Source organism: Scyliorhinus canicula, chromosome 1, assembly GCF_902713615.1.
Source record: "Scyliorhinus canicula chromosome 1, sScyCan1.1, whole genome shotgun sequence".
In the NCBI taxonomy this organism is placed as follows: domain Eukaryota; kingdom Metazoa; phylum Chordata; class Chondrichthyes; order Carcharhiniformes; family Scyliorhinidae; genus Scyliorhinus; species Scyliorhinus canicula.
The window spans coordinates 72,654,089-72,781,897 of NC_052146.1; the positions used below are offsets into that span (position 1 = coordinate 72,654,089).

General features: G+C 46.7%; 1 protein-coding gene across 1 annotated transcript; it reads right to left on the reverse strand.

The window, feature by feature from the left end:
- Positions 1 to 2,344: 2,344 nt before the first annotated feature.
- On the reverse strand, positions 2,345 to 120,588 carry ppm1f (protein phosphatase, Mg2+/Mn2+ dependent, 1F). The gene is given in 8 exon segments (XM_038793186.1): positions 2,345 to 3,428; positions 3,430 to 3,542; positions 10,230 to 10,323; positions 11,960 to 12,103; positions 19,146 to 19,334; positions 26,298 to 26,494; positions 74,689 to 74,810; positions 120,283 to 120,588. Coding segments are annotated over 8 exon segments (1,290 nt in total). The 5' UTR covers positions 120,480 to 120,588; the 3' UTR covers positions 2,345 to 3,194.
- Positions 120,589 to 127,809: the final 7,221 nt, after the last annotated feature.

Sequence of the window (127,809 nt, forward strand, 5' to 3'; positions counted from 1 at the left end):
CCTGATCTCGGCTGATTGAGTTTATCTTGTGGATTGTCCTTGAGGCATAGAAAATAAATCCAGCTTTTTCTTCTTGATCTCTACCACGGAATTGTAGAAAGAGTGCATCACGCGAGACGAGAATTGGTCTGAGTTATTCAAATCATCTGTCAACATGCTAACAAAGCAAATGGCAACAGGGAGAGATTGAAGATTACTGGCATTCAATGAACCAGGCAAATTATCAATAATAGATGCCACAAGTTTAACATTTATTCCCTCTCCCTCTGGCAAACCATGGGCTGTAGTGTGTACCATCTTCAAGATATATTCATAGAATCATAGAATTTACAGTGCAGAATGAGGCCATTCAGCCCATCGGGTCTGCACTGGCCCTTAGAAAGAGCGCCCACATAAGCCCACGCTTCCACCCAATCCCAGTAACCCCACCTAACCTTTTTAACACTAAGGGGCAATTTAGGATGGCCAATCCACCCAACCTGCATATCTTTGGACGTGGGAAGAAACCGGAATACCCAGAGGAAACCCATGCAGAAACGGAGAGAAAGTGCAAACTCCACACAGTCACCTGAGGCCTGAATTGAACTTGGGTCCCTGGAGTTGTGAGGCAGCAGTGCTAACCACTGAGCTGCAATTGGCAAGGTTCCTTCAACATTTACCAAACATGCAACCTCAACCAATTAAAAGGGCAAGGGCAGAGGTCCCCTGGTAACATAACCACCTCCAAGTTACACAACATTCTGATTTGGAATATATAGTCATCCCTTCATCAGCACTAGATCAAAATCCTGGAACTCTCTCCCTAACAGCGAGTGTACCTACATCGCACAGACTATAGCGGTTCAAGAAGCCCATTCGTCACCACCTCTCAAGGGCAGATAGGGAAGGGCAATACATGCTGCTAGCAACATCCACATCCCATGAAAAAATATACATAGATTCTCAAAATGATCTCCAGAATTATGATTGTTTTCCAGCTTCAAAACAAAGCTTGTTTTTGGAAAGCTGCTCTGCACACCAGCTTTCATTACTTCAGAAAATGAATACAATTGAGGGTCCTGGTCCTTCGGAGGATTCTAAGTAAATTATTCATTTGGTTATAAAAATTAAGGACAAATGGAGTTAGAATTCTATCATTAGTCCTGGAAAAGACAACAGGGACTTTGGGTGTGGTTCAACTGAATGGAAACAAAGTCCCACAGCAAGCATGTTTAGCCGCGTGTTTCCCGGCGCTCGCAGCACCAAGAAACACATGGCTAAACAACGGCACTCGCAATAAATGAAGGGCCTCAGCGAGAAATGCGTGCCCGAGGCCACACATAACCCCGTTTTCTACACAGAGGAGCTCTGCTCTCCAGAACTCCTGTTTTCCAAACCGAGGAGCTTCGCTCTCCGCAATCCTAAGTGTAGTGAGAGATCAGGATACTATTTTTAAATGACGTCCCAATCTCCGAAGCCCTGGACACCCCTCAAGCCCCAATGCATTATGGGAGGGTCCCTGGCCCCCCCTCCCAACGCACCCCCTCCTCCCTCCCAACGCACCCCACCCTCCCCCAACATCCCTGTCTGGCACCTCTGGCAGATTTGCTAAAATAGTGATGGCGGGATTTACATCACAATGTCTTGTGAGACCGCATTAGATCTTGTGAAGAATGCAAGCCGGATAAAGTGGGGTCTCCCGACTTTTATAGGTCACGCTGTGCTGTAGCGAGCCGCTTTTCGGGCGCTGCATGGCCGTAGGATTGCGCCCATAATTTACCATTACTTAACTTAGCAGTTATTAAATACTGAAATAAATCCTAATATTTCTGAAACAAACAAAACAATTCCAGTTACTAAAACCACAATACATTCATCCATCCAAACTCTTTGTCACAAGCAATAAAATGAAATCTCCAAACAGCACCAAATCAAAGACCTATAGCTAGGTTTTGTGATTGTTTGACACTTATTTTTCTCTCTGGATAAGAGAAGGGAATTAAGTCATGTTACACTGTGCAGTACATGTAACAGTACTGTAGCTGCGTAGAGAGATAAGGCACTAAACGGTTAACCTGCACTCACACTGTGCTGATAAAGCAGGACAAATCATTAAATAGTTTGTCCTGCGTACAAGGAACTGAATAAGGCACTAAATAGTCAGCCTGCTTTTTCTGCTGGAGGCAAATCAGTATACAAAGGTGCTTGAAAACTTGACATATTTAAGAAAATAATTAATTAGCATATGCAAGCATGCAATTTTACCCAGATAAACCTAGTTAACATGGTGGCATGGGAGCAGCTTACCAATGGACTAACCCACTGACCATTCAGTCCCATCTATGTTTTTTTTCTGATTATTGAATTTTCTTCTGGGCCAGTTTAGAATGCTTTAAAATGCGTACAATAGTTAATATGGCTATTTTATTTACTTATTAAAAATATCCTACAAAACCGGCACCTAATTAGACTGGCATAGATTAACTGATGTCAGCTCGGAATAGCTCGATTTCAGAGTTTTCAGGCAGATGAAATGACCTGCTCCTGAAACTCTCACCAGATTTTGTTCAGGAGAAAAGTGTGCATCAGAACTGCTTGTGGATCAGCTGCAGTTTTGAACACAATTTTGTCAATTGGGAGGATGCGAAGGCAAATTTTCAACCTCTAGACACAGAATATATCTGAGGCAAACAAAGTACTACCTTGTATACTACTGCCCATTCTACAGAACAAAGAACCCAGGTTAGGGAATATTTATTCCCCATTTCAAAATAGAAAGATGTAGCAATGTCATACAAATCCATTGATGCTACTTAATTCTCGGAGTTGGCCCTTTGAACTTGGGATTTCAGCAAATGTGTACAATCATAATAGACGTTAATAACTCCTGAGCCACCCTTTTTGCACCCTTGGTTACTGATCATTGCCACTCTTTTCATTAAAGCTTATGCAGGAGACTGGATTTATGTAGACTGGTCTGGCAAATGCAGGCATAAACTTGCCAAAGCAGTGTCATCATTTTACTGTGAGCTGGCATTTGAACATCAAATCCCACCCTTCCCAGTTCTTTGGCATCACTCATTAAAGCATTAAACCCTGAAAGTAACACTGTCACCCGGATCTCCAATTAGGGACAGGATCCAGCGTGTCTGACCCCTGCCTGGTTGTCTTTATTTACTGTTGAGATGGTGAATTGTGGTGGGGAGGTTTCAGAGTCAGCCTCTGGCTTGAGGGCACCCACTGCTTTGGTCAGTGCTCTCAATGCCCACGTGCAAGTTGCTAACTTTCAGAATGTCCTGTGGGTCCCGTAAAAAGACCACCACCACAGTGATGTTGTCACTAGAGCCACCTTCTTTTGCAGCTGCTACAAGTGTCTCTGCAACTGTACTCCCATTACCCGTGTTTTCTTGCAAGTGTTCTAATACAATGTCCACAACCTGGGAAGGTTTCGACTCCATCAAAGAAGCCATCGCAGGCTAAAACAATGTAGTCCTCTGTGCCATCTAGTTGGAACGAGGCACTATCTGCATCCCCCGAAATGTAAGGCTTTTGGTCAATGTCCCCTAAAAGAATGAACAAAAATCAGCTTGATAACAGCAAACAAAAGGCAATATGCCAGGACTTGGTACATGCAGAATGTCAATTAACACCAATTCACCTTTGGCATTGTTTTGTCAACCCAGAAAGATTAACTTTTTTCTTATTAGTTATTGAAACCTACTGATGAGAACCCAGACACCAAGTTCCGGAAGAGGGAGTCAGCAAATAAAAATACACATCGTGATGCACAATGGCCTCCTTTTGCATTGTAGGGATTCAATGTGGAATGGGAAACGGAAAGAAGATATAACATCTATGATCTATGTATGGAACCCATGTGAATGTGAAGCATGACATTTGTAAGGAACGTAAGAGGGGGTTTTACCCTCCCATATGTGACCCAAATTCTTGTGACAGAAAGGACAGGAGGATTCTTGCATTTGGTTTGTACTATATGAACTGAACAAACATTTACAAAAACAATGCCAGTAACTGGATAATAAACGATATCAAATTATTTTGAATGGTTTCAAATCAGTGCTAGAACTAGGAGTCAAATCACATTATTCACTACTGTCAGCATCAAACATTCTCGATCAGTTACAGCATAACCAGATGGAGAAGGGAGGCATTGACAATAATGCATCATAACCCCAAGCTCAACAGTGATTCCTAATGTATTAGTGTAAGTTTTCTATTCCAATGCTAGTCATTCTTGTGTCTTTGCTCAGATAAGAGTTTTTTTGCAATGGGAACTTGCACTAGACAACCCCACCATTACGGATTTGTCCTGCTGCTCATCAGGCATCCAATGTCCGAGCAGAATTTGCTATAGCTTAGTATTAAAAGACAAAATCTTTTGGTCTCCACAAGGGGCGGCACGGTGGCGCAGTGGTTAGCCCTGCTGCCTCATGGCCATGGGTTCGATACCAGTCCCGGGTTACTGTCTGTGTGGAGTTTGCGCATTCTCCCCGTTTCTGCGTGGGTTTCACCCCCACAACCCAAAGATGTGTAGGTTAGGTGGATCGGCCATGCTAAATTGCTCCTTAATCGGAAAACAAATAATTGGGTACTCTAAATTTAAAAAAAATCTTTGGTCTCCACCACAAACTGTGTCACCAACTCAATTCCTCTCCCGGTCACTGTCTGAGGCTGAACCAGGTCATTTGCAAACCTGGTGTCCTTTCTGACCCCATGATGAGCATATGGCCCAATATCCCCCAATCACCAAGACCCCCTACTTTCACCTCTCTTTTCCACTATCTCAACTCATCTGCTGATGAAACTCCAGCCAAGCCTTTGCTACCCCTACACTTAACTATTCTTGTGCTCTCCTTGCTGGCCCCTCACTTCGCACCCGTTGTAAAGTTAAAGTCATATTCTAACTTTGTACTAGGTTCTAAAATCTAATTACTTTAGTGCTCACTGAACTACATTGGTTTTCAACTCCAGTTTGCCTCACTTTTAAAATTCTTATCCAATTTTCAAATCCTCCATGGCCTCACCCCATCTCAATCTCCGAGATTTCTGCACTCTTTCAATTTTGGCCTCTTGGCTATTGTTCATTTTAACAGCTCCAAAATTAGCTGCCCTGCCTCCAACTGCCTCGATTCCAAGCTGTGGAATTCCCAACCTAAACCCCTCTTATCTCTCTTTTGTTCTTAAAAGGTAATTAGAAAAGTGAATACATATTCGGTGATAGCCATATCCGACCATGCTCTGCATTTGGTGGACCTGGAGCTGGGGGAGGGGAAGGATCAGCGCCCGCTATGGAGGTTAGATGTGGGGCTTCTGGCAGAGGAGGAAGTGTGTGGCCAGGTCCGTCGGGGTATAGAGGGGTATTTGGAAGCCAATGACAACGGGGAGGTGCAAGTTGGGGTGGTTTGGGAAGCGCTGAAGGCAGTAGTTAGAGGGGAGCTTATATCCATTCGGGCGTACAGGGAGAGGGAGGTGAGGATCGAGAGGGTGAGGCTGGTGGAGGAAATGGTAAGGGTGGATAGAAGGTATGCGGATATCCCGGAGGAGGGGCTTTTGAGGAAGCGGCACAGTCTCCAAGCGGAGTTCGATATACTGACCACCCGGAAGGCGGAGGCGCAGTGGAGGAGGGCGCAGGGGGCGGTATATGAGTATGGGGAGAAGGCAAGTCGGATGCTGGCCCACCAGCTCGGGAAGCGGGAGGCGGCGAGAGAGAGATAGGGGGAGTCACAGATGCAGGAGGGAACTTGGTGCGGGGTGGCAGGGACATCAATGGGGTGTTCAGATCCTTTTATGAGGGGCTGTACCAGGCGGTGCCCCCTAGGGAGGCAGGCAGAATGGACTACTTTCTGGATGGGCTGGAGTTCCCAAGAGTAGAGGATGAGCGGGTGGAGGGTCTGGGGGCCCCAATCGAGATGGAGGAGCTGATGGAGGCGCTGGGGAGCATGCAGACAGGGAAAGCTCCGGGACCTGACGGGTTCCCGGTGGAATTTTACAAGAAGTTTTCAGATCTGCTGGGCCCGCTGCTTGTAAGGACCCTGAACGAGGCGAGGAGGGGGGGCTCTGCCCCTGACGATGTCCAGGGCAATCCTCTCTTTGATCCTGAAGCGGGACAAGGACCCCTCCAGTGTGGGTCCTATAGGCCGATCTCGCTCCTTAATGTGGATGCAAAGTTGTTGGCAAAGGTACTGTCCAGAAGGGTGAAAGATGTGGTCCCGATGGTTATCCATGAGGACCAAACGGGGTTTGTGAAGGGGAGGCAGCTGAATGTCAACGTATGGCGGCTTCTTAATGTTCTGATGATGGCGCCGGTGGCTGGGAAGGCGGAAATAGTAGCATCGATGGATGCGGAGAAAGCTTTTGACAGGGTGGAGTGGAGTTACCTGTGGGAAGTGCTGAGGAGGTTTGGGTTTGGTGAGGGATTCATCAGCTGAGTGAGGTTGCTGTACAGCTCCCCGGTGGCGAGTGTGGTGACGAACGGGAGGAGGTCAGAGGACTTCCGGCTTTCCCGGGGGACAAGGCAGGGGTGCCCTTGTCTCCCCTGCTCTTCGTGTTGGCGATTGAGCCCTTGGCCATGGCGCTGAGGGATTCGAAGAACTGGAGGGGGATTGTGCGGGAGGGGGGGGGGAGGAGCACCGGTTGTCGTTCTAAGCAGACGATTTACTGTTGTAAGTCGCAGATCCGGCTGGGGGGATGCTAGAGGTGTTGAAGATACTTGGGGAGTTTGGGGACTTTTCGGGCTACAAGCTCAATGTGGGGAAAAGTGAGCTGTTTGTGTTGCACCTGGGGGATCAGGAGAGGGAGATAGGGGAGCTCCCGTTGAAGAGGGCGGGGAGGAGCTTTAGATATCTTGGGGTCCAGATAGCTAGGAACTGGGGAGCCCTGCACAGGCTGCCACTTTCGTTGGCGGGCAGGGTCCAGTCGGTTAAAATGGCGGTGCTCCCGAGATTTTTCTTTCTTTTCCAGTGCCTCCCCATATTGATTCCGAAGGCTTTTTTCAAAAGGGTGAATAAGAGTATTCTGGGGTTTGTGTGGGCTCGGAAGGCCCCGAGAGTAAGGAGGGTATTCCTGGAGCGAAGAAGGGAGGCAGGCGGTTTGGCGCTGCCCAACCTGTGTGGGTATTACTGGGCTGCGAATGTGGCAATGATCAGCAGGTGGGTGATAGAGGGGGAGGGTGCTGCATGGAAGAGGCTGGAGGTGGCGTCCTGTGTGGGTACGAGTTTGGGGGCATTGGTGACGGCCCCGCTTCCGCTCCCCCGGCAAGATATTCCACGAGTCCGGTGGTGGTGGCGTCCCTCAAAATTTGGGGGCAGTGGAGGCGGCACAGGGGGGAAGTGAAGGCCTCAGTGTGGGCCCCGATACGGGGCAATCGCCGGTTTGCACCGGGGAGAATGGATGGTGGGTTTGGGAGTTGGCATAGGGCAGGCATCAGGCGGATGGGGGACCTTTTCCTCGATGGGAAGTTTGTGACTTTAGAGGAGTTGGAGGGGAAGTGGGGCCTCCCCTCTGGGAATGCTTTCAGGTATATGCAGATTAGGGCGTTTGTTAAACGGCAGGTGGCGGAGTTCCCGCTGCTGCCGCCTGGGGGGGTGCAGGATAGGGTGCTCTTGGGGACGTGGGTCGATGAGGGGAGGATCTCGGCGATTTATCAGATGATACAGGAAGAGGAGGAGGCCTCGGAACTAGGGGAAGAGATTGACGATGGGGCGTGGGCGGATGCCCTGGGGAGGGTGAACTCGTCCTCTTCTTGCGCACAGCTCAGCTTTATTCAGCTGAAGGTGCTGCATAAGGCACACATGACTGGGGTCAGGATGAGCCGGTTCTTTGGGGGGGAAGGGGGGGAGGACAGGTCCTGGAGGTGTTCCGGAGGCCCGGCGAACCACACCCACATGTTCTGGGCATGTCTGGCGTTGGAGGGGTTTTGGAAGAGGGTGGCGGGGACTTTGTCCAAGGTGGTCGGTTCCAGGGTGGAGCCGGGCTGAGGGCTCGCGGTCTTTGGGGTAGCATCGGAACCGGGAGTGCAGGAGGCGAGAGAGGCCGGTACACTGGCCTTTGCGTCTCTAGTAGCCCGGCATAGGATTCTCTTACAGTGGAGGGACGTGAAGCCTCCGAGCCCTGAATCAATGACATGGCCGGGTTCATCAGGCTGGAAAAGATTAAGTTTACCCTGAGGGGGTTGGTACAAGGGTTCTTCCGGCGGTGGCAACCTTTTCTCGATTTCCTGGCGGAGAGTGGTCAGTCTCAGCAGCAACCCGGGGGGGCGCGTTCGGGATTTGTTAAGGGGGTTTGTTTTTGCGATGGTGTGTTTGCTATTTTTTTTTTCTTGCATTGTTATTAGTTATTAATTTATTACTTTGTATTGGGGGATTTCTGTTTCTGTTTAGTTCTACACCTTGTTTACTTTAACTGTTGGGAGAAAATTTGTTGTTGAAAAATTAGAATAAAAATTATTTTAAAAACAAGAAAAGTGAATAGAATATTATAATTTATTACAAGGGGAATTGAATACAAACATAGGCAGTTATGCTTAATTTGTCCAGGGTTCTAGTAAGATTACATTTGGCGTACTGTTTACAATTTTGATCACCTTATTTAAAGAAAGATGTAAATACATTGGAAACAGTTTAGTGAAGGTTTACCAGACTAATACCTAGAATGGCTGGGTTACCTTATAGGGAAAGGTTGGACAGGTTAGTCTTGTATCTGCTGAAGTTTCGAAGAGGAAGAGGCGACTTGATTGAAACATAGAAGGTCCTGAGGGACCTTGTTAAGGTGGCTGTGGAAAGGAGGTTTCCTCTTGTGGGAGAATCTAGAACTTAGGTTACTGGGGCGGCATGTGGCGCAGTGGTTAGCACTGGGACTGCGGCGCTGAGGACCCGGATTCGAATCCCGGCCCTGGGTCACTGTCCATGTGGAGTTTGCACATTCTCCCCATGTCTGCGTGGGTTTCACCCCCACAACCCAAAAGATGTGCTGGTTAGGTGGATTGGCCACGGTAAATTGCCTCTTAATTGGAAAAGAAAAATAATTGCCTACTCTAAATTTAAGGAAAAAAAAGAACTAGGGTTACTGTTTAACATAGGGAGTCACCCATTTAAGACAGAGATGAAGAGTATTTTTTCTCTCCGAGATTGAGTCTTTAGAACTCTATTCCTGAAAAGGTGATAGGAGCAGTCTTTTATTATTTTAAGGTGGAGGTGAATAGATTCTTTGAAAGCAAGGGGGGTGGGGTCATAGGTTATTAGCAATAGGAGGGATATGGATTTGAGGTTACTATCTCATCAGCCATGATCTTGTTAGATGGCAGAGCAGGCTCGAGGGGCTGAATGGCTCACTCCTGCTCTTTGTCCGTAAAGTAACTCCTTAATATCTAATGTTCCTTCATATCAAATGCTCCTATGAAGCACCTTGGGATGTTTAATGATGCTCAGGGTGCTATATAAACGCAAATATCCTATTGCACATGAAACACAGTTGGGAAACCTGGAACTCAGGTCTCCCAGAGTTGGAAGTGAGAGGCATTCCCCTCAGCATTGCGAGCAGGATTCAAAATCTGAACGTAGACATGAAAGGACAGTATGCAACCTAGTTCTGCTTAGAAATTAGTGTTAGGATTTGAATAAAATGCAATAATTTGACACAGCAAATCTTCAACTTCACTTCAGCAATTAAAAAAAAATTTTTTTTTAGAGTACCCAATTATTTTTCCCAATTAAGGGGCAATTTAGTGTGGCCAATCCACCTAACTTGCACATCTTTGGTTTGTGGGGGTGAAACCCATGCAGACATGGGGAGAATGCGCAAACTCCACACGGACAGTGACCCAGGGCCGGGATTCGAACCCGGGTCCTCAGCGCCGTAGGCAGCAATGCTAACCACTGTGCCACCGTGCTGCCCCTTCAGCAATTTTATGACAGCTAACATTTCGGCTCATAAATGTTCTTTCTTATCATATTCCCAAGAATTCATTCCAGCATTAGTGAAGAACAAAAGGTTAAAGCTCATTAAAGAAAGAGATCATCCAAAAGATGATGAATATAAACTTTTTATTATTGGATGTTGTGATTTCTGTTTTCTTTTTACAGATTGTAAAAGATTTGGAATATAAAATGGGAATATGGAGCTAGAGTACAATCAGTATTTCATTTGCGTATCCCATTCACTGTTTGATATCCTAAGGTGACTAGTTGCTAGATTCAGCATGTCCCCCATTGAAAGGTCAGGCATATACTCACCAATCGCCCTAGAGACTGCAAGAGTTCCATTTACACGCCAACATCCCAGAAATACAACACATCCACCAAGATCTTCAATCCTCTCTTTCTCTTTCTAAAATAGAATAATTCAGGTACGGATAACCAACAATTTATTCAAAGCAAAAGTTAATGAAGTGCAGTTTAAAAATTCTCAGGGCAGAATAATGTGGTTTCAATATAGTTGCTGATTGCACCATAGATACTGTGAGGCCTGGATAGAGTGGACGTGGAGAGGATGTTTCCACTTGCAGAAAAACTAGAACCAGAGGACACCATCTCAGGGATGATCATTTAAAACAGAGATGAGGAGGAATTTCTTCAGCCAGAGGGTAGTGAATCTGTGAAACTCTTTGCCGCAGAAGGCTGTGGAGGCCAAATCACGGTGTGTCTTTCAGACAGAGATAGATAGGTTCTTGATTAATAAGCGGATCAGGGGTTATGGGGAGAAGGCAAGAGAATGGGGATGATAAAAATATCAGCCATGATTGAGTGGTGGAGCAGACTTGATGGGCCGAATGGCCTAATTCTGCTCCTATGTCTTATAGTCTTATATAGGCTGTGCACATCTACAGAATCACTTGAAAGAAAAATGTAGAACAAGGTCCAACTAACCAAATCAACCAACCAGTAAATTTATGCAGATTATTGGAGACCTAGACTGATGCAGCAGATTTAACTTTGCAAATAGGGGAACACTAACATTTATTGTTTTATGCAGAAGACTCAAAACTTATCAAACGCTTCAGAAATTGTAAAGAGCCAAACTGAACCCTGGGAAAAAGGAGTTTCTTCATACCCATGCGAGGTCTTTTTCCTGTAAGAGTACATCTAAGTCTCTCTGATTCAAGGCTACAGCTGCTTTCGAATTGCACTGATGCCACAGGATCTTGACACACAGCAACAATAACCAAATAAATTTCTGGATTTTAGGGCAATTTGAGATGGGCAATAAACACTGAATATGCCAGTGACAACTATATCCAAGAATTACATTTTAAAAAGTTATTGGAAAGACCCAATTAAAAAAAGTCCCTTTCTGCTGGACTTAGTGAATCCAGTGAGACTCTGGCATTGCTGCAAGCTGCACAAACCTTTTGCATCAGAATCTGATGGCACTAGAGTAGCGTTTCAGCACCATAGAACATAGAACAGTACAGCACAGAACAGGCCCTTCGGCCCTCGATGTTGTGCCGAGCCATGATCACCCTACTCAAACCCACATATCCACCCTATACCCCCAACAACCCCCCCCCCTTAACCTTACTTTTTTAGGACACTACGGGCAATTTAGCATGGCCAATCCACCTAACCCGCACATCTTTGGACTGTGGGAGGAAACCGGAGCACCCGGAGGAAACCCACGCACACACGGGGAGGACGTGCAGACTCCGCACAGACAGTGACCCAGCCGGGAATCGAACCTGGGACCCTGGAGCTGTGAAGCATATCTGTGACCAGTTTGCAAATTAACCTATCTAGTTAAAAACTACATTATGAATGCTAAATATGTCATGCTGCTAATGGTGTTTTATAATGCTCATACATTTGACTAGCTGAACACATTATTGCCCAATTTTCACTTTGCTAATAACCTAGATGTACATTTATATTCCTGGCCAACTGTAGTTTCATTTGCACAGTCTGAAGTCATGATTTAGCTGAACTGCCTCTTCTCTTTTAAAAAAACCTACAATTGATGGTTCACTCACTTCATTCTCAGGTTTGTGTGGGTCCATAAGGGTCACAACCTGGCCCTGTCGCACCATCATCACCTGCGAGTCCCCAAGCCAGGCCACATGCAGTGAATCGTCAACAATCAAGGCTGCCACACCAGTGGTACCACTCCGTAACTTCTGCAACACAGATGATAACTCAGTTAGAAGCATCTATTCCATGAGAAATACAGGTTTAGCCCCCTCCTCCATCTAACCTAGCTCTTATTGAGCTGCACCTGCCCTGCTTCCAACAGAAACTAGTCTGGGCGCAATTTGCGAGCTGCATCGCGCCAGACGTGAAAAAGAGCTGGCTGGTTAGATAGTGGGAGATGCCGAAATCGGGAACCACGGTGAGTCGCGATCGGTTTCCAATCAAACCAGCCTGCTCCAGTTGGCGAGATCCGGATCCCATCTTGGCATGGCGAGAAACCAATAATCACCAATTAAGAACCAATCTCCATCCCATTAATGGGTAGAACCCTCTATCAAATGGCCTCCCGAGCGTGCCGTCATGCGGACGCCGTTCAGTACACCTATTAAAAAATTGAAGCTAGCTCAATGACTGCTGTGGGGATCCGAGGAGGTGAGTAGCCATCTTTGAAATCTGGCAATTATCCCAGAGGCACCAGGGCTGCTGTCCACTATTCGGGGGGGGGGGGGGGGGGGGGGGTGCATATAGCCTATATTGGCAGAGACACAATTGCAAGATAATTACAGATTGGAATGTGACAAATGGTGGGAATGCAAATTCTTCACATTCCAATCTGTTAATATCTTGTGATTCTGCCAATATATGCTGTGTTTGTGAACTTGCCTCAAATTCACCTGATGAAGGAGCAGTACACCAAAAGCTTGTGATTTCAAATAAACCTGTTGGACTTTAACCTGGTATTGTGAGACTTCTTACTGTGCTCACCCCAGTCCAGCGCCAGCATCTCCACATGATGAGAGATGGCAGGGAATGCGAGGGTGGGGGATACTTGGAGGATCCGAGATACCGGGGTGGCAGCTATAACTGATCATCAGTCTCACACCCTCTCCAATTCCTTACAGATATTATATTATAGACGATATCTTGGACCCCGCGGAAACTGCCCTCACGGTGGTGTTGGCAGGCCAGGTGGCCAGACACCGGAGAAGTCTGCACTATGAGTGCTGCTTCGGCTGAGTGAGAGTGCATTTGGAGTGGGTGGAAACAGGGAGTTAGGTGAAACTGGCAGCTGAGACTACAAAGGAGAGACTCACTGGCAAGTCTCTGGGGAGCAGAGTGGGGGGGAGGAGTTCCAGACGCTGGTGACTCCGGGGAACAGAGTGGGAGAGAGGAGTTCCAGACGCCGGTGACTCCGGGGAACAGAGCGGGAGAGAGGAGTTCCAGACGCCGGTGACTCCGGGGAACAGAGCGGGAGAGAGGAATTCCAGACGCCGGTGACTCCGGGGAACAGAGTGGGAGAGAGGAGTTCCAGACGCCGGTGACTCCGGGGAACAGAGTGGGAGAGAGGAGTTCCAGACGCCGGTGACTCCGGGGAACAGAGCGGGAGAGAGGAATTCCAGACGCTGGTGACTCCGGGTAACAGAGCGGGAGAGAGGAGTTCCAGACGGCGGTGACTCCGGGGAACAGAGTGGGAGAGAGGAGCTCCAGACGCCGGTGACTCCGGGGAACAGAGTGGGAGAGAGGAGTTCCAGACGCCGGTGACTCCGGGTAACAGAGTGGGAGAGAGGAGTTCCAGACGCCGGTGACTCCGGGGAACAGAGAGGGAGAGAGGAGTTCCAGACGCCGGTGACTCCGGGGAACAGAGCGGGAGAGAGGAGTTCCAGACGCCGGTGACTCCGGGGAACAGAGTGGGAGAGAGGAGTTCCGGACGCCGGTGACTCTGGGGAACAGAGCGGGAGAGAGGAGTTCCAGACGCCGGTGACTCAGGGGAACAGAGTGGGAGAGAGGAGTTCCAGACGCCGGTGACTCCGGGGAACAGAGTGGGAGAGAGGAGTTCCAGATGCCGGTGACTCCGGGGAACAGAGCGGGAGAGAGGAGTTCCAGACGCCGGTGACTCCGGGGAACAGAGTGGGAGAGAGGAGTTCCAGACGCCGGTGACTCCGGGGAACAGAGTGGGAGAGAGGAGTTCCAGACGCCGGTGACTCCGGGGAACAGAGAGGGAGAGAGGAGTTCCAGACGCCGGTGACTCCGGGGAACAGAGCGGGAGAGAGGAGTTCCAGACGCCGGTGACTCCGGGGAACAGAGTGGGAGAGAGGAGTTCCGGACGCCGGTGACTCTGGGGAACAGAGCGGGAGAGAGGAGTTCCAGACGCCGGTGACTCAGGGGAACAGAGTGGGAGAGAGGAGTTCCAGACGCCGGTGACTCCGGGGAACAGAGTGGGAGAGAGGAGTTCCAGACGCCGGTGACTCCGGGGAACAGAGTGGGAGAGAGGAGTTCCAGACGCCGGTGACTCCGGGGAACAGAGTGGGAGAGAGGAGTTCCAGACGCCGGTGACTCCGGGGAACAGAGTGAGAGAGAGGAGTTCCAGACGCCAGTGACTCCGGGGAACAGAGTGGGAGAGAGGAGTTCCAGACACCAATGAGTAAACAGAGTAACTGGCCTGAGGTTTAAAAAAAAAAAAATCGAAAAAAGTGACATCACTGGAAAGCGGTGACTTGATTGGCTGGTAGGAAATCTAATAATAATAATCTTTGTCACAAGTCGGCTTACATTATCATAGAATTTACAGTGCGAAGGAGACTCTTCGGCCCATCGAGTCTGTACCGGCTCTTGGAAAAAGCACCCGACCCAAGCCCACACCTCCACTCTATCCCCATAACCCAGTAACCCCACCCAATACTAAGGGCAATTTATCATGGCCAATCCACCTAATCTGCACACCTTTGGACTGTGGGATGAAACCGGAGCAGCCGCAGGAAACCCATGCAGACATGGGGAGAACGTGCAAGCTCCGCACAGACAGTGACCCAAGCCGGGAATCGAACCTGGGACCCTGGCACTGTGAAGCCTGCACTCAACTTAAAAGTAAACAATGTAAGGCTAATTAAATCTAATTAATTACATACTAAATCATAAGTAGAGGGTTCTCTAAACCAAAGGCAGGTAAAAAAAACAAATTAATTGATTGCCTAATCTTTTGTAAAAAGGGAGTAAATAAGGGCCTCGTCATGTGGTAGATCATCAAAGCTTCAGTTGTCCCTGGTGGCCATGTGTGCAGAAAGTGTGTCCAACTGCAGCTACTGACTAACCACATTTCAGAACTGGAGCCGAGGGTGGATTCACTGTTTGGCATCTGCGATGCTGAGCAGGTCGTGGATAGAACATTCAGTGAGGTGGTCACAGCGCAGGTGAGGATTGAACAGGCAGAGAGGGCAAGCATGACCACCAGGAAGAATAGAGTTAGGCAGGAGTCGCCTGTGGCCTTCCTCCTTTCTAACAGATATACCATTTTGGATACTGTTGGGGGGCAGGGGGGAATGACTGTACAGAGAAAAAGTGTAGCAACCAACTTAATAGCACCATGCGTGGATCTGCTGCACAAGAGGGGAGGGGGAAGAATGGCAGAGCTAATGTGATCGGGGATTCAATTGTTAGGGGAACAGATAGGCGCTATTGTGGTGGTCAACGTGACTCTAGGATGGTGTGTTGCCTCCCTGGTCCAGGGTCCGGGATATCACTGAACGACTGTAGGGCATTCTCAAGGGGGAGGGTGAAAAGACAGAGGTTGTGGTGCATGTTGGTACCAATGACATAGGTTCGAAAGAGGGATGAGGTCTTGCATCAGGAATTCAGGGAGCTAGGCAGTAGACTAAAAAGCAGGACCTTTCGGGTTGTAATCTCTGGATTACTCCCAGTGCCACATGCTAGCGAGTATAGAAATAGGAGAATAGCACAGATTAATGCATGGCTTAAGAGTTGGTGCAGGAGGGAGGGTTTTAGATTCCTGGACCAGTGGGTCTGCTTCTGTGGAAGGTGGGACCTGTACAAGCGGGACGGTCTACATCTGAACCAGAGCAGGACTAATATCCTTGCTAGTGGGTTTGCTAGTGCTGTTGGGAGGAGTTTAAACTAATTTGGTAGGGGGAGGGGACACAAGCTATTAGCAGAATAGGGACGCAGTGTATCACAGAAAAGCAATCAAGTCAGAGGGAATACAGTGGTCTTAAGTTTCAGGAGAGTGAGACAAGGCTGAATGGCCTCTACTTTAATGCCTGGAGTATTACAGGCAAAACGGATGAGTTAAGGGCGAGGGTTGACACATAGAATGATATAGTAATCATCACGAAGACATGGTTGAGGGAGGGGTAGATTTGGCAGCTTAACATCCCAGGATACAGAATCTTCAGGAGGGTCAGGGGAGGGGGCAAAAGAGCAATGTATTATTAGTTAAGGAGTCAATTACTGCAGTAAGGCCATGGGGGAGGTGCCAGAACAGGAGAATCACTAATGTGGTCCCACTATTTAAGAAAGATACTGAAAACAGGCTGAGAAGATCACATTGGCCAGGAACAGAAATTGCCTCATGAAACCCTGGCTGGAATCGATACTGCCCATCTGCAAAAGCACTCAAGTCAAAGCATAAACCTGTTATAGCGATATGGACTTTGATTACTCACACCAAGCCTCTGAATATGTAACAAACTTCCAGACACAGGTGATCAACTTTGCAGCAGGACGAAGAATAGACTGTTGTACCTCCTTAATGAGCTGATGGCTGGTCAGACAAAGGGAATTTCAGAGGACAATGGGTCTTGATTGAACCACCGTGGATAAACAGGAGTATCCTGTCTTTCCCATTAACCAGTTGGGGTCTGGCTTGGACAATGACCAGTGATGGGCGTATACCTATGACTCAATCCAAGCTTCCCAGTATAGGAAAGCAGCAACGAACAGATCTTGAGCGATAACCTGGGAGTTGCCCAGGCATAACCATTGCAAGAAGAAAGGGCCCTTGGTTTTGAACCCAGAGAAGACATCAACATCGAGTGATGGTAGCCTGGTCAGCCTTCTTTACTAAGTACGGTTAAAACCCAAAGCTCAGCTGTGAATCTGAGTCATATTTTCTTGAGTAATAGAATTGTGAATAAAATTGCGTTAAACTGTGAACCTGTTTTGTCCTTAGTTATTCTCGCAAATAAGGGCACCTGAGTAAGTAAACTGGTCAAACGGATCAGAGGTTTTAAAGGTACAACAGGCTATAGGGATGAACCAGGGAACTACAGGCCAGTAAGTCTCATGTCAGTGGTGGGAAAACTAATGGAGACAATTCTGAAGGAGAGAATCTATCTCCACTTGGAGAGGCAAGATTTGATCAGGAATAGTCAGCATAGCTTTGTCAGAGGGAGGTCAAGTCTAACAAATTTGATAAGAATTTTTTGAGCACGTGACTAAGTGTGTCGATGAGGGTAGTGCAGTTGATGCAGTTTACATGAATTTCAGCAAAGCATTTGACAAGGTCCCACATGGGACACTTATAAAAAAGCAAATGCACATGGGATACAGGGGAACTTGATATAGTGGATTCAAAGTTAGCTGAGCTGAAGGAAACAGAGGGTGATGACGGACAGCTGCTTTAGTGACTGGGAGCCAGCGTGCACTGGCATACCACAGGGATCTGTGCTGGGTCCCCTAGTATTTGTCATTTATATAAATGACTTAGATGACCATGTGGGGTGTAGGATCAGTGAGGGGTAGGATCAGTAAATTTGCAGATGACACAAAGATAGGTCGGGTGGTTACAGTGAGGCTGAGAGTCTTGAGTTACAGGAAGATATAGAAATGAACCCCCTCCAAAGTCAGGACTTTCCAGTGTGCTGCCATTTATTGAATATTTCCTTATCAAATTACTCCTTCCAAAGTGTAACACCTTTGGGATGGCCAAATGGGCAGAAAAATGGCAGATGGAATTTAATGCTGAAAAGTGCGAGGTGTTACACTTTGGAAGCAGCAATTTGACAAGGAAATACTCAATGAATGGTACCACACTGGAAAGTCCTGACTTTGGAGGGGGGTCATTTCTCACAAGATCATGATAGGTTAGTGGTCAGATTTCAATGGTATGTCAAACCATGATGACTGGGACTGCCTTTACTTCCACTTTCGCACTTGGTGAAACAAAATCTTCCTTTGCTTGTGCCAATGAGTTTTGGATCACACCTTGCCTGGTGCTTCCTCCCAACGTTGCTGCCATGGGTGGCAGCAGGGTGGATGGAAAGGGGAAGAGCAGCAAATGAACCAATTTGTTGCAAAATCATAATCAAAATAGTCTTGAGGTTTTTGAAGTCACGATTATCTGAAGGAGAATTCCAAAGGGCCAGGACAAAATTGTTAAAGGAGCTACCAAAGACCATAGTGAGGAGAATGAAAAGTAGCTTGGTGTTGGAGAGTTCTTGCAGGGACATTGAGCTGGAGGATTGCAAAGGTAGGAAAAGCCCACAACATGAAGGGGTTGAAGATAAAGACAAGATTGTTGAAAAAAATTGATTCTCCCTTTTATAAAGAACGGATCATGTTTGAGTGAGTGGGAAATTAATACAAAATATATCAAAAGGACTTTACTGGTATTAGTGGCCAACAGTTTGAAGACTTTTAATCTTATTATTCATTGATCTAAAAAAAATGAAGTGCTGCTCAATGATGCAATTCCATTGTTGTTCAAAAAATCATTGCATTTGTCCAATACTCATTTTAAATACAAATTAATAGTAATAATCTTTACATTAGCACAGCAATGAAGTTATTGTGAAAATCCCCTAGTCGCCTGTTCAGGTACATTAAAGAGAAAAGACCACAGTATCTGCTATTTGCTAACATTAAATAAAAAATTTAAACATTCCCTTGGCTACTTGTGTAAAACCTAAGAAATGCGTGTCCAACTCCTTACCCCCTTATTTTGGCACTGTCTTCAGTCAATCACCAAAGTTAAGCATTTTAATACCATCTGAAAGTGCTTCACAATGACAAAAAAGGCAGTAAACAAATAGGGTTCTTGTGTCCAAAAGTCCATTGGCTCCACAGCACTCACTGGCTACCAGTTCAATCTAAATGGACATACTGATATTGCCCATGTTTGTGCTACTATCGTGAAGAGCACAAAGTGACATTCTGGAAGAATTATCTCTGATTGAATGGATGCAGGTGTTAAGCGATTGGACCCTTCTAAGCTCTGTTTAGCTTTACTACACTCACCTTTCTCTTAGCTCCCTGAAGGAACATCTCGTCTGTCTGTTTGAAGGCCCGCCTTAATGCCTCCTCTGGCTGAGTCGAGAACATTTCTTGATGTGCAAGGTTGACGTGAAGGTGCATTCCAGCATAGACAGCAGCATCCACTCCACCATGGCCATCAAACACAGCAAAATATGCCCTCTCTTTAGCATCCTAGGATGGAAAACAGAGCGACCGTGACCTTATTTATTACGGTCTAATACAAAATGATTGAGAGGACGATTCATATTTTGTGGCTTTACCAACCTGCACCTTTAGCTCATAAAAAAACAAACCTCAAATCCGAGGGCACAAATACATTAATTAACAGGATGGACTAAATCAGTTTATTTTGTGTCCAAGATTAGAATATTGCATTAATAACGGCTTGTTGCATCCTATAAAGTAATGCAACAAACTTACAGGTACTAAAAGAGTTGGCAGATTGTCTGATCTAAGGTGCAACGGTTAGAAAGCAAGTAAATGCAAAACTACAGCCAACAACTTTGCTGAATGCCACATTCTTCGTAATTTTCAAAGCTTCAGCTACAAGTATTTGGCGTACATTGCACTGACCTCTAGCTGTAGAAATTAAATAGAGCATGATTTACTACAAATTACTCATGATCTTGCTTTACCCAAGCCATATTTCAAGTCCAAATGATCGTCACAAGATAAAATGGAGAATTTGAAACATGACAAAGATAATTGCAGCTCTCGTTGCAAATGGTCAAATTCCACATTAACTGAATCTTATTTTCAGTGGTGCAATTTTAGCTCAATTGATATGAAAACCTGAGTGTGTAGAAATAATATATGGGTTGCTCCAGGCCCTGATATAACCTAAACAAGATTTATGGAAAAATTAAAAGGGAAGTGGAGTTCTGATATAGGCCAATCAATCCAACCAGTCTATTTCAGTATTTAAACCCCACACAAATTTAATCCCATTCTAACTCTTCACACTCTGCCCCCTAAATCGCTCTACTCCCTTCTCTCCCATAAATGTCCAAGTCTGGACTCCCATCGTTGCCAGAATGAAACAACTGGCTTTAGGCAAAATTATTTATTTGCTTTCAGTATTTACATTTCACATATCCATGACAGATAGGAATGATCTTGTCAGAAAACACTGCCAACTCCACTGGGGACAGTGATAAAGGTGACAAGCAGCTGGATTATAAAGTTCATAAACGTACAAATAAATATTTGATCTATGCTCATTGAGCTGATATCAGCAGAGTCAGTGATAACGGATGAATGGTCTCTTTGCCTCAGTTTCAGAAGAAACAAATTTAATGGATATCTTTTATTATATAACCAGCCATCCTTGCTGACAGGTATGGGCAGAATTATACTAGCTATAGTGCCACTCAAACTGGCTTGTCAAATACCCCGTCAATACTATTAACTTAGATTGTGTGAATGACATTATGGATTGTATCCCAGCAGAGATTCAAATCCTTCATGAGAAATGAGGCATTTTAGAAGCGGGAAAGAAGAAAAGGCATAAAAAAGAACCTGGAAAATAGAGAAAAACAGCACTGCAAACAAGTTTTCTGACAGTAGCTCAAAAGTTTTGGTTTTTATACAGGTTGAGTATCCCTTATGGAGACTTCCAGTGGCAACATGTAGGAGGAAGTCGTACGTTGAGGCTCGATTTAAAAAAAAATTAATGCCCGGTCCCTGTGGCAATCCAGGGACATTTTTTAAACAAACAGGTGCAGGAAGACATAATAGAACAGTACAGCACAGAACAGGCCCTTCGGCCCTCAATGTTGTGCCGAGCCATGATCACCCTACTCAAACCCACGTATCCACCCTATACCCGTAACCCAACAACCCCCCCCCCTTAACCTTACTTTTATTAGGACACTACGGGCAATTTAGCATGGCCAATCCACCTAACCCGCACATCTTTGGACTGTGGGAGGAAACCGGAGCACCCGGAGGAAACCCACGCACACAGGGGGAGGACGTGCAGACTCCACACAGACAGTGACCCAGCCGGGAATCGAACCTGGGATCCTGGAGCTGTGAAGCATTTATGCTAACCACCATGCTACCCTGCTGCCCCCAAAGTACATAAGGAAGGAGGAGGATGTCTAAAACTCATAAGACGCCCGCCAGGAAGAGTGGGGGCAAGTGAAGTTTTGCCTGCCAGCGAAAAGGTCAGCCTGGCAGCTGGAAAGATGGCGGAGGCAGGGTCGCTGGGTAGGGCCGCGCCATCAGGCATGGCAGAAAAGACGGCCGAGGAATTAAAAAACAGTTTGCTAAACACATGGGAGGTGATGAGGAAGTAAATGATGGTGGCAATGAAGGTATTGGTGGAGGAGGCCATTTCCCCGGTGATGGTGTCGAAGACATCAGCCGAGGTGCGGGAGCAGGAAGCTGAAGGGGGTGGTGGAGGCCTTGTCACAACACAGCGATCAGCTCACCTCGATGTGTGAGGAGCTGCAGAGGGTGGTGGAGGCCAATAAAGGTACGAGAGCGAAGTTGGAGGTCCTGGAAAATAGATTTAGGCAGCAGAACTTAAGAATTGTGGGTCTGCCCAAAGGGGTGGAAGGCCCGAGCCGACTGAGTATTTTGGCAAGATGTTGGCGGAGCTGCTGAGGGAAGAAGAAGATCCTTCCCGGTAAAAACTGGATCGGGCTCATCGTGGATGCCTAACCGAAGGTGAATGAACTGTCAAGAGTGTTAATAATTTGTTTTCACAGGTACCGTGTGAGGAGAATGTCCTGAGTTGAGTGAAGCAGAAGCTGGAGGTGCAGGGGCTGGAGCTGGCATACGCATATACCAGGACCGTGGTGCTGGCAAGGAGGCGGGTGGCCTTCGGTCGAGTGAAGGTGGCACTGTACAACTGCGGTGAGGTTTGATGTGATGCATTCAACGAAGTTGAGGGTGACCTACAACTCAGACTTTTACTTTGAGGTAGCAGAGGCTTATTTAAAGGCAGAAGGACTGGGAAGAAATGAGAAATGGGATGTGGTTTGGTCTTGGACATACGGTGGGGGGGTGGATTGTATATAGTTCTATTTCATGTTGTTATTTGTTTGGGTAGGGTAGAAGTTCGGAACTTTGTGACGGTGGTTTTCTGGGGTTTGTGTGTTTGCACTCGGTTTGTTTATTTGAAGGGAGTTTCTTTGTTTTTTGGCTCTGGGCATGAGGGAGGGGATTGGAGAGAGATGGGCCTGGGCAGGGCCTCCACAGCAGCAAGCTTAAGTTGGCTAGTGAATGGGAATGGGAGTGTGGTGGGGGGAGGGACAGCAGTTATCGGAGCCTGGTCGAACAGGTTTTGATGGGCATGGGAGATGTAAAAAGTGGGGGGAGGGTATTGAAATTAGGAGAGGTGTTTTTGAGAGGAATTGGATGGAGGGATTTTGGGAGGTGTTCGATGGGAACAAAGGGACAGGCAAGCCAGGTCCAGTGGGAAAGGCCCGGAGTTATGAGGATGGCACATAGGAGGGGCGGGGCGTGTGAGAGCCCCGATCAGAATAATAACATGGAATGTGATGGGTTGGTTGGGGGGGGGGGGCAGTGAAGAGATCGAGGGTTTGCGCACATAAAAAGCTTAAAGGCCAATGTTGCCATGTTACAAGAAATCCACCTGAAGGTGAAGGACCAGGTACGGCTCAGGAAGGGTTGGGTAAGCCAAGTATTTCATTCAGGGTTCGACAGTAGGGCTCGGGGGCGTAGCGGTGTTGGTAAGTAAGAGGGTGAGGTTCCAGATGGGGAAGGTGGTGGCGGACCGGGGGGTAGATACATTATAGTAACCGGGGCATTGGAGGGGAGGTTGGTGGCGCTGACGAGTGTGTATGGCCAAAACTGGGATGATGCAGGATTTCTGAGGAAAGTGCTGGGGCCATCCTGGACTTGGACTTACAGTGAGAGGGAATTGGAATATGGTGCAAGAGCCGAGGATAGACAGGTCGCAACCGCGCTCGCTTGCCCAGTTGGGGAGGGGCGAAGGCGCTGGCTGGGCTCATGAGGAAGATGGGAAGGGAGGAACCGTGGAGGTTATTGCTTCCCAGGGAGACAAAGTCTCGTCTTCACATTGAGGGTACCCTTCATCGTGTTGTGTGGCACTACCACCATGTTAAATGGACTTTGAACAGACCTAGCAACTCAAGACTGGGGATCCATGAGGCGCTGTGGGCGCCAGCAGCAGGAGCAGAATTGTATTCAACCACAATCTTCAAACTCATGGCCCAGCATATCCCCCATTCTACCATTACCACCAAGCCAGGAGATCAACCCTGGTTCAATGAAGAGTGCAGGAGAGCGTGCCAGGAGCAACATCAGGTATACCAAGAAATGAGGTGCCGACCTGATGAAGCTACAATACTGTCTATTACTTGCTGCTTATACTGTTTGGCACACAAGTAATCCTGAGTTAAGCAATCCCACAAAGAACGCAACAGATCTAAGCTCTGTAGCCCTGCCACATCCAGCCGTGAATGGTGGTGAACAATTAAAAAATTCACTGGACGTGGAGGCTCCACAAATATCCCTATCCTCAAAAAGACAAGGCTGAGGCATTCAAAACAATCTTTAACCATAAGTGCTGAGTGCATGATCCATCTCGGTCTCCTCCGGAGATCCCCAGCATCACAGATGTCAGTCCTCAGTCAATACAATTCACTCCACATGATATCAAGAAACAGCTGAAGGCACAGGATACTGCAAAGGCTATGGGACCTGACAATATCCTGGCATTAGTACTGAAGACATGTGCTCCAGAACTTGCCGCACCCCTGTTCCAGTACGGCTACAACACTGGCATCTACACGGCAATGTCGAAAATTGCCCAGGCGTGTCCTGTACACAAGAAACAGGACCAATCCAACCCAGCCGATCACCGCCCAAACAGTCTACTCTCCATCCTCAGCAAAGTGATGGAAGGAGTCATCAACAGTGCTATCAAGTGGCACTTACTCAGCAATAACCTGCTCACGGATGCTCAGTTTGAGTTCCGCCAGGGTCACTCAGCTCCTGACCTCATTACAGCCTTGGTTCAAACATGGACAAAAGAGCTGAATGTCAGAGGTGAGGTGAGAGTGACTGCCCTTGGCATCAAGGCAGCATTTTACCGGGTTTGGCATCAAGGAGCCTGATTAGGGTCGGGTGCACGGCCAATCGGGGGGGGGCCTATTTTCAGTGTCCAGCTCCGTGGTCCGAGTCCGCCATGGAGTATGGCGTGGCTGCTGGAGGCCGCCGCCGTGCGTATGCGCAGCCTCCGACCCGGAAGTGCGGGGGCAGGTATCTGCAGCAAAAGCTGCTAGATTTTGCTGGGTCCCCTGCAGGGCTAGAACTATGTGGCCCTTTCACGGCAGTTTTTCTGGCGTGAAAGTCCACGGGCGCGATTCTCCGCAAATGCGGCGAGTCGTAAAGGCTGCCGTGAAACTGGCCGTGTTTCACGGCAGCCTCCGCGCCCCCTCGGGCCCCGGTCCTCCCCCCCGGGCGGGGCTAGCAGCGGGTCCCCGTGAAGCATGGCATTGCGGCCTTAGCAACCGTCGCTAAGTCCGCACGCCAAGCGTCACGCCGGCTGACGCGCACGATGACGTCAGCCGCGCATTGGACGGCTCTAGCCCGTGCATGCGCGGGGCCGTCATCTCCCTCGGCCGCCCCGTGGACTGATCCTGCGGGGCAGCGGAGGGAGAAAGAGTGCGTCCGTAAGGGCACCGATCGCGGGCCCATGCCCCCCTTGGCATGGCCGTGGTACTGCCGTGCCAATCGGGGCCCTGGATGCCCAGAACGGGCATGTTGCGGCCGTTTTTACGACGGCAGCAAGCAGGTGTGTTTGCGGCCGTATAGGCCTGGGAACTCGGCCCATCGGCCTGGGGAGAATCGCTGTTCGCTGTAAAAAACGGCGAGCAGCGATTCGTGTTGTGGGGCGGCCGTGGGGGGCGAGAATAGTGGGAGGGCGGGAAAAATGTCGGGGACGCCCTCCCGCTATTCTCCGACCCGTCGCGGGCAGCGGAGAATCGCGCCCTACAGTTTTGACGCCGGTGTGAGGACATAGTCCCTAAAACAGAGAATCCAGCCCATTGTAAATAGTTAAATAAGCCTCTGTTTTCCTACCGCTGGCTTCCTCAAGTTATTAAAAATAAGATCATGGCTGATCTAGTTGTTCTCTCAACTGCATTTTTCTGTCTGTCCCTATAACCCTCTACTTCCTGGTATCCCAAAAATCTAACTCAGCCTTGAATAAATTCAACAGCCCCACCTTCACTGCTTTCTGGCGAAGAGAATTCCACAGACTTAATGACCCTCCTCACCTGGGTCTTAAAAGGAAGACTTTTTTTTAAAACCACGTACCTTGGTTCTGGTCTCCTACACAATAGGAAATACCCTCTTTGTATCCACCCTAGAAAATCCTCTCAGGATCTTGTACATTTAATAAGATCACCTCTCATTCTTCTAAACTCCAATGAGTGTAGTCCCAACCTGGCCAACCTTTCTTCATTAGATAAGCCCTTCATCCCAAAAATTAGTAGAGTGAACCTTTTTCTGGAATGCAACTAATGCAATTATCTTTTTTTTTAAATACAGAGACCGAAATTGTATACAAAACTCCAGATGGGGTCTCACCAAGGTCCTGTACAGTTGTAATAAATCTTGCCTACTTTTATATTTCGTTCCCCTTGCAATAAACACAAATATTCCACTTACCTTTCTAATCACTTGCAGTACCTACACTAACTTTGTGATTTGTGCGCCAGAACACCGAGATCTTCTGTACCACCGAGTTCTACAATCTTTCTCCATTTAAACAGTATACTTCTATTGAAACACCAATCACACCAGATTGAAAAAGGTGCAACGTTTTTTAAAAACAGGATTTTTGACAGCAATTAGGGAACAGAAATGGGAACATTCTCATTACTAATTGTGACTTTGGTATTTCCACATTCTGTCCATGCAGTAAATCTTGACATTGCTATCAGTTTCAGAGATACGACAGTGACGAATCCTGACAGTTCACAGCCAAAAACACCTGCAAAATCTAGGCCATAGTCATTCAGCCACACTTAGCGCTGTCGGAAACTAGATTATTTCTTCTAATCAGCTTGGGATACATTTATACCAAATTCTCAGAGTAGAAAGAAAATGTCTTGCTCATCAGGAAAGACTTACCTTCATGCCAAAGAGAGCATTAAACTCAGGCAGTGCTACATGTCTGTCCTCCATCTTTCTCCGTGTGTTACGAATAGCGAAACTGGAAATTAAATACTGTTTTGGTAGATGCAATAACTGTAGCTCTTGATTCCACTCACGGCAGACTTCCAGTAATTTGTTAAAGACTGATCGGGCCACTGGTTCTCCTTCCAGCACTGTGAAAGAGGGAACATGGATGAAATTGGATAAAATCTAAGAAGCAAATAAGTAACTAAAGTGCTATAAAAAGCAGTGAAGACAAATTAACTTTGAGGAGGGAACAGATTTCCTCTTAGTAAGGGATTTATGATGAGAAGTGCGTTGACAGGATAAGTTTAGGAGATTCAAGTAATTGATTGAGTGATCTTTTGTATGTCTTGCTGGCCTCTGCTCTCTTTCACAAAGTTACTAGTGAACTACAAGAGTCGAGGCAAAAACGCAGAGCTCAACATATTACAGAACCTTAATATTAAAAACCTCAAAACGTTCCAGTCTCTACTGCAAAGTTCTCAAAATGTATTATGCCAAGAATGTGAATCTTGTCAGGTGTTGCTGTAACTGAAATAGAAGTTACTATTGTTCACTTTCCTATGGTGCCACGTATTTGAGTTCATATCTGTACTTAACATAAAATTATTAGAAATTAAGTAATTCTTAATTAAGTGTTAACTGTATTACAAGGAAGTCCCTAGCTACATTGCCGTTTGAAAGATGCAGTATTCATTATCACCTGTAGTTTGTGAACAAAGGAAAAGTGTGGTGAGAGATAAAAATGAGGAAGAGTCTATGATTTATTTAAGGAGATATCATCTTGGTTAGATGCTTCAGAGACTTATTACAGCTTGGAAGATGTTTTAAATTTGGACCAGTTTGTATATCATGTAATTAAAGTCATTATGTTAGAGATTAGATCAATTTTCTGTTCCAGTATTTCAATAACTATCAGTGTGTTGGCATTTTATTGCTGGTTTCTGGGTCGGAGAACACTTCCATCTGTTGAACTTACTTTATGGCATCAAATTTACAGTGAGCAAGTGAGAGAAAGGACATTGGCAGTCAGTTTTTCCTTTATATATCCTATTTTTAATCAGGCAGCTAACTAACCAAATTAAGATTACACAATTGTGTGAATAATCCTGTAAGAACCTATAATTGAGACCAAAACAGGGACACGATGAACTTCATCCCTATGGTACAACTGACACCATATAATCACAATAGGTACTGGATGTACCAATGAGCAAGAATGAAAATTAGCCATCATGAATTTAAAAACCTGCCAATTCTATTATCAGTAAATATGAGTTGTAAAACACAACCTCTTACTTGCAGTGCATACAACACATAGATACCAATCATAATAATGAAGGCCCACCTTCTCAACCTTGCCCCCTGCCCAAGGTGTGATGACCCTCAGGTTAAATCACCACCAGTCCGCTCTCCCTTCAAAGGGGAAAGCAGCCTATGGTCATCTGGATCTCGAATGAGATTGAATAATAATCTTTATTAATGTCACAAGTAGGCTTACATTACCACTGCAATAAAGTTACTGTGAAAATCCCCGAGTCACCTGTTCGGATACACGGAGGGAGAATTCAGAATGTCCAATTCACCTAACAAGCAAGTCTTTTGGGATTTGTGGGAGGAAACCAGAACTGGAGCACCTGGAGGAAACCCATGAAGACACGGGGAGAACATGCAGACACTGCGCAGACAGTGGCCCAAGCAGGAATCGAACCCGGGACCCTGGCGCTGTGAAGCAACAGTGCTAACCACTAGTATGGCAGGGGGGTGGGTACCGGAGCAATAGGTCAGAAGGTGAAAATATTGAGGGAGAACTAGGGAATAGGGCCACTATGGCTCTGAGGAAGAGCAGACAGGGAGCTGTTGCTGAAAACAGCAGGACTAGTGGCCTGAAGTGCATATGTTTTAATGCAAGAAGTATAACGGATAAGGCAGATGAACTTAGAGCTTGGATTAGTACTTGGACTATGATGTTGCTGCCATTACAGAGACCTGGTTGAGGGAAGGACAGGATTGGCAGCTAACAGTCAAGATGACGGTGCTCCCGAAGACTTCCGGTGGCTGAGATGCAGCAGTAAGCCACACATTTGGGAGCTCCCGTTTTAAAGAGATTTTTCGGCTCTTTTGAGAGCCCAAAACGGAAATTTTTCGACGTCTCCCGGTGGGGGAAGGTGTGCTGAACGACTTTCCCTGCAGTCCATGCCTCGAACTCGGAATGGAAAGGTGGAAAAAACAGCAGCAGCTCCTCAGAAAAAACGGGGGAAGGGATCCAAGATGGCCACCGACAGAGCTCCAGAGGAATGGAGACTCTGGGCCCAGAAACAACAAACTGATCTCCTGCGCTGCTTTAAAGAATTCAAGGATGAAGTACTGAGCTCTCTGCAGGAAACGAACAGAAGGCTGTCAGACATTCAGTCCACCCAGGGTGCTGCCATCAAGAAGTTGCAGACGCAGGCCATTGAACGAGAGGAGGAGGCCGTGGTCCTCGTGAGTAAGGTGGAGGGGCACGAAGCACTCCACAAGAAGTGGCAAGAACGCTTTGAGGAGCTGGATCACCGCATGAGGCGGAAAAACCTGCGGATCTTGGGCCTTGCAGAGGGGCTAGAGGGATCGGACCTGACAGCCTATGTGGCTGTAATGCTGAATTCGCTAGTGGGGGCCGGGTCTCTCCATCTGCCCTTGGAGCTGGAGGGAGCGCACAGGGTGCTGGCCAGGAGGCCCAAGGAAGATGAACCCCCGCGTGCGGTGCTGGTGAGGTTCCACCGGTTCAGTGATCGGGAGTGCGTGCTGCGCTGGGCCAAGAAGGTGAAGAGCAGCAATTGGGAGAATGGGGTAGTGCGGATCTACCAGGACTGGAGTGCGGAGGTGGCTAAGCGGCGGTCCGGATTTAATCGGACGAAAGAGGTGCTTTATAGAAAAAAGATAAAGTTCGGAATGTTGCTGCCCGCGCGCCTGTGGGTAACTTATTTGGATCGGCACCATTATTTCGATTCCCCGGAGGAGGCGTGGGCCTTCGTGCGGACGGAGAAACTGGACTTGAACTAGGGGTTGGGGGTTGCGAGGTCAGCTGTAAGATATTAGTGCTGGATTCTGCTGTTGCTGTGTTCTCTTTTTCTTCTGTTGTTTTCTTCTTGTTTTAGTACTTTTGCAATTTTGATATGGTTATTTACGGAGGGGTTGTTCTGCTATGTTTTTGTTTTTGTGCTGTGGGGCATTGTTTGGGCTGTGTATCTTGAGGGGAGGGTCGGGGGGGTATGTTGTATTCTATGTCGGAGTGGGGGTATGGAGGGGGGCTGATATTTGGGAGCTGCGTCAGAAAGGTGTGGTGGGGCAGTGCGAAAGCGCGGGCTTTCCTCTGGTTTCCCGCGCTGCGGGGCGGAGACGGTGACGGGGGAGGTGGGGCCTTAACTGGTTCTTCCCCGCGCTGGAGTGGTGCCAGGAGGAGGGATAGATTGGGGGATGATCCCACTTCGGGAGGGGTCGGGCTATTGGCGGGAGTTTCCGGGGTCAGCAGAAGTTAGCTGACCCACGGAAGTACAATGGAGGACGGTTCGCGGCTGGGAGGGTTCCTAGCCTGGGGGGAAGGGAGGGGGGGAAAGGGGAATACCGGGTTGCTGCTGGTAGGGTCAAGAAGGAGCTGGTGGGGGCTGGGGGGACAGAGGTGAGGGGTTGTCGCTATGGGGACGGGGTCGAGCAGGAGGTGCTGGCCTGGGGCGGGCAGTCGACAGGCTATGGCTAGCCGATGGGGGAGGGGGGCGGGACGCCCTCTGATCCGGTTGGTCACCTGGAATGTGAGAGGGTTGAATGGGCCGGTGAAGCAGTCGAGGGTACTGGCTCACCTGAAGGGGCTAAAGGCGGATGTGGCAATGCTTCAGGAGACCCACCTGAGGGTGGCGGACCAGGTCCGCCTGAGGAAGGGATGGGTGGGGCAGGTTTTCCACTCGGGGTTGGATGTGAGGAACCGGGGAGTGGCGATTCTGGTGGGGAAAAGTGTTGTTTGAGGCATCGAAGGTGGTGGCGGATAAGGGGGGTAGGTATGTGATGGTTAGGGGCAGGCTACAAGGAGAGATGGTGGTACTGGCTAGTGTGTATGCCCCAAATTGGGACGATGCGGGCTTTATGAGGCGTATGTTGGGACGGATCCCGGATCTGGAGGCTGGAGGTCTGATCATAGGGGGGGACTTTAATACGGTGTTGGATCCTTCACTGGATCGGTCCAGCTCTAGGACGGGTAGGAGGCCGGTGGCGGCCAAGGTACTGAGAGGGTTTATGGATCAGATGGGTGGAGTGGATCCATGGAGGTTTGTGAGGCCGAGGGCACGTGAGTACTCTTTCTTCTCCCACGTACATAGGGTCTACTCCCGGATAGATTTCTTCGTGGTGAGTAGGGGACTGATTCCGAGAGTGGAGGAGGCCGAGTATTCGGCCATTGCAATCTCCGACCACGCTCCGCATTGGATAGAGTTGGAGATGGGGGAGGTGCGAGACCAACGTCCGTTGTGGCGGTTGGATGTGGGGTTGTTGGCGGAGGAGGTGTGTAGGAGGGTCCGGGCAAGTATTGAGGGGTACCTTGAGGTGAATGATACGGGGGAGGTTCAGGTGGGGATGGTCTGGGAAGCCCTGAAGGCAGTGATTCGTGGGGAGCTGATATCCATCCGGGCACACAGGGAGAGGAGCGAGAGGAGTGAGAGGGATAGACTGGTGGGAAAGATGCTGGAGGTGGATAGGAGGTATGCAGAGGCACCAGAGGAGGGACTGTTGGGGGAGAGGCGCAGCCTGCAGGCTAAATTTGATTTGCTGACCACTAGAAAGGCGGAGGCACAGTGGAGGAAGGCACAAGGGGCAGTGTACGAACATGGTGAAAAGGCGAGTAGGATGCTGGCTCATCAGCTCCGTAAGCGGGATGCGGCTAAGGAGATTGCTGGAGTGAGAGACAAGAGTGGGAATGTGGTGCGGAAGGGGGTAGAGGTGAATGAGGTCTTCAAGGACTTTTACGGGGAACTGTACCGGTCGGAGCCAACAGGGGAGAGGAGGGGAATGGAGAGGTTCCTTGACAGGCTTTCTTTCCCGAAAGTGCAGGAGGAGAAGGTGGAGGGGCTGGGTGCGCCGATTGAGCTGGAGGATCTAGTTAAGGGGATCGGGCAGATGCAGTCAGGGAAGGCACCGGGGCCGGATGGGTTCCCGGTGGAATTTTATAAAAAGTTTGTGGACCTAGTGGGCCCCTTGCTGGTGCGGACACTCAACGAAGCGTGGGAAGGGGGGACTTTGCCCCCGACGATGTCACGGGCGCTGATCTCGTTAATTTTAAAGAAGGACAAGGACCCCCAGCAGTGTTGTTCATACAGGCCCATATACTCCTCAACGTGGATGCTAAGGTGCTGGCAAAAATCCTGGCCACCAGGATAGAGGACTGTGTGCCAGGGGTTGTGCATGAGGACCAGACAGGTTTTGTGAAGGGAAGGCAGCTGAACACGAATGTGCGGAGATTGCTGAATGTCATTATGATGCCGGCGATTGAGGGAGAGGCAGAGATAGTGGTGGCGCTGGATGCGGAGAAGACCTTCGATAGAGTGGAGTGGGGGTACCTATGGGAGGTGTTGGGGAGGTTTGGATTTGGTGAAGGGTTCATTAGATGGGTAAGGCTGCTATATGAGGCCCCGATGGCGTGCGTGGCCACGAATAGGAGGTGGTCGGAGTTTTTCCGGCTTTACCGAGGGACCAGGCAGGGTTGGCCCTTGTCCCCCTTGTTGTTTGCACTGGCAATCGAGCCGCTGGCGATGGCATTGAGAGATTCAGAGAGGTGGAGAGGCTTGGTGCGAGGTGGAGAGGAACATAGGGTGTCGTTGTATGCCGATGACCTGTTACTGTATGTGGCGGACCCGGTGGGAGGGATGCCGGGAGTGATGGAGTTACTAGCTGAGTTTGGGACCTTCTCAGGTTATAAATTAAACTTAGGCAAGAGCGAGGTGTTTGTGGTGCACCCTGGAGACCAGGAGGAAGGAATTGGTAGGCTCCCGCTTAGGCGGGCAGGGGAGAGCTTTAGGTACCTGGGGGTGCAAGTGGCCAGGGACTGGGGGACTCTCCACAAGCATAATTTCACCAGACTTGTAGATCAGATGGAGGAGGAGTTCAGGAGGTGGGACATGCTGCCATTGTCGTTGGCGGGGAGGGTGCAGTCCGTCAAAATGACAGTGCTTCCGAGGTTCTTGTTCCTTTTTCAGCGCCTGCCCATATTTATCCCCAGGGCCTAATTTAGGAGAGTGACCGGCAGTATTCTGAGCTTTGTGTGGGCACATGGGACTCCGAGAGTGAGGAGGGTGTTCCTGGAGCGAGGAAGGGATAGAGGCGGGCTGGCGCTGCCCAACCTTCTGGGGTACTATTGGGCAGCCAATGTGTCAATGGTGCGTAAATGGGTGATGGAGGGGGGAGGGGCGGCGTGGAAAAGAATGGAGATGGCGTCATGTAGAGGTATGAGCCTGGGTGCCATGGTAACGGCACCGTTGCCGCTCTCCCCTAAGAGGTTTACCACGAGCCCGGTGGTGGCGGCGACCCTAAGAATCTGGGGACAGTGGAGACGGCATCGGGGGGAAACAGGGGGCTCGATGGAGGCTCCACTGGGTGGCAACCATCGGTTCATCCCGGGGAACACGGATGGGGGATTCAGGGGATGGCAAAGGGCGGGCATCAGCAAATTGAGGGACCTGTTTATTGGCGGGAGGTTTGCGGGCCTGGGGGAACTGGAAGATAAATTTGGCCTTCCCCAGGGGAACATGTTCAGATACCTGCAGGTAAAGGCGTTTGCTAGGCGACAGGTAGAGGGATTCCCTTTGCTGCCCTCGCAGAGGACGATGGACAGAGTGCTTTCGGGGGTGTGGGTAGGAGAGGGGAAGGTGTCTGACATCTATAAGGTAATGCAGGAGGTGGAGGAGTCGTCAGTGGAGGAGCTGAAGGCTAAATGGGAGGAGGAACTCGGGGAGCAGATAGAGGACGGGACTTGGGCGGAGGCCTTGGAGAGAGTCAACTCTTCCTCCTCATGTGCGAGGCTTAGTCTCATCCAATTTAAGGTGCTGCACCGGGCCCACATGTCCGGGACTAGGATGAGTAGGTTCTTCGGGGGTGAGGACAGGTGCACCAGATGTTCGGGGAGTCCTGCGAACCACGCCCATATGTTCTGGGCATGCCCAGCACTGGAAGAATTCTGGAAGGGGGTGGCGGGGACGGTGTCGAGGGTGGATGGATCCAGGGTCAAACCAGGGTGGGGACTCGCGATTTTTGGAGTTGCGGTAGAGCCGGGAGTGCAGGAGGCGAAAGAGGCCGGTGTCCTGGCCTTTGCGTCCCTAGTAGCCCGTCGAAGGATTCTGTTACAATGGAAGGATGCAAGGCCCCCAAGCGTGGAGACCTGGATCAGTGACATGGCGGGATTTATAAAATTGGAAAAGGTCAAATTTGCCCCGAGAGGATCAATACAAGGGTTCTATAAACGATGGCAGCCTTTTCTGGACTTCCTGGCTCAGAGATAGGTAACTGGGTCAATAGCAGCAGCAACCCGGGGGTGGGGGGGTGCATTATTGTAGTGTTTATTCTGTAACTTTATAGTGTGTTAATTTGCATTGTTGTTAAAATGCTGGGTTGTTCATGGGGATGGGGCGAATGTATATGATTGTTAATATTATTGTTATTTTTGGTATTTTACTAAGGTGCGTCAATGTTGTATAAAATCAAAATTTCTCAATAAAAATTATTAAAAAAAATTAAAAAAAGATGACGGTGCTCCCAAGGTTTTCGTTCCTATTCCAGTGCCTCCCCATTCTTATCCCGAAGGCCTTCTTTAGGTGGGTAAACAGGAGCATTACGGGGTATGTGTGGACGCGAGGGACTCCGAGAGTGAGAAGGGTGTTCCTGGAGCGGAGCAGGGATGGGGGGGGGGGGGGGGGCTGGCGCTGCCCAACCTCTGTGGGTACTACTGGGCCGCTAATGCGGTGATGGTGTGCAAATGGGTGATGGAGGGGGGAGGGGCATCATGGAAGAGGCTGGAGACAGCGTCTTGTGGGGGTACGAGTCTGGAGGCGCTGGCAACTGCGCCGCTGCCGCTCCCTCCAACGAGGTATACCACGAGCACGGTGGTGCCGGCAACCCTCAATATTGGGGGGCAATGGAGGCGACAGAAAGGGGAAGTGGGGGGCCTCGGTTTGGACCCCGATACGGGGGAACCACCGGTTTGTCCCGGGGAGAAAGGATCGAGGGTTTGCGGGGTGGCACAGGGCAGGGCTAAGAAGGCTGGGGGACCTGTTTGCCTGTTTGTGGATGGGAAGTTGGCGAGGTTGGGCGAGCTGGAGGAGAAGTACGGGCCCCCCCCTGGGAAACACCTTTAGGTATCTACACGCAAGGGCGTTTGCCAGGTGGCAAGTGGTGGAATTCCCGCTGCTGCCACCATGCACGGTACAGGACAGGCTGCTCTCGGGGGTATGGGTTGGAGAGGGGAAGATTTCGGCAACATACCAGGTGATGCAGGAGAAGGAGGAGGCCTCGGTGGAGGAGCTGAAAGGTAAGTGGGAGGAGGAGTTGGGGGAGGAGATCGAGGAGGGGACGTGGGCAGAGGCCCTCAGGAGGGTGAACTCTTCCTCTTCATGCGCGAGGGTCAGCCTCATACAGTTTAAGGTGCTGCATAGGGCACACATGACCGGGACCAGGATGAGTCGGTTTTTTGGGGGTGACGACAGGTGTGTTAGGTGCTCAGGAAGCCCAGCAATTCATACCCATATGTTCTGGGCATGCCCAGCACTGGAGAACTTTTGGAAGGGCGTAGCGGTAACAGTGTCGAGGGTGGTAGGATCCAGGGTCAAACCGGGCTGGGGGTTCACAATATTTGGGGTTGCAGAGGAGCCGGGAGTGCAGGAGGCGAAAGAGGCCGGTATTCTGGCCTTTGCGTCCCCGGTAGCCTGGCGGAGGATTCTTCTTCAGTGGAAGGATGCGAGGCCCCACAAGCGTGGAGGCCTGGATCAACGACATGGCAGGGTTTATTAAATTGGAAAAGGTAAAATTTGCTTTGAGGGGGTCGGTGAAAGAGTTTTTTAGGCGGTGGCAACCGTTTCTAGACCTCCTGGCAGAATGGTAGACAATGGTCAGTAGCAGTAACTTCATTGAAGCCTACTCGTGACAATAAGCGATTTTCATTTCATTTTTCATTTCATTTAATTCTATGTGGTGCTTTTTCCATTCTGTTTTTTTTAATAAATATTTTTATTCTCCATTTCCACAGACAGTAAACGGTAACAAATACAAAATCAATCCCCTTAACAATAACAAAGACCCATCCTCCCACCACCGCAAACAACGGCCCACCTGTCAATATATGCATCCAATAAAACAAACGCTCCCACGGTGGAAACAAAACACAAAGGAGAAAAGAGTCCGGGACCGCCCATGGTCACCACAGAGTCCATTCCCCCGCCCCCCCCATCCACCCCCAACACACACTCAACGCCGCCCTACCTCTGAAAGAGTGCCGTACATGATACCCAAGAGTTGTAAACCACTCCCCCCCATCTCCCGTCCACTGCCTCTTGTAAAACTCCTTCCCCCAACCTTGGTTCCTTCCCCCAACTTTCCACCCTGGCTAGACCACTCGGACCCTGTTCTGCCAGGTTCCAATTAGCACAGGGCTAAATCGCTGGCTTTTAAAGCAGACCAAGGCAGGCCAGCAGCTCGGTTCAATTCCGTACCAGCCTCCCCGAACAGGCGCCGGAATGTGGCGACTAGGGGCTTTTCACAGTAACTTCATTGAAGCCTACTCGTGACAATAGGCGATTTTCATTTCATTTCGATGGCCGCAGCCCCTCCCCCCCCATCTCACTCCCGTTCACTGGCTGGCTTAAACCGGCCAGGGTGGAGGCCCCCGCCTGGGTCCCTTTCCCCCTTGCCCGACCCTAAGAAAGCCCAAAAATCCCCTTTTAGAACACAAACCCCGCCTATCCACCTACACCCCAAAGGGCCCTCACTTCAAGTGAAAGTCCCATCACTTCCCTTGTCCAAATATATACAACATCGGCCCCTTTAGCCCATACACCGGCACGCAGTGAAACAAACAAACAAAAAAAAAGAAAATAGTCATGAGGTTACATCGGCACATGGCCATTTCTCAATTTCTCAGTTCTGCCACAGTCCTTCTGCTTTCGCATACTCCTCCGCTGCCTCCGCCGTTCCAAAATAATAGTCCTTGAGCTTGTAAGTCACCCTCAGCTTCGCTGGATATACAATGCCGCACTGCACCGTGCTAATGTACAGTGCCCTCTTCACCCGGTTGAAAGCAGCCCGCCTCCTCGCCAGCTCCACCATAAAGTCCTGGTATACACGTATACCAGCTCCAGCCCACTGCACCACCCACTTCTGCTTGGCCCAGCACAGGACCTTCTCCTTCACACTGTACCTACGGAAGCACAGAGTCACTACCCTTGGCAGCTCACTCGCCTTTGGTACAGGCCTCCACGACCAATGAGCCCGATCCAGTTCATATCGGGAGGGATCCTCCCCCTCCCCCAATAGTTTTGCCAGCATCGCAGCAAAATACTCAGTCGGCCTCGGCCCTTCAACTCCTTTGGGCAGCCCCACAATCCTCAAATTCTGTCGCCTGGATCTGTTTTCCAGGTCTTCCATTTTTCCTTGCAGACCCTTGTTAATCACCAGCACCGTCCGCATCTCCTTCCCCATCGACGTAAGTTGATCACCATGCTGCAATGTCTCCTCCACTTCCTTCACGCCTCCCCTTGCTCCCGCACCTCGGCCACTGTGCTCGCCACTGCTGTCGTCACCGGGGAAATCGCCTCCTCCACCAGCACACGCAAAACCTCCCTCATCTCCTTCCTCATTGTCTCCATGTATTTTGTAAACTGCCTTTCGAATTCCGCAGCCATCACCTTGGTTATTTCTTCAGCCGTAAGCAATGCGGCCTCCTCTGGTGCTCCAGCCTCCATTTTCCTTGGTGACTCCGCGGTGACCTTTCTACTCCCCGACGAACTTTCAGCTGTTTTCACAGCCGTTTTCTTACTGGACCTCAACATATCCCTTCCCTGTGCTTTCTCCTGGCCTTCACCGCCTTCGCTGCCCCTAGGACCGGGCGTCAATCCCCGACAATGCCGTTCCCGAACGGGAGCCCTCCAAAACGCAGCTGCCTCCTGCCCGCCATCACCGGAAGTCAGCCGTCACCGTTTCTTCAATACCCTTGGTGAGATCTTTTCACAGTTGTTCCCTCTGCTGCTATAATTCAGCTTTAATAAAGGCCCTCAAGTCAGCTTGAGGCCTTTAAGCTTGCCCTTCCCCCGCCTGCATGCTGGAAGAGGCTTTTCTCTTTGCTGCAGCTTCAGTCAGATCTTTTACTGTTTCTGCCGGGTCTGGTAACCAAGAAACATACCATTCCTGGGGGAAAGTCCTCCTCCAACATTCACCTACGTCTTTTCATGAAAATTCCACCCTGTATTGATTAAAAAAGAGCTCTTTTCTGTAACCTTGGGCAGGAGCTGCCTTGCGTGTGACCACTTACTCAATGGTCCACAACGGAAGCCCCTTTTTACATTCTGTTGTTGATATTTTGTGAAAACTTTAATAAAAATTATTTTTAAAAAAAGGATTGGCAGCTAAACGTTCCAGGATTTAGATGTTTCAGGCGGGATAGAGGGGGACGTAAAAGGGGTGGCGGAGTTGCGCTAGTGGTTAGGGAGAATATCACAGCTGTACTAAGGGAGGACACCTCAGAGGGCAGCGAGGCTATATGGGTCGAGATCAGGAATAAGAAGAGTGCAGTCACAATGTTGGGGGTTTACTACAGGTCTCCCAGCAGCCAGCGGGAGCTAGAGGAGCAGATAGGTAGACAGAATTTGGAAAGGAGTAAAAGCAACAGGGTTGTTGTGATGGGAGTCTTTAACTTACCCAATATTGACTGGGACTCACTGCATGGGGTTTGGACGGGGCAGAGTTTGTAAGGAGTATTCAGGAGGGCTTCTTAAAACAATATGTAGATAGTCCAACTAGGGAAGGGGCTGTACTGGACCTGGTATTGGGGAATGAGCCCGGCCAGGTGGTAGAAGTTTCAGTAGGGGAGCATTTCGGGAACAGTGACCACAATTCAGTAAGTTTTAAAGTGGTGAACAAGGATAAGAGTGGTCCTAGGGTGAATGTGCTAAATTGGGGGAAGGCAAATTATAGCAATATTAGGCGGGAACTGAAGAACCTAGATTGGGGGCGGATGTTTGAGATCTGACATGTGGGAGGCTTTCAAATGTCAGTTGAAAGTAATTCAGGACCGGTATGTTCCTGTGTGGAAGAAGAATAAATACGGCAAATTTCGGGAACCTTGGATAACGAGAGATATTGTAGGCCTCGTCAAAAAGAAAAAGGAGGCATTTGTCAGGTGATGCATGATCAATAACTCCCGAAGCGAGATTGTAGGACAATTGAAAGCTTTATTGAACTAAATGTTTCCCCCAGCAGCGCAGGTACAGAATGCAGCAGCTAGGGAAACACAGACTCTTATACCCCGCCTTACTGGGCGGAACCAACAGCCAGGCTTCACCAATGATCTTACAGTATCAGGTACCTCCAACACCAATGCTCTTACAGCATCAGGTACCTCCAATCTAGGTACCGTAATACCCCTAATACCGACTACCACATTCACCCCCTGTTAAAAAAGAGTCCGAGATGGTGGTGGTCTTGCGTTATACAGTGGTGGAGGTTATGGCGGTACCCGTTGGTGGTACAGTGTTTTGCCTTTTACATATCACACAAATTATTTACAGTATTTATTTACAGGTACATTTCATAATGAAGCTATTAGTCAATCAGGGGCCCTGGTCATCCTCTGTGATCGTTGCAGTTTCGGCGGTGATGCAGGCGCCAGCTCGGGCATCCGGAACTCCGGGAGCGTGGCTTCTTCAGCTTCATCACCCCTGGGTGGGACCAGTGGAAGGACCGATCCCCCTGGGAAGAGGGCAGCCGTGGAGTGTGCCGGTGGGAGGGGTTGGTGAGGGGGGTGTGGGTGGGGGTCCAGCGGGCGCCAGGTCCCGGAGAGAGACCGTATCCTGCCAGCCGTCGGGGTATGCCACATAGGCCTACTGAGGGTTAGCATGAATGAGGTGTACCCTCTCGACCAGCGGGTCCGACTTGTGCACCCGCACGTGTTTGCAGAGCAGAATGGGTCCAGGAGGTGGCAGCCAGGTTGGGAGCGAGGTCCCGGAGGAGGACTTCCTAGGGAATACAAGGAGACATTCATGAGGCGTTTCATTGGTCGTGGTACACAGTAATGATTGAATGGAGTGGAGTGCATCGGGGAGGACCTCCTGCCAGCGGGAGACTGGGAGATTCCTGGACCATAGGGCCAGTAGGATGGTCTTCCAGACTGTTACATTCTCCCTCTCCACCTGCCCGTTTCAGGCAATGCCCTTGAGGCAATGCCCTTGCTGAGCAGGAATTGACGCAGTTCATCGCTCATGAAGGAGGACCCTCTTTCGCTGTGGACGTAGGCGGGGAAACCGAACAGGGTAAAGGTGCTGTGGAGGGCTTTAATGATAGTGGCAGCGGTCATGTCGGGACAGGGGATTGCGAATGGGAACCGGGAGTACTCGTCAATCATGTTCAGGAAGTACGTGTTGCGGTCGGTGGAGGGACAGGACCCTTTGAAGTCCATGCTGAGGCGTTCAAAGGGGCGGGAAGCCTTCACCAGGTGAGCTTTCTCTGGCCAGTAGAAGTGCGGCTTGCACTCAGTGCAGATTTGGCAGTTCCTGCTGATGGTCCTCCTCGATGAAGTAGGGCAGGTTGCAGGTTTTGATAAAATGGAAGAAATGAGTGACCCCCGGGTGGCAGAGGTCATCGTGGAGGGTGCGGAGTCAGTCCACTTGTGCGTTGGCACATGTGCCGTGGGATAGGGCATCAGGAGGCTCGTTTAGCTTCCCGGGACAATACAAGATCTTGTAGGTGTAGGTGGAGAGCTCGATCCTCCACCGTAAGATCCTACCATTCTTTATCTTGCCCTGCTGTGCATTATCGAACATGAAAGCTACCGACCGTTGGTCCTGCCGGCCGGGTAATGCCTCCAATACCGCACAGCTTCTACCATGGCTTGGGCCTCCTTTTCAACGGAGGAATGGTGGATTTCAGAGGCATGGAGGGTGCGTGAGAAGGCCATGGGCCTGCCCATTTGGTTGAGTGTGGCCGCCAGAGCTACGTCGGATGCGTTGCTCTCGACTTGGAAGGGAAGGGATTCATCGATTGCGTGCATCGTGGCCTTTGCGATGTCTGCCTTTATGCAACTGAAGGCCTGGCGGGCCTCTGCCGACGGGGAAAACCGTGGATTGGATTAGTGGGTGGGCCTTGTCTGTATAATTGGGCGTAATATGACCCACTGGGCGTAATATGAAAAAAACCCCAGGCAACGTTTCAGGGCCTTGGAGCAGTGTGGGAGGGGGAACTCTATGAGGGGGCGCATGCGTTCAGGGTCGGGGCCTATGACTCCATCGTGCACTACGTAGCTGAGGATGGCTAGACGATCGGTGCTGAATACGCATTTCTCCTTGTTATAGGTCAAGTTAAGGAGACTGGCAGGATGGAGAAATTTGCGGAGGTTGGTGTCGTGGTCCTGCTGGTTGTGGCCGCAGATGGTGACATTGCCGAGGTATGGAATCGTGGCCCGCAAACCATACCGGTCAACCATTCGGTCCATCTCCCGTTTGAAGACCGAGACCCCATTTGTGACACCGAAGGGAACCCTTAGGAAGTGGTAGAGCCGCCCATCTGCTTCGAATGCAGTGTACTTGCGGTTGTCCGGGCGAATGGTGAGCTGGTGGTAGGCGGATTTGAGGTCCACCGTGGAAAAGACCTTGTATTATGCAATCTGATTGACCAAATCAGATATGCGGGGGAGAGGGTACGCGTCGAGCTGCATATACCTGTTGATGGTCTGACTATAATCAATTACCATCCTCCCCGGTCTTTACAACCACTACTTGAGCTCTCCAGGGGCTGCTGCTAGCCTCGATAATACCTTCCTTCAGTAACCGCTGGACTTCTGACCTAATGAAGGTCCGGCCTGGGCACTGTACCGTCTGCTCCTGGTGACGACGGATTTGCAATCAGGGATGAGGTTTGCAAAAAGGGAAGGCGGGTCGACCTTGAGGGTCGCGAGACTGCAGGCACTGAGGGGGGGGGGGGGGGGGGGGGGGGGTATAGGGCCGCCAAATTTAAAGGTTAAGCTCTGGAGTTCACATTGCAAGTCCAATCCCAGGAGTGTGGCAGTGCAGAGGTAAGGGACGACGTAGAGTCGGAAATTCTTAAACTCTCTTCCCTGGACTGTGAGTTTAGCTACGCAGTACCCCTTGATCTCTGCAGAGTGAGACCCGGAGGCCAGGGCGATTCTCTGGTTAACTGGGTGTATAGGGGGGCAGCACGGTGGCACAGTGGGCAAGCCCTGCAGCCTCACGGCGCCGAGGTCCCAGGTTCAATCCCGGCTCTGGGTCACTGGCCATGTGGAGTTTGCACATTCTCCCCGTGTTTGCGTGGGTTTCACCCCCACAACCCAAAGATGTGCAGGTTAGGTGGATCGGCCATGCTAAATTGCCCCTTAATTGGAAAAAAATAATTGGGGACTCTAAATTTATTTTTTTTAAACTGGGTGTATAGGGAGGGAGCAGCGCCTTACCGTGTTGGGGTGTATAAAGCTCTCTGTGCTCCCAGAGTCGATCAGGCAGGATGTCTTGTGTCCGTTGATAAGTACCATCGTCATAGCGGTCGAAAGAGTTCGGGGCCGAGACTGGTCCAGAGTTACCGAGGCGAGTCGTGGCAGAAGCTCGTGAGATTCCTCGGGCGGTGTGCGGTCGTCCGAATCAGGGTCTTGAGACTCCAGCCAAGATGGCGGCGCCCACGGGTCACACATAGCCGGGGGTGGGCAAGGGGCGGCGCCCATGAATCACAGGTGGTCTCTGGGGAACAAGATGGCGGCGCCCGGGATCCGAACGTGGCTCGCGGGATCGAAGATGGCGGCACCCACGGGCCGCACGTGGCCTGCGATGAGAGTAATGGAGGCGGCCCCGGTTCGCCCCCAGAGATAGCGGCGACTGCCCGGGCCTGGCATACCGTCACGAAATGCCCTTTTTTTCCCCACAGCCCTTGCAAGTTGCGGAGCGGGCCGGGTGGCGTTGCCGGGGGGTGCTCGACTTGCCCGCAAAAATAACATCGCCCCCCCCCCCCCCCCCCCCCCCGGGTTGCCCGGCAGCCGCGCGGCACATGCTTGTGGGGGGTTGGGGGATGCGTCGGAATCGGCTGCGGGTGGGGTCCACGCTGCCCATGGGGCTGCCGTGCGGTCGGGGACAAATGCTCAGGCGTTGCGGGAGGTTATGTCTAAGGAGCTTACGAGGGCCCATGCCTCCTTGAGACTTAGCGTCTCTTTTTCCAGCAGCCGCTGGCGGATCTGAGAGGACAGTATACCTGCAACGAAGGCGACCCGGATTAAAAGTTTGGTGTGGTCGTTGGCTGAAACTTGCGGACAGTCACAGTTCCTACCTAATACCAGCAGTGCGCGGTAGAATTCGTCTAGCGATTCCCCCGTCTGGTAGCTAGAAGATGTCGGGCGTAAACCTGATTTACTGGGCGGATGTAGTGTCCTTTCAACACGGTCATCGCGGCCTCGAAACTGTCCGCGTCTTCAATGAGCGTGTGGATTTCTGGGCTCACCCTTGAGTGCAGAACTTGCAGTTTCTGGTCCTCCGTGGGTGTAGTTGTGGCCGTCCTGATGTATCCGTTGAAACACGCCAGCCAACGTTTAAAGGTCGCCGCTGAGTTTGCCGCGTGGGGGCTAAATTGCAGACACTCCGGCTTGATACGGAGCTCCATTCTTCAAATCTAGTTCAATAAATTGATGCACGATCAATAACTCCCGAAGCGAGATTGTAGGACAATTGAAGGTTATATTGAACTAGATGTTTCCCCCAGCAGTGCAGGTACAGAATGCGGCAGCCAGGGAAACACAGACTCTTATACTCCGCTTTACTGGGCGGAACCAGCAGGCAGGCTTCACCAATCATCTTACAGAATCAGGTACCTCCAACACCAATGATCTTACAGCATCAGGTACCTCCAACTAGGTACCATAATACCCCTAATACCGACTACCACATCAGGGCTAGAGGCTGGGAACAGACAAAGCCTGTGTGGAATATAAGGAAAGTAGGAAGGAACTTAAGGAAGGCGTCAGGAGGGCTAAAAGGGGTCACGAAAAGTCATTGGCAAATAGGATTAAGGAAAATCCCACGTCTTTTTACGTGTACATAAAAAGCAAGAGGGTAGCCAGGGAAAGGGTTGGCCCACTGAAGGATAGGCAAGGCAATCTATGTGTGGAGCCAGAGGAAATGGGTGAGGTACTAAATGAATACTTTGCATCAGTATTCACCAAAGAGAAGGAATTGGTGGATGTTGAGCCTGGAGAAGGGTGTGTGAATAGCCTGAGATCCAAAAAGACGAGGTGTTGGGCGTCTTGAAAAATATTAAGGTCGCTAAGTCCCAGGGCCTGATGAGATCTATCCCAGAATACTGAAGGAGGCTAGAGAGGAAATTGCTGAGGCCTTGGCAGAAATCTTTGGATCCTCACTGTCTTCAGGGGATGTCCTGGAGGACTGGAGAATAGCCAATGTTGTTGTTTTTTGTTTAAGAAGGGTAGCAAAGATAATCCAGGGAACTACAGGCCGGTGAGCCTTACCGTGGTAGGGAAATTACTGGAGAAAATTCTTCGAGACAGGATCTACTCCCATTTGGAAGCAAATGGACGTATTAGCGAGAGGCAGCATGGTTTTGTGAAGGGGAGGTCATGTCTCACTAACTAGACAGAGTTTTTCGAAGAGGTCACAAAGATGATTGATGCAGGTAGGGCAGTGGATGTTGACTATATGGACTTCAGCAGGATTTAGACGGAGAGATGGCAGATGGAGTTTAATCCGGATAAATGTGAGGTGATGCATTTTGGAAGATCTAATGCAGGTAGGGAATATACAGTGAATGGTAGAACCCTCAAGAGTATTGACAGTCAGAGAGATCTAGGTATATAGGTCCACATGTCACTGAAAGGGGCAACACAGGTGGAGAAGGTAGTCAAGAAGGCATACGGCATACTTGCCTTAATTGGCCGGGGCATTGAGTAGAAGAATTGGCAAGTCATGGTGCAGCTGTATAGAATCTAAGTTAGGCCACACTTGGAGTATAGTGTTCAATTCTGGTCCCCACACCACCAGAAGGATGTGGAGGCTTTAGAGAGGGTGCAGAGGAGATTTACCAGGATGTTGCCTGGTATGGAGGGCATTAGCTATGAGGAGCGGTTGAATAAACTCGGTTTGTTCTCACTGGAATGACGGAGGTTGAGGGGCGACCTGATGGAGATCTACAAAATTATGAGGGGCATAGACAGAGTGGATAGTCAGACGCTTTTTCCCAGGGTAGAGGGGTCAATTACTGGGGACATAGATTTAAGGTGCGAGGAGCAAGGTTTAGAGGAGATGTACGAGGCAAGTTTTTTTTTACACAGAGGGTTGTGGGTGCCTGGAACTCGCTGCCAGAGGAGGTGGTGGAAGCAGGGACGACAGTGACATTTAAGGGGCATCTTGCCAAATACATGAATAGGATGGGAATAGAGGGATACGGACCCAGGAAGTGTGGAAGATTTTAGTTTAGCAGGGCAGCATGGTCGGCACAGGGTTGGAGGGCCGAAGGGCCTGTTCTGTGCTGTACTTTTCTTTGTTCACTGTGCTATCGTGCCGCCCTAGTCAAATGCAGTGGCCTCCCAGGAATTACCCAACTCCCCAGTGGGAAGTCACATAAGTGTCGTTTAGTAATTCTTTTCAAAAACGTGAAGCTGATGCACAGTGGCTGGCACTGCGGCCTCACAGCACCAGGGACCCGAGTTCAATTCCGGCCTCGGGTGACTGTGAGGAGTTTGTACATTCTCCCTGTGTCTCCGTGGGTTTCCTCCAGGTGCCTCAGTTTCCTCCCATAGTCCAAAGATGTGTGGCTTAGGTGGATTGGCCATGCTAAATAGCCCCTTAATGTCCAGGTCCGGTTATGGGCTTCCAGGGATAGGCATCGGTAGACACTTGTAACTAGGCGAAGTGCTCATACGAAGGATCGGTGCAGACTCGATGGGCTGAATGGCCTCCTTCTGCACTGTAGGGATTCAATGGCGGCTGAAAGGAAGTGATTAGCGATTTTCATTTACGAGCATGCAAAGTTCAAAGACACTGCAGCTGTGGCAGCAGAGGCTCCGATTGTTGGCCTCGCTCCTTTAACAATGTCTGTTGGAATTGATCCCGCCTCAGCTACCCTCACGTTGCTTGCGGCAGAGGTGGGAAGACGCTGGAGACGGCAGAAAGGCCAACACAGGCTGGAGGTGGCATCACACGTGCAGGGGCCATCACACATCCTGAAGACTCAGCTGCCCATCAGGCTGAGGAGGGACCCAGAAGGGAAGGCCAGGGATGGCCCACGGTGTACAGGCATCATTGGACACTCAACGAAACGAGGAAAACCATGTGCTGCAGAAGACTGCATCTCAGGAGGGAGACAATGCGGCACTTGTTCCACATTCTTGCAGACTTGCCACTCTGTGGAGGAGAACAACACCCACTCCCAGTGACGTGAAGATCACTGCAGCCCTGAACTTTCATGCCACCGGATCATTCCAGGGCTTGAGGAGGGAGCTTTGTGGCATATCACAATGTACAACTCACAGGTGCATCCGGGAGATTACGGATGCTCTTTATGCCTGGGCATCCAACTGTATCAACTTCCAGCTGGATCAGGTCCACCAAGATGCCCAGGCTGCAGGATTTGCTGCCATCGCCAGAATGCCCCAGGTCCATGGGGCGATCATTGTCATGCATGTCGCCCTATGAGCGGGGCATCAAGGAAGGCAGCACGGTAGCATGGTGGTTAGCATAAATGCTTCACAGCTCCAGGGTTCCAGGTTTGATTCCCGGCTGGGTCACTGTCTGTGCGGAGTCTGCACGTCCTCCCCGTGTGTGCGTGGGTTTCCTCTGGGTGCTCCGGTTTCCTCCCACAGTCCAAAGATGTGCGGGTTAGGTGGATTGGCTATGCTAAATTGCCCGTAGTGTCCTAAAAAGTAAGGTTAAGAGGGGGGTTGTTGGGTTACGGGTATAGGGTGGATACGTGGGTTTGCGTAGGGTGATCATTGCTCGGCACAACATCGAGGGCCGAAGGGCCTGTTCTGTGCTGTACTGTTCTATGTTCTATGAATGCCCTATATTAACAGGAAGGGGTTCCACTCCCTGAAAGTTCAGAGTGTGCGACTGCTGCCTTTGAATCATGCAGGCGTGTGCCCTCTACCCAGGGAGTGTGCATGACAGCTACATCCTGGGGCACTCAGAGATCCCTGGTGTCTAAGAAGATCATCCCAGGATGACGAGTTGGCTCATGGGGGACAAGGGATACCAGTGGACGGAGGTACAGGGAGACCCGTTGTGAAGATTAATGTGAGGTGACATTTGAAAATAATGAACATTTCACTGACAGATTTCCATCCCCCCCCAGCTATGAATAATAATAATAATCTTTATTATTGTCACAAGCAGGCTTACATTAACACTGCAATGAAGTTACGGTGAAAATCCCCCAGTCACCACACTCCAGCACCTGTTTTTTTTTTGGAAAATATTTTATTAAGGCATTTATAATTTTAACATTTAAAACAAAGAGATCCAACACACACAAAAACTCCACAATAACATACTCAACTCTTCCCCTTCCCCCCCCCCCCCCCCCCCCCCCCCCCCCCCCAAACACACCAAGCACAAGCCCTAACTATCATGGTCCATCTACCTACTCCATCCCAGTTCTTCCTTCATTAGATTTCCTACCCTTATTCATCACTTCCATGACCTCTCCTCTCTCTCCCCCCACCGCTGACGGTCAATTTTCCTTGTAGAAGTCAGCTGCCACCTCCAAGCGAACCCCTGTAGTGAACCCCTTAAGGCAAACTTAATTTTCTCTAACCTAAGAAGCCCTGCCATGTCACTGACCCAAACACCCAACTTTCGAGGCTCCGAGTCCCTCCCTCCCAACAGAATCCGTCTCCGGGCCACTAGGGAGGCAAAGGCCAACACAGTCTAGCACCTGTTTGGGTACAATGAAATGAAAATGAAAATCGCTTATTGTCACGAGTAGGCTTCAATGAAGTTACTGTGAAAAGCCCCTAGTTGCCACATTCCGGCGCCTGTCCGGGGAGGCTGGTACGGGAAGAGGCTGGTACACAGAGAGAAAATTCAGAATGTCCAATCCACCTAACAAGCACATCTTTCAGAACTTGTGGGAGGAAACCAGAGCACCCGGAGGAAACCCACGCTGACACGGGGAGAATGTGCAGACTCCGCATAGCCAGTGACCCAAGCTGGGAATCGAACCTGGGACCCTGGAGCTGTGAAGCAACAGTGCTACCCACTGTGCTGCCCCATCAGCACTGACTCACTGCTTCTCACTCTTCTTGATCTTCTATGGTCTACTGCTCAGGTGCATCCCCAAGATGTACATTAGAGGGGAGGCAGCCTGCTGCTTTCTGTGCCCTGTGGCTTTAATGCCCTTGGTGGACTTCCTCTGAAGGGCCTGGAGCCAGGTTGGCCTCCAACACTTCCTCCTCCCCGACCATACCCATTATGGCCCTGGGGGATTCCATGAGATAGAGAGACAGTTGGAGTGAGCTCCAGAGGCCTCCGAGTCATCTAGCGCTGCCAATCCCAGAGGCTCCCCCTGGTTTACACCATGATTTGACACCCTCAACGATGCTCCTCAGTGACTTGGCTATGCTAAGCAGTGCCTTGGCAATGTCCACCCGTATCTGGCACACACCCACCAGCGACATGATGTTGAGGCCCTCAGCCATACTTTAGATACCACCATTCAAGATAGTGATGTTGTGCTCCAGATTTTCTACTACAGGTGCCACTCTAGCACTGTTGACCTCGGTGCCGCACATTGTCGGCACAATCTCCTGCACCTGCAGCCTCTGGGACTCCTCCAATCGACCATGCAGTCACTGGAGTGTCGCTAATACCCCCTCCTGAATGTCACAGCTGGGTCCTATTATCTGCATCAACTCTGGGAGAACTTTGCACAGAGGCTTGGTAAATGCCTGGGACCCTGCAGTCCCCCAACTGTTGTCTCCCTTGGATAGACCTGCCTCCACCTGACGTGCATCAGCAACTGTGGTGCTCACCAGATTGCGCCCCAGGAGCCTGTCTACTAATGTCGCCCACTGAGGGTGTGTCTCTGCGCTTAAGGTGCAGGTTAAAGTTGTCACGCCCCAATAGTGTTCTCTTCATAGCTTGCCTCCGAGATGTTCTCTTGGATGGTGGAGGGAAAGGCTCCGGATGGCCCAGCTTCATGAGATGTCAGCATCCTTGGAAAGGCCAGCATTGCCCATCCCTAATGGTCATCCTTTTTACGGCATTTCCATCCAGAATGATTACAATGGAATATGATTAAAGTTCAGTTCATTTCATATTTTTTGCATGCTGTTGATGTTACATAACCAAGTCTGTTACAATGCAGTTTTCATCAACTTGCAATTGAAAAAATATCTTTCTGCTGCTTCCTGTCATTATGAGGTTGTTGAAAAATTAAATAAAGCTCTGCTCTAAATAATCATATGGACCCAAAACATTAACCCTTGCTTCTCTCTCCATAGTTGCTACCGGCACTGCTGAGTTTTCCAAGCATTTTGCTTTTGTTAAATAAAGCTCTTGCCTATTTTAATGAATTTGAATTTTCATCTTCGTCACATTCTTGTCGACCAGCATATGCTTGGCCAGTTAAGTCTCTAGTCAATGGTACCCCCAGAGCCTTAATAGTGGAGATTTAGCAATGGTATTGTCAGTGAATGTCAAGGGGGATACAGTTGGATTCACTCTTACTGGAGGTGATCATTACCTGGTACTTAAGTGGTAATATTTCACATCACATCAATCCAAGCCTGAATATTGTCCAGGTCTTGCTGCAGGTGGACCAAGGCTGCATCAGTAGCTAAACAATCATGAATGTACAGAATTCTGTGCAATCAGTGAACATCCTCACTTATGGTGGCTGAGAGGTCATTATTGAAGCAGCTGAAGTTGGGCCAGAAAACTCCTGCAGTGATGGCGTGGGGTTAAATGATTGGTCTCCCAACCACCATAATCATCTTTCTTTGTTAGGTATGACTCCAAGCAGTGGAGAGTTTTTCTCAATTCCCACAATTTTCAATTTTGCTAGGATGTTGTCAGGGCCAGGACCTTTGCTGTATCCAATGCCTTCAGCCGTTTCTTGATATCACACGAGGGGAATCAAATGTCACAGTATCCTTACATGCAGAGGGAGGCCATTCAGCCGATCATGTCTGCACCGGCTCTCCAAATGAATATTATGACTTTCTGCCATTTTCTGCCTTTCCCCCCAGATCTTAGCACACTGTTTCTATTCAAATAATTGTTCAATGCCCTCTAATGCCGTGATTGAACCTGCCCCCACCACACTTTCAGGCAGTGCATTCCAGACCCAAACCACTTTTCCTTGAAAGTTTTCTTCTCTCATCACATTTGCTTCTTTTGCAAATCACTTTAAATCTGTGCCCTCAGTCTTGTTCCTTTTGCAACCAGGAAGTTACACCCTATCTACTCTGTTCAGCACCGTCATGATTTTGAACACCACTATCAAACTTGTTCTTAGTCTTCACCTCTCCAAGGAGAACAGTCCCACCTTCTCCAATCTATCCCCATAACTAAGGGTCCTCATCCCTGGAACCATTCTTGCAAATCTCTTCTGCATTCGCTCCAATGCATTCATATATTTCCGAGAGTTTGGCACCCAGAACTGTATACAATACTCCAGCTGAGGTCTAAATAGTGTCGTGTGTAAGTTCAGCATTACTTTCTTGCTCTTACACTCTATGCCTGATTAATAAAGCCCAGGATAAGCATAATTTATTAACTGCTCGCTCCACCTGTCCCACCACCTTCAATGATGGGAGATCTATTAGTATTACTGAAATGATAGCATTAAGATAGTGGAGGAATTAGTTTTAATATGCCAATGGCCTTTCCTTAACCATGAAATTTCTAACTTCAATGTTTACAAATCATTTTGGGCAAGAGATACTACATTTGTACTACTGTACCATCACTATGTCCACTGCAATACACCGTCGCTAGAACAGCTTTTAGGCTGTAGTTTTGACCAAAAGCTGTAGGTGTCACCATTCCATTGAGGATCTGCACACAACTTAGATCAGGGGTGGGCAAACTTTTCCGTGCAAGGGCCACATTCAGAAATTCACAATTCACAAAGGGCCGTATAGTATATTAAGTAAAATAATTACTTCACCCGGTTATGATTCTGGGCGCCTCATATAGAACACAGTACAGCACAGAACAGGCCCTTCGGCCCTCGACGTTGTGCCGAGCAATGATCACCCTACTCAAGTCAACGTATCCACCCTATACCAGTAAGTAACCCAACAGCCCCCCCCCCCCCCCCCCCCCCCCCCCCCCCCCCCATTAACCTTAAAAAAACATTTAAAAAAAAATAAAAAATGTTTTTTTAATGACTTGGTGGGCCGCAGAAATACCTTTGGCGGGCCGCATGCGGCCGCGTGCGCGGGCCGTAGTTTGCCCACCCCTGACTTAGATCATTCATTTTTAGTATAAATGAAATAGTTTTAGTCACAAAGCAAATGTCACAAACTGATTATTTCCTCTTTCTCCTTAAGCTAAGTCCAGTCATTCTTTGGCATGTGTTCTTTTAACCAATGCTTGAGGGCCACTGGAACCTGAGCTGAAGATATATGTAAGCAAACAATTTCAAAATTCAGGCTATTTATTAGTTTGGTTTGTAAAATGTATGACCCAGCTTAAAATTGTGATAGATCAAAAGGCTGCCAGAATTTCTCAGCAGGCCTTTACAATGGAAAATATAAAACAACGGCAGTTGGACTTCCTACACAGACTAGTGCTGGAATGCGGGTGTGCTCGAGGAAAAAGCGAGGACTGGATTGGGCTCATCTGTGGTGTTTTCTACACAAAGCATGTCAATATTTGCTATCACGGTGAACATAAAGAACAGCCATATGAATGGAGTACCTACAAGGAAACAGAGTAAACAGTAACTTTAAAAAATATATAATTAAATTTAATTTACTAATTAATTAACGCAGTGTCAATTAGAGGGGTGCAGTGCTCTGACTGTGAGACGTGGCAGGTCTGGGAGGCTTCCAGCGTCCCGGGTGGCTTCATCTGCAGAAAGTACACCCAACTGGAGCTCCTCACAGACCGCATGGTTCGGTTGGAGCAGCAGTTGGATGCACGTAGGAGCGTGCAGGTGGCGGAAAACGTCATAGATAGCAGTTATATAAATGTGGTCACACCCAAGGTGCAGGCAGAGAAATGGGTGACCACCAGAAGGGGCAGGCAGTCACTGCAGGAATTCCCTGTGGTTGTCCCCCTCTCGAACACGTATACCCCTTTGGATACTGTCGGGGGGAAATAGCCTATCAGGGGAAAACAGCAGCAGCCAGAGCAGTGGCACCATGGCTGGCTCTGATGTTCAGCAGGGAGGGTCAAAGCGCAGAAGAGCAATAGTCATAGGGAATGCTATAGTCAGGGGCACAGATAGGTGCTTCTGTGGACGTGAAAGAGACTCCAGGATGGAAAGTTGCCTCACTGGTGCCAGGGTCCAGGATGTCTCAGAACGGGTAGCGTGCATCCTGAAGGGGGAGGGCAAACAGGCAGAGGTTGTGGTACATATTGATACTAACGACATAGGCAGGAAGGGGGATGAGATCCCGCAGCAGGTGTTCAGGGAGCTAGGCAGAAAGTTAAAAGACAGGACCTCAAGGGTTGTAATCTCGGGATTACTCCCTGTGCTACGTGCCAATGAGGCTAGAAATAAGAAGATAGAGCAGCTAAACGCGTGGCTAAACAGCTGGTGTAGGAGGGTGGGTTTCAGTTATCTGGACCACTGGGAGCTGTTCCGGGGCAGGTGTGACCTGTATAAGGACAGATTACATCTAAACTTGAGAGGCATAAAAATCCAGGCCGCAAGGCTTGCTAGTGTCACACGGGAGGGTTTAAACTAGTATGGCGGGGGGTGGGCACCAGAGCAATAGGTCAGAAGGTGAAAAAATTGAGGGAGAACTAGGAAATAGGGCCACTATGGCTCTGAGGAAGAGCAGACAGGGAGATGTTGCTGGAAACAGCAGGATTGGAGGCCTGAACTGCATATGTTTTAATGCAAGAAGTATAACATGCAAGGCAGATGAACTTAAGGGCTTGGATTAGTACTTGGAACTATGATGTTGTTGCCATTACAGAGACCTGGTTGAGGGAAGGACAGGATTGGCAGCTAAACGTTCCAGGATTTAGACATTTCAGGCTGGATAGAGGGGGAGGTAAAAGGGGCGGAGGAGTTGCGCTACTGGTTAGGGAGAATATCACAGCTGTACTACGGGAGGACACCTCAGAGGGCTGCGAGGGGATATGGGTCAAGATCAGGAATGAGAAAGGTGCAGTCACAATGTTGGGGGTTTACTACAGGCCTCCCAACAGCCAGCGGGAGATAGAGGAGCAGATAGGTAGACAGATTTTGGAAAAGATTAAAAGCAACAGGGTTGTTGTGATGAGAGTCTTTAACTTCCCCAATATTGACTGGGACACACTTAGTGCTCGGGTGTGGACGGGGCAGAGTTTGTAAGGAGCATCCAGGAGGGCTTCTTAAAACAATATGTAGATAGTCAAACTAGGGAAGGGGATGTACTGGACCTGGTATTGGGGAATGAGCCCGGCCAGGTGGTAGGGGAGCATTTCGGGAACAGTGACCACAATTCAGTTGGCTTTAAAGTGCTGGTGGACAAGGATAAGAGTGGTCCTCGGGTGAATGTGCTAAATTTGGGGAAGGCTAATTATAACAATATTAGGCAGGAACTGAAGAACCTAGATTGGGGGCAGATGTTTGAGGGTAAATCAACATCTGACATATGGGAGGCTTTCAAATGTCAGTTGAAAGGAATTCAGGACCGGCAAGTTCCTGTGAGAAAGAAGGATAAATATGGCAAACTTGTGCGATCCTTGGATAACGAGGGATATTGTAGGCCTCATCAAAAAGAAAAAGGAGGTATTTGTCAGGGCTAGAAGGCTGGGAACAGCCAAACCTGTGTGGAATACAAGGAAAGTAGGAAGGAACTTAAGCAAGGAGTCAGGAGAGTTAAAAGGGGTCACAAAAAGTCATTGGCAAATAGGGTTAAGGAAAATCCCAAGGCTTTTTACACGTACATAAAATGCAAGAGAGTAGCCAAGGAAAGGGTTGGCCCACTGAAGGAGAGGGGAGGGAATCTATGTGTGGAGCCAGAGGAAATGGGCGAGGTACTAAATGAATACTTTGCATCAGTATTCACCAGAGAAGGAATTGGTGGATGTTGAGGCTGGCAAAGGGTGTGTAGATAGCCTGGGTCACATTGAGATCCAAAAAGATGAGGTGTTGGGCATCTTGAAAAATATTAAGGGGATAAGTCCCCAGGGCCTGATGGGATCTACCCCAAAATACTGAAGGAGGCAAGAGAGGAAATTGCTGAGACCTTGACAGTAATCTTTGGATCCCCTCTGTCTTCAGGTGATGTCCCGGAGGACTGGAGAATAGCCAATGTTGTTCCTTTGTTTAAGAAGGGTAGCAAGGATAATCCAGGGAACTACAGGCCAGTGAGCCTTACGTCAGTGGTAGGGAAATTACTGAAGAGAATTCTTTGAGACAGGATCTACTCCCATTTGGAAGCAAGGGGTCGTATTAGCGAGAGGCAGCACGGTTTTGTGAAGGGGAGGTCGTGTCTCACTAACTTGATAGCGTTTTTGAGGAGGTCACAAAGATGATTGATACAGGTAGGGCAGTGGATGTTGTCTATATGGACTTCAGTAAGGCCTTTGACAAGGTCCCTCATGGCAGATTGGTACAAAAGGTGAAGTCACACTGGATCAGAGGTGAGCTGGCAAGATGGATACAGAACTGGCTAGGTCATAGAAAGCAGGGAGTAGCAATGGAAGGGTGCTTTTCTGATTGGAGGGCTGTGACTAGTGGTGTCCCGCAGAGATCAGTGCTGGGATCTTTGCGGTTCGTAGTACATATAAATGAAATGAAAAATGAAATGAAAATCGCTTATTGTCACGAGTAGGCTTCAATGAAGTTACTGTGAAAAGCCCCTAGTCGCCACATTCCGGCACCTGTCCGGGGAGGCTGGTACGGGAATTGAACCGTGCTGCTGGCCTGCTTGAAAAGCCAGTGATTTAGCCGAGTGAGCTAAACCAGCCCCTTGGAGGAAAACGTAACTGGTCTGATTAGTAAGTTTGCGGACGACACAGGCTGGTGGAATTGCGGATAGCGATGAGGACTGTCAGAGGATACAGCAGGATTTAGATTGTTTGGAGACTTAGGCGTCGAGATGGCAGATGGAGTTTAATTCGGACAAATGTGAGGTAATGCATTTTGGAAGGTCTAACACAGATAGGGAATATACAGTGAATGGTAGAACCCTCAAGAGTATTGACAGTCAGAGAGATCTTGGTGTACAGGTCCACAGGTCATTGAAATGGGCAACACAGATGGGGAAGATAGTCAAGAAGGCATACAGCATGTTTGCCTTCATTGGCCGGGGCACCGAGTATAAAAATTGGCAAGTCATGTTGCAGCTGTATAGAACATTAGTTAGGCCACACTTAGAATATAGTGTTCCATTCTGGTCTCCACACCACCAGAAGGATGTGGAGGCTTTAGAGAGGGTGCAGAAGAGATTTATCAGGATGTTGCTTGTTATGGAGAGCATTAGCTAGGAGAGGTTGAATAAACTTGGTTTGTTCGCACTGGAACGAAGAAGGTTGAGAGGTGACCTCATAAAGGTCTAGAAAATGGGGCAGCACGGTGGCGCAGTGGGTTAGCCCTGTGGCCTCACGGCGCCAAGGTTCCAGGTTCAATCCCGGCTCTGGGTCACTGTCCGTGTGGAGTTTGCACATTATCCCCGTGTTTGCGTGGGTTTCGTCCCCACAACCCAAAGATGTGCAGGTTAGGTGGATTGGCCACGCTAAATTGCCCCTTAATTGGAAAAAAAAATTAATTGGGTACTCTAAATTTATTTTTAAAAAGGTCTAGAAAATTATAAGGGGTATAGACAGAGTGGAAAGTCAGATACTTTTTCCTAGGGTAGAGGGGGCATAGGTTTAAGGTGCGAGGGGCAACGTTTAGAGATGTGCGAGGCAACTTTTTTTTTTTTTTTTTACACAGAGGGTAGTGGGTGCCTGGAACTCGCTGCCGGAGGAGGTGGTGGAAGCAGGGATGATAGTGATGTTTAAGGGCATCTTGACAAATACATGAATAGGATGGGAATAGAGGGATACGGACCCCAGAAGTGTAGAAGATTTTAGTTTAGACGGGCAGCATGGTCGGCGCAGGCTTGGAGGGCCGAAGGGCTGTTCTTGTGCTGTACTTTCCTTTGTTCTTTATCTGCTTTTCACTGGCATAAAAATGTGATGGGTTCAATGAGCAAAAGCCCATTGGTACTATACTATGAAGATGTGCTGGCACAATTGTGTAAAACTGTCTTTCACCACACTGCACACAGTTCATAACATCAAGTTGTAAGGGCCCTTCCTGTGAACGCCTGTTTCTCTCTCGCGTGTACTGGAAGATGTTCATCTGAAACAAAGACTCTTATTCGTTTACTTTTGTTCTTATTTTAAACCCTTCTTTCCCCTCTTATGTGTGTATCGAGCATAGGGCAAGTTAAAGGGAGGGGGGGGGGGGGGGGGGAGGAATGAGATAATAGTTCAACAATTCTATTTGCTGTATATTTAATTATACCGTTATTAATAAAATTAATTGCATTTAAATCTACAAACCTGGCGATTGTAGTTATTGGAGAGGCAGTGGCGTAATGGTATGATCACTGGACTAGTAATCGAGAGACCCAGAGTCATGCTCTTGGGACCCGGGTTTGAATCCTGCCATGGCAGATGGTGAAATTTGAATTCAATAAAATTCTGGATTTAAACGCCTCAAGGCGACTGTGAAGGTCGATTGTCGCAAAACCCAACTGCTTCACTAATGGAAATCTATCATCCTTACCTGGTCTGGCCTACTTGTGACTCCAGATTCACGACAATAGGGGTTGACTCTTAAATGCCCTCAGGCATGGGCTAGAAATGCAGACCCAGCCAGCGTTGTTCTCATCCCATGAACTAATAAAAATACTTTGGGTATTTTATTTGTTAATTGTGTTCCAACTCTGGGTCAAGTGGCGCTGGAATTGACAGCGCACTAGCTCAGGGGGTTGAAACAAAAGTTATACAAGAAATCTGTACTCAGAGCACAACAGGTACTTGTATAATGAAATATTTCTGTGCTAAACTCAAGGAAACCAAGTGGAGGGTCTCTGACTTGGGTAACCATTGCTCACAAATTGTTACATAGTAAAAAAGGATTATTCTCGTGCTAGTGCGGCTGGAGGATTGATTTTTTAAAAAATCCACTTTAGCTCGGTGTTGGATAAATCCTACATCAGAACACCAAGATGTGTTAGGATATGGCGACTGAGATGTATGCTGTGCACGTATAATGGGGATAGGGCAGGGGAATGGACCGAGATAGAATGCTCTTTCAGAGTATTGATGCTGACTCGACTTTCAGAAGGCTTTTTACAAGTCCCGTGTAAGAAATTACTGTGCAAAATTAAAGTTCATGGGTTTGTGGGTAGTGTATTGAGATGGATAGAAAACTGGTTGGCAGCGAGGAAACAAAGAGTGGGAATTAATGGGTCCATTTCAAATTGGCAGGGAGTAACTAGTGGGGTACCACAGGGATCGGTGCTGCGACCCCAGCTATTCACAACATATATATTAATGATTTGGATGAGGGAATAAAATGCAACATCTCAAAGTTTGCAGATGATACCAAGTTGGGTAGGAGGGTGAACTGTGACGAGGTTGCAGAGGTCCTACAGCATGATCTGGACAGGTTGAGCGAGTGGGCAAATCAATGGCAGATGCAGTATAATTTGGATAAGTGAGGGTATTCACTTTGGAAGCAAATTACTACCCGTGTGGTTGTAAATTAGGAGAGGGGAGTGTGCAGCGAGACCTGGATGTGCTTGTGCACCAGTCGCTGAAGGTAAGCATGCAGGTGCAGCAGGCGGTAAAGAAGGCTAATAGTATGTTGGCCTTCATTGAGAGGTTGAGTACAGAAGCAGGGATGTGTTGAAGAACTGCCATCCTAATCAAAGAACAATAAAAATGTATCATTTCCTTGGCAGAAATGTTCCCTCTAATTTCCCTTTACTGTCTGTGACCCTTTGCAGCACTGTGTGGTGCTGTTAAGACTAACTAATCCGTGTATGCCCACATCTTGAAGAGGCTCCTGGTCACCCTGGTCCGTTTGTCTCCTGCACAGTAAATTCTACACTGACAGCTGGCTGTGCCCCACCACACTGTTTTGAGGGAAAGTTGCACGGGAGCGAAGGGCCACAAATGAATGAGTGGCATACCCTCACTGTGGGTGTGGGTGAAGCAAAATAAAAGAGGCAAGGACAGGTGAACTATCAGGCAAACCCCAGAAAGGGCATAGTGGCAATTTTGTACCTACTTAGTATCCAACACACATCATCACAGTTGATAAATCAGAAGGGTTTGATTGGTTGGCTGATGGTCAAAGAATTGGCAAAAGACCAATTCTGCCCGGCAACAGGCTGTGATTGGGTCCCAAGTGAGGTGGTTTTCTGAGAACAAGTCAGATCCTGGAGGCTTAGAGTCTCTGTGTGTCTCTCGTTCTCCAGATAGCTACATAGTTGCAGTATTTCTGAACCCACAGAGAACTTGGATGAATCTACAGTGAAAACCATTACAGACTGAAAGCAAAAATCTCAAACTGAAAGCCTACATTGAAAAGGGTGCTAGAAGACAACCATCTGAAACAAAGACCTTTACTTTCATCTTTATATTTACACCCTTTTCCCCTTGTGTTTGTCAGTCTTGTGCCTGTGTATATATAGAGGATGAGATTAGTTCAAGAGGGAGGGGGTTAAGAACTAGACAATAGTTAACCAGTTGTATTTGTTGCATATTTAATTATAGTTATTTTTTAAAAAATGTTTTTAATGAGGCATTTATATATATACGCACATATACACAAACACACACAACAATCAAAATGAGAGCAAAAAGGAATTCAAATAACAAATAAATATCTAACACTCCCACCATCCACCCTCCCTGCCGCTACCCTCCACCTCCCCTACCATCACCCCCATGCCATTACCCCACCACCCCTGCTGACATCTTAGCTATTCTCAAAGTAGTTGAAGAACGGGGCAAACCCCTCCAAGTCCCTCTCAAGGCGAACCTGATCTTTTTCAACCTGAGGAATTCCATGAGGTCGCTCACTCACACCCTGGTTTCGGTGCCCAGAGTCCCTCCATTCCAGCAAGATCTAACTCCTGGCTACTAAGGAGGCAAAGTCCAGCACATCGGCCTCTCTCTCCCCCTGTACTCCCGGATTTTCCTACACTCCAGAGATTGCCACTTCTGGACTCGGGGCCAGCTTCACCCTCAACACCTCTGACGTAACGTCAGCAAACACCTGCCAGAATCCCTCCAGCTTCGGACAGGCCCAAAACATGTTGACATGGTTCCGCCCACCCCCTCACAAAACCTACTCATCCTCGCCAACGTCATATATGCCCTGTGGACTACCTTGAATTGAATAAGGCTAAGCCTCAAACACAAAGAGGATGCATTCAATCTCCTCAAAGCCTCCCCCCCCCCCACAGCCTATCCTCCAACTCACTCCCAGCTCTTCCTCCCACTTGCGCTTGACTTCGCCTATTGGGGCGCCCTCCCAGTCCATTAGTTCTTTGTAGATCTTCGATACTCTGCCCTCACCGAACAGGTGCCAGAGTGTGGCGACTAGGGGATTTTCACAGTAACTTCATTGCTGTGTTAATGTAAGCCAAGCCTACTTGTAGGATGTGTAGGTTAGGTGGATTGGCCACGCCAAATTGTCCCTTAATTGGAAAAGAAAATCAGGGACTCAATTTTTCTTTTTTAAATTATTACCTGAAGCCAATCTGACAACCAACCCTTTCTTCACTTTATGCTTCTCTTGTCCTCTTCCTCCCTACCTGTCCCGCCTGGGTCGTCACCAACCTTTTGAGTTCAGTCTCCAGAGCGACAATCCTGTCGCTTTGGTCCGTTGATGCCTTCTCCAGCTCCTGGATCGTTTTTCCCTGCGCCTCCATCTTCTTCCCGAGTCCATCGATCAGCATTTGCACGGCAACCAACGCCTCTATAACTGCCACCTTGACCACCACCTGGATTTCCACCTTTATCTCCTCTCTCATCGCAGCCAGATCCTTCATAAGAAATGCCTTCCATCCATCTCCAGGTTGGGGGGGGGGGGGAAGGGGCTGATGCCCGGGTCGTCAGTTTCCCTCTCTCCGGGGTGGCCGGGGCCCCCTCACCTCGTAGTCCACCGACTTGCCCGCCTGTTACTCGTGTCCTTTTCCTCTGCTACTACTGTCTCTTCGGCCTCTCAAGCTCCCATTACATGGCAGGCTGGCCCTGTTCCTTCTCTTTCTCAATTGAGTATGAACTGCTGTCGAATTTCCGGGCTAAATTTGCCTAAAAGTGTCTGTTTGGCTATGTTCTAGTGGAGAGCCACCTGATGTGAGTCTGTTCAGCACATCACCGTCACCGGAACCCAAAATTTCAGACATGACTGATCCATCCACAGGAGGATCCAATCTATAAAGATTGCGGTAAAAAGATTCAAAAGCCGCATAAGCTGAGATGGGGTGGCAAAATGGCTACCACTCAGATTACGTATCTGTGTGATGTCCTGGTAGTCCTTCTGCCGTTTAAGCTGGTCAACCAAAAGACTATGAGCCTTGTCCTCATATTTATAAAACATGCCCCTTCAGCGTCGCAACTGACTTACCTCCCTGCTAGTCGACAATAATTAGAACTGCATTTGTAGTTTTTTCCTACTTGCCAGTAACTCTGGGCTACCTCAAGAGTGGAATCCACCAATCTCTGCTGCTCCACCTTCATTGGTCTCAACAAATGAATTCTACAGGAGATAAATTTCCCCCCCCCCCCCCCCCCCCACTATGGACCACCTTAACAGCCTCCCACAAAATCTGTTATTGTGTCTAATCTCCATGGTGAATGTTGGGTACGGCCAGACTCTAACGACAAATTAGTGAAGTTTGGGGCATGATCTGAAGTAACAATTGCCAAGTATTCATCCACCACCACTGAAGGGAGGAGAGACCAATCTAAAACAAAGAAATCAATACAGGAGTATACAAAATAAATAAATCTTTATTATCGTCACAAGTAGGCTTACATTAACACTGCAATGAAGTTACTGTGAAAATCCCCCAGTCGCCACATTCCGGCGCCTGTTCGGGTACACTGAAGGAGAATTCAGAATGTCTAATTCACCTAACAAGCATGTCTTTCGGGATTTGTGGGAGGAAACCAGAGCACCCGGAGGAAACCCACGCAGACACAGGGAGAACGTGCAGACTCCATACAGACCCTTGCGCTATAAAGCAACAGTGCTAACCACTGTGCTACCGTGCCACCCATATCCTTGGTGGACATGTGAAAAAACCAAAACGTCTTTCTCGCTTGGGTGCAAAAAGATCTACCCCCCCCCCCCCCAAAAAAATCTGAGTCATGAAGGGTGACAACGCCCTGTCCAACCTCAATGGAGCAAGAGATTTAGGCTTGGAACGATCTAATCTAGGGTCCAATACAAGTCCCCATCTAAACTAAGCTGATGCGAATCTGAATTGGGGAGGGTGGTCAGCAGGGTATTAACAAAGTTTGCATTGTCTCAAATGGCCTTGATCTTTTCACTGGGCCATTCAAACCCCTAATGTTCCAGGTGACCCAACAAATTGGAGGTCTCTCTCTCTCCCCTCCCCCCACCGCCCCTTTAAAACTCAATCCATAGTCAACCATTTCCACCTAAGAAAGATCAAAAAAAGTTAAAGCATATAGCTCCACTCAAGATGGCCACCACAAAGAAATTCTACAGACACCGTCAGCAAAATACCACCCCCCTCCCCCAAAAGTCATTGAACACAACCACACCGAAGTGCGAATACAAACAGCAGTGAGGCAAACAAAAACTACTAAAACCTATGTCTAACAAACCCAAACAAAGCAAGAACTTTAAGCTCATCACCTTAAAAAAAAACTATAATGAGGGGAGCGAACCCTTCAAAACCACTGCCGTGAACCAACTCCTTAATTAACAGGAGGCTCCCGACTGGAGAAGGAGATAAATAAATATAAACAAAATACAAAAACCCCTTTTGCCTTGTGCACTAAAAGGGACATATATATCAACACAATAAACAGAACCCCACATAGTCCAAAACCCAAATTCTAATCAAGAACTACAAGAACTCAACCCAAAAACAAGAAAACAAAAACATGAAATCCTAACATAATACAACATGCCCATCGACAGAGCCAAAACCCTAATTACAACGCGCCCAACTTGTGTCTTTTAACGCCTCTCCCAGCAAGTCGAGGAAATACCTTATCTTTCAAAAATCATTCCGAGCCGAGCTGGATAGACCAAACTGAACCGAACTCCACTCTCATATAGGGCCACCATGATTCCACTGAAGGCAACTCTCTTCTTTGCTAGTTCCACATCCATGTCCTGATAGAACCGGATGCAGTGGCCTCCCCACTTGAAATCACGATGTTCCTTTGTCCATCACAAAACCATCTCCATTTCCTTGAAGCTATGGGACCTCACTATCACTGCACGCGGTGGATCTTCAGGACAAGGCCTCGGCTGAAATAGGCTCAGTCCATATTCAGGAGGGGACGTGAATCCACCCTCACCCACCATCCTTGCCTTCTGCATCCATTTTCTCAATGCTTTTGAGCTTGCCTTGAATATCTCAGTGAATTTGATGAGCTTCTCAAAGAGCATTTGAAAAGTTATCAATACTGTGGTTCAGGAAGACCAATTTATTAATGCATAGAACCCGCAATGACTTTATCACTCTAATGGCAGAGCAGCTCAGAAACAAATTCACGAATGTCGTCAAAATGCCAAATCCTATTCTATAATAGTTGATTCAAAACCAGAGGTGTAATTTTCTTTAAATTTAAAAGTACCCAATTATTTTTTTCCAATTCAGGGGCAATTTAGCGTGGCCAATCCATCTAGCCTGCACATCTTTGGATTGTGGGGATGGAACGCAGGCTGACACGGAAGAATGTGCAAACTCCACACGGACAGTGACCCAGGGCCGGGATTCGAACCCGAGTCCTTGGTGCTAACCACTGTGCAGCCCTGCCGCACAGATGAGAGTCATGTGGACAATTTAACATTAAGTAAGATACGGGACCAGTCCAAAGATGTGCAGGTTAGGTGGATTGGCCATGATAAATTGCCCTTAGGTGTCCAAAATTGCCCTTAGTGTTGGGTGGGGTTACTGGGTTATGGGGATAGGGTGAAGGTGTTAACCTTGGGTAGGGTGCTCTTTCCAGGAGCCGGTGCAGACTCGATGGGCCGAATGGCCTCCTTCTGCACTGTAAATTCTATGATAATGGTGAAGTTGTAAAGCGATTTCTCTGTTTTGACGAGCTATATTCCCACACTTCAGAGTGCCTGCAGACAACGGCTTTGGAAATCCTTTAAAATTTAGGTCTGGACATTAAAAACTGTTGTGGGCAGAGCTTTCATAATGGCGCAAATATGGCAAGAGAATATTCAGGTCTACAAGCAAGACTGAACAATGCAAGCCTCTCAGCATTATTCATCCCATATTCCAATCACTCCTTGAATTTAATCTGCAACGCAACGACTGAATGATGTGACGCAGCCAAGCATTTCTTTTTATTTTGTTTGAAACTTGTATGCCTGCCTTTTGGTTTCCACACGTGGAATATGAACAAAAAGAACAAAAAACAAAACAGCACAAGAACAGGCCCTTCAGCCCTCCATGTCATGATACCACCCTTGGCCAAAGCCCTCAGCACTTCCTTGTGCCATATCCCTCTATACCCATCCTATCCATGTATTTGTTGAGATGCCTTTTGAACGCCTTTAATGTATAACCCCCTTCAAGACTCCAGGAATCCCAAATAAGGGGCTGGTTTAGCACATGGCTAAATTGCTGGCTTTGAAAGCAGACCAAGGCAGGCCAGCAGCACAGTCCAATTCCCGTACCAGCCTCCCTGAACAGGCGCCGGAATGTGGCGACTAGGGGCTTTTCACAGTAACTTCATTTGAAGCCTACTTGTGACAATAAGCAGTTTTCATTTCATTTCAGTTATCTGCTTCCACAACCTCCCCAGGCAACACATTCCAGGCACTCACCATCCTGTGTAAAATACCAGCCTCGCACATCTCCTCAAAACTTTGCTCCACGGACCTTAAACCTATGCCCCTAGGTGACTGGCCCCTCCACTAGGAAAGAGTGCCTGCCCTTCCACTCTATCCATGCCCATCATAATCTTGTAGACCTTTATCAGGTCACCCCTTAACCTCCGTCATTCTAATGAAAACAGTCCGAGTCTATTCAGCCTCTCCGCGTAGTTAACACCCTCCAGGCCAGGCAATATCCTGGTAAACCTCCTCTGCACCCTCTCCAAAGCCTCCACATCCTTCTGGTAGTGTGGCGACCAGATCTGTATGCAATATTCCCAGTGCGGCCGTACCAAGTTTCTATACAACTATAGCTTGACTTGACAATTTTTATACTCGTGCCCTGTCCAATGGAGGCAAGCATCCCCTATTCTTTCTTGACTACCTTGTCCACTTGTGTTGCCACTTTCAAACATCTGTGGACTTGCACACCCCGATCTCTCTGACTTTCTATATTCCTAAGAGCTTTGCCATTCACGGTATATTTCCCTTCTATGTCAGACCTACCAAAATGCATTACCTCACATTTGTCTGGATTAAACTCGATTTGCTATTTCTCTGCCCAAGTCTCCAACCTATCTATGTCCTGCTGTATCTTCTGACAATCCTCAACACTATCTGCCACACCACCAAACTTGATGCCATCAGCGAACTTACTAATCAGACCAGCTACAATTTCCTCCAAATCGTTTATGTACACGACAGAAGCCCCAGCACAGATCCCTGTGCAACACTACTAGTCACAACCTTCCATTCAAAAAAACAACCTTCTACTGCGACCCTTTGTCTTCTGTGACCAAGCCACTTCTGTATCCATCTTACTATCTCACCTCTGATCCCATGTGACATCACCTTTTATACCAGTCTGCCATGAGGCATCTTGTCAAAAGTTTTACTACTGAAGTCCATGTAAACAACATCCACCTCCTCCCCTCATCAATCATCTTTGTCATCTCCTCAAAAAACTCAATCAAGTTAGTGAGGCACGAGCTCCCCTTCACAAAACCATGCTGTCTATCGCTAATGAGTCCATTTGTTTCCAAATGGGTATAAATCCTGTCCCTGAAAATTCTCTCCAATAATGTCCACAGTAGCACAATGGGCACTGTTGCTTCACAGCTCCAGGGTCCCAGGTTTGTTTCCCGGCTTGGGTCACAGTGTGTGGAATCTGCACATGCTCCCCACGTCTGCATGGGTTTCCTCCAGGTGCTCCGATTTCCTGCCACAAGTTCCGAAAGACGTGCTGATAAGTGAATTGGACATTCTGAATTCTCCCTTTGTGTATCCGAAAAGGTGCGGGAATGTGGCGATTAAGAGTTTTCACAGTAATGTCACTGCAGTGTTAATGTAAACCTACTTGTGACAATGAAGATTATTAATTTACCTACTACCCATGTGAGGCTCACCAACCTATAGTTTCCTGGATTAACCCTGCTATCTTTCTTAAACAGCGGTACCACATTAACTATTTTCCAGTCCTCTGGGATCTCACCTGTAGCCAATGAGGATACAAAGTTGTCAGTCAAGGCTCCAGCTATTTCCTCCCTTGCTTCCCTCAATTCTGGGGTAAATGCCATCCGGCCCAGGAGACTTATCGACCTTAATGTATTTTAAAAGATCCAATACCTCCTCCTTTTCAATGTCAACATGACCCAGACTGTCCACACACCCTACCCAAGAATCATCTTCCACAAAGTCCTTTTCTTTGGTGATCACTGATGCAAAGTACTCATTTAGTACCTCGCCCATTTCCTCTTGCGCAACACACAGATTCAGCCCCACTGTCCTTAAGTGGTTCAATCCTTTCCTGGCCACCCTCTTGATTTTTACGTATGAATAAAAAACTTTGGGATTCACCTTACTCCTACTTGCCAAGGAGTTTTCATGACCCCCTCCTAATTTCCCACTTAAGTATCTTCCTACTTTTTTTACACTCAAGGGTTTCAGCTGTCCCCACCCTTTTGGACTGTACAAAAGTCTCCTTTTTCTTTTTGACAAGGTTCACAATACCCTCGTTATCCCAGGCTCCCTAAACTTCCTGTACCTATCCTTTATTTTCTCGGGAAAGTTTCCTGAATCCTAGTCAACAGTCGCTTGAAAGACTCCCACATGTCCGACGTTGATTTACCCACCAACAACTGCACCCATTCCAAATTCTTCAATTCCTGTCTCATAGGATCATAATTTGCTTTTACCCTGTTTAGCAACTTAACATGAGGGTTACTCTCATTGTATCCAAAAGTACCCTAAAACCTAAGGAATTGTGGTCACTACTCCCAAAATGTTCTCCTACTGAAACCTCAACCACCTGTCCTGGCTCATTCCCCAATACCAGGTCCCGCACTGCCCCATCCCTAGTTGGACCATCTACATATTGAATCAAGAAGCCTTCCTGGATACACCTTACAATCTCTGCCCCATCCACGCCCCTAGCACTAAGTGAGTCGTAGTCAATATAGGGGAAATTTAAATCCCCTATCACAACAATCCTGTTACTTTTGCACCTATCCAAAATCTCTACCTATCTGCTCCTCTATCTCTTGCTAGCAGTTGAGGAACTGTAATAAACATCCTTAGCAGAGAAGTTTGGAAAGTACAAAACTGCAGTCTTCCCTGTTTGTGGAACTGTTTATTTCAAAGAATTAAGCTGTCAGCAAATTACTGCAAAATGTTGATACAACTTTATTGAATGCTTCACAATTGTTAACGTCTGTTAAAGTTGTTTCATGGAAGTTCATGGATACCTCAGTACAAGCAGAGGCACTAACATTAAAAAAACACAGGTCACTCTGCTGAGAAGCATCAAAGACACAGGAAGTTATTTTTCGATGAAAGAGAAAAATAAATCACTAACAGAGAAAAAGATAATGGTTGAGACGGTCAATATTATTAGTGACATAATAATGGTGCAATCGCAGAGTAGAAGTGAATCTCTGAAGACTTAAATTATTTTGCCTGCTTTTCGACAAAAGTTTAGACGAGAACAATAAGAGCTGCTGCAGTAAGAGATTAATTGAATTCTACAGAGAAGACATAGACACGAATCATTTTGAAGATGAGGTGAAATAATTCATTCATTTAATCGATAATGGTGAGCTCTGTGCTTCGACATCACCAGCTGATTTGTATAGATTTATACCCTTTTCAAATGTGGAAACCATTCTGAAGATTTTTAAATATATTTTTTTATTCAAGGTTTTTTACAAATATACACAAAAATATCGGAAGACCAAAACATCCACCTGAACTACAAACAGACCGCCCACTAGGCTAATCTAGGGATTACATTCCGAGGCGTTTAAATCATTAGCCGTTGTTCACTTCGAAACTCTCCAGAAACCAGCATGTAACGGTGGAGTCATCTTGTCAGCTCAACAATTGTCCTTTTTAAAAGCATGTTAAAAAAAAACAAGAATCTTATAAAGTAGTCCAGCTGACAAAGGTAAGTATATTATATATATATATATATATTTTACTTCAGGGCTCAACTGAGTCACGCGTACCTTAGCTCCATTTATCCACCCATGAGCCACATCCTTTAATTCACTTAGCCAAAGAAAGGTCAGTTCGAATCATAGAATTCCTACAGTGCAGAAGGAGGCCATTGAGCTCAATGAGTCTTCACCAACCCTCTGAAAGAGTCCCGTACCTAGGCCACACCATTGCACCATCCCCGTATTCCCACCTAACCATTGGACACTAAGGAGCAATTTAGCAAGGCTAATCCATCTGACCTGCACATCTTTGGACTATGGGAGGAAACCCACGCAGACATGAGGAGAACGTACAAACTCCACACTGACGGTCACCCAAGGTTGGGAATCGAATCGGGGTCCTTGCCGCCGTGAGGCAGCAGTGCTAACCACTGTACCTCTGTATTTTGACCCAGCCTTTTGGAAGATAGTTCCAGATGTCCACTACTGTTGCATGAAAACAGCTTGCCGATTGCTCTCCCAAATGACTAACTTTAAGATTGTGTCCTTGTTCCAGATTTCCACACTGGAGGAAATAATTTTCTGTTTTTGAAGATCTCAGTTCGCTCACCCTCAACCTTGACTGAAGGCAAAGTACAAAGCAGGTTTATGCAACTTGTGCCCATTTTAAGCCTCATGTCCTGGTATCATTCTGCCAAACAATCCCCACATTAATACAGTCCACAGGGTCCACATCATTAAATCACACTATAGATGAGACCATGTTATAACAAGGTCCTTTCAAGAATGCCAAGCCATTAGATAGAATAATAAAGCAAACAAAATGAAGAAAATTTCTTCAAAAAGTCAAATTTATTTTGATTTAAAAATTGTGAATAAACATGTATGTATTTGAACAGATAAAACGAGTGTGGAATAAGAGTAACTTCTAACTATTCACACTTACCCCTAACCTCTGCCTTTACTAGATGCAAGATATTCTGAAGTTGTGTGATTACCAACCATTGCAGTGATTATTTGAGGCAATGCATGACTATGATGACAGTGGCTCAGTCTCAGCAGCGTCTTCATCATAATCTACAGCATGAACATCTTTAGGATTTGAGGCTGGTACACTGCAATATTCCAACATGTAACCATCTTGTCGCTAACTTCTTGGGCATGAATACAGCTCCAAACACAGCCATCAAATTCACTATAATCCACAGCTCCCTTCTCACCTTCAATTAAGTCTTCAAAATCCTCATACAGTCACTATTGGTTTCAGTCTTGCAGCACCCAGGTTGTGTGTCTGGGAGTTTTTGATACGCTTCTTGCCAGGCATGGTCACAGCTTTCATGTTTGGTATCTTCAGACAAGTCATCCTTACTCTTCAATAGCAAGTTACATTTGAAGGTCAATATAATGCCTTGGTCAAGGGTTGAATTGTAGACGCATTTGTGTTCTTTCTTCTGTTACCAGGTTCTTGGAGTGAATGCGCAGGGAATTGTCAAGCAGCCAAGAGTCCTACTTTGGTAGTTTGCTCTATTTGATTTGATTCCTTGGTAGGAATGTATCGTACAATGAGTCTTCAAAAACTGAACAAGTCACCCAGACTTTGATATCGAGTATTGGCATGGCAATGATTTTATTTTAAATATATGTATTTTTATCAAACACTTTCCATTTATACAATAGATTTCCAACAATCCCATAATCCCCCCAGTAGATGATACCCAAAACACACATAACAAAAATCCCTATCGACCATACCCATCCATCAATATATAAACTACATTCAACAAAAGAAACAAAAACTCAGACCCCCAAACCATCGCCCCTCAGCAACTGACGATGATTAATCCCTTAAAGTAGATAATGAATTGTTGCCATCTCCGGTAGAACCCTGCAATCCTTTGGGGCAGCACGTAGCACAGTTGCTTCACAGCTCCAGGGTCCCAAGTTCGATTCGGCTTCAGCTTCCCCCCCCCCCCCCCCCCCCCCCCCCAGCTCCAGGATCCCAAGTTCGATCCCCCCCCGGGGTGTCTGTGCAGACATCCTCTAGGTGCTCTGGTTTCCTCCCACAGTCCAAAGATGTGCAGGTTAGGTGGGGTTGGTGGTTTATAGAGATAGGGTGGAGGTGTGGTCTTAAGTGGGGTGCTCTTTCCAAGAGCTGGTACAGACTTGATGGGCCGAATGGCCGCTCTCTGCATTGTAAATTCTATGACAAACCGACCCCCTGACAGTGTACTTGACTTTCTCCAGGTACAAGAATTCCATTAGGTTCCCCAACCATGCTGAGGCATTGTGTGTTGAAGAGGACCTCCATGCCAGCAGAACTCGCCTCCAAGCATGCCAGTGATTTTAGGTTCAGGTGACGGAAGCAGTATTGCTTGGCACATTTTCCAATGATGAGCAGAATTAGCTTTTGCAAACTAGTTATGATGCAGAGACTTTTGGTTCATAGCATCACCAGTGTCCTCTCTGATAATTATTTTGTAATACAGGGTCTTCTTATTGCAGTTTTAGATTTGTTCTTTGGTATATCCTCTTTGTAAAAATCTAGGTTAATTCAGCGAGAAGTGTTGCAGCTCACTCATCATGGACAGTTGCTCTTCTCCTGTAGTATTATAAAATGCAATGCCTTACCGGTTCTTGGATCTTACCAACCATCCTGTGCGGGTTCCAAACTGTAATGGGTCATTTATATTTCCATTCATTTGATGACTAAACATTTTAGCTTGAGTTTGAAAAATATGACCAAATATGGGCAAGCCTTCGGCTTTCTGCTGGGTGAATCACGTAAATATACCAAGAGGTGTGTTCTCAGCATTTCTATCTATTCCTCTTTCTAAGCCACCGTCAGCCATTTTTATCAACACTTTTCTCAGATTCTCCATCTTTAATCCACTCAAAATACCTATTCAGCGACTGCCATTCTCAGCACCTTCCTTGACTGGGTGATGATTTTCATGATTCAGTATACCATTTGGCATTAATTGGTGTCATGGGTACCAGTACATGTTTGATCAGAATTGAGAAAAAAAGGGCACCTTAATTAGTCAATTGCTGGCATCTCATTGGCTGGTTCTAAATAATTAGTGAGCAATTTATACTTCAATGATGTGAAATACATTATGAAGTGATAAATTTAATAAACTTTTATAATAAACTGGTTCACCTTCAACTAGAGTAGTATGTGCAATTCTAGGGATCATGTTTAGAGAAGCAGCAGAAAAGATTTACAAAAATTGTCCCAGGGATGAGGGACTTCAGCTACATGGATAGACTGGAAATGCTGGACTTTCCTTTGAGAAAGCTGAGAGGTTTTGATAGAGGCATACAAATCATGAGGTCTAAACAGAGCAGAGTGAGAGAAACTTTTCCCATTGGCAGAAGGATCAAGAACCAGAGGATATCAATTTAAGGCCACTTAAAGACCCAACACCAGCATGAGGAAAAATGTTTTTACACAGCAAGAGGTTAGGTTCTGGAATACACTGCCCGAGTGTGGTGGAGAGAGAGATTCAATTGTGGCTTTCAAAGGGGAATTAACAAATAAGTACCTGAAGAAAAACTATTTGCAGGGCATTGTGGGAAGGGCAATTTAGTGAGATCAGCAGAGTTGCTCTTGCAGACAGCCAGCAAAGACAAATGGCCCCTTACTGTGCTCTAACTATTTATATGGTCCAATCAATTACCAACCTATACAACAAGGTTACCTTCAATTCTGAGCACTAATTTGTTTCTGATAATTTGTGTGGAACGTTATTAAATGCCTTCTGAAAGTCACACTCCCGTGTCCTCCATGTTGTGTGATCTCACAAAATTGTGATCTACCCTTCACAAAAGATGATGATGACTCTCTTCCATCAGTTCATACTAATTCAATTGTTTAATCATTTTATCCTTGATGATAAAAGGGTAGTTTTAATACAATACCAAAGACTTATTGCTCCTATGACAACAGATAACAATATTTTCAAGGCACTAAGGCAGGCTGGTATGCAATTTGTTCAACTGACAAGCAAGCAGGAATTTACCCAGCACTGATGACTGGTCAGATTTAACAAAGGTTGTGATTCTGAAACTCAACAAAAGTTTTGTAATAACAGCAGCCATGCCAACCCTCCAGATGAATTCACGTGATATGGGATTCCATTGTCAATGCAGAGAGTCCTCTGGAATCGAACACGTACCAATTGGCTTGGAAATTTCGAAAACAAAATGTGACCATTATTTAAATATGAAAGATTAATAGACCTCACTAATCAGGACATCAGAAATTTACTGGAGTAAATGTAAATAGACCGAGATAAAACATTGAACTTCAGATATTTCAAACATCACTTTTCAATTGAGGATTTCATTCTAAATGCCCACCATCTGGAGGTTCACCCCCAAATCACCCACCATCTGATTTGGAAATATATCGCCATTTCTTAACTGTTGTTGGGTCAAAATCTTGGAACACCCTCCCCAACAGCATGTGAGTGTACCTACACCTCAAGGTCTGCAGCAGTTCAAGAAGGCAGCCACCACCACCTTCTCAATGGCAACTAATGATGGGGCAATAAATGCTGGCTTAGCCAGCTTGCCTCTGTCCCACAAATTAATTTAATAATAAATACGCTGATGCTGCAATTTCCTGTATGTGCAGTTTATGTTCACAAAGATCATGAGTTGAACACAGATGGTAGGATGAACCATAAAAGCCTGCGTGGGAGGTGTAAGGAGTGGTTGTGTTATGAAACAGATGACATTAAACTATGCAGACAAGCTAAAGGGAATGAATTTATTTGTGATGCTAGTGTAGGAAACTGAAATAAAAGCTGATAAAGAAACAGCAACAAAAGCATAACCACAACTTCTCACCACCAGTCAAGGGAATCATCCTTGTACTATAGTAGGAACGTACCACATATTCTCAGTGCCTGTATGGTGCTCCATTTTCCAACTCAAGAAAATAAATGGAACACAAATATTGTGGCTGCTGAAAAAGGTTTGTATCGACCACCTGATGAAACATTTTCTTCTCCAATGCTCTCCCTACTTTCATAAAAGCACCAACTCTTGCGGAGTATAGTTTTGTTGACACTGCTCGCCTTCCAGTACCTTTTTTAGTAGCTAGTCTTTGTACGAGAGCCTAACCAAGGAGGAAGGATTAATCACCTTCTGCATTTGCCAATTCACAATTTTCTGTCAATTACACTATGGTGGAAACTCACAGGATACTGACCACAACAATGCACAATCCTGGACTCTGTGCCCACAGACTAATCAACCATTAGGTGTATCACAGTCAGGTCCAATTCTATTCACAACCACAAGTCACACAGCTCAGAAAAGACCCTTCGGCCCTTTTGTGTCTGCACTGGTCAAAAACAGCCAATAACCATTCCAATCCCATTTCCCAGCACTTGGCCCACAGCATTGTATTCCCTGGGATCGCAAGTGTACTTCAAAATACTTCTTAAATGTAAGAGGGTCTCTGCCTCCACCACCCTTTCAGGCAGCGGATTTCAAACTGCCACCACTCTCTGGATTGAAAAGCTTTTCCTCACATCCCCTCGAAACCTCCTGCCCCTTACCTTAAATCTATGCCTCTTGGTCATTGACCCCTCCACCAAGAGGAAAAGTTTGTTCCTGTCTACACCATCTGCGCCCCTCATAATTTTATACATCTCAATCATATCCCCCCTCAGACTCCTCTGCGCCAAGGAAAACAAAGTCTATCCAATCTTTCTTCATAACCAACACTCTCCAGCCCAGGCAACAATATGATAAATCTTCTCTGCACCTTTTCCAGTGCTATCACATCCCTCCTATAATGTGGATTCCACAACTGCACACACTACTCTAGCTGTGGCCTATCCACCATTTTATACAGTTGCAGCATAACCTCCCTGCTCTTAAACTCTATGCCTCAGCTAAGAAATGCAAGTTTACCATATGCCTTCTTAACCACTGTATCCACCTGCTCTGCTACCTTAAGGGACCAGTGTACATGCACACCAAGATCCCTCTGATCCTCGGTGCTTCCTAAGGTCCGGATGTCTATCATGTATTCTCTTGCTTTGTTTATCCTGCCCAAATGCATCACCACAAACGTATCCAGATTGAATTCCATTTGCAACTGATCAGCCTATCTGACCAGCCCGTCAATATTCTCCTGTAATCGAAGGTTAGCCTCCTCACTATTAACCACCCCAATTTTTGTATAATCCGTAAACTTACAGATCAAACCTCCTACATTCATATCTAAATCATTTATATAAACCACAAACAGCACGGGACCCAACACCAAACTCTGTGGGACTCCCGGGGCGGAACGTGGCAGTGGTTAGCACTGCAGTCTACACTGCTGAGGACCCGGGATCAAATCCCGACCCTGGGTCACTGTCTGTGTGGAGTTTGCACATTCTCCCCGTCAATGCGTGGGTTTCACCCCCACAACCCAAAGATGTGCAGGTTAGGTGAATTGTCCACGCTAAATTGTCCCTTAACTGGACAAAAAAGTAATTGGGTACTCTATTTAAAACAAAAACTTGTGGGACCCCACTGAATACAGGCTTCCAGTCAGAAAAACACCCTCGATCAGCAGCCTCTGCTTCCTGCCACTCAGCCAATTTTGGATCCAAATTGCCAAATTTCCATGGATCTTATGGGCTCTTATCTTTGCTATTAGTCTCCATGTGGGACCTTATCAAACGCCTTCCTGAAGTCCAAGTAGACTACGTCAAATGCATTTCCCTGCTGCCGCACCAGCTCCAAACGTCTGGTCCCCTCTCTTTGGACCAATTCTGGCCCTCAGCTCCATACACCAGAGGGTAAATCTTTTCTTCTCGCTCCCCTGCACCTTTATTCCGCCTTACATCCACTTGTTAGCTCGGGAAAAGGGCTGAAAAAACTGAATGAGCAGGAGCCACCAAATGTGCGACCACTCACTTCATGGTCACCACCGGAAGTGAGCCATTGTCTCATTAAACTCCTATTTCTTACCTCTGCAACACCTGCTCCAGAAAAAATATGCAAGCAGGTGATGGAATAGTTCCCATTACTACTCAGGCATTTATGCTTGATGTGGAGATGCCAGCGTGGACTGGGGTGGGCACAGTAAGAAGTCTTACAACACCAGGTTAAAGTTCAAAATGTTCGTTTGGAATCACGAGGTTTGGGTGCGCAGCTCCTTCATCAAGTGAGTTACTCACCTGATAAAAGAGCTGCACTCCGAAAGCTCGTGATTCCAAACAAACCTGTTGGACTTTAACCTGGTGTTGTAAGACATTTATGCTTCTCAGTGGATGCACTGTAGATATTTGTTAGCTATTCATCACCCCAAAAGATGGTACTGAAGCAATGCTATATAGAGAAAGCATTAGTTTTAACATATTCAAAAACATTGTTTCTAAAAAATATATAATGCAAATACTTACAGACAAGCTTTTCTGCATCTTGATCAGGTTCCTTTTTGGTTTTAAATATAGAGACATCCAATTGTAGCACATGTGCAATAGCAGTATGAATCAACGCAGCAGCAAGGACAGGCGGTAGATTCCTAAAGGAAGAATTAAAAAGATTTTTGAACACTTTTAAACAGACAACTCCTAATTGATTTAGATCAGCAGATAGTGTGGAAATTATGGTGGCAATTGAGGGGAGGAACATGCAGACATAAAAATCTGGCTTGCACATCCTGTTTGCCATGATGCATGTATGGCATGTATAAATGCATGGTATACCATGTCGCAAAGGCCAGTGGCAGGCTGGAAGATTGGGAAGCTTTCAAACATAAACAAAGCGTTACTAAAAATGTAATAAGAATACCCACGGTAAATTATGAAAGAAAGCTAGCGCAAAAAATCAAAAAGGATTGCAAAAGCCTCAAGAAGTACATAAAAGGGAAGAGAATCAGTAAAGTGAATGTTGGTCCCTTGGAAGATGAAACTGGAGAGTTAATAGTGGGGAACACAGAAATGGCAAGAGATGCTATATCAATATTTTGCCTCAGTTTTCACGGTGGAGGACGCTAGTATCATACCTATAGGAACAAGTAATTCAGAAAGAGCTTTGGAACACCAGCATCAATAGGGAAACAGTACTCAACAAACTATTGGGATTGAAGGCAGACAGGGCCTGATGGCCTACATGCCAGGGCAGTGTTTTTCAAACTGTTTTGCCCAGGATCCATTTTTACCAACAGGCCATCCTGCAGGACCCACGCCTGCAGACCTTTGCGACCTACACCGGCCAACCTCTACGCCCTACCATTTTCTCTTACCTTTAATGTGACAGGTGAGCCTGCTTGGTCCTCATGACCTCAATCCAATCAGGTTCACAGGAAGAGAGGGCTGTGCTCATATCAGGCGCAGAGTTCAACCGGCTCCTTTGTGCTGTCTTCATCTTTGTGAGAACAGAAAATCCAACCTCGTATATGTAGATTGTTGTGGAGGGCAAAGCAACAAAAGCTCCGGATACTCCTCGGAGACGCAACTCCAAATGCTGACATCCTCATTGGCTGTACTGTGTTTTTAATGTGCTGTCACAGGTGAGGCACAGAAGTGCATTTTCTTCATTTGGAGTCAGCTGCAAGTTAATAATTGAATCTAGGGTCTCAAACTCAAAAGGATTTTTCACCCACCTTTTCTCTCAAAATCTGAAACTTCTCCTCTGGAAAGTGGCAACAAAAACCTTTGATCAGCGCACCCAGGTGCGACTGAATACAGCTTGCCAGGCTATTGACAGTTCCCTTACTAACACTGTTTTCTTCGATGTGTCCTTGCAGTGTGGGGAATATGTTTTAGCTTTGGCTTTGCACTCACATCTGCCGAACTTTCAATGACTTTTGGAAAGCATCGATTTCTTCACAGTGCCAAAAGCAATAATCATCCTTCCCTTGCAAGGAAGTTCGGTTCATTTAGAATTAAAAATATGTCTGCAAGGTCAGACATGAGTACCATCCAAGTTTCATCAGCAAACGAATCAGCCAGAGGGGACGATTCCTCAAGGAGGAAAATGTGGATTTGATACCTCAGTTCATAAACTCTGACAGCCAACATATCTCTATGTGGAATGATAAATGTGTGTGCTCAGCCCCCATAGTGGAACAAAGTCTCAAAAAAGTTTGATAACGAGTGCGCTGCGTTTAATGAAATTCTCGACTTTCACAATTCCTTTCGATGCCAATGCCTCATGGGTGAATAAAACAATGATTCCAAACAATGCCCTGACCAGCTGCCTCCTTAATCCCGATTAGAATTCCGCTGTTTTGGGCGGCATGGTGACGCAGTGGTTAGCACTGCTGCCTATCACACTGAGGACCCAGGGTCGATCCCGGCCCTGAGTGACGTGTCTGTGTGGAGTTTGCACAATCTCCCAGTGTCTCCGTGGGTTTCACCCCCCAACCCAAAGATGTGCAGGTTAGGTGGATTGGCCACACTAAATTGCCCCTTAATTGGAAAAAAAATAATTGGGTACTCTAAAATTATAAACTCCGCTGTTTTTCCCAGTCATGTTAGCTGCTCCATCACTTGTGATTCCTCTGCAATGACCCCAGTCGAGTCCAGACTTTCCAACTATTCAATGCTTCATAAATTACTGCGCCAGTCATGTAGGTTGGTAATGTCACACAGCACAGCAAATGCTCAACAAATTCATTATACCAAACAGACCTAATATAAACTAGCAAGGTTGCACAATCTGAAATGTCTGTACCTTCATCCAGTTGTAGAGAACTCCTGTGCTGATTATAAAGGAGAAGCAAGCTGGGCTTCTAAATTCTCAGCAATATTACAAATTCGGCGAGCCACTAAGTCATCACTAATTGGGATGCATTTCACTTTGTCAGCTAACCTCTGCTACAGAACTATGTCTATTGCTGCAGGCAGATTTAATCTATCTGCTGCAGTGTAGGGCATTTTCTCTTTAGCTACATGGTAAGCTACGATGGAAGAAGCTAATTGTACTTTATCGTTCAATTGCAACATTTCTGCTGAGGACTTCAGCTGACAATTTAAGTTCTTGCAGCATCATTTAAAAAAAAAACAAGAGGTTTGTCCTCAAACTCGATATATTCACACCAGCACTGCTTTGTCCTGCCATGGACTCTCCTGTGCAGCTCTCTCCAGCAGATTTAGTTGAGAGATTCTGGCCTGTTTGTGCCTCTGGCCCTCTCTTCCTTATTACAAAATGATCCATTTTAAATTCTTCAGTCCTGTTGCTTGCAGCTAACAAAATGGAGGAGTCTCTCTTCAGCCCAGGGCATGTGGCGTCAGTGTTCAAGGCGTGTGGTCTGCTCTCTGCCGCTGCTCTGGGGAGGAAGACTCCCATCGGTTTAAAATAAATCTGCTCCTGGGTCAACACGCCGCATCAGGAGGAGGTGGTCTTCCCCACTGGGCTCCGGGCCTGCACACTGCTGAAGGGACACGCATGTGCAGGACAGCTGACATTCTGAAAGACGGTCGTGACTGATAATATTAAAAGCAGGCTGTGGCCATTGGGCAATACTACTTCTCATGATCAGGAACGCTGTGATGCTTGGCCCGTGACCCTCCCAACACCTGCCAGCGACCCACCCGCAGGTTGCGACCCTGGGTTGGAAAATGACTGTCCTGGAGTGTTAAAGGAAATAGTGGATCCATTGGTTATAATATTCCAAAATGCCACGTCACAGAAAAGGTTCTTGTGGATTGGAAAAATGCTAATGTATCGCCATTATTCAAAAAAGGGTGGGTGGCAAAATGTATGAAATTACAGGCCAGCCAATTCAACATCTATTGTTGGGAAATTGTTAGAATCAATTATTAAAGTAGTAATATCAGGACATTTTGGAAAGACAAAATGCAATCAATCAGCATGGTTTTATGAAGGGCAAATTTAGGGCAGCACGGTAGCATTGTGGATAGCACAATTGCTTCACAGCTCCAGGGTCCCAGGTTAGATTCCTGGCTTGGGTCACTGTCTGTGCGGAGTCTGCACATTCTCCCCGTGTGTGCGTGGGTTTCCTCTGGGTGCTCCGGTTTTCTCCCACAGTCCAAAGATGTGCAGGTTAGGTGGACTGGCCATGCTAAATTGCCCTTAGTGTCCAAAATTGCCCTTGGTGTTGGGTGGGGTTCCTGGGTTATGGGGATAGGGTGGAGGTGTGGACCTTGGGTAGGGTACTCTTTCCAAGAGCCGGTGCAGACTCGATGGGCCGAATGGCCTCCTTCTGCACTGTAAATTCTATATAATCTATATAACAAAATCATGTTTGACTAATTTGCTAGAGTTCTTCGAAGATGGTTAGGGTAGCTGTTGAACAGGCAGAAATAGTATGCAGCGAGTCTGTGAGGAGGGATAGACAGTTGATAGGGCAAAGTTATACACAGTGGAATGTGTTAAAGTGTCATGGAGACAGATCGGAACAGACAGTATAGGGAGGTATTTAATTGGGGCGGGGGGAAATTGTACTGCTATTAGACAGAAGCTTAGGAAAATAAAGTGGGAACAGTTGTTCTTGGGGAAATGCACAACAGTAATGTGGGGATTGTTTAAGGAGCACCTGCTGCAAGTGCTGGATAGTTTTGTCCCACTGAGACGAGGAAGGAATGGTAAGGTGAAGGAGCCTTGGATGACAAGAGATGGAGTTCAACCTAGATAAATGTGAAGTGATTCAAGGTCTAATTTTAATGCTGAATACAGGGTTAAAGGCAGGATTCTTGGAAGTGTGGAGGAACAGAGGGATCTTGGGGTCCACGTACATAGATCCCTCAAAGTTGCCCCCCAGGCTGACAGGGGTGTTAAGACGACGTATCGTGCGTTGGCTTTCATTAACAAGGTGGTTGAGTTTAAGAGTCGCAAGATTTTCCTGCAGCTTTGTAAAACCCTGGTTCGACCACAATTGGAATATTGTGCCCAGTTCTGGTCACCTCATTATAGGGAGGATGTGGATGTTTTGGAGAGGATGCAGAGATTTACTAGGATGCTGCCTGGACTGGAGGACATGTCTTATGAAGAAAGGTCGAGGGAGCTGGGGCTTTTCTCACTGGAGCGAAAGGCAGAGGTGACTTGATAGAGGTGTACAAGATGATGAGAGGCATGGATAGAGTGGGTAGCCAGAGACTTTTCCCCAGGGCGGAAATGGCTATCACGAGGGGACATAGTTTTAAGGTGATTGGAGGAAGACATAGGGGAAATGTCAGAGGTAGGTTCTTTACACAGAGAATGGCGGATGCGTGGAATGCACTGCCGCAGAGATGTTGGAGTCAGAGTCATTAGGGACATTTGAGCGACTCTTGGACAGGCTAATGGACAGCAGAAAATTGAAGGGTTGGGTTAGGTTGATCTTAGATTAGGATAAGTGGTCGGCACAACATCGTGGGCCGAAGGGCCTGTACTGTGCTGTACTGTTCTATTTAACAAGCCAAGTGGATAACGGGGATCCTGGAGATGTAGATATCTGGATTTCCGAAAGGCATTTGATAAGGTGCTGCACAGAAGGTAAATACAGAAGGTTCGATCACGGTAGCATAGTGGTTAGCACTCTTCCTTCACAGCGCCAGGGTCTCGGGTTCAATTCCTGGCTTGGGTCACTGTCTGTGCAGAGTCTGCACGTTCTCCCAGTGTCTGAGTGAGCTTCCCCCAGGTGCTCCGGTTTCCTGCCACAAGTCCCGAAAGACGCAGTTAGGTAATTTGGACATTCTGAATTATCCCTCAGTAGGTGCCAGAATATGGCACTAGGGGCTTTTCACAGTAACTTCATTGCAGTGTTAATAATATTATGTGGTTAGGGGTAATTTAATAGCTTGGATAGAAGAGTGGCTGACAGCAGAAGTCAGAGTTGAGATAAATAGGTATTTCTCTGGTTGGCAGGATGTAACTAGTGGGATACCACAGGGTTCAGTCCTTGGGCCCCAGCTATTACAATGTATATTAATTACCTGAATAGAGATAGAAGATTCTACAGCCAGATTTGCAGATCACACCAAAATAGGTGGGACAGTAAGCTGCAATGAGAAAATAAGAATCTTCCAAATGGATATAGATAGATTAGGTGACTGGGCCAAAATGTGGCAGATGGAGTTTAATTTGGATAAGGGTGAGGTCATCCATTTTGGGTGGAAAAATGGAAAGGCAACTTATTATCTAAATGGGGAAAATTTTGGGGTGCTGTGGTGCAGAGAGCTCTGGGTATCCTCGTGCACGAGTCACAGAAGACGAGCATGCAGGTATAGCAGGTAATGAAGAAAGCAAATGGAATGTTGGCATTTACAGCTAAAGGAATACAGTATAAAAGGTAACTAAGTGTTGTTGCAACTGAACAAGGCATTAGTGAGACTGATCTGGAGTATTGTTGCGAACAGTTTTCTCCCCTTATTTGAGGAAAGAGATAGTGGCATTGGAGGCAGTTCAGAGAAGGTTCACGAGATTGATTCCAGCAATGAGGGGTTTGCCTTATGGAGAGAGATTGAGCAGTTTAGGCCTATAGTCCGTAGAATTTAGAAGAATATGGGGAGATCAAATGGAGGTATACAATATGGTAAACAGTATGGATCAGGTAGACATTGGGTGGATGCTTCCTCTTGTAGGGCATTTTAGAATGATGGGTCATAGTCTCAGGATAAGGGGTCGCAAAGTTAAACAGATGAGGAGAAAGTGCGGTGGATGCTGGGATAATGTGTAAATTTAAGGAGTTATAGATTTTTTAAAATTAGTAATGGGTTGAAGGGTGACTGAGAGTGGACAGGGTGGTGGAGTTGAGGCCATGATGAAATCAGTCATAATCATATTGAACGGTATTGAACGGTGGAGCAGGCTCAAGAGGCTAACTTGCCTACTCCTAGTTCTTATGTTCTAAGAAATAAGTATTCTGTCTAATTCCACCTTCCAGCTCTTGGTCTGTAGTCCTGTAGGCAATAGCACCTCGAGCACAAATCTGGTGTTCTTGCTTAATAAGGGGATCAGGGGTTATTGGGGGAAGGCAGGAGAATGGAGATGAGGGACATATCAGCCATGATCAAATGGCTGACTCGATAGTCTGAACTACCTAATCCTGCTCCAAATCTTATGGTTTTATGGTACGACTGATTGCCTTTAGCCATCCTTGATTGTTCTCTTGGGTGTACCAACACTTAGTAAATTGCAACAAAATTTATTCCCTCATGCCCAGTCAATTTTGGTGTGTGCACGGATAGATCCTTGATGCCTTTCTATTTATACTCTACATCCTACCCATCAGCATCATCATCAGCAAGTCTAGGGCCAATTTCCAAATGTTTGCTGCATATACAAGGTCAGCCTTTAAACATATGCTGATGGTACAGGGTTTCTACTTCATCACCATTGTTCACTTCAAAGCTGTTACTGCACTGATATTTTGGGCAACGTCAAATCCTAGATCACTTGCAGTTTCCTATGGTTCAATACTGATAATGCTAAAGGCGGACATGCAGTGGGGGCCATAGTGTGAGTGGTTGCACACAGGACAGTTTCTGCTTGAAGGCGATGAAAAGAACTCTTTTGACCCAAAATTGGGTGGAACTTCGACAGAAAAGTGTAGCTGAAGGTCGGAGGAGGAGTTCCCCCCGGGAGTGGTATGTCTGCTGGCTACCAAACCCGGCAGAAGGTTGAAAGACCTGGCCAAGGAGTTGGAAGAGACCTGTGGCTGAGCAGCGAGTGAAAGGACAGCAGAGGGGGAAAGGCTATTGCAAGTAGCAAAGCCCCAGATGAAATAATTGATGACTTTCATCAAGGAAAATGAAGGAGATGCAGGAGGATCACTTGAAGGACATCGAAGGGGCTTTGGCACCCCCAAAGGGCTCGATGGAGAGACCCCAGAAGCAGCCAATGACTATCAAGGAGCATAAACTGGGGAGAGAACGGAGCTGAACAATTCTGGGAGACTGAGTTGCTGGCACTCTGAAGTAATTGGGAATACAGGTAGAGTGGGGGTTGGAGGGAGTGGGGGGGATTTTCTTTTCCTCCGATGTGGAGGTTTTTTTTTCTTTTTTACTGTTGGGTTCACAAAAGGATAGCAGGGGTGAAACGTTTGTAACGAATGGCTCACCCCATCTCTCTCTTTTCTGCCTGAGACTGTTTTTTTCCTTTTGTTTGTTCTTAGCGAAGGTTCAAGATGAGTCTTGGGTTTGGATGGGGGAAGGTGAAACAAGCAGGGAGCCTTCTTCCCAGAATAGAGAGGTGAGGATGGGGGTCAGTAGAAGAAGTCTTTGGGCAGAAGTTTCCACGCTGTCAGGTAATGCTGGTGAATGGAAGTGAGGTGAGGAAGAAGGCTGAGAGAGGTGACTGTGGGGGGGGGGGGGGGGGGGGGGGGGGTGTGTGTGTGTGTGTGTGTGTGTGTGTGTCATGCGACGAGGTGAGATTGGAGAAGAAACATGGTCAGGGGTGGAGAAAAGGGCCTCTTGGATGGGCCAAGTATCGGGTGAAATTAACCGGGGTCAAGCCAAAAGGGGAGGGTGGTAGACAGTAGAGGGAAATGGAGGCGCAAGTCCCCGGCAAGGCTGTTAATGTGGAAGGTGCAAGGGCTCAATGGACCGGTCAAAGGATTTCGGGTCTTTGCGCACCTTAGGAGCTTAAAAGGGGAGGTGATATTTCTGCAGGAGATGCACCTCCGCATGAAGGACCAGGTTAGACTAAGGAAGGGGTGGGTGGGTCAGGTTTTCAACTTGGAGTTTGGTTCAAAGTTGCAGGGGTGGCAATGAAAAAAAAAGCACATTTAGAGTACCCAATTATTTTTTTTCCAATTAAGGGGCAATTTAGCATGGCCAATTCACCTATCCTGCATATCTTTTGGGTTGTGGGGCGGAACCTTCGCAGACACGGGGAGAATGTGCAAACTCCACACAGATAGTGACCCAGGGACAGGACTCGAACCCGGTCGTCAGCACCATAGACAGCAATGCTAACCACTGTGCCACCATGCTGCCCTTGGGGGTGGCAATTTTGATGAGTAAGAAATCGGGGTTTATAAGCGCAAAGGAATTGAGGGACCGGTTGGGAGATGTGTGATGGTGAGTGGGGTATTTGAGGGGACGCCAGTGGTATTGATGAATGTGTATGCACGGAATTGGGACGATGTAGGTTTTATGAGGGATTTGCTGGCAGCAATCCTGGACTTGGCCACACACCAGTTGACTATAGCAGAAGATTTTAATTATGCCCTCAGAGCCGAGCGTAGATATATCAAGCCCCAGGTCAATGGGTAGGATACGAACGGCAAAGGAGTTTGGTGGGTTTATGGAAAAGATGGGTAGGGTGGACCCGTGGCACTTCGAGAACCCAGGGGGAAGGGAGAATTCCTTTTTTTTTTTTAACCTGCACGTGTACAGGGTATATTCCAGAATTTACTTTTCTGTGAGCTGCGAGGTTTTGGTCGGAGTGGAGGGGGTAGAGTACGTGGAGATAGTAATCTCGGACCACGCGCCCCATTAGCTGGAGATTGGGCTTAGATCGGGACGGTAGCAGAGGTGGGGTAGAGGCTTGATTTGGCGTTGTTAGCAGATAACGGGTTTTGTGACAAAGTGAGGGCTGTGATTAAAGATTATGTAGAATTTAACCAAAACGGGGAGGTGTCAGCGGCCACATTTTGGGAAGCGCTAAAAGCGGTGGTCCAAGGGGTGATTATCTCATTCAAGACACATGCGGATATGGAAAGGAGGGAGGAAAATGAATGAGATAGTGGAGGTAGATAGGGAGTACTCGAGGATGCGCACCACGGAGGAATTGGTGAAGAGGAACAAATTACAGAGGCAATTTGATAGGCTGACAAGGGAGAGGGAGATAGGACAGCTGCCCTCCCCAGGGAGGTGAAGAGGGGGATATGGGACAGTTGTTAGACAGACTGGAGTTTCCACAGTTGTGGAAAGAGAAGAAGGTGCTAGAGGAGTCCCTGGGGATGAGAGGTGTAATTGAATACGGTGTTTGCAACGGACCTGGCACCACATCCCTTGGGGGGTGTTGAATGGGGCATTGGAACAAGGGGGAGCTGTCGGGGACGATGACCGCACGCACGCGCGCAGAGTGACCCAAGCCAGGAATCAAACCTGGGACCCTGGAGCGGTGAAGCAACTGTGCTAACCACTATGCTACAGTGCTGCCCCCTGGTGGAGGAGGTAGGAAAGATCTCAAGAGGTGGGACACGCGGCACTGACTTTGGCAGGGAGTGCCAAGTAGTGAAGATGAACATTCTGTTGAGGTTCCTGTTCATATTCCGTTCCTGTTCATATTCCAGACACTCCCGATCTTTATACCGAAGGACTTCTTTCGAAAACTGGACAAAATTATTTTGGACATAGTATGTGCAGGGAAGGTGCCGCGGGTTAAGAGGACGCTGTTACAGAGGCAGAGGCAGTACGGAGAGTTGGCGTTGCCGAACCTGCTACACTACTATTAGGCGGCAAACGTGGAAAAGGTGAGGCAATGGTGGGAAGGAGAGGGGGTAGTATGGGTTAGGATGAAGGAGGAATCTTGTAGGGAGTCCAGCTTGAGGGTTATGGTGACGGCAGCGTTGCCAATAGCACCAAGCAGGTACTCAGGGAGCCCGGTTGTTCAGTCCATGGTGAAGATCTAGAACCAGCTGAGGAGACACTTTAGGATGGAGGGGATGTCGGTGTTAATGCCGTTGTGTGAAAACCATAGTTGAGAGTTTGCGGGGGGGGGGGGGTGTGTGTGTGTGTGTGTGTGTGTGTGTAGATGGCATGTATAGGAAGTGGAGAGAAGTGGGACTGGTTAAGGTGAGGGATTTGTATCTGGAAGAAGAGTTTGCCAGTATAGATGAATTGAAGGAATGGGTAGAGCTCCTGCGAGAGTTTAGGTACCCTCAGGTAAGGGCGCGCGGAGTGTTTGCCTGCAAAACCTCTGACACTTTAGATCAGTTTACTTACTCCAAAGTTTTACCAAGGTGCCCTTATGTGCGAGATGAACAAAGGAAAAACAGGTTCACAGTTTAACGCAATTTTATTCATAATTCTCTTACTCAACAAAATATGACTCAGACTCACAGCTGAGCTTCATGTTTTACCCGCACTTGGGTAAGGAGGCTGGCCAGGCTACAATCTCTCAATGTGGATGTCTTCCCAGGGTCCTTTCTTCTTGCGATGGTTGTGCCTGACTCCCAGGTTATCGTTGAAGATCTGTTCGATGTTCCTTTCTTTGTACTGGTATGCTAGGATTGAGTCATAGGTATATGCCCACCACTGGCTATTGTCCTATCCAAACCCCAACTTCTTCATGGAAAAGACAGGATACTCCTGTTTATCCATTGATTCAATCAAGGCCCATTGTCCTTTGAAACTCCCTTGTCTGTCCAGCCATCAGCTCATCATGGAGTCTGTTATTCGTCCTGCTGCAAAGTTGATCACCCGTGTCTGGAAGTTTGTTACATATTGGAATGGGTAATCACACAGTCCATATAGCAATAACAAGTTTATGCCTTGAATTGCATGCTCTTGCAGATGACCAGCGTCAATTCCAGCCAGGACCTCATGAGACAGTTTCTGTTCCTGGCCTATGTGTATCTTCTCAGCCCGTTTTCAGTACCACAGAGATTCCCCAGGTTGCCGAGGTGTACCCTGCTGGAGCAACTGTTGCTTCCGGACGTGGAAGCAGAGGACAGGATCAAAGACATATACAGCTGGCTGGGAACACAGGGAGGTGAGCGGGTTGTGAAGATTAAGGAGATGTGCAGGGTAGGTGAATTGGCCACACTAAATTGCCCCTTAATTGGAAAAAATTAATTGAGCACTCTAAACTTATAAAAAAAAGATTAAGGAGAAGTGGGAAGGGGGCTGGGAGGAGAGATAAGCTGAGGAGTATGGAATGATGTGCTATGAAGGGCAAATGCGACCTCCTCGTACGCAAGGATAAGCCTGATACAGTTCAAGGTCGTACACAGGGTACATATGACATGGGCAAGAATGAGTTGATTCTTTCAGCGGGTGGCAGACGAGTGTGAAACGTGTGGACGGGGACCAGCGAATCTCACACATGTTCTGGGGCTGCAAAAAGTTGGAGAAATTCTGGGCGGGAGTGTTCGCGGCGCTAGCAAGGATAATGGGGGAGGAGGTTGAGCCAGACCCTTTGATGGTGATATTTAAGATATCAGAGAAGCCGGAGCTGATGGAGGGGAGAAAAGCAGAAAGGCCTTCACCACTAATTGCCCAGCAATTAATTTTATTTGAGTGGCGGTCAGCAACGACACCGAGGGTCGGGCCTGGCTGGATGATTTATATGACTTTCTTCGGCTCGAAAAGATCAAATACGAGTTAAGGGGTTCAGAGGTGGGTTTTGAGTCAAGGTGACCATGTTTGAGGAGTTGTTCATCGCGGGAGTTAGGGCGAAAAACAGGAAAACTTTGTACAAGCTGTAGTTATGTTGGGAAGTTTGTTTCCCAAATTGTTCATGTGTTGTAACTTTTCATAAATGTATTTTATTCCAAACATATAAGATAATGCTAAAGTCACTGTTCAATTGTCAGCAATGTTGCCCTAGTAGTGATTTAATCAGCAGAGGTATTTGATAAGGTTGACCCAGATGATAAACAAGCATGTGCCTTTTTGGGAAGCAGAGCCAGGAATCCCATGGAGCCCATCCCCCACACCTCCTTTCTCCAGTGCATTGCCAATTTCAACTCCCTACCTCACCCACTTTGCTACAGAAAGTGATGCCTTCATCACTTTGAACGTTCATGTTTCAAATGGTCTAACAATTGATATTCACTATTCAAAAAGTTAGCTAATTCAGAACTAAAAATAAGTCAAGACTTGCATTTATGAAATGAAATGAAAATCGCTTATTGTCACAATTAGGCTTCAAATGAAGTTACTGTGAAAAGCCCCTAGTCACCACATTCCGGCACCTGTTCGGAGAGGCTGGTACGAAAATTGAACCAGCTGCTGGCCTGCCTTGGGCTGCTTTAAAAGCCAGCTCTTTAGCCCTGTGCTAAACCAGCACTATATCACGCCCTTTACAACCATCAGAAATTCCAAAGCGCTTACAACCAATTAATTAAGTACTTTTTGAAGTGCAGTCATGGTTGTAACATATGAAACACAGTAGCAAATTTCTGCACCACAAACATGTGTGATAATGACCTGATATTCTGTTTTTGCAATATTGTTGGAGGCCAAGATACAGGACAATCCCCCTGCTCCTCTTCAAAATAGTGCTGGTGCCATAAAATCTTTAGTATCTACTTGAGGGGCAAATGAAGAATTTTAATCTGAAAAACCGCACCTCTGTCAGTGTACACTCCCTCAGTTCTGGTCTCGAATATCAGCCTCGATTGTTGTGCTTAATTCCTGGAATGGGACTTTAACGTTCTGGCTCACTGGCAAGAGTGCTGCCAACTCTCAAAGGACAAGGGCAGCAGATGCATGGGAACATCACCAGTATCATGTGATGAGTACCTTTAAGAAATGGGTGTTGTCAAATGGCTGCAGTGATGTCAGAGAGTAGGTGGAGCTGGGCTGTGTCTGCTTTTACTTTCGCTTTGGGCTGTGTGCTACAGGGTGTGTTTTAGTTTTGTTTTGAGAGCTGGATAGCCGCAGGAAAAGCAAGCAGCTGTATAAGGATCTCTCTGTAATCTAAAGACTGTCTCCAGATCATTTGGGTGAGTTCTAAGTGATAACTACTCTCAGTAGAGAATTTGAATCTGATCTCTGTTAAAAAGAGTCTTCTGTCTTATGGATTTTGCAAGGAAAGGTTAAGGGTTACTTATAGAATATTGTATCTGTGGGGATGATTGGCGTTGATCGTTGTTAAGATGTTTGCTGTGGGTTTATAAAGTGTTAACTGGTTTCATAAGTAAACATTGTTTTAATGTAAAAGTATTTTAGCTCTCTGTGGCACCACACCTGTAAAGTAAGCTGTGTGCTCCCCACAACCACAATCTATCAAAAGTTGTGGGTCAGATGAACTCCATGATACATTTTGGGGTTCTCTAAACTCTGGCTCGTAATACCAGGTGAAGTTCCCCTCCTCCAAGCCTCATCATCCTGACTTGGAAATGTATTGCCATTCCTTCACTGTCACTAGGTCATGATCCTCAAACTCCCTCCCTAACAGTACAGTGGGTGTACCTACACTACAGGGGCTGCAGCAGTTCAAGAAGGCAGCTCACTACCATCTTCTCAAGGACAATTAGGGGGCAAACTGATTGGGGTGTACAAGATTATGGGGGGGGGGGGGGGAAATGTACAGGGTGGATAGAGAGCAGCCGTTGAAAGGTCAGTCACAAGGGGACAAGTTCAAGGTGAGGGACAGGAGGTTTGGAGGGATAGGATGTGAGGTCCCCAATTTAGAAATTCCACTATTCTTCTGACAAGAGATAAAAGCTTGAATTCTAGTTTATTGCAATTAAAGGGCCATTCAACCATTATTTGCACTTTGTAACGTTACAAAAATACTTTGCCTTCCCATCCACCTCCCTCTTAAAAGCTTATGATCGATCCCATTGTCTAATGCTTTTGGCTCTCTACCCTAAGTCATTCCCTGCTTGGGATGTAACTCTCTCTTGCAAAACATTTCATATTCTTTCACATGAGGGGTACTATATAAATCCAAGCCGTTTCACGTACACCCGCCATCTTTAATTACCCTTTTACCCTTCCTAGTGTATAATGTTGCATGTGCTCTTGTGCATGTCTGAATAATAAAAGAAAGCACTTTTATTTATATGATGCCTTCCACTAAAGGACAGTCCAAAAACAATATAATCCCAGTCATAACTAATTAAGTACTGTTGAAATATTACCACTGTAGTATAGGAAAAAGACAAAACTGCACAGCAAGGATCCACAAACTGAGATAAACATCCAGATAATATACTTCTTTTGTGATTTTGAGTCAATGACAAATGTTTGTCAGGCTACTGGGAGAACTCCCTGCTCGTCTTCAAGTAATGCCATGCTGTTCTTTCACATTCACCAGTTTAATATTTCATCCAAAAGGTAGCACTTCCAGCTATACAGCACTCCCTCAGTTCTGCAATGAATTTAGTAGACTAACACCGTATGGGGCAATTACACCGATCCCACTTATTGTAGGGAACGTTAAATAGCAGTCAGGATTTAACTACAATTTTCCCTCTTTTTTTTATACATAGAATTACATAGAATTTACAGTGCAGAAGGAGGCCATTCGGCCCATCGAGTCTGCACCGGCTCCTGGAAAGAGCACCCTACCCAAGGTTAACACCTCCACCCTATCCCCATAACCCAGTAACCCCACCCAACACTAAAGGCAATTTTGGACACTAAGGGCAATTTATCACGGCCAATCCACCTAACCTGCACGTCTTTGGACTGTGGGAGGAAACCGGAGCACCCGGAGGAAACCCACACACACACACACACAGGGAGGATATGCAGACTCCGCACAGACAGTGACCCAAGCCGGAATCGAACCTGGGACCCTGGAGCTGTGAAGCGGTTGTGCTATCCACAATGCTACCGTGCTGCCCTTCACAAAGATTTTGCTCTCATTGAGGTGACGGGCAACGTTTGTGCCCCGACCACCACCCCGACATCAGCCAACTTAGCAGAGATAAAGCCGGAGATGCTGCTGCTGCATGCCTCAGTATCACATATCACATTTAGCAGTTGGGGTCATTGGCAAAGCATTTTCCTTCCAGTCTGTCTCCTTTGTGAGGCTCAACATCGCTTCCGATAAAAATTATGTTCTGTTACAAACCAAGTAAACCACCTTGTTATTCTGCTTTTAGTGAGCAGATTAGGCAAGGAAGCAATGCAATTAATACTTGTGTAACATCTGACACAAGAAGTTGAATCTCAAAGGACAATGGCGGTTCACAGGCAGAGGATCCTTTCAGGAAAGGACTTGCGTTTCCGTTAAGCATATGGCAGGAAGGCAACAGGAAACTACTGCATGTATTCTTTCTCAGTGTTATATTGTTCATTAAAACAAGAGACTCCTCTGAGCAACTGAAAAGCAAAGCGTAAGAGCACAAAGCATAGAGAAACAAGACAACCTGCCCGTATGCAGATTACCATTACATCATGCTTATGGCTCATACACTTTTCAACTCTGTTTATTCCATAGTTCCACAAATCCGTTTGTTCATCATTATTTTCCACTACAAATTACAGGTAGCAACTTTAAATATTGAAATGTTGGTGTGCGTACACGTGCGTTGATGCGTGCGCACATGGTTTGTCAGCTGAACTTGGCACATTCACATGGTTCAGGAACCTCACCCCAGGTTTGGTTGAAATTTTCCCAGTTTACTTTTAATCAGTTCATTATTTTTGCACACCGCACCATTTTCACATTTGAATGCAAGTGGGATGCATCACAGGCTGCAGTTAGGATGGAATTCTGTACTTTTCAGACAGACCATGATAGGAAGTTCAGAAGACAGTTGGGACTTGATGGCAATTTTGTGTATCCATGCAACACAAGCTGGATTTTTAAAAAACTACAATCTGCTGTTCCTGCACGAATGGACCTAGATGTGATTCCTGGCTCACAGTAAAATTGTCCAGCAAGCCAGTCGGACGTGTTACGGATCCAAACAGTGCCTAAGATACTGGACCATAATCGCAACGTTTTTTTTAAATTTTAAGACAGTGCAGAAAAAATGAATCACCCCAGGAGTGATTGCATAAGAAATAAGGTGGGGTTATTTTTACAAACAAACAAACAAAATAAAAACAATATTTAAACTTTTAAACTTCAACAAGAGCAGCTTACGTGGATCTTTTAACCCTAACACACGACTTCCAATTAAACAGCAGTTAAAGTGAACATACAGCTCTCAACTCCATTTATGCAGGCAGGCAACAATGGTACTTGCATCTATGCTGTTGTTAGTGTAACTCCTTCAGACCTCTTTTCAAAAGCTTGTCTCTGTGGCAGCTTTTCATGACCTCTCCCGGGGCTTTCCAAATTCTTCTGCCCCACTTGCTTGAACAGGGTTTTTTCTCTCTCTGAGCTCCGCCCAAGTCCCTCAAACAATAGTTCTGTCCTGGGGTGTCCAGATTTGAATTCATCATCGCTATCTCGGCTTTTGATTGTCCAATCCCGTTTATACAAAAGAACACGGCCATGCTATGATTATGCAATTAACTTCCAAATTGCGGACAAAAGAGGCCATTAGACTGTAATGGGTGGTTGAGTATCCGGAGGACATTTGATATTGAGTGAATCACCCCCGATGAACAGGGTATCCTGCTTATTCCCATTAACGAGTTGTGAATGGGACAATGTAACTCAGGCCAGGTGTGGGTGTACCTCAGACTCAGCAACAGCAGTTTTATCCTAAAGTCGTTTAACCCCCAAATTGCCCACGACATCTTCGATCCCAATTCCGGTTCCGATTTTCCAACATCTCCCTATCGTAACAGATGTGTCAAATAATGATACGACTGTGGTGGACTGTATCTTAAACAACGATGAATTAGACTACAGAAGGGGTATTAATCACTTGGTTGCATGCTGTACCGAAAACAACCTCGCTCTAAATGTCGGAAAGATCAAGAAACTGATCATCGACTTCAGGAAGAGCAGTCGACCCCCCCAATCAATGACTCCAAAGTGGAGACGGTCGATAGCTCTAAGTTCCTGGGTGTCACCATCACCAACAGTCTGTCTTGGTCCACTCACGTTGATGCAACAGTCAAGAAAGCCCAACAACGTCTCTACTTCCTACAGAAGCTAAAGAAATTTGGCATGTCTGCATCGACTCTCACAAATTTCTACAGATGTGCAATAGAGACCACCCTATCCTGCTGCAAGAGAGCTTGATATGGCAACTGCTCGGTCCAAGATCGCAAGAAACTTACCAGGATGTTGCCTGGTATGGAGGGAAAATCTTATGAGGAAAGGCTGATGGACTTGAGGTTGTTTTCGTTAGAGAGAAGAAGGTTAAGAGGTGACTTAATAGAGGCATACAAAATGATCAGAGGGTTAGATAGGGTGGACAGCGAGAGCCTTCTCCCACGGATGGAGGTGGCTAGCACGAGGGGACATAGCCTTAAATTGAGGGGTAATAGATATAGGACAGAGGTCAGAGGTGGGTTTTTTACGCAAAGAGTGGTGAGGCCGTGGAATGCCCTACCTGCAACAGTAGTGAACACGCCAACATTGAGGGCATTTAAAATTTTATTGGATAAGCATATGGATGATAAGGGCATAGTGTAGGTTAGATGGCCTTTAGATTTTTTCCATGTCGGTGCAACATCAAGGGCCGAAGGGCCTGTACTGCGCTGTATCGTTCTATGTTCTATGTTCTAAACTGCAGAGTGCTGTGAACTCAGCCCAATGCATCACACAAGCTTGCCACCCTCACACTGATTCTGTATACACCTCCCGCTGCCTCAGGAAGGCAGACAGCATTATCAGAGACCCCTCCCACCCATTGCCTTCTTCTAGACCCTTCCAGCAGGCAGAAGGTACAGAAGTCTGAAGACCGCATATCCAGACATAGGAACAGCTTCTTCCCCATAGCTACAAGACTCAATGACTCCCCCTCATACTAATCTGTTCCCTGTAAGAACACTATTCACGATGCCTGTAGAAGCCAGGTATTTCAAATACACTTAATATAGGTAAAAAGCTGCTTAAAGCATAAATATTAATTCCCAGTTTTAAAATGAAAGAAACATATAATTTCCAAACTCAGTCATGAGTTTGCAAAACACAGAAGTCTGATAAGAACATTACATTTTTCCAAGGACAAGGGTTGAATCCATGGCAACGAGGAATAAGAATGAACGATTGCATGATTCTCACGCCGTTTGAGATTAGGGTGAATTACATCCCACGATTATGCGAGCTGAAACATTTTAGACTGTGTTGCCTTGTTTTTAATAAATGGACAGTTAAAACATCGAATCAAATATAATATATATATATATATTTGATTCCAACATTCTCATTGAAACAATCTTATAAAAGACAGTTGGAATTATATTTTCAGAATTATGCCTAGCATAGTATGACGAGATAACATAAGGTCTCCATTGTTGCAGCAGTGAGGTCAGCATGAGGTCTCCATTGTGGCAATAGGTAGGTCAGCATTAGGCCAGTTTTTGCTAGTTTTGATAAAGCACAATATCACATTCTTTACATAGTGAAGATAGACAGCTTGCCATCAAATCAAATGTGTTTGAGTCTAACCCAAACCAATTAGGATTATATTGGGGTGTGATCGGATCGCTTAAGACAGATATGAAATAGTATATCCATGGACGATTTGGCCACCATTTTGAGAAGAAAGAAAAAGAGCCAGAGAGAAAGGAGAAGAGGAGAGAAAGGAAAAGGGAGAGACAGAGAGAGAAAGAGAAGAGAGAAAGGAGAAGAAAGAAAAAGAGCCGGAGAGAAAGGAAAAGGGAGAGACAGAGAGACAGGGAGAGAAAGGAAAAGCGGGAGAGAAAGGAGAGAGACAGAGAGAAAGAAAGAGAGGACAGAAAATTAGAAAAGAGTTCTGTATTCATATTTCATTTTCAGACTTTGACTTCAGACTTTGACTTTTAAAGTTGTGTTCGGGCTATTGTCTCAGAAGATAATTCCTGTGATTCTTTGAAGAAAATCAAATTGTCTACAAACTACCTTTTAAATGATTTTCAAGTTGTAACCAATGAACTCCAAATAAAACAATTCTTATTTGCACCTGACAAGTTTTTAAACTTGAATTTCTACTGAGTTTCAGCAATGTACAAGAACAACCGGTAACCTTGAATTGAATAAACTTTGCAATCCTAAGATCCTTCAAGGTACAGAAGTCTGAAGACCGCATATCCAGACATAGGAACAGCTTCTTCCCCATAGCTACAAGACTCAACGACTCCCCCTCATACTGATCTGTTCCCTGTAAGAACACTATTCACGATGCCCTATGCTGCTCTTGCTCATGTATATGCTTTGTTTGGCCCCTTGTTCCGCACTGTAACCAATCACAGTTTGTCAATGTACCATTTGTCAATGTACTTGTCAATGTACCACCACCTGCAAGTTCCCCTCCAAGTCGCACACCATCTTGACTTGGAACTATATAGATGCATAGAAGATAGGAGCAGGAGGCGGCCTTTTGGTCCTTTGAGGCTGCTCCGCCATTTATCATGATCATGGCTGATCATCCAACTCAATAGCCTAATCTTGCTTTCTCCCCATAGCCTTTGATCCCATTCTCCCCAAGTGCCCTCAGCCGCAGAAAAATGCTTTTCACAGTACTTCGGTATATGTGACAATAAATCAGACCAAAATAATTATGAAAAAGTTGAATAAGAATAAAACCAAAATGACCATCTGGCATCAATCTAACCACTGAACACAACAAAGACACAGATAGCCCTATTTGGACCTAGTTCTCACCAATCTACCTGTTGCAGATGCATCTGATCATAACGAGTTGGTAGGAGTGACCACCATGTAGTACTTGTGAAACTAAGGCCTGTCTTTTCCAGACAGATACCCTCTGTCGTATTGTGTAGCACTACCGTCATGAGGCCTTCAGCAGCAACTCACTTTCAGCAGCATCATCCAAACCTGCGAGCACTATCACCTAGAAAGAGAGCAGCAGGTGCATGGGAACACCACCACCTGCAAGTTCCCCTCCAAGTCGCACACCATCTTGACTTGGAACTATATAGATGCATAGAAGGTAGGAGCAGGAGGCGGCCTTTTGACCCTTTGAGGCTGCTCCGCCATTTATCATGATCATGGCTGATCATCCAACTCAATAGCCTAATCTTGCTTTCTCCCCATAGCCTTTGATCCCATTCTCCCCAAGTGCTATATCTAGCCGCTTCTTGAATATATTCAATGTTTCAGCATCAATATCACGTTCTTTCGTTGATGCTGGGTCAAAATTTCTGGAATTACCTCCCAAACAACAGTGTACCCGTACCACAAGGACTACAGCAGTTCAAGGCTGCAGCTCACCACAACCTCAAGGGCAATTAGGAATGGGCAATAAAAATGTTGGCTTAATTAGTGACACCCACACCGGTGAAAGAATTTAAAAAGTTGTATACTTTATAACGTCGCAACCTAGCATATCCCTCAATTTATGATTCCCATCAAACAGTGGGATCAATCCTGGTTCAATGAGGAGTGCAGATGGATATACTAGGAGTAGCTCATGGCAGATAAAAAAAATGAGGTGCCAACCTTGTCGTCCGCCTTCATCCTCCTCCTTGAAGGCGGCCTCGTCGCCAACCTGCAGCTCGAAGCCCAGCTGCTGTGTGAGGTTGTGGAAGACACAGCAGACCACAACAAAGCAGACAACCCTCCGGGCGGTGTACTGGAGTACACTGCCAGAGTAGTCGAGGCATCGGAACCGCATCTCGAGGAGTCCGCTGCACTGCTCAATGACAGCCCCGGGTGGCTGCATGGGCCTCGTTGTACCGGGCCTCCGCCTCAGTCTCTGGCCTCCGTACTGGCTTCATGAGCCAGGGCCTCAGCCCATCCTGGGGTGCTCCTCGAAGAGGGCAGGGATGACCGACTGCCCCAGGATGTCGCTGTCTTGGACGCTCCCCGGGAAGCCGGCACACGCACATTATCTTCATCTGGTAGACACAGATAAGTTGCATATTGAGGGAGTGGAACCCCTTTTGTTGATATAGGGGACCCCCAGATGGCCCGGTGAGCGCAGGGCAACATGCATGGCAGCTATGACCCTCTGGCTGTGGGGCATCACAGAGATGGCAGAGATGCCTGCTGCCCGGGCATCTTGCTGGGCTGTCCATGTCAAACACGATGTAGTCCTCTGCCCGGTCCTACAGGGTACTCGTGACCTGCCAGATATACCTGTGGCCTGCGAGATGTCATACACGTCCCCGCTCGAGCCCTGGAATGATTCCAAGGCGTAAAAGGTCAGGGCTGCGGTGACCTTGATGGCCACCAAGAGCAGGTGTCATCCTCCTCCATGTGGGGCCAAGTCCGCGAGGATATGCCACAGATGATGCACTATCTCCTTGTTGAGACGGAGGGTCCTGGGCACATGCTGTCCATCATTTGGTCAAAGGGCCAGCGGCACCGAATCAAACAGTGCTGTCACAGGCCTCCCCCTCTGGGTCCCTCCTTAGCCTGATGGCAGTTAGGTCCACATGCGCTGCCACCTCAAGCATCTGCAGATGCTGTTGCTGCCGTCTTCTCAAGTGTCTGGCCACATTGCGTGGCACCAACACCACTAAGACAACCTCTGCATCCAACATCCCTGTCATAGCTTTCAATATCTGTAAAGAATTGGGCGAGGATGTTAGACTGACAAACAGAGGTGGGTCCCACCCCGGGACCCTCCAATCCCTCCACTGACCTCTCTTCTCTTCCCCCACGCCGCCGCTATCCGGAATGCCCTGCCCACGCATACCCGGCACAGCAGGCCCCCCTCACGGGGCCTCAGATCCTGTAACCCAGACACCCACTCATAACAAACTGGACCAGGAGCTGGTCCCCTCCCCGTGGCACTCACCCACCCTTCGCCGTGGACATGACCTCGAAGCTGTGTCCCTGGGTGTTTGGATGTTGGTTGCTGCGTCTGCGGTGTTACCTCCTGCAGTGTTCTGGCACACTGTCCAGGCATCAAGGTGAGATTGGGATGCTAGGCAATGACTCCCACATGCTACATGGTCAACCCACCCATGAGGATTCACTTGGGTTGTGTGAAGTGCTCACCTAACCACGATTGCCAATTCCCTATTGGCAATAGCCTTCATCCACGCAACCAGAGGCGTCGGTGGGGCAGACGGACAGGGACAAGGGTTGCCTCAGGAACGGGTACACAATCCAGTGGTTAGCATGGTGGTGCAGCGCCCACCCCACCATCCCATGGCAGCCCACCCCCAGCCGAGTGTCCCCCACCGAGCAAACCCAGTGCCCCCCCCCCCCCCCCCCCCCCAACGAGCTCTTTGCCTGCGAGCAAGGATGACTACTCACCTCCTCACATGCCCCCCCCGCAAGGTTCATGTTTTTAAAAAAGTACTAGTCGGCACCAGCGTGAGCACTTGCGGGGGAGGCCGCTGAATGACGGGAGGCCATTGGATAACGGATGGCTCTCGTCAATTTTATAGTAATGGAACTCAAGTAGTGATAATCGGTTTCTCGCCAAACTACAGCGAGATCCCGATTTCACCTCTGGGAGCGGATCGGTTGCATTGCAAACTGTTTGCCGCCTGGCATGGATTTCGGTTTTGGCCTTTCCTGCCATTCATTGGCCTCGTTTCGCTTGAGCGAGAGCGTAACGAGGCTGGAAGATCTCGCCCAATGTCTCTAATTATCTACTCCCTTGAATCATCTTTATATAAACAAAATTCATTAGCCTCTACAATGCTTTAATGATCCCTTTTGTAACTACAAAGCCTGGTTGTCTTTCAAACCAGGATTTTAAAAAACAAACCTGCAGCAGTCATTAACCCAGGTTTTTAAACCCTTACTGCACCAAATACATATAATACAATACATCTGAAATTCCTACATTCATCACAATGCGTGCAACAAGACCTGGACAATACTCAGTCTTTGACTAATGAATGGCAAGTAACTTCCCTTGTCAAATAATGATGAATCAAAGGGATTCCGTGTTGTCTCTCAGATTAAGCCTTTTCACACATATTCACATACAGGTTACTGCTGATACTTTTTTGCACTTCAAATTATATAATAATTTGAATTAAGCATGTAAAATAACAGCAGTGTGATAATTTAGTGCCAAAATAATCTGGCAAATGGAATTAAATTGCATCAAGTTCAGCTGCACAGACCAAAAGGCAGGCACCCATTAGTAGCTCTTTGCGGCCAATGAAGTACTTCCAAAGTGTTGTCAATCTTCTAATGTAGGAAATTTAGCAGCCAATTTGTGCAAAGTAAGATCTCACAGATATCAATGAGACCATTTGTTTCAGTGATGCTGGTAAGGGATAATAATTATCTAGGCATTGGGGAAAATTATCCTGCTCTTCTTCAAAACAGTCCAATGAAATATTTTACATATACACTACTACACTGGTGTTACAACATAAATTTTGTGCTCAGGTCTCTGCAGTTGAATGGGAACTAGCTTTCCAGAAAAAACAATGGCATCACTAGCAGCTGACTAAACTCCATAAATTATGTGCATTATAATGAAAAGGGCCCGGGTTCAATCCGGGACCCTGTCCGTGTGGAGTTTGCACATTCACCCTATGTCTGCGTGCGTCTCGCCCCCACAACCCAAAAGTGTGCAGGTTAGGTGAATTGGCCACGCTAAATTGCCCCTTAATTGGAAACAAATAATTGGTTACTCTACATTTTTTAAAAAAAAGTTAATTGACATTTTATTGTGTTGAATTAATTTCAATGCAGTAAATAAATAATTTGCGGCAGGGCTGCTCACACCCAAAGTAAATCCTGAACCAGCTGGGGTGTTCAGGACCTTATCCATTTCCTGGACAACTGCATGTGCAGAAATTGCCACTGAATGCAAAAACCTAAATGCCTCGTCTTAGACGTCGAGGAGCAGCTGGTGTCACTGAGGTGTATTTGTGAGGATGAGAGCTATGTGATCACCTCATGTTTCAGGAGGTGATCAGCCCGCAGTTCAATAAAGTGCACACAGTGGAACTACGTGGCTACCAGACAGACAAGAAAGAGAAGGCAGGTAGTCCCGAGGACATCCCACTTTCTAACAGGTATGGGAGAGAGAGTTCCTCTGGAGAGAACAGTGGGTTATGACCAGAACACATGGGTGGTTCAGCATGGAGGGAAGAGATAAGACATGGGAGCAATAGTGGTAGGGATTCTATACTTAGGGGAACAAAAGGCACTTCTGTGGTTGCAGACCTGATTCGAGGATGGTATTTGCCTCACTCGTGTCAAAGTCATGGATATCAGCAAGCACCTACAGAGCATTCCGGAAGGCAAGGGTGCACAGCCAGAGGTGTTGGTTCACAAAGGTACCACCAATATAGGTAGAAAAAGGGAGGAGGCCCTGCAGGTTGAGTTTAGGGAGTCAGGGAAAAGGTTAGCAAGCAGGACTTCAAACCATAGTAATCTTCTAATTACTCCAAGGCCATATGCTAAGAGCACAGAAATTGGAGAATACGCCAGATTTTTATAAAAGTGCGACTTAGAGAGATGGTGCAGGAGGGAGGTTTCTGATTTCTGGGGCATTTGAACAAGTTGTGGGGAAGGTGAGATCCGTACAAGCTGCACAGTCTACATCGGAACAGGACCAAGAGGCATGTCCTTGCAGGGGATTTGTTGGTGCTATTGGAGAGGCAGAAAGAGGCCATTTGGCCATCAAGTCTGCACTGACCCTCTTAATTTGTTTCGTTCTGGACTCTGCTCCCTGCAATGAGGGATGCCATTAAGAACCATATCAAAGTTACTGCACAGAAAGAGGCCATTCAGCCTATCCTGTCAACCTGACCAAAGGAAAAATAATAAGCAAGCTGACATTCTAATTCCAACGTCCAGCACCAATCTGAAGCTTTTCAGATGGTTATAGCATGCGAGGTGCAGATCCAGGTACTTTTTTAAAAATGAATTGAGGGTTTCTTCCCCATCAGCGAACCAGGCAGTGACTTCCATAAGACATAGGAGCAGAATTAGGGAAAATTCCAGACAGCTACCACCTTCTGGGTGAAGATATCCACTGTCTTCTGGGTGAAGATGGTTTTCATGTTCCCTCTAATCCTTCTACCAAGCATCTTAAATCTGTGCCCACTGATAATTGACCTCTCCGATCAGGTTAACCAGGGCACTCCTCTGTCTATGCTATCTAGGCCCCTCATCATCTTCTGCACCTCAATTAAGTCACTCCACAAGCTCCTCATTAAAACAATCCCAGCTATTCAGATCTTTTGTCATTGCTGCAATTTTCAAGCCCTGACAACATTCTTGTAACTCTCGTGCACACACTCTCCAGTGCAATTATTTATTTAGTTTAAAAAATAAATTTAGAGTACCCAATTATTTTTTTCCAGTTAAGGGGCAATTTAACGTGGCCAATCCACCTACCCTGCACATCTTTGGGATGTGGGGGTGAAACCCACGCAGATACAGGAAGAATGTGTAAACTCCACATGCAGTGACCCAGGGCCGGGATCGAACCCGGGTTCTCCGTGCTGTAGGCAGCAGTGCTAACCACTGCGCCTCCGTGCCACCCTACACAATTTTCATCTTTAACTAGAATGTCTGCATTATCCGTCTCCTTTCTGAAGGCAGAGACAAAGTAATCATTAAGAACCCTGCCTACATTGTCTATACTCAACCATAAATTACCTTGTATATCTCTGGCCCTACCCTTTCCTTGGTTATTCTCCTGCTCTTAATGTACTGAAAACATCTGGGGCCAGTTTAGCTCAGTTGGCTGGACAACTGGTTTGTGATGCAGAGTCACGCCAACAGCGTGGAATTCCTGTCCGGGCTGAGGTTATTCATGAATGTCTGCCTTCTCATCTTGCCCCTGATGAGGTGTGGTGATCTTCAGGTTAAATCACCACCTGTCAACTCTCCCCCTCGAAGGAGAAAGCAGCCTATGGTCATCTTTATCTTACTGAAAACATCTTTCAGTTCCCTTGATTATACCTGCCAATATTTTTTCATATCCTCTCTTTGCTTTCCTAATTTCCACTCTTACTTCACCCCTGTACTTTCTATATTCCTCTAGGTTTACTACAGTATTAAGCGTTTTGTGACTTTTAAGCTTTTTCTGCTTTATCTTGTCCCTGATTGCCTCTGGATAGCCAGGGAGCTCTAGATTTGGCAGACCTGCCCTCGTCCTTTATGGGGACATGTCTACACTATGCCCATAGAATCTCGCTTTTGAATGCCTCCCACTGATTTCCCTTCAAGTAGCTGTAACCAGTCCGCTTTGATAGATCTCAGCTTTGTAAAATTTATATTTTCCAAATTTAGAACTTTTGCTCCTATTCTATCTTTATCCTTTTCTCTAATGATGCTAAATCTAACTCTCTAATGGTGATTATCTCCAAAATAGTTCCCTACTGCTTATTTCCCAAGACTAAATCTCCAATTGCGCTCCTCATTGAGCTTGTTTCACGCTGGCCCATGAAGTTCTCTTGAATGCAGTGCTCTGCACATTATATTTTTCAGATCCCAGTTTATATTAGGATGGTCTAGGTCCCCTATTATTGCCCTATTATTTTTGCATTCAGAAATTTGCCTACATATTTGCTCTGCTTCCTCTCTCGTTATCTGGGGGAGGTCTATGGCACACTCCTAATAGAGTGGCTGCCCCTTTTTAGAAAATTGTGCTTCACTCATATGGTCTCATCTGATGGTTCATTGAGTATGTCATCCCTCCTCACAGCTGTGATTAATTATTTAACCAATAATGTTGCACCCCAATCTTTTAGCTCCCTCTCTATGCTGTCTGAAAACCTATGTAGATCACATAGTATATGTTGATCTATAACAAATGAACTTTAATAATTATGTTACTATGCTGCTTTATTACTATTACATCTGGGGTCACATTCATTTTCAAGTGTTAAAATGGGGTTTTATTGGAAAACAGTTTTGAACAATTGTGGGCCCAACACTGATCCTCGAGGGACACCACTAGCTACTGATTGCCAACCAGAGAAACACCCATTAATCTCCACTCTTTGCTTTCTATTAATTAACCAATCCGCTATCCATGCTACTACTTTACCCTTAATGCCATGCATCTTTATCTTATGCAGCAACCTTTTGTGTGGCACCTTGTCAAAGGCTTTCTGGAAATCCAGATATACCACATCCATTGGCTCCCCATTATCTACCGCATTGAGTGCCTAATAATGCAGAAATTAATTATTCACCGGGGGCCAATTTAGCTCAGTTGGCTGGGCAGCTGGTTCGTGATGCAGAGCAAGGCTAACAATTCCCGTACCGGCTGAGGTTATTGATGAAGGCCTGCCTGCCTTCTCAACCTTGCCCCCCTCCAGCTCCACTTAGTCAAAGGGGCTGGTTTAGCACAGGGCTAAATAGCTGGCTTTTAAAGCAGACCAAGGCAGGCCAGCAGCACAGTTTAATTCCCGTACCAGCCTCCCAGAACAGGCGCCGGAATGTGGCGACTAGGGGATTTTTACAGTAACTTCATTTGAAGCCTACTTGTGACAATAAGCGATTTTCATTTCATTTCAATTTTCATTTCATTTCACTTCAGATAGGATCATCAGTTATTTTTCCTGCACAGTATAGGGGCCATTACGTACCTGATGGATTGTGGTCAAAGATGTTCTGCATAAACACCATTCGTCTCTTGTAGAGATATGGCACGTTCCAACTGATTGCAGCGTTCCGTGGCAATGTAGCCAAACCTATATTTTGTAACTTTGGGGTCAGAACCTCAGCACATAGTGACACTTGGTGCTCGTTTAGAGAGTCTACACACAGTTTGATGCAGCCATATTCAAGAGTGGCCATCAGGATGAAGGCTGCGATTTACCCCACTTGTCTAGAGATTTGTGCACATGTCCCTACGGACACAGTCCATTCTCGATTGCCAGATAAAGTTGAAGATGGCTTGTGTGATCGTCATGGTACAGGAGTGGGAATGGGCAAGCTATGGGCTAGCTTACCCGCTACGGAGAGATGGCATTGTTCCCACATGCCCAGGATTTTGTTATAGCATGACTACACACGCCTTCCAGCTTTTGGCACATGCCCCAGTCCTCTGAACAATATCCCAAGCAACTTTATGTAGACTGACCTGACTGTGAAGGAGACAAAGGATCAGTCAGCTCAGCACCCAAAGAAAATGATCTCCCCCCACAATTTACTTTGGTTCCAGAAGTCAGTTTGAAATGATTACAGATGCTCAGTCTGTGCACAGACAGCAGATCCGAACAAAAGTCTGTTCCACATCCAGGGAGGTTTTGACCCAAATGTTGCACAATATAGGACTGTCACACCTTTTATGCCTGCATCCTCCCTAATGGAGTCAGCAAAAGGTGTGATACAGACAGAAACAAGACAGCGAGAGAGGAGGGTCCTGCCTGACGCCAGATTTGATCATAATGCTTGCTAATCCCCACCCATTGATTGAAACTGTGCTACTGATGTGTGTAGAGCAGTTGTATTCAACTGCTGATCACTTCCCCAAACTCCATTTTAGAGAAACAATCCATCACAAAAGGCTTTTCACTGTTCCAAACTGATGAAACAGGTGTCCACCCACTTGTCCTGCACATAGCCCAGCGCTACTCTAAGGATATGATAGCCTATCCAAGATTTCTTGCCAGGTACAGTGCAGGTCTGATCCAAGTGGATCATCAGCTTCAGAGCAGACGCGACTTGATTTGTCATAACCTTGGACAGAATTTTATTATCCATATTAAGCAGTGAAAAAGATTGCCAATTTCAGATTTCCTCCCTCTCCTCCTGCTTGTAGATGAGGGTCACTGGGCCCTTTCCTCATGGATTCCAAAATGCTGCCGGCCAGAAGCTTGCTTTTGTATAATTGCAAGCCTGGTCCGATGCAGTCCCAGAGAGTGAAATACAACTGAGTCAGTAAGCCATTGTTTCCTGGAGTTTAATTTGCCCAAGCACTTGGCAGTCTTTGTCATCTCCTCCACTGTTAGCAGTTTATCCAGACTCTCACAAACTGTCCTCTTAGACCTCCATAACTGGAACTGAGAGCACAGTGGTCAACAATGACCTAGATTTTGCAGTGGAAATGACAAGAGTGTGGATACATCCTGATGTCCATCAACCAGGTCCCAGCTATGGGTCAAATAGCACACACTGCCTTGTAGAGACTGATCAGGAGAGTCAAGACACTGGAGTCCAATAGACAGCTGGTGATGTGTTTAACCAAGTACCTTCCAGCAACACTTGCAACCAAGTGGGGTCCAGAAATAAAAGATTTCACCCTGAGTCTGGATTCAGTCCACAAGACCATGAGTGAGATTCAATTGCTGGCAAGTCTATGTCACCAAATCCTGCCAGGCTACACAGCCAAAAACAATGGCGAAGACATTTCATTCATATTCTTACCAGTGAGGGAACAGCATAGGAGATAGAAATTTATGGGTTATAGTGCATCTTAATTGGTGTGCCATGGCATGGTGCCACCAGTGGAAAGAATCATTCCATTCCATTGATCAGTCACCAAAAACCTCAAACAGGGCAGCCCCAGTCAATAAGGTACAGGCCCGCCATAATCGGCCTTCCTCTATGGGTGCAAGAGGATTAGGGATGCAATCCTGACAACCACAAGGTAAATGGGCACCATGAAACAAAAGGTAAAGGTTCTCTGGCTTGGAAGCTGGAAAGTCAGGACTGTGTCCTGGTATAAAAAAGGAGTCAGATAATGTACTTCAAATGCTATCGGTCGACCATAAGCTACACAAGTTCAACACTGACATAGCCAAGAGACTAGATCGCCCAACACTAAATCAAAATTAGCTCAATGATGTTTTCTACTGGCAGAGCAAAAGTGCCGATGAACACCATGAACATAGAGTGGGCTTTGCTGCCAACATATCAATGCAGATCTACTCCCACCTTTGATTCCCTTGCCCAACAAACTCTAATTACTTCAGTCTTAAAAATATTAACTGAACCCACTTCCACTACTTTCTTATGCAGAGAGTTCCAAAGTCTCAACTCAATTTCTCCTCGGCTCTGTCCTAGAAGGGCGATACCTAATTTTAAAACAGTGCCCCCTAGTTCTGGACTCACAAAAGTGGGAACCATCATTTCTTTGTCTCCCTTGTCAATACAATTCAGGATCTTATATACTTCAATCAAGTCACTCCTCTCTTCTAAACTCTTGTGGAAGCAAGCCCCGCCTTTCGAACCTATCCTCAAGACAACTTCCTCATCCCAGATATCAATCTAGTAAACCTCCTCTGAACTTTCTCCCTGCCTCCAATGCATTTACATCCCTCCTTAAATATGAGACCAATACTGTACACAATATTAGAGTTCCTGTCTCACCAATGCCCTGTATAACTGGCTTGTAATGCAGAACAAGACCATCAGTGCGGGTTCAATTCCCGTTCCAGCCACCCCGAACAGGCGCCGGAATGTGGCGACTAGGGGCTTTTTACAGTAACTTCATTGAAGCATACTTGTAACAATTAAGCGATTATTATTATTAACTGCATTCCAATAGCCTTCTTAATTGCAGAGCAAGAAAATTGATTATCCTCCCAAGCTTTGCAGTCTCATAAGGTTCTTCTGTTGCAAAACACCATTCAGCTCAATGGCTCCATCTCTGACATTTTTGAGGTCAGGATCGAGGTGAAACTAGGGTGGCACAGTGGTGCAGTGGTTAGCACTGCTGCCTCACAGCGCTGAGGATCCGGGTTTGATCTCGGCCCCAGGTCACTGTCCGTGTGGAGTTTGCACATTCCCCCAGTGTTTGCCTGGGTATCACCCACACAACCCAAAGATGTGCAGGATAGGTGGATTGGACATGCTAAATTGCTCCTAAATTGGAAAAAAAATTAGGTACTTTAAATTAATTTTTAAAAGAATGGGGTGAAACAGCACTGTGTCTTAGCCCCTACTCTGTTCGATATCATTTTCTCTGCCCTACTGACCAATGCTTTCACTGCCAACCTGGAAGGAGTATGCCTCCACATGATCAGGTGCAATGTGACCTGATCAAAGAACATCTGTATGCTAATAGTGCCACATTAACCAAACAGAAGACCAGCTCCAAAGATTTATGGATCATCTGTCTCATGCCTACGTCATGTTCTCACTCACCATCAGTGTCAAGGAAACAAATTATGGTGACAGGGTGTTGTGTTTCTGCCTGTGATCAGACTCAACAACACACCATTGGCTCACTGGAAGAAATCTGCAAATTCCACTAACTTAGATCTATTGTGATAGACAACTAGTCTCCTGATGAAGAGCTCAGCACATGCATTAGAAAGGCAGCAACCAACTAAACTGACATGGAAAAAACAGCATACTGACCCCAAGGACCAAATTGAGCCATATGGCTCAGAAACATCTTCCCCAAGCTCAATTCTTGTAGTAACATCCCTAGTGGGTTTATCAAGCATAATTTCCCTTTCATGAATCTATATCGACTCTGCCCAATCCTACCATTAGTTTCTTTGTCCAGTTACACATAACTTATGAAAGATTCTAGCATTTTCCCGATGTTTAGCAAATGGGTTTATAATTCCTCATTTTATCTAGCTCCCTCCTATCTTAAAGAGTGGGGTTACATTTGCTATTTTCTCATCTGAGCAGCACGGTAGCATTGTGGTTAGCACAATTGCTTCACATATCCAGGGTCCCAGGTTCGATTCCCGGCTTGGGTCACTGTCTGTGCTGAGTCTGCACATTCTCCCCGTGTCTGCGTGGGTTTCCTCCGGGTGCTCCGGTTCCCTCCCACAGTCCAAAGATGTGCACATTAGGTGGATTGGCCATGCTAAATTGCACTAGTGTCCAAAATTGCCCTTAGTATTGGGTTGGGTTTCTGGGTTATGGGGATAGGGTGGAGGTGTGGACTTGGGTAGGGTGCTCTTTCCAAGAGCCGGTGCAGACTCGATGGGCCAAATGGCCTCCTTCCGCACTGTAAATTCTATTCTATTCTATGAATAATGTGGTTACAGAAGCTCCAGAATAGAAGCCAGCCAAACAAACAAGGCGTCAGCAGTGATCATACCACACTGCAGGTAAGGGACATCTTCATGTGTGGAATTTGGAGTAGACTTCCAGAACTGGCTTGTTAGGCCATCAAAAGTGCAGATCATCTCATTGGACCTCACCAAGTTCAGAGGCTGCATTTCCATCATCTCTTCCAGGTGGAAAGCTGCTAAATCACGAATGAAAGCAAAATTGCCAGCATTTTCCATTCTTCACTGAAACAACACAGGCTACAATTTCCAATTCATTGGACAGAATTTTCGCTTCAAAGCTGTTAGCCTCACTGATAACCCTTGAAACGGTTACACCATATCAACGGAAATGTAACTGGGGCTTTTATGTGTACAAACTTCATAAACTCACTCTCTGGCCGCTAAAAGCAAATTCCATATTTGTGGATTTCTCCATATTGATAACTTCCACATTCTTAAAATCAAAAATGCCTTTAATTGTTCTATAGCTTGTTTACCTTTATTTTGGCGTCTTTCTTATTCTAATGACAGTGGTTTAGTAGTTTATTTCTCTACATGAAAATTTAATAGTGATCCAATTCAGTGCTTTTAACTTCTTGGCTAAATGACTTCTGCCGGAGACCATGGAGTGAATGGTCACACATTTGGCAGCTCCCGCTCAAGGCGTTTTAATTTTAAAAATCCTTTTCCCCATTTCTGGGTGGATGTGTTGGTGAAAAAAACGTGTAGAGGTATCTGAGGAAAGTTAAACCCCACTGGCGGTGCTGGTAGATGGATCCATGGACCAGAAGTGGGTTGAGAAGAAGGGAGCTGTTGGAGTAAGAAATTCTTCGTGCGCCACAGGTGAAGATAGTGGAGCGCAAGGGTCAGCCTTACCTGCTCAGTGGTCAATGGATCAGCTGGTGGACTTTTTAAAATGAGAAGTTCAGCCAGAGGAGGGAAGCCCGGGAAGACCTAAATCAATCCCACTATCCCATGCCTCCTCACTTTCTGCATAAGCCTACCATGGGGAACCTTATCAAATGCCTTACTAAAATCCATGTACACCACATCCACAGCTTTCCCTTCATCCACATGCTTGGTCACCTCCTCAAAGAATTCAATAAGACGTGTGAGGCAAGACCTACCCATCACAAATCCGTGCTGACTATCCCTAATCAAGCAGTGTCTTTCCAGATGCTCAGAAATCCTATCCCTCAGTACCCTTTCCATTACTTTGCCTACACTGAAGTAAGACTAACTGGCCTGTAATTCTCAGGGTTCTCCCTATTCCTTTTGAACAGGGGCACGACATTCGAACTCTCCAATCCCCTGGTACCACACCTGTTGACAGTGAGGACGAAAAGATCAATTCCAACGGCTCTGCAATTTCATCTCTTGCTTCCCATAGAATCCTTGGATATATCCCATCAGGCCCAGGGGACTTGTCTATCCTCAAGTTTTTCAAAATGCACAACATATCTTCCTTCCTAACAAGTATCTCCTCGAGCTTACCAGTCTGTTTCACACTGTCCTCTCTAACAATACGGCCCCTCACATTGAAATACTGAGGAAAAGTACTCGTTCAAGACCTCTCCTATCTCTTCAGACTCGATACACAATCTCCCGCTACTGTCCTTGATCGGACCCACCCTCGCTCCAGTCATTCTCATATTTCTCACATATGTGTAAAAGGCTTTGGGGTTTTCCTTGATTCTACCCGCCAAAGATTTTTCATGGCCTCTTAGCTCTCCAATCCCTTTCTTCAGTTCCCTCCTGGCTATCTTGTATCCCTCAAGCCCCCTGTCTGAACCTTGTTGCCTCAGCCTTACATAAGTATCCTTCTTCCTCTTCACAAGACATTCAACCTCTCGTCAACCACGGCTCCCTCACTCGACCATCTCTGCCCTGCCTGACAGGGACATACATATCAAGGACACGTAGTATCTGTTCCTTGAACAAGTTCCACATTTCAATTGTATCCTTCGCTGACAGCCTATGTTCCCAACTTATGCACTTCAGTTCTCGTCTGACAGCATCGTATTTACCCTTCCCCCAATTGTAAACCTTGCCCTGTCGCACGCACCTATCCCTCTCCAATACTAAAAGTGAAAGTCACAGAATTGTGGTCACTATCTCCAAAATGCTCTCCCACTAACAAATCTATCTCTTGCCCTGGTTCAATACCAAGTACCAAATCCAATATGGCCTCCCCTCTGGTCGGACAATCTACATACGGTGTTACAAAAGCCTCCTGGACACACTGCACAAATACCACTCCATCCAAACTATTTGATCTAAAGAGTTTCCACTCAATCTTTGGGATGTTGAAGTCACCCATGACTACTACCCTGTGACTTCTGCATCTTTCCAAAATCTGTTTCCCAATCTGTTCCTCCACATCGCTGCTGCTATTGGGGGGCCTATAAAAAACTCCCAACAAGGTGACTGCTCCTTTCCTATTTCTGACTTCAACCCATACTACCTCAGTAGGCAGATCCTCCTCGAACTGCCTTTCTGCAGCTGTTATACTATCTCTAAGTAATAATGCAACCCCCAACCTCTTTTACCAACCTCCCTAATCTAATTGAAACATCTATAACCAGGAACCTCCAACAACCATTTCTGCCCCTCTTCTATCCAAGTTTCCGTGATGGCCACCACATCGTAGTCCCAAGTACTGATCCATGCCTTAAGTTCACCCACCTTATTCCTGATGCTTCTTGCGTTGAAGTATACACACTTCAACCCATCTCCGTGCCTGCAAGTACTCTCCTTTGTCAGTGTTACCTTCCCCACTGCCTCACTACACGCTTTGACGTCCTGAACATCGGCTACCTTAGTTGCTGGACTACAAGTCCGGTTTCCATTCCCCTGCCAAATTAGTTTAAACCCTCCTGAAGAGTACTAGAAAACCTCGCTCCCAGGATATTGGTGCCCCTCTGGTTCGGATGCAACCCGTCCTGCTTGTAGAGGTCCCACCTTCCCCAGAACGCACTCCAATTATCCAAATACCTAAAGCTGCCCCTCCTACACCACTCCTGCAGCCGTATTCAACTACACTCTCTCCCTATTCCTAGCCTCGGTATCACGTGGCACTGGCAACAAACCAGAGATGACAACTCTGTCCTGGCTTTTAACTTCCAGCCTAACTCCCTAAACTCGTTTATTACATCCATACCCCTTTGCCTATCTACGTCGTTGGTACCAATGTGCACCACGACTTCTGGATGCTCACCCTCCCCCTTAAGGATCCTGAAGACACGATCCGAGACATCCCTGGCCCTGGCACCCGGGAGGCAACATACCTTCCGGGAGTCTCGCTCGCGACTACAGAATCTCCTATCTATTCCCCTAACCATTGAGTCTCCTATCACTATTGCTTTTCTATTCTCCCCCCTTTCCTTCTGAGCCCCAGAGCCAGACACCTGGCCGCTAGGGCCTTCTCCCGGTAGGTCTGAGAGTTTGGCTCAAGTTAGAATCAGAGCATGATGGGAAATGGAATAAGAGTTTGGCTCAAGTTAGAATCAGAGCATGATGGGAAATGGAATGAGAGTTTGGTCAAGTTAAATCAGAGCTTGATGGGTAATGGAATGTCAGGTTTGTATACCAGCTTTGTGAAATGAATTGTTCCTGTGAGAACGCGTTATCACGACCCTGACAGTCTGTGAGAATCTGTGGTGGGAACGAAACACAGCCGGGGGAAGATTCACTCCTTAGGACTTTTTGATAAAGAATTAATATGCTATGAAACGAACTGTATTATTAATGATGGGAAGGGAATAATTACTTAAAGGAGGGGTGTAATGGGCTAATTGTATCACTAATGATTGAAAGGTGTGATGGGTTTTGTAAGAATATACAGTCAACTGTAACTGAGAGAAATTTGCTTTTTCACTTGCTGTAACTCTGAGTCACAGCTGTGCTACAGCCCCGCGGTAAATAAACGGTTCTTTTAAGTTATCTGGTGTTCGACTGATGATTACACCTGGACTGCAAAAATTTAGAATTATCAGGTCATACCCCCAACAACATCCAAAACGGTATACTTGTTTTGAAGGGGAATGGCCACGAGGGATCCCTGCATTGTCTGCCCGTTCGTTTTCTTTCCCCTGACTGTAACCCACCCACTCTTGACCTGTACCTTGGGTGTGGCTACCTCCCTGTAACTCTTGTCTATTACCCCCTCTGCCTCCCGGATGATCCGAAGTTCATCCAGCTCCAGTTCCCTAACACGGTCTCTGAGGAGCTGGAGTCGGATGCACTTCCCGCAGGTAGTCAGCGGGAACACCGGTGGTATCCCTCACCACCCACATCCTACAGGAGGAGCATGCAACTGCCCTAGCCTCCATCCCTCTTCCCTAATAGAATACAGCTGCACTGTGGACCAACTGGAATTCCGCCCTCCGACTCTGCTCCCAGTCAGCTGCACTCTCTGTAAACTCCCAGCTACCTTCACGCTCTTTGAGGAAATGAAATGAAAGGAGCTCCTTACTCCCTCCTCACCTAACGCCCTCAGTCACCAAACTCTCACTATAGGACTCAAATGCACCCAAATTCAGCACTCAGTGCAAACAAAGTCTGCACTGTAACTAGCTCAGATTTATACTGAACATTGTGGTGAGCAAGTGGATAATGGGGGAGGGGTCAGCATGGGGGAAAATGGAGGTGACCTCCTGCAGGGGCACGAGTTTAGGGGCATTGTTGACAGCGCCTTTGCCGTTCCCGCCAGCCAAGTACTCCATGAGCCCTGTGGGGTGGCGGTCCTGTGGGTGTGGGGACAATGAAGGCAGTATTCGAGGTTGGAAGATGCCTCGGTCTGGGCACCAATTTGCAGCAATCATAGATTTGCATCAGTGGGGTTGGACGCGAGGTTTAGGGGGTGGCAATGGGCAGGGATCGAGCGGTTTGGTGACCTGTTTGTGGGGGTCAGCTTTGTGACTTTAGAGGACTTGGAGAAGGGTTATGAACTGCCCAGTGGGAACGGGTTCCAATATTTACAGGTCCAGAACCTTGTAAGTAAGCAGGTGTCATTTTTTCCCGATTTGCCACCCCGGGACGACAGCAGAAGGTGGTATCAAAGGAAGGAGTGGGAGAGGGCAAGGTGTCCGAGATCTACAATGAGCTAATGGTTGGGAGGGAGCCCCGATAGGGGAAGTCAAGCAGAAATGGAAGGTGAATGCATCCTCGTTGTGCGCAAGGTTCAGCCTTATTCAGTTTAAGGCAGCTCATAGGGAGCCCATGACAGTGGCCAGGCTGAGCAGGTTCTTGGAGGGGGTTGAGGAAAGGCTTGGCAGTACGCAGGGATGCCCTCTAACCATGCTCACATGTTTTGGGCATGTCCGAAACTGAAGAGATTCTGGCAGGGGTTCACGGAAGTAATATCTGAGGTGCTGAGGGTGAAGGTGGCCCCAAGTCCAGAAATGACAATATTTAGTGCGTCGGAAGACCCAGGAGCCCAGGGGGGCAAGAGAGGCCGATGTTCTGGTCTTTGCCTCCCTGGTAGCCCGGAGACTGATTTTGCTGCCGTGGAGGGACAAGGAGCCACCGAAACCAGGGGTGTGAGTGAGTGACATGGCAGAGTTCTTAAGGCTGGAGAAAATCAAGTTCACCTTAAGGAGGTCAGTTGATGGGTTTGCTTGGAGATGAAGGCCATTCATTGATTTCCTCAAGGAAAATTGAGGAAAAGGGGTTAAACTGAGGAAGGCAGGACAGGGGATGGGGAATTGCAGGGGGTTGGGGCGGTGGTTATTTATTTATTTATTATGAGGTTCCCGTTTGTTCTTACTCTTGTGTTAGTTTGTATTTAATGCTCCTACAGATGCCTTAATAAAAATATTGTTTACTTCTTGGCTTAATGAGAATATACAAATGCGATTAATTCATTACCTGCTAGCTGACATCAATGCTGTTGCATACCACAAATTCCTTTGGCAGCAGTTTAAAACTGGCATCAGGAAGGGGAAACCCCTACCATAGAAACCATTAAATCTTTGTGGGTAGCTTTTCTTAAAGAGATCAGTGGCAAGCATGCTTGTTTCTCTGCTGACTGAAGTACACAATCTAAATGTGCCTAACCAATGATTTGTACAGATTTATTTTTATCTTTTTGACATTTGTTTAAAACTAATTTTCAGTGTAAACAGACATAACTTTTAGCCTAAAAAAGATAAATTCTAAAGTGAAAACATTTCCTATTCCTGGAACAATTTGCCAGTGAGGAAAATAGCAAATGTATAATAATCCCACCTCAGCAATTAATTTCCCTGTTGAACAGTCGAGCCATATGGCTCAGAAACATCTTCCCAAGCTCGAGTTGCTGATAGTCAATCTCAGCCAGGGCAACTGTTGGGTGACCACAATAAACTATGATGGAAAAACACAGAAAGATTTTCCATTTTCTCATTGATGTCCAGTGACCTTGTTAGAAATGTGCATGCAGATATTGGATGGGAAGATGGTTCCCCGTGAGGATATCTATTGTGATAAATGCAGAAATTGTTATATATTTTTTATATATGTTGCAGTAATGTTTTAAACGCCTGGGATGTTTTTAAAATTTAGAGTGCCCATTTATTTTTTCCAATTAAGGGCAATTTAGCGTGGCCAATTCACCGACCCTGCACATCTTTGGGTTGTGGGAGTGACACCCACGCAAACACGGGGAGAATGTGCAAACTCCCCACAGACAGTAACCAGTCCTCAGTGCCATGATGCAACAGTGCTAACCACTCCACCACTGTCCTGCCCTGTTGTAATAAAGAGCCTAGGTTACGGTACCCAGACGGTGTGTCTGCTAAAATAGTGAGGTAATTGTTGATTTGAACCATTTACTTGGTTACAGATAAATAGCTAATGGAATCGAGTTTTGATTGGTGGAGAGTCCCTCGAGTGTCATTAATTTATGAGGGTGCCTCGGTCTGGGCACTGATTTGCAGGAATCATAGATTTGCACGGGGGGGTGGGGGGTGTTATTGAACGGTTTGGGGGGCAGCTTTTCAAACTTACAGGAATTGGATGAGAAGTATAAGCTGTCCAGCAGGAATGGGTTTTGGTAGTTACAGGTATGGAATTATGTCAAAAAGCAGGTGCCATCCTTTCCCGACCTGCTACCCCCGGGGTTGCAGGACAAAGTGGTGTCAAAATCAGGGTGGTGTTGCAATTAAGCTGGAAGGATTCTGGAAGGGGGTTTGTAGACATTATGTCTGAGATACTGAAGATGAAGGTTGCCCAGAGTCCAGAAGTGGCAATATTCGGAGTGTCGGAAGACCTAGGAGCCCAAGGGGCGAGAGGGGCTGTCGTCTTGGCCTTTGCCTCCCTTGTAGCCCGAAGACGGAATTTGCAGGAGTGGAGGGACTTGGGGGTCTCCGAAACCAGGGGTGTGGGTGCGCAACTTCGAGTAAGCCCTTCGGCTGGAGAAAATTAAGTTCGCCTTCAGAGGGTCTGTGGGGAAGGGGGGTTTGCCTGGAGATGGAAGCCGTTTATCGACTTATTCAAGGACAGTTGAGACGCTAGCAGTGGGGGGGGGGGGGGGGGGGGGGGGGGGGGGGGGTTTGACCTTTAACCTCCGAGCACATAATACCAGGTTTTGCACGTGAATCCTGGCCACTTGGACGAGATACCAGAGGCAACACGTGTCTATGGAACCATACCAAGGAAGAAGTGAAAAAGAAAAATGGTTGATGTTTGTTGTACTCCAAACATTATTTCATACAACACATTTTTTTTTACTGTGTACACAGCACAACTGAAAACCATGGTGAGCCATGAGCCAGGTGGCAGCCCTCCTGCCTCAGTCAAATGGTCATGGGTTCCAATCCAACTCCAGGCCTGAGCATAAAAATCTATGCTCAATCTGTAATGCATTACTGAGGGAGTGCTTGGATGAGACGTTAAGCTCTCTTTGGACTGTGAGGAAACAGGAGCTCCCTCTAAGGTGGGCATAAAAGATCCCATAACACAATTTGAAAGACGGAGTTACTCCTGGCAGTATAGGTAATATTTATCTCTCAATCAACATGCTCAAAAAAATGAGATGGTTGTTATCACATTGCTATTTGTGGGAGCTTCCTGAATACAAATTAGCTATGATACAACAGTAAATGCACTTCAAAAGTACTTAACTTGCTGTAAAGCACATGGAAATATCCTGAGATCATGAAATGTACCATTTAAATGCAACTCTTTCTTCCTTTTATATTTTCCTCAGAAGTTCTCTTGATCGAAAACACCTCCGCAAACCCAAAGAAAGATTGATAGAGATTAATTATTCCCTATTTCTTAAAAATAAGTTCCAATAATTCATTCAACAAGTTTCCAGAGGGCTGTAAAAAGTCCCAAATAATCAGAACTGGCAATGGTCTGACCTGGGAATGATTTTAGTATACAGGTGTTAATGGAATGTGTTGCCTGACACTTCCAGGCAACCAGTGCTGGACCTCAAGTTTGTCACCTGCCCTCACCCTAAAATAGTTCTACACTGCAACCAAGCACGACATTGCCAGGATCCCTCACATTCCAAACTGTACAGAGGACATTCTCTCCTGGCAGGCGACTTAAAACCAGTGGGGCTATCACTAACATCTGGTGTTATTTCCAGCATCTGGCGACTATAAAAGAATAAGATGGGAAATTAAAAACACAATACAAAAGGCAGGCCAACGAACAGAGGCTGATTCACGTGGCTGCAAATACCAAGACTGGTCTAGCCACAATAAGCAATACTATATAATTACGTACACATACCAGCAGGCAGGAGTCGAAAGCTAAGCTAACATAATCTAATGCACTCACTACAACGTCCAATATTATTGTACAAGTTGGCATTGTTTTGATGTTGCCAGAACTTTAAAAAATGTTTTATTACAAAGTAATTACATAAAATAATCTTGATTTAAAATTACTACGGGAAACATATCTATATTCTGATGTTAGGATTCTAGTTCAACCAGAGATAAGATAAAATCTAACTGAATTTGGTACAATAGTATAGTTCATAGAGCACACACCGGATGCTGACACAGAATCTTTAGTAACTTCCTTTTGGGTGCGGGACTGAGTTTATTTTTCTCTGAACTGTTTTAGTCACAATCAAAAGGCAAAACAAATGATACAAGCCACTTTTGTACTGGTTTCACTGATTTTTTTTTCAAATGCAATGAAGAAAAGGATCATTCAAACTCCTGAAAATCCCAAACCAGGCCCTCTGTTGTAAACATCCTCCACACACACACGCACACACATGCGCACGCACACCATCCCACACACAAACAGAATCCAGACATTGAAAATACACGTCTGAAAGGCTGCAGAGAAAACCTCCCTCTTGCTCATAGAATTTAAAGCAATGTGGTCTAATCAACTGAAGGAGGATAATCCAATCCCATGTTAAAATGCATTTTCTATCAATTATTTCATGGACATGACTGAATTGTCAACTCACGAGCACAACAGCAATGGTACTGCTGCTTATGTTAGATCATCCCACCTATATCAGGGGCACACAACACTTTGCACCTCAACATTCATTAATCCAAAAGGTCAGCATACACTGATGACTTCACACATCCTTTCTCAAATCAGTTGAACTGACTACGGCTTTGTCTCTGCTAAAGAAAAGGTCAAAAATTGAATCAGCCTCAAATGCAAACAAGGATTACTGGAACATACATGATAGAAATTGGCACCTCAGCATAATTAGTCAAGTGGTTTGCACACCAAGCAACCATCAGAATTAAATTAATTAAGTTGTAAGTAATAAATCAAAAAGCTTTAAAAAAAACTGCCTTCAGTCTCAGATATTGCAGTCAAATTTGACATGGTAGATTACCTGCATATTACACTAATCCTGGTTTAAAACAAGTGCAGAATTGTGGCACTCAAAACATCCATGGAATACAATTGTAGATGAAATGAGTTAAGTTGCACAAATCAGAAAAGGAAACACCAACAAAGTTGGCAAAACGTGAGACAAAAAGTCAGCTGACAAAAAAGGAAACAAGTTCCTTTATCTTTTACAACACAAGAACGCACAAAAAATAAAAGGAAATAGCAAGGCTCCAACCTTTAATAGCATAGAGGGTTTCTATTTCCCCAATTCTTATCCAAACAAATAAGCAGAAGTTGAAACTGAATGCTCAGCCAAATAATAACGGCTTCCAACTATCCCAAGTTCTTTATCAATCCGTGTTTTTTTCAAAAAACATGCTAATTTAGGTATCAGTTCTTTTTATTATGCACTGATGAAGTCTCTCAATTATCAACTTTGAGATTGCTCTTTTGCAAAACACAAAGAACAAAGTAAAGAACAAAGAAAAGTAGAGCACAGGAACAAGCCCTTCGGCCCACCAAGCCTGCGTCGACCATGCTGCCCATCTAACCCAAAATCTTTTACACTTCTGAGGTCTGTAAACCTCAATTCCCATCCTATTAATATATTTGTCAAGATGCCCTTTAAATGTCACTATCGTACCTGCTTTCACCACATCTTCCGGCAGTGAGTTCCAGGAACTCATTACCCTCGGTGTAAAAGAAAATCCCCCACACATCTCCTCTAAACTTTGCCCTGCACCTTAAATCTAGTAATTGACTTTTCCAACCTGGGAAAAAGCTTCTGACCATCCATTCCGTCTGTGCCCCTCATAATTTTATAGACTTTTAACAGGTTGCCCCTCAACCTCTATAGTTCCAGTGCTATCAAACCAAGTTTATCCAACCTCTCCTCATAATTAATGCCCTTCATACCAGGTAACATCCTGATAAACCTCTTCTCTACACTCTCCAAAGCCTCCACATCCTTCTGGTAGTGTGGCGACCAGAATTGAACACTAAATTCCAAGTGTGGCCTAACTCATGTTCTACATAGCTGCAGCATGACGTACCAATTTTTATACTCAATGCCCCAGCCGATGAAGGCTAGCATGCCGTATACATAAATCTGTCTCCTATAGCTAGTTACCAAACCGTTTGCCACTGGAAACAGTTTGTTCTTATTTACCATCAAATAGTTTATGATTCTGAACAAATCTGCTCTTGAACCTTCTTTGCTTTAGGGAGAGCAATCCCAGCTTCTGCACCTAACTGAAACTCATTCCTGGCACCATTCTAGTTACAAAATCTCTTCTACACCCTCCCAATTGTTTCAGACACTGCATATTTGCAGCATTTGTTTTAGGCTGGAGTGCACTCTTGCCTACAGTTAGTCACAGTTCAAGCAGGCTTCTTCATGCTGTACAAATTGGTTTAAAAAAGAAAAAGAAGGAATGACATGTCCCTCCACCTTTTAACCTTGCAACATGTAACGGCTGACCACTCTTACTCACTTCGGGGTCACGCATGTGATATGTTTCAAGAACATAAGAAATAGAAACAAGAGTAAGCCATTCGGCCCCTCAAGCCCGCTTCATTTAGTAAGGAAATGGATGATCTAATTGTGGCCTTAACTTCTGCCAGCCCTCATAACCCTCACATCCCTTGTAGATGATAATTAACAACCTTCAGAAAAATGGGCAGCACGGTGATGCAGTGGTTAGCACTGCTGCATCACAGCACCGTGGACCAGAGTTCAATCCCGGCCCGGTCACTGTCCGTGTGAAGTTTGCACATTCTCCCCGTGTCTCCATGGGTCTCACCCCCACAACCCAAAAAGATGTGCAGAGTAGGTGGATTGGCCACACTAAAGTGTTCCTTAATTGGAAGAAAAAGAATTGGGTACTCTAAAATTTATTTAGACAGAAAAACAAACAACAAAGAAATTCCTTCCTATCGATGTAAAATGGGAGATGTTATTAAGAGTGAAGAACTGATTTCAGTAAAACTTGGTATACAATATGGCACATGGCCATATGAAGAACTGATTAAATTTTGGCAAAGATACTGATCCTGGAATCTTTTTAAGGATTTGTTAGCATTAGGAGATAAAGTTGATTCTTGTCATTTTATTTGGAATATTGGATTGGATTGGATTTGTTTATTGTCACGTGTACCGAGGTACAGTGAAAGTATTTTTCTGCAAGCAGCTCAACAGATCATTCAGTACATGGGAAGAAAAGGGAATTAAACAGAATTCAAGAAAATACATGAGAATACATAATAGGGCAACACAATATATACAATGTAACTGTATATTGTTCATTGTTTTTAAATATTGAGTTGTCTCGACTGCTGTGGTACATTTTGTACAGCTGTCAAAATGGGAGCAGAATTTTTAGAGCAGGTTGTTGGATGTGGATTTGCCTGATGTCTCCTCTTGTCAGATGAAAGTTCTTACAAAAAAAAATCAGTTTTGCAGTTAGTGCAAACAGGTAGGGAAAAGCCTCAAGGAAGAGCTGCAGCACGCTGGCACAGTGGTTAGCACTGTTACTTCACAGCACCAGGGACCCGGGTTCGATTCCCGGCTTGGGTCACCATCTGTGCAGAGTCTGCATGGGTTTCCTCCAGGTGCTCAGATTTCCTCCCTCAGTCCCAAAAGACGTGCTTGTTAGGTGAATTGGACATTCTGAATTCTCCCTTAATGTACCCAAACAGGCGCTGGAGCGTGGCAATTGGGGGATTTTCACAGTAACTTCATTGCAGTGTTAATGTAAGCATACTTGTGACACTAATAAAGATTATAATAACAGAGTTAACACAGCATGGAGGAGGTATGCACTCTACGGAGTGTTTTCTTCACTTGTTACCTGCTGTACCTCCATACTAACCTTGTTTCATGTACAATGAATCCAGATCTCTCTGTACCACAGCCCTGCTGTCTCTCTCCATTTAGCCCACCAGGCTAAATTGCTGGCTTTTAAAGTAGACCAAGCAGGCCAGCAGCACGGTTCGATTCCTGTACCAGCCTCCCCGGACAGGCGCCGGAATGTGGCGACTAGTGGCTTTTCACAGTAACTTTATTGAAGCCTACTCGTGACAATAAACGATTTTCATTTTCATTTCATTAAATAGTCTGTTTTGCCAGTCTTCTCAAAGCGGACACCTCGCATTTTGCCACATCATACTGCATCTGTCAAATCTTTGCCCATTCACTTATCCTATCTAAATTCCTTTTCTGACTGCATCCTCAAGTGCTTTCTTACCTCTTCTGTAGCATTAGCAATATTGCTACAATAGTTAGTCCTTTCACCCAAGTCATTAATATAAACTGTAAATGCCCATGGCCCCAACACTGATCCCTGCAGCACTCTGCTAGTTTGTTTACCAATCTGAATATCCCAGCTCTGTTTCCTGCTAGTTCACCAACACCATGAGCTCTTATTTTCGGGAATAACCGTTCCTGCCACACCTCATGAAATGCCTTTTGGAAATCCAAATACACAACAGCGACTGGTCCCCCTCTGCCCAGCTTACTTGTTCAATCCTCAGAGAACTCTTAAAAGATTGGTCAAACACTTCATGCATTCCATTCAGCTCGCTGCCTGAGTGACCCTGACCGTAAATCTGATGGTGGCAGTTCAGAGTAAACGTGCTGCTGCTATTTAATCTGCAAACACAAGAGAAGCCGGATCCAGCCACAGCCTGCACCCTCACCTGTCCCGCAGCAGCTTCAGCCCCATTTCGGCGCACTCCCCTTCCACCTCATCCCAGCTCAGCACCCGGCTCTGCAGGCGCACGGGTAACGAATCCTCAGGGCCTAGGGGAATCGGGAAGTCTTGCACGAAGGAGTCCAAGAGCCGCTGCGCATCCTTGTCCTCCGGTGCCACGCCCTTCTCCGGCGTGGTGGTCATTGCTGCTTCATCCCCAACCACTCCTGGTCAGTGCCGGCGCCAGACTAACCGACAGCTCACGCGCTTCCAACTGTCAGCCGCCCGCTGGCAGCCGGACTGCGCAGGTGCGCTACCCCAACACCGCCCACCTTTCATTAACGCATGCGCTTCCATTAAACCCAGCTCGTCCCAATCCCTACTCAACGCATGCGCTCAGGTTAGTCAGACTCGCTCCGCCCACCCCGAGCTAACGCACGCGCGACTGATTACCCGGCCGACGCCCGCCACAATCTAACGCATGCGCTCTGGTAACTATGATTTAGTGATAGTGTACAGTACGGTGAGGTTGTAGATATTTTTTTAATGTATTCCTCTCTTAAAGTTACAAAGTCAATGCGCAGAGTGGACAGGACCAGCCCTTAATCCAGCTCCTTGCCTGCTCCAAAAACCAATTCAAATTGAATCCAATTCATGGTCCCCACAAGAGAGACATACAAGATCCCAGTTGACAAAAAAAAGGCATTGCACCAGAGCTTGCACTTGATCTGACACTTAATCTTAAACAAGAAGTGCTTTAAAAAATTCAATAAATTGCTTCCCTTCCCCTAGGATGGCACGGTAGCACTGTTGCTTCACAGCGCAAGGGACCCGGGTTCAATTCCCGGCTTAGGTCACTGTCTGTGCAGACTCTGCACATTCCCCCGTGCCTGTGTGGGTTTCCTCCAAGTCCCAAAAGATGCGTTTGTTAGGTGAATTCGACATTTTTAAAATATAAATTTAGAGCACCAAATTCCTTTTTTTTTTCAATTAAGGGGCAATTTAGCATTGCCAATCTTTGTACCCTGCGTATCATTTTGGGTTATGGGGGTGAAACCCACACAGACATAGGGAGAATGTGCAAACTCCACACGGGCCCAGGGCCGGGATCAAAACTGGGACTCGGCGCTGTGAGGCAGCAATGCTAACCACTGCGCCACCGTGCTGCCCAGTTAATTAGACATTCTGAATTCTCCCTCAGTGTACCCAAACAGGTGCCATGGTGTGGCAACTAGGGGATTTCACAGTAACTCCATTGCAGTGTTAATGTAAGCCTACTTGTGACATCAATAAAGATTATTATTATTTGAAACATAACTAAAACCTACTCCAAAACGTGTATACATTCGACCCCATCATTCCTGCTGTGACCTGTTCTGCGTCAATCTACATCAATACATGGCCCTCCAAGTTGGTAAAGATGCGATGCCGCAAGCTTGAGGGGCCACATGACCTTTTCCTCTTCCTATTTTCTCTGTTTGGCGTCTATGTAAATTACTCCAACACCTCCTCATAGCAAGAGGGAGTTTTGGGCTAATGGTAGTTGACTGAACCTGTAAGACAGAGCCCCAGGCTAATCCTCTGGGAACACAAGTTCAAATCCCACTATGGGAGCTGATAGAATTTCAATTTAAATGATAAATGTGGAATAGAAAGCTGATGTTGGTGGTTCTTCCACTTGTCCCCCCCATAATAGACGGCCAAGCTGTCTGGCTGTTAAGCAGAGCAACCATTGAACAAATTTAAAAGGCATCCCGTGGTGATTAATTTTCGCAGATCATCTGAGAAATCCATACTTTCAGATTTTTGACTTTCTCCCTTCAGTTCTCATTGCAGCACAGAGTAAATATTGGAGCTTGGAAAATAAATTGTGGGAGAGAGTGGAGAGATTGCTCAAGATACCTGCACAGCAATTAAGGGAGTAAGTAAGGTCACATAGTTGTATAATCAAAAGATTAGAGCAGAAAGTCTGAGCCTCATGCAGTTTAAAGTAGTGCACTGAGCGCACCTAATCAGAACCCGAATGAACAGGCTCTTCCCGGAAGTGGAGGACAAATGTGAATGGTGCCAGGAAGGCCCGTCCAACACACCCACATGTTTTGGGCATGCCCCAGACTTGTCAGGTTCTGGACAGCCTTTTTCGAGGCGATGTCCGAGGTTGTGGGGGTGAGGGTGGAGCCATGCCTGAGAGTGGCAGTCTTCGGATTGTCGGACCAGCCAGAATTACATATGGGAAGAGGGCAATGCCCTTGCTTTTGCTTGCCTAATCGCCCACCGGAGAATCCTGCTCAGTTGGTGATCAGCAGCACCATCCACTGCTGCGGGCTGTCTGGCAGACCTGCCAGAATTTCTCCACCAGGAGAAGATCAAATACACCATCCGAGGGTCAGACGAAGGCTTCCAAAAAGCATGGGGTTATTCTTCAGCCTGTTCCAAGATTTGTTCGGAACCAATAGTGATTAGGAAGAAAGGAGGACGAGGGGGAGCAATGAGGGCAGACAAGATCGCACAGAACAGAGAGGAACAAGGGTGGGGGGAGCAAGGAAGGAACCCAGCAAAGTATCAGGAAGGTTCATGGGAAAAGAGTGAGGGGGGAGGGGGCAGTGAGCTCCCCGCCCCCACACCCCCAGCAAAACCATAGAGGTAACAGTAAGAATCATAAAATGAAGGAAAGAATATAACAATACAACCAGGGCAGAAGAAGGGGCCAAGATGGAGCCTGACTATCAACGGGGGGAGGAGGGGGAAGAGGGAGCAAGGAAAGGGGGAGGGCCGATAAAAGGGGTACATGTAAATTTTTACTTAAGAAACATCTTAGTCTGTAAATATTATGTGTTTTATATGTCTAATTAATGAAATTGTAAAATGCAACAAAAATATTTTGAAAAAGATTACGGCAGAAATCTCAGGAGGTAATTGTAAGTTTGCAGAAATACTGGTACAATACTGATTACCATATGCTATAATATATTTGTGTATTGGAGAGAGTCCAGACAAATATTAGGCATCGTTTTAAAATGTATTCTTTCATGGGATGCGGGCTTTGCAGGCAAGACCAACATTTGTTGCCTATCCTCAATTGCCCTTGAACTGAGTAGCTTGCTAAACCTTTTCAGAGGGCAGTTGGGTCAACCACATTGCTGTGGGTCTGGAGTCACATGTGGGCCAGACCAGGTAAGGATGGCAGATTTCCTTCCCTAAAGGTAATTCATGAGCCAGATGGGTTTGACAAGAGATCCATGGTCACCATTGCTGGGATTGGTTTTTCAATTCCAGGTTTGTTAATCAAATTCTATTGGCTGCCATGGTGGGATTTGTGGTCCCCGCAAGTATTAGCCTGGCCTTGGTTTACTAGCGTAGTGACATCATAAAGTATTTGGGTCAGTATAATGTGGGGAGACAGTAGTGTAATGGTAAAGTGTAAGATTACATTAACCAATGTGATGATTCCGTTTCCCACAACAATCATTCTTTTAACCTGTGTGAAGCTTCTACTTTGTGCTGAATTGGGATGGTTTTGTGCTTTCTTTCATACCCACTGGAAACTGGTTGCACCATATAACTCCACTTGAACTTAGCTCCAGAAAGAAAAATGAATCCTCTGCAGGGAATTGTCTCAAATTTATCTAAAAAAAGTTCATTATACTTTTATTACAATTTTTACCCAACAATAAAATACTGTTTAGTTGTCGCCCAACACTGGCAGACAAACCCCTCAGCCATTTTAGACTTAATTTCAACAGGCATCAGGAAAGATTTGTAAATTCTTGAACTTTTGCCCAGCACTAGAATGTACAAGTTCAAATATGCACCTAAGTAACCTGCCTGAGCATGAAAAATTACGAGTTGGATTTTGCAAGAAAGCTCAAGTGTAGAACTCCAAGGTGTAGACAGAAACAATCATCAAGAGAGAGAATGGTGGAGACATGAGAGCATGGCGGGGATTAAAGTAACAAGAATGCTGCTGTGAGCAGGTGTCAGTTTTTGAACAACTTTTATTTACATTGAAACAATTTAGGCTAAAAATTGGTTTGCAAGTTATTTGGCCACAGGAGTCACAATTTGTGAACTGCCAGTGTTGGTTCCGGTGGAGGAACGTAGCACACAAACTTTGTGCTGCTACCTCATTGAGCTGTTTGCAGCATTGGGTTGATGTCTCTAATGGCCTCAACTGACGAGTGCAGACAAAATTGAATACTCAACTGCCAGCTAAATTAATAAAGGTTTATTATAGCTATGTGTCCATTTAAACAGTTACATACGTTTCAAGACTCACAATTTGAATCAAAGGTTAGAGAGAACTTGGCCAGGTTGGCTCTGAAGGGTGTGTGCTGGTGATGCCTTCAACCCCAGGTCTGATGTCTTGCGAATGTTCCCATGGTTATTACTGATGAATCTTGGAGGCCCCCGTCTTTTATAAGGTTTAAGTTAAACTTCTACACATTATTCAAAACTTGTTCTCAATGTTCCCAAAACAAATATGTTATCAGTGAAGTTGCTGTCCTACGAAAGTCATTCTGCTGAGAAGCAGTTGTTTTCACACAGACAAGGCTGTTGGCATTTTTACCATCATGCTTCACAGCCCAATGTTAGCCATTGTCCTCTTTTTTGGCACAATGTTGGCAATTGTCCCGCTCAGCAATAGGGTTAGGTACAATCCAGGGACACTCACTAAATAGCATGTGGTGTAGACAGTCTTAAAGACTCTTAAAGGGAAAATGCACAGAATGACAGGAGGCTGCTGCTGAATACAATCGCAGCAATTTCTAAACAAGCAAAATCAAACAGCAGGACAGAGAATGGACTGCAGCATCACAGGGACACCTTAGTGGTGGAGTAGTGGTATCTCCAAATGGGGGTGTCCCGATGAACAACCTTCAGATGGAGTTTGGAGCAGGTGCTCAATTCACTGCCTTTAAACCCAAGGACCTGGCAGCAGTACCAAACACGTCTTAATTAGAAAGAGCACAATTTGCTGGCCTCTCCTATGATCTCTCTTCTTGGCCAGCTAAGCTTTTTCTATCAGCTCACCTTTTCTTTGTTTTTAATATTTTCATTGGTATTTGTAACTACAAGGAACTAAACAAAAATGGAAAATAAAAAGGTATGAACACATAGGAAACATATATAAAAAAAACACGAGACAGTTTAACATTGGGCGCACAGTGATCAGTTACCACAGCCATACTGTTAAATATATACATGTTGCCCCATGGCACTAAAACATACCAGGGGTGTGATTGAAGCCACAAAGGTGTAACCTGTTGTCGATTACCATGGCCACAACCATAGGTTTTCTTTCCCTCGGCACCCTTTGGTTCCTCTGCACCAACGTGCTATGCTCTCTGGGTGTTGCCTCCCTTCCCTCCCACCTCCCTCCAATTGGGTGTGGTTGGTCGGGGCTCCCTGGTACCATTCGCATTTGTCTTCCACCTTCGGAAAGAACCCGCTCATGTGTGTTCTGGTCAAGTGAGCCGTCATCAAAGCCCTCAACACCATCTTCGCTCTGTTCGGCTTCCCCGCCTACGTTCACAGTGACCGGGGATCTTCATTCATGAGCGCCAGTACCTGCTCAACAGGGGCATTGCCTCGACCAGGCCAACCAGCTACAACCCCAGAGGGATTTGGATAGGTTAAATGAATGGGCTCGGGTCTGGCAGATGGAATACAATGTTGACAAATGTGAGGTTATCCATTTTGGTAGGAATAACAGCAAACGGGATTATTATTTAAACGATAAAATATTAAAGCATGCCGCTGTTCAGAGAGACTTGGGTGTGCTAGTGCATGAGTCACAGAAGGTTGGTTTACAAGTGCAACAGGTGATTAAGAAGGCAAATGGAATTTTGTCCTTCATTGCTAGAGGGATGGAGTTTAAGACTAGGGAGGTCATGTTGCAATTGTATAAGGTGTTAGTGCGGCCACACCTGGAGTATTGTGTTCAGTTTTGGTCTCCTTACTTGAGAAAGGACGTACTGGCACTGGGGGGTGTGCAGAGGAGATTCACTAGGTTAATCCCAGAGCTGAAGGGGTTGGATTATGAGGAGAGGTTGAGTAGACTGGGACTGTACGCGTTGGAATTTAGAAGGATGAGGGGGGATCTTATAGAAACATTAAAAATTATGAAGGGAATAGATAGGATAGATGCGGGCAGGTTGTTTCCACTGGCGGGTGACAGCAGAACTAGGGGACATAGCCTCAAAATAAGGGGAAGTAGATTTAGGACTGAGTTTAGGAGGAACTTCTTCACCCAAAGGGTTGTGAATCTATGGAATTCCTTGCCCAGTGAAACAGTTGAGGCTCCTTCATTACATGTTTTTAAGGTAAAGATAGATAGTTTTTTGAAGAATAAAGGAATTAAGGGTTATGGTGTTCGGGCCGGAAAGTGGAGCTGAGTCCACAAAAGATCAGCCATGATCTAATTGAATGGCGGAGCAGGCTCGAGGGGCCAGATGGCCTACTCCTGCTCCTAGTTCTTATGTTCTTATGTTCTTATGAAGCGGGCAGGTGGAACGAGAGAATGGGACATTCTGGAGGGCCTTCCAGCTGGCCCTACGGTCCAGAAATCTCCTGGCCTCCCGCTGGCAGGAGGTCCTCCCGAACGCACTTCACTCCATTTGGTCGCTCCTCTGCACCGCGACTAATGAAACCCCCCATGAATGACTCTTTGCCTTCCCCAGGAAGTCCACCTCCGGGGTTTTGCTCCCGACATGGCTGGCAGCTCCAGGACCCCGATCGACTCCACAAGGCAGACCCATTGGTTGAGAGGGTACAGCTACTTCACGCCAACCCTCTGTACGCTTATGTAGCGTACCCCGACGGCCGCCAAGACACAGTCTCCCTCAGGGACCTGGCACCAGCTGGTTCCACCCCCCCCCCCGACCCGGCGCCACCCCCACTGCGCCACCGTGCTGCCCAAATCTCACCTTTAATAACAGACTCTAAAATCTTACCAATGACCGAAGTCAGGCTAACCGGCCTCTAATCTCCCGTCTTCTGCCATACTCCCTTCTTAAACAGTGGTGTTACATAAGGAGTGACATGGGTCTGTATGACCCTCACTCTGTCGGGTCTTTGTCTTTTTTTGGATCAGCAAGATTGAGGCCTGTGTCAGCGTGGGCAGCAGGACCCTCACGATAGCGAATCATTGAACGTCTCCTGCAGGTGTGGAGCCAGTGCTGCCGCGAAGCCCACTGGGAATCCGTCTGGACTTTCCCCGACTGCATGGAGTTGATGCTCTCCATGACCTCCCCAATTCTAGTGGTACTTCCATCCCCTCTTTCTTATCCTCTCCCACAGCTGGCATGTCCAGCCTGTCGAGGAACCCTTTCATCATCGAGTCCCCCTCCGGAGCCCTGAGGTATACAGCTCCCGGTAGAATGTTGCAAAGGCCTCCTTGATCTTTCCTGGGGCTGTGACTAGCTCACCGTTCCTGTCCTTCACCTGCTCTATCTTCCTCATGGCTGCCTGCTTTCTCAGCTGGTGAGCCAGTACGCATCTGGCCTTGTCTCCATGTTCATAAAATGTCCCGTGT